At 43.8% G+C, this 144179-nt stretch overlaps 1 protein-coding gene and 1 long non-coding RNA gene across 2 annotated transcripts in view; both read right to left on the reverse strand.

The window, feature by feature from the left end:
- Positions 1-374: 374 nt before the first annotated feature.
- Positions 375-66451, reverse strand: LOC134355329 (transmembrane channel-like protein 3). Its single transcript, XM_063065092.1, has 22 exons — positions 66332-66451; positions 65663-65809; positions 56606-56681; positions 53480-53561; positions 52606-52712; positions 48157-48255; positions 47903-48045; positions 47098-47245; positions 46476-46519; positions 46233-46380; positions 46050-46159; positions 43959-44037; positions 41248-41466; positions 30681-30809; positions 30526-30593; positions 15775-15903; positions 13391-13501; positions 13164-13289; positions 11128-11206; positions 10989-11031; positions 7600-7861; positions 375-1205 (listed from the first exon to the last, which is right to left on the reverse strand). The coding sequence occupies exons 1-22, from the start codon at positions 66445-66447 to the stop codon at positions 386-388; spliced, it is 3285 nt and encodes a 1094-aa protein (XP_062921162.1). The 5' UTR covers positions 66448-66451; the 3' UTR covers positions 375-385.
- A 28430-nt stretch (positions 66452-94881) lies between these two features.
- Positions 94882-144179, reverse strand: part of LOC134355641 (uncharacterized) — a 55682-nt gene continuing 6384 nt past the window's right edge. The window contains exons 2-3 of the long non-coding RNA XR_010020139.1: positions 97652-97695; positions 94882-95538 (exon numbers count right to left, since the gene is read on the reverse strand). This is a non-coding gene — a long non-coding RNA (uncharacterized LOC134355641). The remainder of the gene's footprint in view (positions 95539-97651; positions 97696-144179) is intronic.

The following is a 144179-nucleotide window of genomic DNA, read 5'->3' on the forward strand; positions in this document are numbered from 1 at the left end:
TGATATGGCATTGATGGTGAATCCTGGGATAATGTTGGACAATCCTGGCAAGGTCGCTGCCAGGGAGTCCAGCGGCAGGTGAATAGACGTTTGAGAAGGTCGGTACTTAGGCGGTGAGCACTGAATAGCTTGCATTGATGCCATGGTTACTCCCATTGTTTTTCAGCATGGTAACTGCCTCTCTGGGCCCACAGGTCCAAGCATTGTTCCTGTTCCCTGTGAGCCTACTTCCATCATCAAACACTTCAATCAAAGCTGTCTGTTCCTTTCTCTTTTGAGTACTCATTCAACTTCCCCTTAACATCACTTGTATTAATCCTCTCAAATCCCCATGCAGTATCACGTTCTGTACATGTTGTCCTTGTGTACAAACTAAGACCTTGCTTTAGACATTCGAACACATCAGTTCATTAGCCTCTGAAGCAGTTAGTTCAACTTTTGCTCTTAACTTGGGCCTAGTTAGTTTGTCACTGGAAGATTTCAAGATCTTCTCCTTACTGTGAGTGACCTGAATGTACTGGTCGGTGCTACTATTTTGCTGATCGCTGCTCGATGCTACAGACACTGAGTCTGATTCAGTTAGGGACTGGTCTGCTTTCTGCCTCATTTTCAACTTGCTGGCAGGACCCTGCTCTTTGCTGCTCTGTTGGGGGTTCGATGTCCCAGGAGCAGCATGGTCCTGTGGTGACTCACACTCTTCATGGTACGATTCATACTGAATTTGGGCCAGGTCCTTCCCGATCAGCAAGCGACGGTCCTTGCTGTCACCGATGTAGAAGCGAGTTGGCTGGTGGAGATCAGACAGCGAGTGGGGGCGAGGTGACCTGCTAAAGGCCCTTTGTTCCATGTTCTCTTCGTCTTCCTCCTCGCTGAAGTGTATCTGTGAACCTGCCCTCTGTGCTCCATACACTGAATACCTTTTCCTGCTTCTTGGCAGCATTTCCATCACCTCCCTGGACTCATCCACCTTGTAATGCTTTGGCATCCGAGTGTTTGGACGCATTAGCCTCTTCCTCGATCCACGCTCGTTGACGAGTATATAATGGGCTGTGTGGACTCTACGGCCGAGAATTGTCTGTGGGGGACCTTCTGCTGGTGAGTAGCTCAGTGGCCTGGTGCACTTTCTGAATGGGACATCAGAACGGACGGAAGATGGCTTCGCTCTATAGACGCCACCTGTAGCTCCTGGCATGGGACCTAGATGCCTGACGAGACAGTAAAGACAAAATATAAACAATAAATTGAGAGCCATTGAAAGGTCAGGAGTAGAAAAATTCCTTCAAATGTGAGATTTTCTTTTTTCCTTAAATTCCCATTTTCTGGGGTCATTCTCACTAGCCTGTTTCCCAGTTTGAGTCTTGCCTCTATTGGAGTGAGTATTGATTCTACAGAGTCAATCAATGTCAGGAGAGGGTGAGAACTCCAAGGTATTTCACAAGGTATATTTTAACTTCTACTCTTTCACAGGATTGGCTCATTCCAGGTTACACTAAATCATAATAGCATGTTGGCCATTTCACTGGCCATTTAAGAATCATACTCCAAGAGGACCACAACCTTGTCATGGTTTGGAGGCTTGTGTGCCTCAATGACCCAGAGAGTTATGCTGGCTGGAGTCAGGGCTTTATGCTTTGGCTCTTGGTAGGGTCAACCATGCCAAACAGGTCAAAGGGTAGAGGCCAGACTAAGATTGGTCCACCGGTCCTCCAGGTTCGGCGGGGGGGGGGGGTTCAGCTCAGGGCTAACAACCCTGACTGGTAAAACAAATAAAATTGTTACGGAAACAGCAATGAAGAATCCTTCGACATCTGGGTGTGATGGTATTCCTGAGACTTCACACAGAACTTACATGACTGGCAGTAGTGAAGACTGAGAAGCTACTGACACGATGAAGGAAGTTCTGAACACCACTAGAGATGGTGCACTTTATACTTTATTGTCGCCAAACAATTGATACTAGAATGTACAATCATCACAGCGATATTTGATTCTGCGCTTCCCGCTCCGTGGAGTACAAATCGATAGTAAATATTAAAAATTTAAATTATAAATCATAAATAGAAAATAGAAAATGGAAAGTAAGGTAGTGTAAAAAAACCGAGAGGCAGGTCCGGATATGGCTGTCATGGCTGTCCTAAGCGCCATCAATGTAATGGGCAGTAAAAGGGTTACAATGTTAGTCTGGAGCTTTACGCCCACTATTATTTACAGCAATCTTTTCAAATAAATTCGATTAGATGGATTTATAATCTCAGCTACTGTGTTGAATTTCCAGTTCCCTGGAGACACAAGAGACAGTGAATGCTGGAACCTGGAGCAACAAACAAACTGTTGGAGGAACTCTGTGGGTTGAGCAGCATCTGCAGGAGGAGAGGAACTGTCAATGTTTCATGTTGAAACCCGGCATCAGAATCTGGGGCAAGCCAATTCCTTTCCTCCCACAAATAGCTCTTGTTTTGCTGAGTTCCTCTAGCAGACTGTTTGTTGCTCCAGAACCTTCCATAGGCGGCAGATCCTGTTGCATGTTCTGCTTGCAATGGTTCAGGAAGATGACGTGGTATCTGGATAGAGTGCCTGGAGGACATATGGCAGAATGCAAATTAAAATCAATGCCGGTCAATAATGAAGTGTAATATCCAGGAGATGCAGAGTCCCAGGTCAGGTGATGTCTTGCTAACCTATTGATAGGTTATGGAATGCCGGTAGATTGGTTAGACCAGTTAGATTTTGCCAGGGGTTGAAATGGAAAACCACATGCTTAAATCGTTGGGTTTCCCCAGGAGAAGGGATAGTTGGTGGGTGCTTTCTGGCTGTTTGCAACAATTGTAAGACACCAATGTAAAACAATAGCGAGCCTTAAGAATGAATTGGAAAATCGCTGTATTATTCAGAGAGACTCAGTATTGCTGGCTCAGGGTAGGGCTGCAGAGCTGGAGGATAAGAATACAGCGATAGCTTGTCAGCTGATGGAAGCTACAGCACTAAGATGCTGCTCACCCAGCTGATCGGCAGCCCAACCCTGTGAAGGTTTGAGCCATGATGAGGTGGGGTGATGATCCTACTGTGGGGCCGGGGGATGGAAATGTCTGGCTGGTTGAGGAAAGGGAGGGAGAGAGGGTGGCATGGACCTCCAAAACAGTACAGGCCGGGCGGGTAATCATGCGTCACCCACGCCTGCCGTGGGGGGCATCGGCCCGTGGCCTCTTCCTCTCAGGAGGGAGAGGAGGTTCAGGAATGTGTGAGGGATGGTACAATGGACACCTTTGAGACTAAAGAGCTCAGAGAATTTTCTGCTAAAGAATTAGCAAGTTTAGAGGATAAGCGCAGATAACTGGCTGGGGAGTCTTTGGCCATGTGGTTATTGAGGATATGGGATGAAGCGGGTACCGGAATGATCCTATCTAACAGAGAGAGGTGGGTGCTTTAAGGAGCCTATCACCCCAACACGCGATCAGTAACACCCTGAGAACACTGCTTGCTTCCCCTGAGCATAATGCATCACTCTAGCTTTGAGTAATGCTGCAGTTAAACATAGGTATCCCACTCTTACTTTAAAACCCCAACCAGAATGGGGCACCAAAGTTCAACGCCAATGGGCTCTTATCACAGAATTATACTGCGATAGAGGTAGCCCGCCAGAGAATATTGACTTGTGGTTTTTCTGATAAAAGGGGTGGTGCTGTCTTTATTAGCACCAGCTGTTGGTCTCAAGGGACTTGAGCCTTAATAGCCTTGGTGGAGTAAATGATTTAAGGGGTGGTATTTCCCTACGTACCATTTGTTTAATTGGAATGTCCTGACTCTTAAAGTGAATTCCCCCCCTGACAGAGTGTTGAGTGCAGGTACAATGTGCAAGGTGGATGGCAAGCATCAGCAAGAACAGTATCCTGGGACGGCTGTGTCCATGCTAAATGGTGTTGTGCATCGACTGTTTATTTATTTCCATGGCCTGCTGAGTTCCTCCAGCACTTCGTGTGCGTTGCTTAGATTTCCGGCATCTGCAGATTTTCCTCGTCCTTATGAAGCTGGACACTTGTTGGATGCTGAATGGCACTCACTGGATATGCAGTTCCCAAGCCTAGTCGTGGTTCCCACAGGGTGGTGCAGTTGATATATGGTGCCATACGTCTACCACCCCAGTGCCCTGGAGGAGCACCTTGCCCAAGCTGGTCAGTAAGAGGGATATTACAAAGGAAGGTTTTGAATGGTAGCCTTTCTCAGTATGGTATGGCCAGGCTGACCCGGGAACTGATGTCTATGACCTTAGATTACCTACTCGCAAAGGAAGGTGGTACTTGTGCTCTTACTGGTTAAGGCTGCTGCACCTACAATCCTGACAGGTTGGAGAACATCACTCATGTGGTTGACCATATCCTGGAGTCAGTGTATAAGATGAAGTGGGGGACCAGCCCATTAGCTATTACATTCCGGGGTGGGGCTGCTGGCCTTTTGGGGCACAGAGAAGCTGATGGAATACTGTAGTAAAATGGGAGGAGACTATTGGGTTTGCGGTACTGGGTGTTGTACTCTTGTGTTTTATATGTAACTTAGGGAGTTTGCAAGAGGCATACTAGTCTGAGGGTTGGATCATCATGTTCACAACTTTTGAGGGGTGGAGTGGCCCACAAGGGATTGCTTATTCTAATTGTCAAAAGTTGCTTCTGTCGTGGTTGGTTAGTTTGGAAACTGCAGCTGCTTTTCCCATTGGTTAGCTGCTTGGTGTCCAGTTTCAAATATCCTGGGTATATAGAGGGCACATCTGAGAGTTTTTTTCTCTCTTCCTTTGTTTAAGGCAGGCAGTGCACATAACCATTGGGAAGGAAGGCTCTGTGCACACTTCTAATTAGGTATGTTTGTTGAATACTATTCAGCTTTGTAGTTTCTGTAACTTGGGGAACATGAATATTTGGTCAAATTTTTACTGTTTGTAAATAAAGGATTACTATACCTATTCGCAGACAATGTTTTCTGTCTCACTTGTCAGATCCACAAACCTGATTCAACATTACAGTAACTGACTGGGAAGTTGTTCAATCTTCTAGGCATGGGAGTTCAACATTTGGCTTTGAGACGGGAGAGGTCATAACATGGACCTAGAATGTGACAGAAAGTGGACTGACATTTGGAAATTTGGGCAGGGGTTCAGGTGGACCAGCTAATGTGGTGTCGGGATGGGAAGGGGGCGGGGTGAAAGGAGGAGAGTCTGAGGTTGGTGGGATTTGGAGAGGAGAAATTAGCATTCAAAAAAGGATTGGATTTAGGAGCCATGTATCTATTTTCTATTCGTTGGAGCCACGTATCTATTTTCTGAATGTATTGTACTTTGTGGTGTGTTTATTATGGTAATCTGTCACGTGGGTTGGGGCTTGGTAGAAACAAGTGAGTATAGTTACGTATTCACATTTTGGGCTAGTTGTTTAGTCCAGTCTTGAGGAGAGTGAGGAATGATATTTTTTATTGACCGTTAATTGGATAAATTATTAGATCGCTTAAATACATATAGAACACTAATTCTGATATAGCTAATTAGAATGCTTAGTTACACAGATTTGAATGCTAAGATCATTACTTCGCTAATTTAGTTACATTAGTTTTTTATTGATACAAGATCTTTGCTGGTTTTGTAAGAAAGGATTGAACATACCTTTGATGATTTGGGAATTTGTTATTTGGAAGCGTGTCATACAGTGTCGATTACCCTGGCTTAGTGTTTCAGTGGCTCTGATTTGTTTTCAAGTAACCGCTACTTTGGGATCGGTAAATTTGGCATTTTTTGTTGTTGTAGGGGGAGGGGGAAATGAGGACCAACAGCAGAAGAGTAGGGGATTCGGGTTTTGTCGAGATGGGTCAGGAAAAAAGGGTTTCAGAGAAGCTGGGGATGCTGCAGACGCTATTAAATCAGTCTCTTTTTTCACACTATATTGATTAAAATGAAAACCGGGAAAATGTAAAATAAGCTGTCTGTTTTCCTGCCCAGTCTGAACTGCTCTCCATCATAACTCACAGTCACGATAGATCAGAACCATGTTGAAGCAATTACTGAAAACAGAAATGCTCCATCTAATATACTGCTCATTTTATATTTCCTTACAGCACAGGAGGAGGTCACTCAGCCTATGAAGTCTATGCTGGCTGTCAGAGAAATCCGAACAATCCCATTCCTTCACTTAATACCTTGCATGCCATCAATTTCCCCTTGCTCCTCAGTTCTCCAGCTAGCCACCTACACTAGCGGCAGCTTCTAGCATCATTAACCTTTCAACATTGAAACCCTGTCGCAGATTCCCAATAACTGGGCGAGTTCACAAATGCTCTTCAAACTACAATAATTTCCCTTGGTATATTGACACTAGGAAGCATGCTTTAAAAACTTTCTCAAAACCTGACTAATGCACATCAGTAAAACTATTCTGTGGCTTCATATTATTTTTCCTTAATCTCCAGTGATTTTAAAATTGGCAGAAGGCAATAGTTAAAATGTCTACCTTGGTGTGATATGCTCAGCTTCATCTGGATTATTATCAGCTGAATTAGTGACTGGTTACCCTTGTTTAAATATACCAAGGAATATTTTAAAGAATTACATGAAAATGATTGTACTTTTATTGATTCATGAAAAATAAATATTTATGATGATCAAATAAATTTGATGAAACATAATTACCTAACCAATGCACAATTTCCTGATAGTTCCCAGAGCAGAAATAGTTAACACCCTAAACACTGGAACTGCCTTGCTGAATGTTTTCAGCCTCTTTTGTACAATGCTTCTTATCGCATTAGGAACCATGTATCTGTTTTCAATCTGTAGTGTATTCTGTGTTGCGCGTTTATTATGGTAGTTAGTCACGAGGGTTGGGGTGTGCTAGAAGCGAAGAGTTTTAGTTACATGTTCATGCTTTGTCATTGAAGTTCAGCAGAGTGAGGGAGTGTGCCTGGGTGATATCACTTTTTGTCGACCACTTAACTTCGCTTAAGTTTGCTTACTTAGGTAGAAGGAAGTTTAAGTACATTTAATACACTAAGATTTCTTATTTTGTTATATCGCTTGTTTTAGTTTCATCAATTTTTACTGCTTCTAGATTGCTTGTTTTACTAGTTTCTTAATAAAAGGCCAAATGTACTCTTTGACTTTGAAACATTGTTTTTGGATTGGGTTGGAAAGTGTGTCATACAGGATTAACACTCCCTACCACCACTGTGCTTAGTGTCTAATTGGTATATTGATTCGTTTGGGTAGCTCCTCCACTAAGATTTGGGTTATAAGTTTGACATTTCCCTATGAAGGGTGGGCTCAAACTTGGTCTGCTGATTTTCCAGTCAAGTGCACTGGTGTCTAGTGGTAACCCCACCCTTCATGGATTAAAGTAAGAGACAACACTGTAAATGACCTGGTTTCCTGTTCTCCGGAACCACTGATGCTGCAAACTCAGACTTGTGGAGTTCATTCCTTCGAGAAAAGGGTAAAAAAAATATGAAGCAAAATTGAAAATTAAATTCGCACAAAATGTAACTACTTTGTAAAGAATCTTGGCAATGTTCTTCTTTGTAATATATATTTGCACATGATGAGGAGCAGCTTAGAAAGAGTGCTCTAACCTTTGAGGGAAGTGCTCACTCCGGTGTTTCTGGGCAACACTAGCAGCTGGGCTTTGTGCTAGATTAGCACCCCGAGGGGCACTGGCAGGATGATCCACCTGATGCGAAATGCTTTGAATGTGAGTTCCTGTGCTGATGGGGACGTCAAAGTTCATGACGCTCCCATTCCTCCGGGGGGACGACTGAATGGAGGACTTCTGGCTTGTGGCGTCACTTTCATGCTCAGATTTCTTGTGGCCTTCCTCCAGGTGCTGAAATCTTGCTGTAAAGGATGAAAGGCTTTTTAGAAATTAAGCCAACAAAACCTTGAAAAAGGATTGTCCTGTGCTCTCAGAAGCCCGAATCCCTAACTTAGGCTTGATCTGGACACTTTGTTGATTTACAGTTGACAGTGTGGAAGATCTGACAGTTCACATTGTCCATGTTCTCAGTGTTACCTGATCTTTTCCAGCTTTTGCACCAAATGTAATTCCTGGTAAAGATCCTTTCATATTGGACTTGTGAGAGGGTAAAAGGTCAGATTTCACCTGGTTCACCTCTACCATCCTGACAATGATAATGGTGTTATGATCAACTGTGGCAATTGATCTCCATTGACTGATTGACTACATTAGGGAAACAAGAAAGATTTAGGAACCATACATCCAAAATCACCTTATTTCCCTCCCAAACATGATATAGTGATAAAGCACCATCTGAAATCACATCTATATTTTATCCCAAAATGCAATCTTCTGAAATAAATGATTTAAATGTTTCAATAAATACTAACAGCTTTAACTAAGGAGGAGAAGATGGTGGCGCAACACAGCGCGTGGCCTCTCCGGTGAATGATATCTGTAATCTGTCAAGTAGGGGACTGTGCGCAATTCTGATTTGATGGAGACAGATGTGAGAGTACGGAGGAACATCTGGAAAACTTCTGAAATGCCCGCTTCGCTGCCGCTGCTACTGTGTGGTAACCGGAATCTCCAGAGCAGAAGGCCCTGTATCCTCGGCTTTGCTTGTTTCAGCGGCTGGGGTAAGGTCGAAGGTGCTCGGCAGAGGATGGCGCTCGGGAGGCTGTATCGGAGGGTCGGAGACTCGACGTTTTCGGATAGACGGACTCAGTGTTGGCTGTGGTCGGCTGCTTCCAAGGCATCGGCAAGTTGACGGTGCCTGGAGGTTTATGGCGGGGAGTTTCTCCCTTTTGCTGCCTGCTATCGGGGACCCGGGAATCGATCAACTCAGGGACTTTGAGACTTTTTTTTTTACTGTGCCCGTGGTTTGTTCTTCATCAAATTATGGTATTGCTTTGCACCGCTGTAACTATGTGTTATAATTATGTGATTCTGTCAGTGTTAGTCTTTGGTTTGTCCTGCTTTCTGTGATATCACTCCCGAGAAACATTGTATCATTTCTTAATGCATGTATGCATTTCTAAATGACAATGAGAGAGGACTGAGTGTCCTGATAATCTATAAAAAAAAACTAGCTCTCTAGTTACCGCATTCCCTAAGGAACCACATTCTCATTGTAATTGTGTTTCTCCTGATTGACGCTTGAATTATTCTGGACCATATGAAATTTCTGGTTGCTAGATGTTATCTAGTCCAGAAAAAAAAATCTAAAAGCATCAATTATATCAATTCTCAACACACTGTTACAGTGCTGTGCCCAATTCATATAATCAGACCATGTGAAACAGAGGTACGATTACATCACTGGGGCTATTCTACAGGTTGATATTTGAAGAAAAATGAGGAAGAGCAGATCTATAGGGAAATAAACCAGTTATATGTAGTAGACCCTTCTACATATAACTGGATTAGTAACAGACAGGGCAGGAGAGATTCTGAAGTGCCTTAGCTGGACTTGGTTCTGAGAGCTGGCCCAGGCTTAGCAGGCAAGTATCAATGAGAAACAACAATCAATACTGTATTGTAAAGTTTAGAATAGCTGTGGTAAATGAAAGAGACCATTTTAAAGTCGATACAGTCAATTGGAGGAAGTCAGGTTTCAATAGGGTGGGCACTATAAAGCCTCTAGTGAATTGAAATCAAAAGTGGCACACAATAATACAACTGAGCAATGGAAAACAAAGGCTTGATGGTAGAGATGTTTCAAGACACATTCCCATGGTGAAGAAGGGTGGCGATATTAAAGCCAGAGTACCCTGGTTGGTGAAAAAGAAAGAAATTAAAACAGCGGAGGGAAAAGAGAAGATAACAGGTGCAAAGATAATTTTAAAAAAGTGTAAACCAGATGGAGTATTGAAAATTTAGCTGGAAAATGATCAAAAAAAAAGCAGGAGAGTATGAGAAAAGACTAGTGTGAAGTATGTAAGGGAAAAGTAAGGCTGATTGAAAACCAAAAGAGAAATCTATTCATGGAGGCAATGCTACCAAATGAATATTTTACATCAGTCTTTACCACAAAAGATGCTGCAGCTAGGGATTTAATAAAGAATATTGCTGAGATTCTGGACAGATAAGGGTGGCAAATTTCCTTCCCTAAAATAGATCAGTGAGCAAGTTATTGCAGCAATCAAGTGGGTTCAGAATCAGAATCAGGTTTAATATCACCGGTATACGTTGTGAAATTTGTTGTCTTTGCAGCAGCAGGACAATGTGATACATAATAATAGAGAAAGACATGAATTACTGTAAGTATAGATATATTAAATAGTTAAAGTAGTGCAAAAATAGAAATAAAAAAGTAGTGAGGTCGTGTTCATGGGTTCAATGTCCATTTAGAAATTGTATAGCAGAGGGGAAGAAGATGTTCCTGAATTGTTGAGTGTGTGCCTTCAGGCTTCTGTACCTCCTTCCTGGTGGCAGCAATGAGAACAAGGCATGACCTGGATATTGGAGTACTTTCTGATGGATGCCACCTTTTTGAAGCTTCTCTCCGTCAGGATGTCCTGGATACTATGGAGGGTAGTGCTCGCGATGGAGCTGACTAAGTTTACTACTTTGTGTAGCTTATTTCGATCCTGTGCAGTTCCCCCCCGGCCATACCAGATGGTGACACAGCCAGTTAGAATGCTGTCCACAGAACATCTGTGGAAATTTGTGAGTGTTTTTGGTGACATACCAAATCTCTTCCAAATAGTTCATAGTTATCATTGCTAATAAGAACACTTATTTTTAAACTCCAATTTCATTTTGGTCAAAGTAATTTCAAGCACCAATTCTCCTAACAAGCAGGATACTTTAAGATGACCTCGTGTTGTCACTCTGCTCAAAAGTATTGAGATTCTAGTTAATACTGAGGAGATGAATGTTTTGGAAATAACTGGTAACATCTCCTCAATATAGAATTGAAACATTTTCAATGTAATTTCTCTCTGGTTTAACTTGTGTCACAGAATAATGTAACGATTTATTGGTTATGCGAGATTCTCCTACCTGCTACCATCTGGAATACTTTCTTCTTATCTTCAGTTCTTTCCTGTAGGTAGAAAAAACCTGAATATTCAGTTCTCCTCTGTTCCAATGAAACTTACTCATGTAAGATCATGCTAAGGATCTTATAAAATGTACATACAACTTGGAGCTGCATCCTCAGTTGATTATTGGTATACTTCAGTGAGCGGGCGATTGATTGGAGATAATAGATCAGCATACTGGAAGGAGAAAAAGAACTAATCAATGAACAAAAATGTATCAGAAGCAAAAGCGAAATGTATTTACACAGGTGTTATAAGTGCTAGCTCTGTGATAGACTGCAACATTGCTATATTGTATGTACTAAGTGTTTGTCATGAGGAGTCTGGGGCACGTCCTCATTATGGGATGAATTAGGCTAGTCCTGTTCATGTGGAAGGCTGAAAATGCTTTGATTATAGGGAGCACTGTTAGTGGCTAATGTTTTGGTCACTGGGATGCCAGACTTGCTTTTGTCATGTGGAATAGCATAAACACCTTGGTTAAGGGGAGCATTGTTTTGTTTTGGGTGAAAATGGTGGAAATATTGATCATAGGGAGGACTGTGTGTGCCTCAGCCGTGAGGAATATTAGATTTGCTTTGGTCACAAATCATATTGAACTTGCTTTAGGCATCTGGAACGTTAGAGTTGAACTGGACATAGAGTTAGGATAAGGGGCAAGAGATTTCAAAGGAATTTGAAGGGATCTTTTCACCCATAATGCCCTTCCAGAGAGAGTGGTGGAAGCAGGGGGCTGTCAGCATTGAAGAGATGTATAAATAAGCTTTTGAATTGCCTAGGTGTGGAAGGCTATTGGGCAAGTGCTGGAACACAAGGTTAAATCAGATAGGTGCCACTGGACAAGGTGAACCAAATGGTGTGTTCCACCTGTAATACTATGATCTTGTTTATGGAGACTAATAGGTGTGCTCATATTGTGCAGTGGCAGATAATCTAAAGTGGACGGCAACTGTATCTGTAAGTTGGTGATATATATGGACAGAAGCAAGACTGCCCACTGACACCATCCATAATGGCAGACGCTTGATCCCTATTCTTCCACGGCTGTACTTTGTATGAAGTACATACACAACACTTCCAACAATTGCATTTATACAACAGGAACTGCTTTGAGTAGCAATGTGGCAATAAATCTCAAGACTGTCCCAATGGAAAACTTATGAAGATGCCTGTTTACTTTTGTAATGCAGCCCTGTACAACCGATTCAGCATTCATCATTATGTTTGATGCTGCCGTCTTCACCAAGCTTCGCAATTAGCTTGCAGGCATTTCACCACCAGCCGTGGTGACATCCTCAGTGCGCAGTTGGTGGTGTTTCTCTCTGGGAGTACTTGTGTTTATATAGGCCTCTCCCCATTCGCTTGCCTCGGTCCTGGCCTGTATAAACGTGAGCACTCCCAGAGAGAAACATTAACACTGATGATGTCACCTCGACTGATGATGAAATGTCTGCAAGCTATTTGCCAAGCTCGGCATCAAACACCTCAACCCGAGCCTCCAATATTCATCACCATTCACCATTACACTATTCAGTAATACTCACTGTAATTGAAATTCAATTTTGCGCAAAATAATCATAGAAGAGCATCAGACTTGACATCTGAGAGCTAATCAGCAGCTGAACATTGACTATAGTACTGTAAGAGTGCTCTGCTGTTGGAGATGCCGTCTTTCAAATGAGAAATTAAGTAAAGCTCCATCTCTCCCTTTCATGTTATGGCCAGTAATTATTCTTCAGTGACGCTTTAACACTTTAACACCTAGGTAATCTGGTATTGGTTTCATTGTCATCTGCAGAACCCCACTGTGTACAGACTGCTCATTGCATTTCCTGTATTCAAAAGCCAGCTTCAAGAGTGATGCGTGATTGGAACATCTTTGAAACGTTCTGGGGTACTGAACATACGGTGGAAATGCGAGTCTCTGCTACTCCCTTCCTGCCTGTTACAGAATATAACTGAAGCCGCAAGTGTTACATTACAATAGATTGCTTCTAATAATCCCTCCTGTAGCTTTGGAGTTAAAATTTACTTCAGTTCTCCTCAGCCAGTAACAAGAAATCAGGGAAGTTTAAGTGTTCTGAAAGAAGCACGGCGGGGCAGAAGGAGGAATCACCCTCGGTGATGTACTTACAAAAGAAGGAGCAGAGCAGGTAGAACCACCACAGGACTAGTGACATAACCCATCACCGTGTTAAACCAGCCTGGGAAATCATTCACTATTGTCTCAGACACAATGTCATAAATTTTATCTTGGCCACTGTTAAAAAAAAATCCAAAATCTGAATTAATAATGCCTCAATGGTATTTCTTAAAACAGTCTTTTTTAAAAGAAAGACATGATTTTAGAAAGCATGTTACCTAAAAGGCCCACAGGTCGAGGATGGCCTGTACCTTGCGATGGCAAACACTGTTGGTAGCATACACAGAAAGAGCATGAACAAGGTCATGGCTAGGTAGAAGTTGTTAGACCTGGGGGAACGAACACAGAATAGTAAAACTTCCTCAGTTTGTATCACTGACTACATCCAGAGGTAATAATGACACCTAACACAGAGCGTAACTCAACAATCGTGTGTGTTGAAGGACAGGGACGAGAAGCTTAATGCTTTTACTTCACATCAATCTCAGTTTTCAGGTAACTCTGCAGCAGTTCTCCACTGTACAGTGCTGAGGCTGCAAAATGGGATGCTTGTGTCCAAGAAGTAATCTCCATGAGTCATATTTAATCATAAACCTTCAGTTTTTTTTCTGGTAAGAATTATGGTTAATTGATATCAATACCAACTGTAGAGCATAAATACTGATTTGTTTTGTATGAGAAGCACAAGGTTGAAGAACGGAATCAAGATCAATAAATTTCATGGTCAAAGAAATGTCATCCCCTTCTCTTGAGTACACGGTAGAATCCCAGAACACAATAAGTGTGGAATTATCATAAAGAAAAAAGAAACTGCAGATGCTGGAACTCTGAAAATGAAACAGAAAACGCTGGAGATACTCCACAGGTCAAGCAGTATCTGCAGAGAGAGGAGTTAACAGTTCAGGATCAGAACTGGGAGAAGTTAGAAACGAAACAAGCATGAAGTTGCAGAGAAGGAAAGAGGGCAGAGATGATAAAAGGGGTGAATGACTGGCTGGTGGTGGTGATGTTGTCTGAAAGGGGTGAATGAGAGTCAGGGGAATGGTGCAAAGAGAAGGAGAGGAAGTTATCAGAAGATAAAATAAAGAAATATAAATATTGGAATTATGTGATAAAATAATTCACTCTATTGCTCTTAAATTTGGAACACCAGTAGTTGTATTTTAAGTAAAAAAGCTGGATAATTCTAATTAATATATAACTTGGTTGCTTTTGACTGTTATATATATTACAGTTGTTAATAACACTAACTGGATGCTGACTTAGTGGCAGGTCTATTGCTAATAAATTATTCTCCCAGATACACAGTTGCTTGGAATTTTCCTGGTGTTACATAAGCCTATGCCAAAACAGAATTCCCATCCCAGTTCCAGAGCATCTTCCCATTCATTGTCCCACTTCCAAATTTCTCCAGTTAAGTCCTGCTGAAACACATGAGGAAATATCTGGGTAAGTACTTAGCACTGAACTCAACTCCAAGAGAAAACAGGGAATTGGGACTTCAGTACTGTCATCTTACTGTAAGCATGACATCTGTTGCTACTGGGGAAATTACCCATGGCAGATACACTAACAGAATTCAACTCTACATTTTCACCAGAAAATGTTCACGGAGGTGCAAGTGAAATGAAACACATGCATTGTCTCTGACTCTTGTGATCACAGGAGTAAGAAACACAACCGAAAAGCATAGAGGCAAAGGAATTAGAAGGAATAAACTCTTCTTGGACTTCCAGCCAGGACAGGCATCAATTAAAACTGATGCTTCGATGACAATCTCCACCATCGTCATCACAGATGAAGCCTGGGCATGTCTAGTCCGGCGGTATTTATACCCCAATGGTCCATTCCTCTTAATTGGTTAGTCCTCATCCAGTCTGCTCTCCCACCTTGTTTACAATCAAATTCCAGTACACAATAAGCATAGGATTGACTTCGACAGCACAAAACTACTGGGCTGCACCAATGGCTTTTGGGATCGCCTGGTGAAGGAAGCCATGGGAAAGAGCTAGAGGAAAAGAATTTTAACAAAGATGAAGGTCTCGCCCTAAGTACGAACATCATCCCTAATGAAGGTGGTGGAGTTGGTCATCGAAATGTCGGTTAAAATCAATACCTGTACCCACCTGGAAGCCTGAGAAGAGATTATTCGTCATATATGCTGGGAAAGCACTAGATCCTTTTTTCAAAGGAATTAGAAAGTAATTACAAAGAGGAGGATTTTTTTTAACACCTTGTCGTTCCTTTTTGTGCCTTGTGGCGCATCAGTTGGCATTTTTGCCATTTCCATAGCATTTGACTGGCTGAGTTGCTAGCTTGATGCTCAACCCAGCATGCATGGGAAGCAAGGAGCTGGCCGGATTCGAACTTGAGAGCACTCGCCTCAAAGTCTGGTACTGATGCTACAAAACCACTAGTGGGCCTAATTTTAACATATGGATCCATTACCGATTGATTGATCACAAGATGCCATAGGATTGTTGTGTTCCAACTAAGTGAATGGTTTAGCAGACCTAGAAGATAAGTAACTCCACATATTATGATTAATTTTATTTTTTCACTTAGAGAGTACTGAACGTAGAACTATGTGCGAAGAACTGACCTTGAAGCTCGGAAAACTTGTTGGTGTGGAACATTGCAGGTCAACACCGCCCAACTCCTTAAATACATCAGGCCTATCAGTTTGAGAACATTGAATGCTGGAAGGCACGGGGAGAAGAAAGCACCCATCCTAATGAATAAATATATAAATTTAAATCAAATACTGGAGGTCTATGTTAGAAATGAACAAAAGTTTAATCATTTTTTGCAAAGAAGAGTTGGGTCAGTATTTTAGATTTCATGACCACTATTCAAGGAAGGAAGGTGAGAAAACGCAGGGAACTAAAGGGCAGTCAGCCTAATATCTTTCATTGGGTAAATCCTTAAGAATGATTAGGCAGGCTCAGTGTGGTTCAAGGAAAGAGAAATACTATTTGACAAAATTCATACAGTTTTTAAACATGTAACCAGTATGGTGAGCAATGGAGATCCAAAGGATATAAGTTAGTGTGTTTGTTTTATAAGGAGTATTTGATCAGGTGCATCGTAGATGGTTACTGTACAAGGTCCATTGTAATATTTGCATGAATAGAAGATTGTTTCATTGAGGCAAAACAGCTCAATTCAGCTTGGCACATTTGTGAGGTGCTGTAGGGATGAGTGCTAACGGTTTAGCTATTTACAATTCATATTTATGATCTGGTTGAAAATACTGAATATATTCAAAGTATCCTAGAGGTACAAAGGCCAGGGGAGGGGTAATCAATTGGGAGGCAGGTGAAGTCCAGAAGAATTATAAATGTGTAGGCAAATGACATTTGCAGAAGAGCGAGGTTATCCACTTTGATAAAATGAATATGCAAATCGTATTATTTGAATGGCATGAGTCAAATGAATGCAGCTGCTCAGAGATTTGAACAGTCTTGTACAAGGAACACAGGACATTAGCATGCAGGTACAGCAAGTCATTAGAAAGACAAATAGAATGTTTGCTGTTACTACATTAGGAATGAATTATAATGGAAAGAAAGGTTTGTTTCAACAATATGGGACTCTGGTGAGACTACAATTGTCTAAGTTGTTTTGGTCTCCTCATTTCAGGAAAGATACATCTTCCATGGAGAAGGTAAAGAGATTCACCCACTGATTTCATTGATGAACGGGTTATTTTATGAGGAACACTTAGGTATATTGGACCTATACTCACTGGAGTCCCGAGGAGCGAGGGACAATCTTACTGATACAAGCTCCAAGGAAACCCGTCAGGGAATTTGATCAGAGGGGGAATTTAGAACTATAGCACTCAGCTTCAGGAGATGTTGTCACCCATTTTATGACAGAAATGAAGAGGGATTTCTTCTCTCTAAGGGTTGTGAATCTGGTAATTGTCTAACATAGAAAGTTGTGGATGCCGAGTCTATTCAAGGCTGACAGAAATTTTCCACCTCAGGGTTGTTATCCATGCCCTCTTTTATACAAAAAATATAAATGGCCTCTTACGGCTAAGTTACGAGTGCTGATGTAGGGTCCCAACCTAAATGATTGGCAGTTCTTTTTCTTCCATAAATGCTGCTTGACCTGATGATTCTCACAGCTACCTGGACTATACCTCTTCCCACCCTAGTACTTGTAAAAACGCCATCCCTTCTCTCATTTCCTCCGTCTCTGCCGCATCTGCACTCAGGATGAGGCTTTTCATTCCAGAACTAGGGAGATGTCCTCCTTCTTCAAAACAAAAAGGGGTTCCCTTCCTCCACCATCAACGCTGTCCTCAACCGCATCTCTTCCATTTCACACCCGTCTGCCCTCACCCATCCTCCTGCCATCCCACCAGAGACAGGGTTCCTCATGTCCTCACCTACCACCCCACCAGCCTCTGCGTACAGCACGTAATTCTCCATAACTTCTGCCAACACCAATGCGATCCCATCACCAAGCACATCTTTCGCTCTCACTCCCACCCCCCACAACTTTCTGCTTTCTGCGGGGATCACTCCCTATGAGGCTCCCTTGCTTATCCTTGCAAGCGGAACAGGTGCCACACCTGCCCCCTCACTACCATTCAGGGCCCCAAACAATCCTTCCAGCTGAGGCGACACTTCACCTGTGAGTCTATTGGGGTCATGTACTGTGTCTGGTACTCCTGGCTTGGCCTCCTGTATATCAATGAGACTTGACATAGATTGGGGGACTGATTCGCACCTATGCTCTGTCTGCCAGAAAAAGCGGGATCTCCCAGTGGCCATCCATTTTACTTCCACTTCCCATTCCCATTCTGAAATGTCAGTACATGGCCTCCTCTACTGTCGCTATGAGACGATGCTCAGGTTGAGGGAGCAACATCTTATATTCCATCTGGGTAGACTCCAGCCTGATGGCATGAACACTGATTTCTCAAACTTCAGGTAGTGGCCCATCCCCCACTCTCCTTCACCATTCCCAGTTCCCATTTCCCTCTCTCATCTTCTATCCTTACCTGTCTATCGCCTCTCTCTCTGGTGTTCCTCCCCTTTTCTTTCTTCCATGTCCTTCTGTCCTCTCCTGTCAGGTTCCCCCTTCTCCTGCCCTGTATCTCTTTCACCAATCAACTTCCCAGCTTTTTACTTCTCTCCTCCCCCTCCCAGGTTCACCTATCACCTTGTGTTTCTTCCCACCCCCCCACTTTTTACTCTGACTCCTTATCTTTTTTTCCTCCCGTCCTGATGAAGGGTCTCAGCCCGAAACGTCGACTGTATTCTTTTCCATAGACGCTCCTCCAGCATCTGTGTGTGTTGCTCAGATTTCCAGCATCTGCAGACTTTTTCTTGTTTGTGACCTGATGAATTACTCATTTTTCTCTTTTTCTTTGCACATCAGTGCTATGTAAACAATGATGAGGATGAGCAAGAACAAAATTGGATGGTTGCCTTTTTCGAGCTTTTTGCTTTCCTTCTCTGGAGTTGTGGAATAACATGGTTTAGCAAGATACTGCAAGTCTAATTGGTTTTGTCTTCTGTGTCTGCTAATGACAGATGACCACCAAATGGCCATGATTGGTGCTTTAGATTCTTTTCTAATAGTTCCATCAAATCATGGATTGAAAAGATAGAATGCTTTTTCAATGCAGTTTGAATTTTCAATCCAGAAGGAACGAGCCATTGGTTTTGTCAGCAGCTGTGGATACTAAATCATGCAAATTGGTAAAAACATACTTCCTGGCTCCAGCCAACCAGGAGATAAGGCAGTGCTGTAGATGGATGCTATAGACAACGTTGACCCTAAATCCTGCAGTAGGTAATGTAGCTGTCAGAAAGCTCCTGTGATCTGAGTTTACTGATGACATCTGGTGCTGTCTGTATGGAGGTTGCACATGCTCCCTTCGACTGTGATTTTCCCCCTACATCCCAAAGACGTGCTGGTTGACATTTTAACTACAGCAGTAGCCTGAAGGAGAACCAGGGGATGTTAATATAGATGTCTGGAAGGATAATTTATAGGGAAGTAATTTAGGGTTGGCAGAGATTTGATGGGCTGAATATTAAATTACTATATTGCAAGGAATTAATATGATGCTGAACCTATCCATACAGGTACATGAGGGTAGGGGTATGGAGGGTGATGGTCCTTGTGCAGGTCTATGGGAGGAGGCAGTTTAAATGGTTTGGCACACATTAGATGGGCTGAAAGGCCTGTTTCTGTCTGTACTTTTCTATGACTCTGTGACATCAGAATTCAACGAAGGATTAAGTGCCAATGGAAACTGAAACTAGTCATGCACTATTGGTGGCATGTGCAACATTGGGAAGATTTCCTTCATACTTACACCGAGGAAAAGATCAAGGTGATAGGGATGTGTGAATTTAAGAGAATGATGTTATAAAATTGATGGATTCTCCTATCAAAGATGAGGCTAATTTCAGGAGTAATGCAGAGACTGTCTTTTTCAGCTGTATTTGACAAATAGTAATATGTTCCACAACTAACTCGGAAGCACCTAAGGTAAGGAAACCAAAATTAAACATTGGGAAATTCTAGCCTTCAAAGCACAACCTTAAAGAAAAAGCTAGGACTCATTGAAGATACAGCACAAGGCAGTTCCTTTGATTGGGATACTTTTGCCAGTCTTTCCATGAGTGAAGATAGACATCATGAGGATTTCCTGCAATTTTAAGATAGCTATCAAGGGAGAAGCAAAGGTAGAATATAAACATTGCTTCTAATTCAGCTGCTCAGCTAAGCGAAGAAATATTCACAGTGCAAGAGAAGCCACAGAATTACAGAATGATTGATAGTAGTAGTGATTCTCACCTTGGGTTGTTCCAATGTGGCAGATTTCCATATGGGGCAGGAAAATCTCCAGATATTTTCCAGAGGACAATATAATTTAATCCAAAATCTGCCAGGTAACACAGGGTACCTGAATATCTCTGTGACTAGCTGGACAGAACAAGTATAAAAAGAGAATCTAAGAGTTGCAGTTTAGTTTTGAGAAGCTGAAGTACATTTGGGTGCGAGGCTGTTGCCTCAGACATATACGGAAGGACTTCACACACTTGAGGAAAAGGTCCAGGTGCATTTAATCCAACTAAGACCTGCATTCAATATCTCAACTCCCATGCGTGTTCCTGCTGTCATTAAACAAAGTGTTAAGGACTTTCAGCTATGTTCCTGAATCACAAGATAAAGTGGAAGTGGACAGGAAGTAAGAAGCTACATTCTGAGAGTTCCCTTGCTCATGATAATTAGGTGAAACCACTGTCCTGTGCTGTGTCCCCTTATGGCATTGGTCTAACCTTGTCTCAAAGCATGCAGAATGGAAATGTGCATTGGACTGATTTTGCATTAAGGACTCATTCCAATGCAGAACAGTAATAAAACTAAGCAAAGCTGGGAGAGCCACAGTCTATGGAGTATCAAAGTTACATAAATACTTTTACAGACATGATGTTTTTCATGCCTCTGTAGGATACTTTTGGGAAATCTGTGGAGATCTTGGCTGCAGTGCAGAGACTGACATTAATACTGATCACAAGCAACAGAGTTCTGCAGTACAAGAGTGGACAGTATACTGAGCTGATACTTTAGACTTTCTGTTGCTATACCTTCATGTAAGACACCAATAATAGATATATTATTGCCGGGATATGTGGACAGTTCATCAATCACAACCCAGCGATGCAGCCTTGTCTATGAACATATTCATCACAGGTAGGAAGGAGAATATGAAATTGTTGTCTATTACAGAAAAAGGTACTAGCTAAGTTGTAAGAAAAGTGTGATTATTTTGGAAATCGTTGTTGCTATTCAATCACAAGGAACAGCAATTATTTTGCAGGAACTACAAGAAAGATATTCATGCATCAAGAAAGTTCAAGAGGTCTTGTCTGGAGCCCAAAAATAGGCAAGTAGGTGGAGGCTGCATAGGAATGTAAGCAAATTCGAGAGCATACGAGATCCACTAGGTGCTGAAGATGCAAGGGGATTTTGGTCCACTTGTAGAAAAATGATCATGAATGTATCAGTTGCAAATCCAACATGGATAGAAATATTTCTAAGGATGATTCTTCATCTTGAGTAATAAGTTCAAAGTTAAGCAATATCTTTGCTACAAATGGTCCCTATACTACTTGTGATGACCAATTGAAGCAACTTAACTAGAGCTGACTCTGCCAATTCCTTAGCAAGTGCACAGAGTTCCATACCACCCAGATGTCAGAGCATATTTACAGCCCTATTTGGGTCTGAAGTTGTAATCCTGTTGCTATTCCACCCTTCAGTGGCTCGGTGGACAAAACATAAGTGACTTCTTCCTCCTTGGTCCAAACTACTGAATCATGACTACATTGAACCGTGCCGTTTGTATAAGCATTATGTAGAACAGAGAACAAGATCAGATCAACTATAACCTTATTGAACAGGCAGAGTAGGAGAATGGTCCCTTCTTCAGAACCTCAAGGAAGATTCTTTTCCCAAAACAGACCACTCATTTCAACTATCCTTTGGCAAATTCACTTATCCTGTCTCCTTCTCACTACCTTTTCCTTCTCCATCTTCTGACATCTTTTGTCTTGTCCAGTAAGCTTGTAAGTAAATCCTGGATGCTACTTTACTGAAGAAACTTCTGTCCTCTTTTGTAATTGTCCAACATTTGATCACAAGTCCATGATTACTGAAGGTGTGTTTCTGCTACCTAGGCCCTTCTTTTTAATAACCTTAAGCATAAGGGTCAAACAACAATTAAACAAAACAACGAGTCAAGAATCCCTGGTGTGGTCGTGTTTTACTTTGATCACGAGGATCGCAATATCTCTCTGAAAGCGAAGCAGCTTTAACTCCTGTGAGGGTAAAGTAGTGCAGGTGATCAATTTGTTGAAGAGTAGAGTTTGTTGAGCCTGGAAAAGAACCATCACCAGGTGAGCCCTGACCTCGGAGCTGTAGGGATGAGAGCCAGATGTTTTTGGCTTTTCACACACACTCTATTGAGCTGATTAAGGATTGATTGATTTATTGATTGATAAAGATACAGTGTGGAGTAGTCCCTTCTGGCCCTTTGAGCCACACTGCCCAGAAACCCACCGATTTAACTCTAACCTAATCACAGGATAATTTACAATGACCAATTAACCTACCAACCGATACGTCTTTGGACTGTGGGAGGAAACCGGAGCACCTGGACAAAACCTATGCGTTCACAAGGAAAATATGCAACATTGCTAATATCACTAAACTCACTCACGTTCACAGTACAACAGTTGAATTATTCCTTCAATTGCATCAGTGGAAACTGTCAATCTTCCTGGTGTTTTGATGTACGAGGGGTGATTGATAAGTTTGTGACCTAAGGTAGAAGGAGTCAATCTTAGAAAACCTAGCACATTTATTTTTCAACATAGTCCCCTCCTACGTGTATACACTTAGTCCAGTGGTCGTGGAGCATACGGATCCCTTCTTTGTAGAAGTGGTCCACAGCAGGGGTGATTGATAAGTTCGTGGCCCAAGGTAGAAGGAGATGAGTTACACACATCAAAGTTGCAGCAGGCCAGGCAGCATCTCTAGGAAGAGGTACAGTCGACATTTCAGGCTGAGACCCTTCATCAGGACTAACTGAAGGAAGAACTAGTAAGAGATTTGAAAGTGGGAGTGGGAGGGGGAGGGGGAGATCCAAAATGAAAGGAGAAGACAGGAAGGGGAGGGATGGGGCCAAGAGCTGGACAGTTGATTGGCAAAAGGGATATGCGAGGGTCATGGGACAGGAGGCCCAGGGAGAAGGAGAAGGAAAAGGGGGGAAGGGGGGGAAACCCAGAGGATGGGCAAGGGGTATAGTCAGAGGGACAGAGGGAGAAAAAGGAGAGCGAGAGAAAGAATGTGTGTATATAAATAAATAGTGGATGGGGTACGAGGGGGAGGTGGGGCCTTAGCAGAAGTTAGAGAAGTCGATGTTCATGCCATCAGGTTGGAGGCTACCCAGACGGAATACAAGGTGTTGTTCCTCCAACCTGAGTGTGGCTTCATCTTTACAGTACAGGAGGCCGTGGATAGACATGTCAGAATGGGAATGGGATGTGGAATTAAAATGTGTGGCCACTGGGAGATCCTGCTTTCTCTGGTGGGCAGAGTGTAGGTGTTCAGCGAAACGATCTCCCAGTCTGCATCGGGTCTCGCCAATATATAGAAGGCCACATCGGGAGCACCGGACGCAGTATATCACCCTCGCTGACTCACAGATGAAGTGTCGCCTTGAGTTATATAGCTCTCATTAAATGCACGTGCAGCTCAACTCTGAGTGAAAATGCAGAAAGTTTCAGGTTAATAACTCATCTCCTTCTACCTTAGGCCACAAACTTATCAATCACCCCTGCTGTGGGCCACTTTCTGGAGGTCCAAGAGGCCGACTTCTACAAAGAAGGGATCCATATGCTCCACGACAGCTGGACTAAGTGTGTAAATGTAGGAAAAATAAACGTGCTAGGTTTTCTAAAATTGACTCCTTCTACCTTAGGCCACAAACTTATCAATCACCCCTCGTAAATCAGCCATAAACACAGAGTAAGAGCAGCAATCACCTCCCTGAACCGACCCACACAGCCCTAATCCTACTTCAGCAGTAGAACACTACTGGCCGCCTATCTCTTGCACTGCCATGGATATGACTAACTGTGCCTTTCTTGCATTATGACTTGTTTTACACAGCTCTTTTTTCTCTTCACTGCCTGTATAATTTATATTCTGTGTATTGTCTGTATCTATTGTATACTGTGATGCTACTGCAAGTTTGGCATTGTACCTGATGAGCTCATGACAAAAACCTGCAAGTGACTTAACAGGACATCGATCTTCTTCAGCCTTCTCCAAACTACTACAAGATCATGGCTGCCCTGTCTTTGTCTCAACTACAGTTTCCTGCCCAGTCCCCATAGCCTTTAATTCACCTGTAGTTCAAAAGTCAATTAGTCTCAGTCTTGAATACATTTTAATGGCTCAGTACTCTAGGACAGACATTTCAAATGATTTGTTAGGTGTGTCCAAGGGGGATTCCTGGCACAATACGTACACAAGCCAATTAGAGGAAAGGCTGTACTGAATCTATTACTAGGCAATGAACCTGGTCATGTGACAGATCTTGCAGCGATTTGAGAGATAACGATCACGATTCTCTGACCCTTTGCGTAGCAGTGATCAAATGTAAGAGCAGACAACATAGGAAAGTAATTAATCATTATTTATAATGCTATTTGGCAGGAACTTGGGAGTATAAGTAGGAAGCAATGATCAAACAGTGCTCTTAAGAGTTAGAAGGTAGCCAGGAAGGAGACCAAGGGACTCAGGAGAAGGCTTTGTTGAGTAGGAATAGGAAAAACCTTAAAAAGTGAAGAACAGGAGGATGACTAGATTGAGGGTAAGACCAATCAGAGACCAAAGAAGAAACATGTGCCTGGAGTTGGAGGAGGTAGAGGAGGAGCTTAATGAATACTTTACTCAGTATTCACCAGCCTTGTGATAGACAAAGAGAAAGGTGTTAATGAAGGTGAGGTCAGTGTAGAACAGACCAATATTTCCTATGGTGGGAGTGGCTAAGACCAGAGGACACAGCCTCAAAATAGAGGGGAGTCCTTTTAGGGCTGAGATTAGAAGGAATTTCTTTATCCAGGGAGCAGTTAATCTGTGGAATTCATTGCCCCCAGCAGCTGTGGAGGCCAACTCTTTATGTATGTTTAAATCCATAAGACAAAGGAGCAAAAATCGGCCATTTGGCCCATTGAGTCTGCACCGCCATTTTATCATGAGCTGATCCATCCTCCCATTTAGTCCCACTCCCCCGCCAGGCAGCGATTGATAGATTTTTGATTGGTCAGGGCATGAAGGGATATGGGGAGAAGACAGGAGATTGGGGCTGAGAGGAAAAATGGATCAGCCATGATGAAATGGCAGAGCAGAATAGATAGGCCTAATTCTGCTCTATATCTTATGATTTTATACGCTGGAAAACATGAGCTTAAGAAAGAAGCAGTGTTGAAACTTTAAAAAAACACAATAAGATAGCTAGGTCACTGGGGCTGGAAAGGATACATCAGATACTTTGGGAAGCAAGGGAAAATGTTGCTGTGCAATTGATAATGATCTTTGTGTCCTCACTGGCCACACAAGTAGTACCAGGAGACTGGAGGATGTCAAATATTATTCCTTCGTTCATGAAAGGTTATAGGGATAATCCTGCTAATTATGCAACAGTAACTCTTCCATGTGTGGTGGCAAACTATTGCTGAGGATTCTTAGAGACAGGATTTATGAGTATTTGCAGAAGCATTGTCTGATTCAGGATAGTCAGCATGACTTTGTGAGGGGCAGGTTGTGCCTAGGAGCCTAATTGACTTTTTTTGAGGAAGTGACAAAGCAGATTGATGAAGACAGAGCAGAGGAAGTGGTGTTTATGGATTTTAGTAAGGCGTTCGATAACAATCTCCCCGGCAGGCTTGTTCAGAGAGTCAGGAGGTATGGGCTTACCCACAGAAGGCAGAAGGTGGCAGTAGGTGGAGTGTATTCTACTGTGACTAGTGGTGTACTGCAGGGATCTGTTCTGGGACATCTGCTCTTTGAGATTTTTATAAATAATTTAAATGAGGAAGTGGGGGGGGGTGTGTTAGTAAGTTTGCAGATGACTTGAAGGTTGGTGGTGTTGTAGATTGTGTAGAAGGCTGTTATAGGTTACAGCAGGACATTGATCAGATGCAGAAATAGCAGGTGATTTCGGTCCAGAAAAGGGTAAAATGGTGCACTTCAGAAGGTCAAACCTGATGGCAAAGTACAAAGTTAACAGCGGGATTCTTGGCAGTGTGGAGGAACAGAGAGATTTTGGGGTCAAAGTCCAAGATCCCTCAGAGTTGCTGTGCAAGTTGTTAGGATGGCTAAAGAGGTATATGGAATGTCGTCAGGGACTGAGTTCAGAAGTTACAAGGTAATGTTGCAGCTCTGTAAAACTGTGGTTAGACCACACTTGGAGTACTTTGTTCATTTCTGGTCACCTCATCATTGGAAGGATTTATAAGCTTTAGAGAAAGGTTGAGTGAACTAGGGCTTTTCTCTTTGGAGTGAATGTGTATGAATGTGCTGTTTAAGGATCTAAGGAAAGATAGGGAATGGGTGACCAACAGGAAGAGTAGTAGCATGAAGGTAGTACAGGAGTCTCCTGCAGTCATCTCCCTCCAAAACAGAGTCTGTTTGGGGGAGATGGCTCATCAGGTGAAGGCCAGGATCATGGCACCGTGCGCATGAGGGCAAGAAAAAGAGTGGCGGAGCTTTTGTGGTAGGGGATTCCATGGTAAGGGAAATAGAGAGGAGCTTCTGTGGCCACAAACAGGACTCCCTTATGGTGTGTTGCCTCCTGGGTGCAAGGGTCAGATGTCTCGGAGAGGCTGCAGGGCACTCTGAAAGGGGAGGGTGAGCTGCCAGCTGTCGTGGTGCATGTAGGTACTAACGATATAGGAAGAAAGCAAGATGAGGTCCTACAAGCTGAATTTAGGGAGCTAGGAGTTAAATTAAAGAGTAGGACCTGAGAAGTAATAATCTCAGGATTATTACCGGTGCCACGTGCTAGCCGGAGTTGGAATAGCAGGAGAGCTAGAATGAATATGTGGCTTGGGCGGTGGGGCAGGAGGGAGGGTTTCAGATTCTCAGGGCATTGGAACCGCTTCTGGGGAAGGTGGGACCAGTACCATCCGGACAGTCTACATCTGGGCAGGGCTGGGATCAATGTCCAAGGGAGATTGTTTGCTAGTGCTGTTGGGGAGGTTTTAAACTAATATGGCAGGGGGATGGGAACCCGCACAGAAAAGAGGGAAGTGGTGCAGAGACTAAAGCTAGAGTTAGTGAAGAAAAAAGTAGGAGTAGAGTGCATAAAAGTAAAAAGCAAACATCACATAGGTCACTAGATTCTAAAAGGACAGAGTATAAGGGCACTTTATCTAAATGCCCTTAGTATTAGAAACAAGGTTAGTGAACTTGTGGCACAGATCAGTACCAAGGCATATGATTTAGTGGCCATTACAGAAACCTGGTTGCAAGGTGGAGATGACTGGGAATTAAATATCCAAGGGTATCAGGTTATACGGAAAGGTAGGCAGGAAGGCAAAGGAGGTGGGGTGGTGCTCTTAATTAAGGATGAGATCAGGGCGATTGAGAGAGACGATATAAGATCTACAGAGCAGAATGTTGAGTCCATCTGGGTACAGATTAAGAATAGTAAAGGGAAAAAAAAAAATCACTGGTGGGAGTTGTCTATAGGCCACCTAATAAAAATATTGCATTGGCAGAGGCTATTAACCAAGAAATAACTGAGGCTTGTAAGAATGGAACAGCAGTTGTCATGGGGGATTTTAACTTCCACATAGATTGGGTGAATCAGGTTGGTTAAGGAAGTCTTGAGGAGGACTTCATAGAATGCATCCATGATGGCTTTCTTGAGCAGCATGTTAGTGAACCTACAAGGGAAGATGCTACCTTAGACCTAGTCCTGTGCAATGAGACAGTTAAGATTAACAATCTTGTAGTCAGGGATCCTCTTGGAAAGAGTGATCATAGTATGATTGAGTTTTGCATACAGATGGAGGATGAAATAGTTAGATCTAAAACTAGTGTACTATGCTTGAACAAGGGAGACTACAACGATGAGGGAGGAGTTGGCCAATGTGGATTGGGAGCACAGGCTATTTGGTAGGACAGTTGAAGAACAGTGGAATACTTTCAAAGATTTTTCAGTGCTCAACAAAAGTATATTCCAGTCAAAAGTAAGGACAGTAAGTGTGGGGAGAGCCAACCTTGGATAACTAAGGAAATAAAAGATAGTATCAAATTAAAAGCTCCTGTGTACAAAGTCACAAAGAGTAGTGGGAGACTGGAGGACTGGGAAAGCTTTAAAAGCAACAAAGAACAATTAAACAAGAAATAAGGAAAGGGAAGATAGAGTATGAAAGTAAATTAGCACAAAATATAAAAACATAGCAAAAGTTTTTATAAATATATAAAGCGGAAGAGAGTGCTAAAGTCAATGTAGGTCCCTTGGAAGACGAGAAGGGGAAGTTGATATTGGGTGATAAGGAAATGGCTGAGGCACTGAACAACTATTTTGTGTCGGTCTTCACAGCGCAGGACACGTCTAATATGCCAAAGAATGATGTTATGGACGAAATGGGAGGTGAGGACCTTGGTAAAATCACTGTCACTAAAGAGATAATGATGAGCAAACTAGAGGGCCTAAAGATAGATAAGTCCCCTAGTCCTGATGGGATGCATCCCAGGGTGTTGACAGAATTGGCGGAGGTTATAGATGTGTTCGTAATCATTTACCAAAATTCTCTAGACTCTGGGCAGGTCCCGGCAGATTGGAAGACAGCAAATGTCACGCTACTTTTTAAAAAAGGATGTAGGCAAAAGACAGGCAACTATAGGCCAGTTAGCTTAACATCTGTAGTTGGGAAAATGCTTGAAGCTGTCATTAAGGAAGAAATAGCAAAACATTTAGAAAGGAGTGGTTCGATTAGACAGACACAGCATGGATTCAAAAAGGGCAGGTCCTGTTTGACAAATGTACTGGAGTACTTTGAGGACATAATGAGTGCAGTGGATAGAGGGGAACAGGTGGATGTCGTATACTTGGATTTCCAGAAGGCGTTCGATAAGGTGCTGCGCAAGAGACTTATAAATAAGATACGGATGCATGGAGTCGGAGGAAGTGTATTGGCATGGATAGTGGATTGGTTAGCCAATAGAAGGCAGAGAGTTGGTATAAATGGGTTTTTCTCCCATTGGCAGTCAGTGGTGATTGGGGTGCCGCAGGGGTCGGTGCTGGGCCCGCAGCTGTTTACCATTTACGTTGATGATTTGGAAGAGGGGAATGAGTGTAACATAGCAAAATTTGCTGATGACACTAAACTGAGTGGAAAAGCAAATTGTACAGAAGATGTGGAGAGTCTGCAGAGGGATATAGATAGGGTAAGTGAGTGGGCCAAGGTCTGGCTGATGGAATACAACATTGGTAAATGGGATCATCCACTTTGGAAGGAATAGTAGAAGAGCAGATTATTTAAATGGTGAAAGATTGCAGCATGCTATTGTGCAGAGGGACTTGGGAGTGCTTGTGCATGAATCACAAATAGTTGGCTTGCAGGTGCAACAGGTTATTAAGAGGGCAAACAGAATGTTGGCCTTCATTGCTAGAGGGATTGAATTCAAGAGCAGGAAGGTCATGCTGCAACTATACAGGGTACTGGTGAGGCTGCACCTGGAGTACTGTGTGCAGATTTGGTCTCCATAATTGAGGAAGGATATACTGGCTTCGGAGGCAGTGCAGAGGAGGTTCACCAGGTTGATTCCAGAGATGAAGGGGTTAATTTATGAGGAGAGATTGAGTTGCCTGGGATTCTACTCTCTGGAATTCAGAAGAATGAGAGCGGATCATATAGAAACATATATTTTGAAAGGGATAGATAAGATAGAAGCAGGAAAGTTGTTTCCATTGGTAGGTGAGACTAGAACTAGGGGACATTGCCTCAAGATTCAGGGGAGAAGATTTAGGACGGAGATGAGGAGAAACTGTTTCTCCCCCCAGAGAGTGGTGAATCTGTTGAATTCTCTGCCCAAGGAAGCAGTTGAGGCTTCTTCACCAAGTATATTTAAGACACAGTTAGATAGATTTTTACATAGTAGGGGAATTAAGGGTTATGGGGAAAAGGCAGGTAGATGGAGCTGAGTTTATGGACAGATCACCCGTGATCTTATTGAATGGTGGGGCAGGCTTGATGGGCCACATGGCCAACTCCTGCTCCTGTTTCTTATGTTCTTAAGTTCTTATGAGATGAGAATTATAGGGGTGAATAATAGGAGGCAAAGTTAGAGAGGACAGCCAGCACCTTGTCCCAGGGTGGCAACAAATAATTTAGGAGGAGATAGCTCTAAGCTGATTGGAGTAAAGTATAGCAGGGGACATCAGAGGAAAGTTTTGTTTTTTAAAAAAATATAGATAGCATGGATCACACTGGCAGGGGTGGTGGTAGAGACAGATATACAAGGATTATTTAACAGACTATCAGATAGGCACATGCATGAAAGAAAAATGGAGGGTTATATGGGAGGGAAGGATTAGAGTGATCTTGGAATGGGTTAAAAACAGCATGACATCGTGGGCCAAAGGGCCTGTACTGTGCTGTACTGTTCTATGACTTATGTTCAAAAATTAGATTAAACAACAGAGCAGAGTGACTACTTTCCAAGATGTGAACATTTCTTTATTGGGTTTATTAAATCATATGCATAAACTATCCCAGGTGAGTTTGCAACATACCATATCATCCCCTGATTGTATATCAGGTGCAGAACGTTCTCAGCTATCTTGAACTCCCCATACTCAGGCTGCAACAGATTTTAAATAAAAGATGAGAGCATGATGCAAAAAAATTCATGAACATGGTGCAATGTTTAAATTGGTACGATACTCACAAATTTATTTTCCAGATCCCAGCACCAGCAATCACTTAAGTATCGAACAAAGAGCCCACGGATGAAGTCAATGAGCAGAATGCTGCCGGCAGTGAAAAGCATGTCAATAATAGACAGCTTCAGCATCTCCTAAAGATACAGAAAGTTCTTCTCTTTAGATTGTGTTGATACACTCATTTAAAGTGTTCATCATATAATTTTTAGTGCAGATTCTCTGTCTCTACCACCACCCTCACCAGCACCTTTACTTCCTGAGAAAACTAAAGAAATTTGGCCTGTCCCCTAAAACCATCACTATTTTTTTAATAGATGCGCCATAGAAAGCATTCTTCTAGGGTGCATCACAACCTAGTATGGAAGTTGTCCTGTCCAAGACCAAAAGACGCTGCAGAAGATCGTGAACACGGCAAAGCACATCACACAAACCAATCTTCTGTCCTTAGACTCACTTTACACCGCACGCTGCTGGAGCAGTGCTGCCAGGATAATCAAGGACACGACCCACCCAGCCAACACACTTTTCATCCCTCTTCCCTCTGGGAGAAGGCTCAGGAGTTTGAAGACCCGTACGGCCAGATGTGGGAACAGATTCTTTCCAACTGTGATAAGACTGCTGAACGGATCCTGACCCGGATCTGGGCTGTACCGTCCAAATATCCAGACCTGCATCTCAGTTTTATTGCACTACCTTACTTTCCATTTTTCTATTTTCTATTTATGATTTATAATTTAAATTTTTAATATTTACTATTGATTTGTAATCCAGGGAGTGGGAAGCACAGAATCAAATATTGCTATGATGATTGTATGTTCTAGTACCAATTGTTTGGTGACAATAAAGTATAAAGTATTAGCATGCAATGGAGAATTTTCACAGCCTTGACTCACATCAGCACTATTGATGACACGGATTCTATGGTTGCTATTTAACCTTCTGGTCCCATTACCAGCATCAACTGGATTCGTTTACTTCCATCATTTAGTTTGCTTTAATGCTCTAACTATCATTATTATTGTGGATAGGAGCCCCCCCACCCTCCCTGATTTCAGACAATGATACAAAGCCTTGTTGTTGACAAATCACAATAGTCCAAGGCACATCAGAGAAGCTTGTGTTGGGGTACGACTTTCATTTAGTGGTCGTAATGCCATTAGCATGGTAGTGTCGTGGTTAGCCCAGCGCTTTACAGTACAGGTGACAAGGGTTCAATTCCTGCTGTTGCCTGTAAGGAGTTTGTACCTTCTTCTGTGACTGTATGGGTTTCCTGAGTGCTCTGGTTTCCTCCCACAGTCCAAAGAGGTACCAGTTGGTAGGTTAATTTGTGTTTGGAAATTGTCCTGTGATTACGCTAGGATTAAATTGGGGAATTGCTGGGCAGCGCTACCCGTAGGGCCAATTCCACACTATCTCAATAAAATAAAATTTAAAAGTTATGGAGAAGGATGGGTCTGCCCCTTGGATTGAGATTGCAAACTGGAGAGAGGTCAACTTTGATGGTATCAGAAAGGATGTGGCAAGTGCCGGCTGTGGTAGGTTGTTTTCTGGCAAAGGTGTACTTGGTAAGTGGGAGGCTTTCAGAAGTGGAATTTTGAAAATACGGAGCCTGCACAATAAAAGACAAAGATAAAAGGTTTAGGGAACCTTGATTTTTGAGAGATATTGAGGCTCTGGTTATGAAAAGGAGATGTGTAGCAGGTACAGGCAGGAAGGAGCAAATGAGGTACTTGAGGAGTACAAGAGAAGTAAGGAGGAAATCAGCAGGACTAAAAGAAGGCATGACAAGGTGAAGGAGGCTCCTAAGGGCTTCGACAGATATATTAAGAGCAAATGGATAGCAAGGGACAAGACTGGTTTTCTGGAAGATCAGAGTGGTCATCCATACATGGAGCTGAAACACCTCTTGTTCAGGCCATTTCCTTCCCAGTTGACCAGGTAATGCACATCCCATCCACAATGACGTGAACCCATCAACTGGCAAACTGTGTACACTACTGGACCAGACTCAGGAGGGTTGAACAGTCCATGGGCAATGGACTTGAGGCAAGAAACAAGGAAGGTAGGTGTGATCGTGAGGGACAGTGGCAGCTGGAGATGGTAAGTGACTGGACGGATGTGATATGTAATCTCGAAGGGACCAATGAACTGGGGCAAGAGCATGCAGGAGTCGGTGTGCAGAGGCAGATCTCAGTTGGACAGCCAGACACAGTCTCCGTCCCCAGGCTGGAGTGTTCCGGCTAAGTGCTGCTGGAGGTTGGCCTGATGATAGTAGGTACGGTTGGCAGTTAGGATGGACTTCCATGCCCTGTTCTAAGCATTCCAGCAACAGTGAACCAGGGACCACGCTGGTAGAGGATGGCCTCAGTGCCCACATCAGATGTTTCTACCTCTACCACAGAAGTCCCAAAGGTGCTTGGATGGCAGAGAATGCTGAAGTGTCTCTTGAGCTCATTGAAAGCATGGCCCATGGCAGCAGCCCAGCCAGGGGATTAGGTGAGGAAGGTGAGAAGAGCAGCAATTTGGCTGTAGTTCCTGATGAAACGGCAGTAGAAGCTGGAAAAGCCCAAGAAGTGCTGTAGCTGTTTGAGGGAGTGTGGTCAGGGCCATTCAACAGTGCGGTGCACCTTCTCTGTATCCACGGTTATGCCTTGGGGTGAAAGGACGTAACACAGGAAGGAAACAACTGGGGCGGGGAACTGGCATTCCTTTAACTTGCGGTTCAGTTGGTTTTCGAAGAGATGCTGAAGGACTGAATGGACCTGACAGACATGTTCTTGGGTGTCCTTGGAGAAGACGAGGATGTCTTCAAGGTCAACATACCTATGTAGCATATCACAGAGGATCAGGTGAACACAGGCTTGGAAAACGGCTGGACTGTTGAAAAGTCAGAAAGGTCTCACCAGGTATCTGTAGTGGCCAGTGAACGTTACGAGCACGGTCTTTCACTCATTCCCTTAACAGATGCAGATCGGTTGTACGTGCTCCGTAGATCCAGTTTGGTGAAGATCTAGGCCCTGTGGAGTGGTCCGAATGTGCTGTTCATCAATGGTGATTTTGTTGAGTCCATGTTAGTCGCTGCAAGGACAAGTCATTTAGACAAAGAAGAATTCTGAAATGGCTGTGGACCAGGATGGTTAAATGAAGCCATGGTGTAGCACTTTGGTGATGTAGTCATTCATGGCTCCGGTCTCAGGAGGGGAGAGGGAGAACAGATGACCTCAGGGAGGGTGGTGCCCAGGAGGATATCAATCACACAGTCGTGTTCTGTGAGGCAGCAGGATGCGGCTTCCCTTTTACTGAAGGCAATGGCTACATCATGTCGTTCCTTTGAGAGCTCCCTCCGTCTCCACAGCTTTACAGGGTGAAGTCAACTGAGGTCCCAGGCAAGTGGCGTGGCATGTGGATCCCCGACTCAGCAGTGAATGTGGATAAACTGGTGGCGTGAGGATCCTGAGTGGAGAGCCAGGGGAACCCAAGATGAGAGGAGTGTTGGATGAGTCGATAAGGAGGAATTGGATGGAATCCTGGTGCTCTCTGACGCTCATGTGTCAGGTCCACAGGCTATGTGCATGCTTGGACCATCTCAGGCCCCGAGATACAAGCATCAATGGCTGTGATGCAGAAGGGCTGAATAACCAGAGCCTCGTGTGCACGTAGAGCTAACGAGGGGAGGAGGACAGAGTCAGTCGAGCTACGGTGCAGGAATGAGGGGCCAGGTAAGCTAATGAGATAGAAGGCCCCTCATCTCTACCTGGTTGTCCTGTTTCCCGGATGCAGTGGCCACTAGACGCATGGGTGATTGGCTGCTTTGCAGAAAGTACACAAGTTGATTCTCCAGCAATGTTCATGCTCTTGGCGGGGGTGGGGGTTGGTTCTGGTGATTAAGGGAGAACACTAACTGCATGGGTCCTGGGGGTTAAGGGAGCACTCTCTAACTGTCACAGTGGGGTGCTGAGAACGGACCTAAATGCGAGACACAGACTCTGAAGTACAAGGAACAGGACTTGACTAGAGTAGGGACGTGACAGGATACAGGCAAGGAGCCGGGACAAGAACACAGACCTGGGCTAGGGAAAGCAGGACCAGGACTAGAAACCATGGACTAGGAGACAAGGCTTCGACTCCGATCCCGCAACTGGGCAAGGCCCCAGTACTTGGGTCTTGCCTCAGGCTTGGACGCAAGAACCAGGCAAGGACATGACATGGCTTCAGTTCAGAACGTAGCTGGGGACTAGAGGCCTGAGCTTGGCTGAGGGATCTTCGAGGCTTGAAATGCAGAGGCTGATAACTCAGAGGCTAGAGCAGAGAGACTGACTGGGAACTGAACATCAACATAGAGCCAGGAATTGTCCTTCGAAAAGCCAGGACTCATCATTAACACAACACCAGCATGAGACAGGACAGTACATAGACATAGAGCTGGGACTTGGACAAGCCGGGACTCAACCTCTCCACACCAAGGTGGATCAGTTCCACCTGTTGGGTAATGGCAGAACAGCCAGACTCACCCAACAGAGGCAAAGACAAGACATGTCCCCCCTGCAGGGCAACAGCAAAATGGCCTGACTTACCCCACAGAGGCGAGGACAAGAGGCAAACACCAAAGAACAACAGACAGTTCCATCTCTGCTTTGGGGTTGCTTTGAGTCCCAGTTACAGCCAGCAACCTCCAGTGGCTACAGAAACAGCCAGATCCCTACCTAGCTCAGAGTGGCTGACGGCCACTCAGCTGGCCCGGGAAACAGCCAAATCCATACCGCAACGACTACTCCAACAAGTGGCAACAAGGCTCCATGAAGCTGTGGTCCTCCAACCAGGCCTAGAGATCACAAATGGTTTCACTAGACTTCCATCAGCAGGTTGCTCTAAGGGGGACTGACAAGACAAACCAGCAGCCCACACTCAACCCCAAGGCTACTTATATTCAAAGCCTCAAGATGGGAATCAGGTGCCTATGCTTAACTAAATCAAATGAGGGAGCTGGAAGACCCAGAGTCCTGAGTCTACGGACCGGACCATGAACTGGAATGCGGACTTCACGGACCGGACCATGATACTAACTGCATGGGTTCTAGAGGCGAGGGGTTAAGGGAGAACTCTCTAACTGCATGGGTTCTGGGGGGGGGGTGTTAGGGGAGAACTCTGACTGCATGGGTTCTGGGGGGGGTGTTAGGGGAGAACTCTGACTGCATGGGTTCTGGGGGGGGTGTTAGGGGAGAACTCTGACTGCATGGGTTCTGGGGGGGGTGTTAGGGGAGAACTCTGACTGCATGGGTTCTGGGGGGGGTGTTAGGGGAGAACTCTGACTGCATGGGTTCTGGGGCGGGTGTTAGGGGAGAACTCTGACTGCATGGGTTCTGGGGGGGTGTTAGGGGAGGACTCTGACTGCATGGGTTCTGGGGAGGTGTTAGGGGAGAACTCTGACTGCATGGGCTCTGGGGGGGTGTTAGGGGAGAACTCTGACTGCATGGGTTCTGGGGGGGTGTTAGGGGAGAACTCTGACTGCATGGGTTCTGGGGGGTGTTAGGGGAGAACTCTGACTGCATGGGTTCTGGGGGGGTGTTAGGGGAGAACTCTGACTGCATGGGTTCTGGGGGTTAAGGGAACACTCTCTGACTGCATGGGTTCTGGGGGGGTGTTAGGGGAGAACTCTGACTGCATGGGTTCTGGGGGGGTGTTAGGGGAGAACTCTGACTGCATGGGTTCTGGGGGGGTGTTAGGGGAGAACTCTGACTGCATGGGTTCTGGGGGGGTGTTAGGGGAGAACTCTGACTGCATGGGTTCTGGGGGGGTGTTAGGGGAGCACTCTCTGACTGCATGGGTTCTGGGGGTTAAGGGAGCACTCTCTGACTGCATGGGTTCTGGGGGTTAAGGGAGCACTCTGACTGCATGGGTTCTGGGGGTTAAGGGAGCACTCTCTGACTGCATGGGTTCTGGGGGGTTAAGGGAGCACTCTCTGACTGCATGGGCTCTGGGGGTTAAGGGAGCACTCTCTGACTGCATGGGTTCTGGGGGTTAAGGGAGCACTCTCTGACTGCATGGGTTCTGGGGGGTTAAGGAAGAACCCTAACTGTCACAATGGGGTGCTGGGAACAGACCCAAATGAGACATACAGACACTGAATACAAGGAACAGGACTTGACTAGAGTAGGGACATGACAGGATACAGGCAAGGAGCCAGGACAAGAATGCAGACTTGGGCAAGGGAAAGCAGGACCAGGACTAGAAACCATGGACTAGGAGACAAGGCTTCAACTCTGAGCCCGAGACTGGACAAGGGCCCAGAACCTGGGTCTTGCCTCAGGCTTGGACCCTAGAACCAGGCAAGATCATGACATGGCTTCAGGACAGGACATGGCTGGGGACTAGAGGCCTGAGCTTGGCTGCGGGATCTTCAAGGCTTGGGTTCTTGGAGCTCGGCTGCGGTATCTCCGAGGCTTGAAATGCAGAGGCTGGACCAAAGAGACCGACTGGGAACTGAACATAAACATAGAGCCAGGACTTGTACTTCAAAAAGCCAGGACTCAACTTCTCCACACCAAGGTGGGACAGATCCACCTATTAGGTAATGGCAGAACAGCCAGACTTACCCAACAGAGGCAAAGACAAAATATGACCCCTCCCCCCCACAGGCAACAGTAAAACAACCTGACTTACCCCACAGAGGTGAGGACAAGAAGAGACAAACACCAAAGAACAACAGACAGTTCCATCTCTGCTTCAGGGTTGCTCTGAGTCCCAGTTACAGCCAGCAACCTCCACTGGCTACAGAAACAGCCAGATCCCCACCTAGCTCAGAGTGGCTGACAGCCACTCAGCTGGCCCGGGAAACAGCCAAATCCATACCACAAAGACTACTCCAACAAGTGGCAACAAGGCTCCATGAATCTGTGGTCCTCCAACCAGGCCTAGTGATCACAAATGGTTTCACTAGACTTCCATCAGCAAGTTGCTCCAAGGGGGACAAACCAGCAGCCCACACTCAACCCCAAGGCTACTTATATTCAAAACCCCAAGATGGGAATCAGGTGCCTATGATTAACTCAACCAAATGAGGGACAGCTGGAAGACCCGGAGTCCTGAGTCTGCGACCGGACCGTGAACCGGAATGCGGACATCATGGACTGGACCATGACACTAACTGCATGGGTTCTGGGAGGTTAAGGGAGCACTCTCAGACTGCATGGGTTCTGGATGTTTTGCTGATGAGGGTTCTGCAGCCTGAAATGGTTTTGGGAACAGAACTGGGGTTCTGGTTGGTGATCTGGAGGTCATTCCATAAGACACGTCAATACGGTGGGGGGGGGGGTGGGCAGAATAATCAGACTTGTGAGGTCGGTGGGCATCTCCCAGGCAGATAGCTCACCTTTCAAGCACTCCGAAAGGCTGTGATGTTAATAGCCCATCAGTGCTTCTGCATTCCAAATGCATTTCGCCTCAAGGGTCCTGAATTCCGGTGTAATCCAGCACTGAGCTCAAGCCTTGATGCAGGCGAACGATCTGATCCATTGCCTCCCTTCCACTTCCCATATAGTCGAAAATCAGGTGCATCTCAGTGATGAATTCCTCATATTTATCACAAGCAGTGGTTTTATTGACCCAGCTAGCAGCAGCCCACGTTAGAGCTCACCCAGTCAAGGGAAAGATGACAAAGGCAATCTTGGCTTAGTCCATAGAATACAGAGATAGCTGATGCTTGAAGTGTTTGACACACTGGGACAGAAAGTTATGGTGTTGGGTTGGGGATCTGAAGTGTTTGGGCACCAGATCAGGGCTCCGAGGGAGGAGGTTGACTGGCATGGAGTTGCTGTAATGAGACGGAGAGTTGGTCGAGGGTGGACAGCAGATGGTCAATGGTTTCCTGATGCTTCTGGATTGTGTACTTGTGTAGACACACAACTTTGTTAAGGTAAGTGTACTCTGCTAGGCCAATCGTTGGTTCACCCACCCTGTTGGGGATTTGAGAGGAGGCTTAACCCAAAAGCAGAGCAACCAAGATGATTTAGTGGTGAATGGTAACTTTAATAATAAACTGCAAGTTAGCAAACCATGAGGGGCCACAGAACAAGAGAACGGATAATGAACACGACAACACGATACCCAAAGGCTAAGAGCAACTGTTATAGGCTGGCTGGCTTCATGGGTGAACGATGCGTGTGGAGAAGAGCTGGGTTTAAATAGGCTGCAGGTGATCAGACGGAACTGAGTGGCAGGTGACTCCTGTTAGCTGGGTGGAGACTGGGAGCTGCCTACCTGTATTGTGACATGCGGAACCTATAGAAGCATGACAAAGCAGCAGTGAGATCATGGAGCATATACAGATTAGAGGAAGCGTATTTGCTGTTTTGAGGGAAATTTGTGTGTCTAAATCCCCAGAGCCTGACAAGGTGTTCCATCAGATCCTGTAAGAGGTTAGTGCAGAAATTGCAGGGGCCCTAGCAGAGATATTTAATACATCTTTAGCCACAGGTGAGGTGCCAGAGGATTGGAGGACAGCTAATGTTTTTCTGTATTTAAGAAAGGCTCTAAGAATAATCTAGGAGATTATAGGCCAGTGAGCTTGACATCAAGAATGGATAAGTTATTGGAAGGCACTCTAAGGAACCAGATACGTGGTATTTGTGTAGACAGGGACTGATTAGGGATAGTCAACATGGTTTTGTGTGTGATAGGTCATGTCTAACTAATCATATAGAGCTTTTCAAGGAAGTTACCAGAAAAGTTGACGAAGGCGAGGCAGTGAATATTGTTTATATGGATTTAGCAAGGCCTTTGACAGGGTAACGCATAGGAAGTTTGTCAAAAAAAGGTTCAGTGTTTTAGATTGGACATAGGATTTGTGAGAGAGACCAGAGAGTGATAGTAGATAGTTGCCACTTTGACTGAAGGCCACAGTCATGGGCCGTAGAGATCCGTGCTGGGTCTGTTGTTGTTTTTCAATGATTTGGATGTTAATGTGGTAAACTGAATCAGAAAATTTGTGGGTGACACCAAGATTCAGCGTGTAGTGGACAGCAAGGAAGGCTATCAAAAGCTTGTGGTGGGATCTGGATCAATTGAAAAATGGGAGATGGAATTTAACACAGACAAATGTGAAGTGTTGCATTTTGGGAGGACAAACCATGGCAGGACTTGCATGGTGAGCTTGTAGGGCACTATGGAGTGTGGTAGAATAGAGGGTTCTGGGAATACAGACCCATCAATTCCTAAAAGTCACATCACAGCTAGACAGAGTTATAAAGAATCCTTTTGGCACATTGGCCTTCGTAGATCAAAGTACTGAGTACAAGAGTTGGGATGTTATGTTGAAGTTGTATATGACATTACTGAGGCCTCATTTGGAGTATTGTGTGCTGTTTTGGTCATCTACCTACAGGAAGGACGTCAATAAAATTGAAAGAGTACTGGGAAAATTACAGCGATGTTGTCGGGACTTAAGGACCTGAGTTATAGGGAAAGGTTGAATAGGTGAGGATTTTATTCCCTGGAGTGTAGAAGAATGAGAGGAGATTTGATAGTGGTGTACAAAATTATGAGAGGTATAATGCAAGCAGAGCTCCTACCAGATGTGGAGGATGTTAGCTTGATTTCAACATTTAAGAGAAATTTGGATATGTACCTGGATGGGAGGGGTATGGGGAGGCTATGATCCCAGGTGCAGGTCGATGGGATAAGGCAGATAAATAGATTGGCATGGACTTTATGTGCAAAAGGGCCTAACGTATCTCACTGTTAAGCTCAGAAATTCCAACTGCTGCGAAGAGTGATATTTTATCATCATATCACATCATCTACTCTGAGTGTCATTGCTGGAATTCCCAGAATTAATATGAATTGTAACCTGAAGCCTCCACATTTCTAAAACTTTATTTCAAGGTGCAGCATGGTGCTAAAGAATTAGAGTTCCCAATTCTCCAGTATTATCCTAGATTTTCTAGGAAATGAAAACTAATCTGGAGGAAACAGATTTACTCATTGTCTTTTCACATTTTCACTTCGAAGTTATGAATAGGTATTGGAGATGGGATGAAATACTGTTTTGCAATTATGATTAACACATACATATAAGGTAGAGTCAGGTTGTTCTCTGATTGAGCTGTGAAGGATACCCAGAGTATTCGCCAGTGGAGAGAGTTTGGGGAAAGTTGGTTTATAATGGGGCAGCACGGTAGCATAGTGGTTAGTATAACACTTTACAGCACCTGTGACCCGCTGCTGCCTGTAAGGAGTTTGTACGTTCTCTCCGTGACCATGTCGGTTTCCTTTGGGTGCTCCGGTTTCCTCCCATGGTCCAAAGACTGACTGGTTGGTAGGTTAATTGGTCATTGTAAATTGTCCCGTAATTAGGCTAGGATTAAATTGGGGGACTTTTGGGCAGCTTGGCTTAAAGAGCCGGAAAGGCCTTCTCCGCGCTGTATCTCAATCAATAAACCAATCAGTTAATCAATCCCAGGAACTCAGCTAGCTGCAGTTCGTCACCGAGGTTCTGGAGCTGCTCAATGTTCATTAAGTCACCTTTGTGTTCTAATACAACAAGGCACAGAGTAAGGCAAAGCATTATTGACAAACCTGTCCTACATAGGTTTCCCAGCATTGATCTTGTTGGGACAGAATGTTGTAGTCGTATATAGCAGTCTTATTAAACTTGATTATAGGCTTCGTTTTGTTGTCTTCTGAACTGAATGTGATATTCTGCTTCAACTCAACGTCGGGTACAATGGTCGAGAGATTCTCCTCTGGAAAAGCTCTGGTTGCTAAAAATGCTGTGCCCGTATCATTAACATTATCCTGTGGGAAGTGTTTAGATGCATGGAAATTCTAGGATTAGATTAAACATTACTGGTTCATCATTTTCAATTAACTTTTTAATTGTTCAAACTACATTTAAGGTTCAGAATATATAGATCGTTTTAGACTTATTCCATTTTAAATTACAAGTACTTCAAACAATTTAAAAGAATAAAGAGTCCACATTTATAACAATTTCCCAACATTAGATTGCACTAAAATACTCTACTACCAATGAATTACTTACTAAATATGGCCAATTTTTGCATAGCATCACAAACAGCAATGTGTTAATGATCAGTTCATTTCATTATATCCTCAGAAGGATATAATTGTAAAATATTTTGGAGTAGAATAATCTGTTTGAGGTGAATTTCGAAGCAACATTTTTTTTAATGATACGTATATATTAGTCAGGACTTCTGCCAACTTAGAACATGTCTGGTCACTTGACAGGGTAGACAGTGTCTCAGTTTAACTTCTCATCCTAAATCTAATGGTGGATTGTGCCGCTGCATACTTGGGCTTCTTGAACACTCAACTTTCTAATAGCTGCAAAACTACTGACATTGAACACGGCTGTCACCTTGAGATTAAATTCTCTGATCCCAGCAAGTCAACAGAAGCACCTTATAACGCTTGGTTCACAATTCTATCATGCTTATTGCTGCATTTGTAAAATACCCACTCCCCCTAACATTTTCAATTTTTAATCAATGCCACGCCTAGAGTGCAATATCTGGAATATGCATTGGGACAAATCACTGGGAAAGGGGGAGAAATGGCATAAAAGTGCAGAAAAAGGCGAAAACCCATCAAACTATAAAAAAATTAATGATTAAAGACATTCTGATCTGACGAAAATATTGCCTGCTGCTTCTATAAATGTCAAATTCTCAAGAGAAGTCTCAATAATTTAACACTAAATTTGGATTATCTGTGCATGTAGTCTCTTCTCAGACCACGTAAAATTGATTTCTAGTTAATTAAAAGTAGTAAAGATCCTGGGTGTCAACATCTCTGAGGATCTGTCCTGGGTCCTACATATTGGTATAACCATAAAGAAGACACATCAGTGGATCTACTTGTTTGAGATTGAGGAGATTTTGCAAGTCACCAAAGATACTTGCAAATTTCTATAGTTGTACAATTTTACAGGTGTGTAGAGGATTTCGCAGCCTAGTATCGAGGATCGTAACAGGTTGAGAGAGTAATAGACTCAGCTGCCCAGCCAGTGAAGGCATCTGAAAGAGGCGGTGCCTCCAGAAAGCGAAATCCAAGGACCCTCACTATCTGGAATGTGCCTTCGTCTCATTACGACCATCAGGAAGGGGATACAGGAGTCTGATGACTCACACTCAATTCAGGGTCAGCTTCTTCCCTTCTGGCATCAGATTTCTGAGTGGTCCATAAACCCCTGAACACTACCTCATTATCCCTTTTTTTGCACTATTTATTTATTCTGTAATGTATAGTAATGTTATGTCTTGGCACCACACTGCAAACAGCAAATTTCACATTGTTTAAGACAGTGATAATAAACCTGATTCTGATTCTATCCCTTCTACCTACGTCAATCAGAATTCCCTTGCCTATAGACCATACACCCGCAGATGCAGTGCTTTGAGATAGAAACTTCCCATAGGAACATATCTGCTCTAAAACATGGCATTCAATGAAAAATCATGGAAGTAATGATAGGGATGTAACCTTTCTATAATGCTGGTGAACAGCACTATGAAACTATGGCCCTTATAATAATACAGGGGATAGGTGGGGTGGAGAGGAGAAGAGAATTAAACAGTGGAAGGCAAAACAATTTAATGAAGTCTTGTTTTCAGAAGTCAGTGGATTACTAACTCTGGCACAGAGACTGAGGTTACTTCTGAGAAGAAGAAATGGGAGAATTGGGTCCTCCCTTAGGAAGTAGTTAGAACATCAAGACTTAGAACCTTTCTCTAAACATGTGCACTCATTCCGTCCCACTAATTTCTCAACTACATTTATTTTCTAACTCTTAGCCAAAGTCTTAAAACTCTTTGAGTATTTTCACTGATTTCCTTCCTCAACCTCTGCAATGAATTACTTCCATCTCCATCTGAACTCTTTGCCTTCTGGTTTCACAGCCTTCCCTCCTTCCTTAATCTCCCCACACATACTGATCCATGCTCCTGGCCATCCACTTCACCTGGCTGTTCCCATTGTCTTAATAACATTAGACCAGTTATCAGCTCCTCTTTTCTCAGCACACTTCATTTCTTGGGAAATTATAATGAATGGGGACAGGCTGTAGTTATTGAGAGAAGTATATAGATCTTGTTCCTTTGAGATTGTGTGTAAAGGAGGTGTTCTATGTGAATTTGCCTTCCTGAAGATGATCTTTCACTTTGGTGTTGCAAATGCCCTGTGATTCTCTGAGGGTTAGCTTACTGCTCTCCTGAATCAAATGCCCTGTTGGAACCACAAGTGTTGTTTGAAGTTTAAAAACTTACCGACATGCTCATACTGTTCACTTTGTCAAGCAGAGCAATGATTAAACTGTAGAGGTTGCCCAAGTACAACACCAGCACCCTGCAGTTAGAACAGACAGGAAATTAACAAGTCCAAAGTAAAAGTGACACCATGCTTCATAATCAAGCCATGGCAAACATCTTCTTCACATCATAACATCAGAAAAGATAAATTGCAATGGAGGTGAACCCTCCTTATGTTACAAGAAAATAAAAAGAACCTTAGACCAAAAGCATAGTACACGTGCTGGAAATCTGATGTATGAAACTTTCTGTGGCATCTGTGGAGACAGAAAAAGAACTAATGTTTATGGTCCATGATAATTTTATTTCAGATTTCCAGCATCTGCAATCTTTTTTTGGTTTTCAGTTAACCAGTCTCATATTTTTGTCAATCAACACTTTCCATTCTGGTGAATTTCAGATTTCATTCATCCCCCGTTAGTGCTTCATGTCAATGATCTTTGATCAGAATTGGGGAAGGGTATGAATGAGGTAGGTGTAAGTTACCAAGAAAAGAGGAGCATGAAGAAGGAAAAAAAAATGGAAGGTCTGTGGTGGAGTAGAGACCAGGGGAGACTGAATGATACAAGTGGTGGTGGTGGTAAAGGCTGGTGAATGAGAAGGATGTGAATGAATCTGAAATTCATCACAAAAGAGTAAAAATACTGAATACTAAAAATGTATGGCCGTGTTAAAATCAGAACAAATGCATCATTCATTCAGATGCCTTGCTGTTCGTCGTGGGTGATCATGTCTCTCCATCCATCACGGTCCCTGACCCTCCGAATTGTAGTTGTTGCCTCCCATGATGTTATTCCATCTGTCATTTTCATTCTCTGTCTGCCTCTGCTTCTTTTTCCTTCCAGCTTTCCAGTTGTAACTAAATGTTCCGATGTCTCTCTTCGTATGATGTGTCCAAAGAATTTTGATTGCTGTTTTCTGATTTTTTTAAGTAATGTACGTTTTGTTTTCGTTCTCTGTAGAACTTCTTCGTTGGTTATCCTGTTCATATATGATATGCATAGCATTCTTCTGAGGAACCACATCTCTGCTGCATTGATTCTTTTTTTCTATTGGATTTGTGATGGTCCATGACTCACAGCCATACATCAATATAGGAAGAATGTAGCAGCTGAGAGTTCTAAGGTGGATGTCAATTGCTGTTTTCTTGTTCGTTAGGATGTTTCTCATCTCTGTAAATGCTGTTCTTGCCATTGCTATTCTTGCTTTTATGTCTGTTTCACATTTGCCATCAGATGTTACCCGTGATCCAAGGTACTTGGAGTTGTGAACTTGTTTCAGGATTTCATTTCGCAATACGATCCTACAGTTTGGGATATCAGGTTTCTTTGATATTACCATTACTTCAGTTTTCTTTTTGTTTAAGGTTAGGCCAAGTCAAATGCACATGCTGAAAATATGAAATAAACTCAGAAGCTGGTCTCTGATCTGAAATATTAATTTACTTTCTCTGTCCACTGATGCTGCCTGAGCTGCTGAACATCTCAGTAGATTTTTAACATTTTAGCATGATTAACTACCTGATTTTACGATTAATCTTCTTCTCCATTTTGTTACTTTTACCAATTTTGATGAGATCAACATGAAATATTAACCCCAATTCTCTCTCCACAGATACAGCCTAACCTCCTGAGTCTTTTTCACAAGGTTCTATGTTATAAGAAGAACCTTTTATCTTTTTGAGAGGAATTAACAAAAAAAAATCAGATTACAGCCCAAGTTAATGAATAAAGAATCTAAAGTTCCTGTTTGATTATTTTAGGCAGTGCTCTCTTATGTTGAATGATACAGATGGTAATTGATACTGTTTCTGTGCTGCCCATCTCCTCCACTCTACTTGACGTGTTTCCCTCACCATATTTTAGTTGGTTTTAGTCGAGCACAGACTGCATCCAGGTACAATTAAACGTGTCCTAGCCTTAACTCACAGTGGCATAGGCAAATCAGAATTCACTGCTTGAACTGTATCATCACTAGTGACTAGGTCCACGCTAACAAGCAGCAGCAGAGAATGGGAACAGCAGGCAGGATTGGGAAGCGAGTGTGTACCTGGCAAGCTGGAAGCGCAGTGTAGTTCTGGGGTGCAACATCTCGAGCTGAGCCACCAGTTCGAATACGGAAGGGGCAATCATTGTAATCAGCGAAACGACGACACTCACCTAAACGCAAAGCAGACAGTGAGTGGGTGCATTCTGCAACAAGTGTTTCAACCCAAAATGGACGAGTGCGTACCTCATTCTTTTCCCAGAGTGTCAACTCGATCTTTGTGCGTTCTAGCTCCTGTGAGCGGTCAACAACAAAGTAGATGATGTAAATACTCCCGGCCAATGAGAGAAGTACCAGTATATTGGCAAGGATTCTTAAACTAATAATCACTGCCCTGTAAAAACATTAAGGTGAAATGTGTTATTTTTGACTGAATTATTACTGGGTGCACAAGTTTGGTTTCTATGTCACATTGCTACCAGTACTTACAGGCTTCTGTCCTTTTTCTTCACTTGCTCCTCCAGAATAGCTTCCTTAAAAAAGAAATATTACGTTCTGTGTTAACCCAGCTGCTGATCAATTGGGAGTTCTAACACACAGGGACACTTTCTTTTCTTTTTCCAATATTTTTATTAATTTCTTACATAAAAGAATACAGAGTACAGTAGAATATATAATATATATTGATTATAATATAATGAAATCACAGATAAGGTGTAATTACCCAATATCCACATAAAATTAAATTGAAGCATAATATTGAAAAGAGATAATTATATTATTACAAACAAAATCTAAACCCACTACCAGTCACATCAAGTAAATGGGGGAATTTTCACTTGAGTAAATTAGTGGGAACTGTTGCCAGGCGATCAGAGGAGATGGATATAAAGATTTATGGTTGCATCACAAAGAGGAATATTTAATTCAGCACGAGTTTGTGTCCCATGATGGTCCTGCTGAAAGGGTGTGGAATGCTGATCTCTGGGGAATGAGTGGGGGAGTGGGATTATTTAAAAGTGCAGGCAAGATGTTAAAACTGTAATGGTTGGTAAAATTTGAGAACTCCACAACTTGTCTCCGCAGGGTTAGGTTATTAGGAGGCACTCACTCGAATACTGTTGATGACTGCGGCTGTCTTGCTCTCGGCTGCCTCGGGGTTGCCGATGAGGTAATCCCAGGCACAGAAGACCTTCCAGCAGAAGGTGTAGTTTTCATCGGAGGCACTGGCCATGCTTAGCCTGGAGTTCTTTGCCATTCTGAGGAGCAGAGTCAAAGAACAACAGGATATCTTCATTCATTCACGTACCACCCTCCAACTTATGGACATGTAAACATACGTACACACACACAGATCTGGAAACTAAAACGTAACCCTCCCCCCTGAATATTAGTGTCCGAGAACACCTAAGCAGCGAGGCTTTTGCTTCACGTTATCAAGGAATGTGTAAATCAAGATGGATGTTGGGTGGGAGTCAGCAATGAGTTATGTAAATGAGGCACGGCCCACTTCCCTTGCCCTGCAGTTAAAGAAAGCATTGCAGTCATGCAGGACGTGAAGCTGCAGCTTCACAGGTCCAGTGACCCAGGTAGTATCCCGACCTCCGGTCTCGCCCGTTAGCACCTTGCACATTCTCCCCATTTCCTCCAGGTGCTACAGTTTCCCCCCACATTCCAAACATGTACAATCTGGAAGGGTTAACTGGCCACTGGAAATTGCTCTTAGTGTGTAGGTGAGGGACAGAGTCCAGTGGGAGTTAGTGTGTAAGTGTTGTCATGGACTCGGTGGCTGAAGGGCCCCATATCCACGCTGAATGATTCTAATAACATTGCAAAATAAGCAGGAAATACACTAAATAATTCAGAATTGTTTCTTGGCCACATAGATGATGGTGTGAATTTTTCAGAATGATTACTTTCGCAAAAGAATGATGAAGCTATAGGCAAACACCGCCATTCCAACCATAAAGTAGGCCAGAGGCAGATGGTAGCCTGCCCTTCCGATCTTCCTTTTGTTGCCATAGTAGCCGTAGAACATAACAGAGTACTGGAGGTAGCCCTGTGTGACAGACAGAGTTAAAGTCAGAAACAGACACTGGTATAATTAAATGTTTGAGCAATTTACTGAATGGTAATATTGGCTGTGTGGCAAAAGTGGTGATATGCTTGCCCCAAGTGACCAGATAGTGTCCAGATCTTGCGCAGATCCAACATGCCCCGCAGGGATAGTTTTGCTTGGAATACTTCCGAATGGAGCTCCTGCTAAAAGCTATGAAAACAAAAACAGATGTAATTTCATTACCCACATTACAGAACTGATGTCACCAGATACGAGATTAAATGGAAAAAGAATTGAATATGTTTATGCTTGCAAGCCAATAACACACAATGCAACATGGAGAAATATTACATTCAATGGCAGTCAGAATTGAAGGATCTGCATCTTTTTATAACATCTAACACCATCCTCCTCTTAATACCATTTCCTATGAACCTACTTCAGTTTACTGCAACATCTTGTCAAGAACTTCAAAGAAATGCTGATTATTTATTTACAGGAAGGGGATCTCCTTGGCCAGCCTGGCATTTATTATCCATCTCTGAAACACCTGCTAGGGCATTTTGGGAACGAGTCAAGTCCTGTGGATCTCTGGATTTCCTTTGCTGAGGATGTGGGTGAACCACATGAGATTTTACAGACACGAGGAGGAACTTCTTTAGCCGACTGTGGTGAATCTGAGGAATTCATTGACACAAAGGCAAGTGGAAGATGAGTCACTGGGTACACTTAAAGCGGATGCTGAGAGGTTCAGTTTAAGAGCCGAGAGATAATGTTGCAGCTACATAGGACCCTGCTCAGACCCCACTTGGAGTACTGTGCTCAGTTCTGGTCGCCTCACTACAGGAAGAACGCGGAAACCATAGAAAGGGTGCAGAGGAGATTTTACAAGGATGTTGCCTGGATTGGGGAGCATGCCTTATGAGAATAGGTTGAGTGAACTCGACCTTTTCTACTTGGAGTGATGGAGGATGAGAGGTAACCTGATAGAGGTGTATAAGATGATGAGAGGCATTGATCATGTGGATAGTCAGAGGCTTTTCCCCAGGGCTGGAATGGCTAGCATGAGAGGGCATAGTTTTAAGGTGCTTGGAAGTAGGTACAGAGGAGATGTCAGGGGTAGGTTTTTACGCAGAGAGTGGTGAGTATGTGGAATGGGCTGCCGGCGATGGTGGTGGAGGCGGAAACGATAGGGTCTTTTAAGAGACTCCTGGATAGGTACATGGAGCTTAGAAAAATAGAGGGCTATAGGTAAGCCTAGGTAGTTCTAAGGTAAGGACATGTTCGGCACAGCTTTGTGGGCTGAAGGGCCTGTACTGTGCTGTAGGTTTTCTATGTTTCTATGTTTCTTGATTAGTGAGGGTGTCAAAGGTTATGGGGAGGTGGCAGGAAATTCAGGATTGTTTAATTTAATTTCTTGTGCACAAGTGTAAAGGAGAATGAAATAATTGTTACTCCAGATCCGATGCAGCACAAAAAAATCACAAGATAAAGAACATAATAATAATAATAATAAAGCACACAATAAATATAAATACATAAGATAGCTTATACACCTAGGTTGATTGTATGTCCATAAAGTGACAGCAAGCTGTGCATAAAGTGACTGACAGGAAATGATAAAGAAATGATGGAATTAAAGGGTGGAGGTGTTGATCAGCCTTACTGCTTGAGGAAAGTAACTGTTTTCAGTCTGGTTGCCCTGGTGTGGATGCTATGTAGCCACCTATCTGATGGGAGTGGGACAAATGGCTTATGAGCTGCATGGGTGTTGTCCTTAATGGCCTTTTCTGGCACCTTTCTGTATGCTTGGCCTTGATGGCAGGTAAGCTGGTGCCAGCGATGTGTTGGGCAGCTTTGGCTACCCACCATAGAGCCTTCCTGTCTGCCACAGTGCAGTTTCCGTACCAAGCAGCGATGCAGTCTGCACATCTGTAGAATGGCAGGAGTATAGATGTGCAAAGTCCAGCTCTCTTCAGCCTTCTTAGAAAGTAGAGGTGTTGGAGAACTTTCTTGGCTGCGTAGGGTATGTTCAGGGCCCACAAGAGGTTGTGTATTTGCCTGACACCAAGCCTTGAGCTCTCTCACCTCCTCTCTGTAGGCCATCTCATCGTTGTTGGTGATGAGCCCCACCACTGTCGTGCCATCAGAGAACCTGATGATGTGATTGTTCCGGTGTTTGTCCGTGCAGCCATGCATCAGCAAAATGAACTACAGTGGGCTCAGGATGCAGCCCCGGGGGGTGGGTGGGAGCACCTGTGTTGAGAATGATGGGGAGGGAGGAACGGTTGTGCACCCTGACTATCTGAGGACTGTTCGTTAGGAAGCCCACGCCCAGTTATTTAGACCGAGGAACAGGAATTTGTTCACTGAGATCTGCTGGACAATAGTGTTGAATACCAAACCAAAATCCAGAAATAGCATTCTGACATAAGCATCCAAATGGAGCTGAGAGGGATAATAAATCAGCCATGATGGAATGGTGCAGCAGACTCAATGGGCTGGATGGCCTAAATCTGCTCCTATGGTATGTCTCATGGCCTTAACAACAATCTGATAATTTGCTTAATGTTATTGATAATAACTTTTTATTTCAGAACATTTAAATACTCAAACTTAAAATCCCCAGTTGCTGTGAAGGGCTTCAAACACACGTCTCCAGATGTATAATCCAACGCTTTGGACAGTAATGTAAGCATCCTCTTATCTCAAGGTGATTTGCAGGAGATTGGAGAAGCAGACACTGTCCCTTCACAGACAGCTTGGTGAGGTGGATACATTTAAAGTAGGACTAAGCAATTATGGGAGAGGGAGAAACTTTTGCTCCATGCAGCCACTCCCATAGACGTAGAATTGGCAAAAAGGAGGGACCAGCTGAGCAAGTTAAGGCAGAGAATTAGATGGTGTAGGACAGTACACAACACAGAGCCAGGAGGGTGAAGGTGAGAAGAATTGCATTTGTCCGGGCTTGTTCAGCAATTTGTATCGGGATTAGTACATGTTGGATGTCTGTGGTATCTGACGATGACAGTTAAATTTGTTCAGTTCTGTTGTGTGTTCGTAGGTGGCTGCTGAGTCCAAGTTGTGAACAAAACTTAAGACATCCACAATAGGGACATGAAAATTGTGCTGGATCTAGTAGTGGAGCTGCTGATATTGCTTTCCTTCTTTATTGGGCAGCGATTAGTACTGCTCACTGTCTCTCCTCCAGGTTGCTGTGAACGGTTCTAACCAAGGTTCGCCAGACACTCCGGTTTTGCATACTCTGTCCCAGCCATTTTGGTACAAGCTCAGCATGTGCAGGTTCAGCCTTCACACAGTCTTTGATCTGTTGTCAGCAAAACAATAATGGTAGCTAATAAACCAGAAGAAAGCTCACCATTAAGATCCAGTGATCTTTGTGGCACGTATACCCCCTTTCCCTTAACCTGCTGTACCCTGCCAGTTCAACAAATTCTGCTGCCTTTGTATCATTCAAACTGAGAAGCTATTTGCAACAAAGAATTGTTGCAATCAGAAAACAGTGGAGGGGAAAGCTAGTTTTGTCTGTTTTATTAACGGTGACGCAGGGTGCCACGACAGACAGGAACAGATTTAGCATTAAAGCAGACACCGAAAGAAATTATAAACTTCCTATCATGTTAATTTTACTATTCTTGTTCTTTTAAGTCACAGAAACAGAAAAAAAGTCTTTTGAGGCTAGTTTGCTATGCAATTGAAGACATTAAGAACTTTATAACTAAGTGTCACACTCAAAGTTTTTTTTTTGCATAATTCCGGACAAAGAAAAACCTGTTGCTGCATCCAAAAGCCAAAAACAGTGAATAAACCTCTGATATTTTTTTCTGAGCTGCGGTTTATTGTTACAGAGGCACTGTACATGGAAAGAAAGGCTGTTTGAGAAACAGACAAATATTATCCATTCAGCTCTCAGAACCTGTGGCTTTCTGTCGAACACTGTGAGGCTGATATTAGATAACCATCAGCAGCAGGGGTCGCGTAGTGGAATGTCCATGATATAATCGCTAGGAACTGAAACTGGCATCATCAGGCCACAGAGGAGAGTTTTGGATAAAGACCATGATTTTAATTTCAGTACAGCCAACATCTACTTCTGGCAGAGCAGAATCCAAGCTAAGCCAATTTGATAAGGCTGATGTTGCGGACAAGATTCGTGATTCCAGTTTATTTCTCAAGTGTACACTGAAACATGCACCCGAAGGTGCAAACATAGCGCACACAATGCTGAGCAGAACAACACGGAGCACAGCAAGCACCAACTCAGCAGCAAAACAAGTGCATTCCTCCTCCCTCCTACCCACCCACACCATCCTTTAAACCTAGAACAGGCTGCCTTCTTTGGCCTCCAGCCTCCAGCTTCCAACCAATATTAACACCATTTGCATATAGACACAACGGGACAGAAGGGATTTATGTAAATCAGTGTGGATTATAACTATTGAGGTGAGCAGAACTAGGTAGGAGGCAAAACATGCCTGCATAGTTTTGGAAAAATTACTAGCAAATTACATTTAGCTATTCCATGCAGTGGACACCTACCTCTGGTAAGATGACAAATGCTCCTGTCATTATTGTCAGCACTATGTTGATGCCAAACATCCATCTCAAAAAGATAAAGTAAGAAGCCACACCAGAGCCAAAATGACCTATCAAGGACAGAACAATACTGGTGACAATAGTTTACTTCCAGCACCGCAATGTCTTAATAGGAAACATAGATATTGAGATGTTCGATGAGTGTTTAAATAGATTCTATCCTTCTTCAGACAAAGGATGCGCGAGGAATGGAGCTGCCTTATTTCAGTATCAGACATTTCCAGTCCAGGCACACAGTCAGTTGCAGACACCTCTCTCCATTCTGTTTGAATAACATGCCTCATCTAAACCTCAGAACTGTCATGCCATCATAAATGCAGCTTCCCAACTTCCATTGCAGCCCACACCTGATCATCCAAGTGGGACATACCCGCTCAAGGTCAAGTTGTGTACACTCATTGTACTTCTGATATTATGAATGGAGAAGCCATTCTCTTCTCTAGCCTGGGATAAACATGACCCCCAAATTTCCAAGATGAAAGACCAAGCCCAGCTCTCCGTCCCACTCACATACAACTGCCTCCTCTCTGCTATTGTTCATTCTAATCAGTGTTAAGTGGACGGGGCACAGGACAACATGGAGTGAGAACTTACTAATTTATCTGATGGGGTCAAGTGCCACAAGAGTTACACATTTTCCCCCCAAAACACCTAAGAGTTTAAATGATACTTCTGAATGTTCCATTTCCTGTTGTGGCAGACGGATACACCTCTGCCTATTTTGGTCAGTGCCACATGGAGAGGTGGCAAGTGCAGCAGAAAGGAGGCAGGTTTCAAACAAAATACACCCCGTTAGACTCCCTCAGGACTTACTTACTTTCGATCTTCTTGATTCTCATTTCCCACGGGATGAAAAGTACCATGATATTGTACACCAGTCTCCCAAATTTCTTCCACATCTAGGTTTTAAAGCAAAGAATATAAGTGTACTATAGTGGCCAACGCCAAACTATTGCTTCTGCTAACTCCCTCACAGGTGAGGGAAGGATCAAAACCAATGGTACTGAAAAAGTACAGGGTATGCTGGAAAATTGAAATAAAAACAGGAAGTGTTATAAAACTCTGGTTAGGCCACATCTGAAGTATTGCATACAGTTCTGATTGCCCACTGTAGGAAGGATGTTGAGACTTGGGAGAGGGTGCAGAAGAGGTTTACACGGATGCTGCCTGGTTTAGAGGGCATGTGCTATCATGAGAAGCTGGATAAATGTGGGTTGTTTTCTCTGGAGTGCTGGAGGCTAAGGGGAGATCTGATAGATGTTTATAAGATTATGAGAGACACAGATAGAGCAGACAGGGAGTATCTGTCTCCTGGGGTTGGAATATCTAATACCAGAGGATGGCATTGAAGGTGAGAGGAGGTAGGTTCAAGGGGGCTGTGAGGGGTCAGTTTTTTCACTCAGTCATGGATGCCTGGAATGCACTGCCTGGTATGGTGGTAGAGGCAAATACATTAGAGGCTTTTAGGAGACATTTGGATAAGTACATGGATGTAAGGAAGATGGAGGGATATGGACACTGTGTAGGTAGAAGGGATTAGTGATTTGTTTCTTAGCTGGTTCGGCACAACATTGTGTGCTGAATGGCCTGTTCTGTGCTGTACTGTTCAATGTTCTGTTCTATCTGGCCCGACCACCACCCCTGGCTGGGCATTCCATGCACCCATCACTTTCTGTGTGGAAACATCTCTTACATCACCCCTATACTTTTCTCCAGTCACCTTAAAATTTATCCCCCCTAGTGTTAGCCATTTTTGCCCCGTGAATAAGTCTCTGGCTATATCATCTTGTCATCATCATCATCATCAGGTGCCATGCCCAGTTTGAGCTTTGACTGCCATGGCCCACACACTCCTGTTTCAGGTCAAGTGGATCAATTCATTGGTATTCATTTCCAGTTCTCTGGCTGCTGTCTCCATCATCATTTGTCTTTGCCTTCCTCTTGCTTTCTTCCCTTCAATCTTTCCCATAATTACCGTGCATTCTAACTCCTCTTTGCTAATCACATGTCCAATGAAGTTACGTTGCCTTTAATGTACATTTCTATACATGGTGTACATTTCTGATGTACACCTCCAGCACTCCAGAGAAAACAACCCTTGAAGTTATGTTATCATCTGGTACACCTCTATAAATGACCTCTCATCCCCCTTCCCTCCAGAGAGAAAAGCCTTAGCTCACTCAACCTATCCTGATAATACATGCTCTCCAATCCAGGCAGCACCCTGGTCCATCTCCTCTGCACCCTCTCTACGGCTTCCCCATCCTTCCTAAAATGAGATGACCGAGACTGAGCACTATACTCTAATTTATGGAGAGAGCAATAGAGTTAATGCTTCAGGCTGAATTCATTGTAAAGCATTGACTGGAAACAAACCCGCCCCCCCCCACCATGTACAATATACTGCTTGACAACAGAATACTTCCAGCTTGTGTTTATTTCTTTATTTCCAGGATGTGAATGGCTGCATCTATTGCCATCACTTACTTCCCTTGAGAATGCAGCTGCTTTGAATTGCCACAAGTGTTGTCAGTTTTATGATGAAGAATCAGTAACAATGGCGAACCAGACCAGTGAGATATTTCAGCTGGGGGTGATGTGGACTCAGAAGGGAACCAGCAGGTGATGCCCCCTAAAGTCTACCGTCCTTGTCATTGCTGGGTAGAGAGGCCGTCCAAGATGAGGCAGATTTTTGTAACTTTAATCTGGTTGGATGATTGTGGTATAACTTGTCTTTTACATGCTGATTTTGATGATTAACACACTGGGTGGTTGTGAGATCACTTAGTTCTACCTATTACACCCTGTTTTTAATGATTAACACACATAACCTTGTGGTGCAGTTTTACTAGTTAGCACCTCATCTCTGGAAATATTTGATATTGCTCCTGACATCTCTTATTGCACTTCCCATTGTTCCCCAGATTAATGGTAATGAGAGAGACTAGGTTACAGATTGTGGTGGTGTACATTTCTGCTGCTGCGGAATGGTTGCAGAACCTCATGGTTGTAGCAGTCAGTCTGTCTCTTTTAGCACAACTGCAGTGCTGTAGAACATGATGGGAGGTGTCTTTTCTGGAAAGGTGTGGCCTTACAGAACTATGTGGGACGCTTCTACAAAATGACATGAGGTCAATCAGCTCACCCCTCATGTTGTCTACCCTGTACCCACTGCAGACTCTGTCTGCCAGATGTGTCCTTCAGGGTTCAGCCAATCTGCTCGATGGTGATGTACCAAGTCACATTTGCTTTTGGATATTGAAGCCCCCGTACAACTGGGTGTTTTGCCTTGCTGCTGAGACAGGATATACCCAGTGGGTACAGTGGAGTAGCTCCTAATACGTAAGGTGTGACATCATGAAGAGGAAAACATCAGTCTATTCAGATGAAGGGTTAGAATAGCAATCCGAAATGACAACTGTCCATTTCTCCCCACAGTTGCAGCCTGATCTGCTGAGTTCCTCCAGCAATCTTACTTGATTAGTCAGTGGGATGGTTCTCCCAATTCTGACGAAGCATCTCTGACCTGAAATGTTGACCCTGTTTCTCTTCCCGCAGTTGCAGCCTGACCAGCATTTTCTGTTTTATTTTATATTTTGCATTTGCAGCTTTGAAAAAAGATCATCTGTGAGGAGAAAAACTTTATCATGTTATAACCAAACTTCAAGACATCAAAGTATTGTGTGGTGTGCGTGTGCTGTGTCATAAGGGTCTGTTACCATGCTGTATCGGTAAATAGGTATTTAAAAAATCCAATCTTTATCTTTAAAATAAATAATCCTTTAATGTATGTGTGTGCCATTCACTTCATTATTAGATTTTTTTATGAACTTAATTAAATCGATTGAATTCAATGACAGTATCTTGAACAAACACCAGAGAGCTTAGTTTAAATTCTTTTCATTTGCAAACTGTTCCTTAGAGCATTAGATTCTCGACTTACCTCTGCCCCAGCTGCCTGATAGCCTCTCGTCCTCGTCAACCTGCCTTCATACTTAAGCACAATTTCTTTGGCTTGTCTGTAACACAGAGATCAGCGTAATTTTACATTCTGGACCATTATGCTTTAATTTCTAATACACCGTCATTTACATAATTCCTAATCCATCATTGTCTCACACTACATGCAATAACTTAATTTCACCTTGTACCACATTATGGCCTCAATTCTAACACGTTTTTACATGATCTTTTACATGCTATTGACCGTCAGTTTGTCCCCAGTTTAAGGAGTTCGAACACTGTCACAGTTAGCATTATTATTGATCAAAACTATGTAATTGGGTAAGTGATCTAAATTGTGAGGAATGGTGTTGAAATGTGCAATTTTCATCTTGGAAAGATGCACCTGAGGATTCAGATTAAGGAGTGGGTCAAGATAACAATTAGTATTGGGAGCACACATCCAAAAAAATGAAGTTAAATTAGTTTGTGAGAGTCAAATAAATTACATCTGATTAAAAAGTCATCATTTTGGGAATTAAATTAGGAAGATTTATTTTCATATAAATGACTCACTCATGTAATGAACTTCCAAATGGGGTGGAACAAAAAAACTACAAGCTGCACAAAAACAGAATTGTAGAACATACTGCACGGGCCAAATGATCTTCAACATTCAAAATTATCTTTTGACTTGAATCTTGTCATTCCATAATGACTTCCTTTGCCCTGGATATGGAGACATCATGTGTTCTAGACAGATAAAAACATGATTGGCTAATCCCCCCCCCCATCAATTATATTAGAACCAAAGTTTTACATTATTGGGATTGACTTAACGCATAATTTGAAAATCTTTAGTTTTTCAAAAATTCAAGATATTCCAAAAACAGTTTACAGCCAATGAAGCTGAAATACATTAGACAATTTGTTCACAGCACTTTTTCCCCAAAAAGGAATGTGATAGTGATTAAAATATTTTTTCAGTGAATCTGGAGTGCTCAATGTATGAAAGAAAAACATACTCATCAAGTTCAAATTTAATTATTATTCAACCATGAATACAGCCAAATGAATCAGTGCTCCCCTGGGGCCAAGGTGCAAAACACATTACCAACAGCACACTGCACATTGGTTACAATTGCAGAGAAACATACAGTCACAAAGAAAAAAATTTACACAGCCAGAGTCCTTGAGTGGCATGACTATAGATTGTTGGTAAGGTCTCCTGGTCCAGTTTGTTCTTCCACTGAGTGAACACTGAAGGGCAGCACCCAGTGTTGGGTCCAGCCTGTCAATCCATTACGGATTCCAGCATGCCTGCATTGGCCTCTGCTCTCACTCTCGGTGTCTCCCCCCTTGGGCAACGGAAACAAGTGACCCCGTGGCAAGGGCCTAGTCCTCACCACAACCAAGGCAACGTTGTCGGTCGCACTAATGAACCAATGAGCTCTAATTGCAGTATTTCACAGTACCAATGTCCAACAGGGCCTTGCGATCACAACACAAATGTCCAAGACAACCATTCATAGTCTTCACTGTCCTGACACAATGGTACACAAGTCCAGGTGACAACACAATAATGGAAAGCAATATGTCCAGCTTCATCACTATCGAGTAACGCACTGATGGCATACTCCTGCCGTACATGATTTTCTTAGTATCCAGCAGTGATTTGCAATCATAAAAAAGACAAAGGGTGAACAAATATCTTTTATACATAAGCTCTTTTATGTTCAGTGGTGGGTAATTATCATGGCAGGAGAGAAGGCTGTGGACAGACATGTCGGAAAGGGAGTGTGGATGGGAATTAAAATGGTTGGCTACTGGGAAATCTTGCTTGTTGCAGATGGAGCAAAAAACTGCAACCTTTTCATCACTGTTTCTTCATTTGTTTCTTTTTGTCCTAATTCGAGGTTCTCAACCATTTATTTTTAATTTATTCAGCTATAAAAGCACTCAGGGTGCTCAACACTAAAACTACCACCTCGATTGTTTTTCACTTCATCACCATAAATATTCAGAAACACCAATGCACCGTGACTTCATGGGTATGTATAGAAAGCCCAGCATTTGTTGCCCAAACAACAGGAATTCTGCAGATGCTGGAAATTCAAGCAACACACATCAAAGTTGCTGGTGAACGCAGCAGGCCAGGCAGCATCTCTAGGAAGAGGTACAGTCGACGTTTCGGGCTGAGACCCTTCGTCAGGACTAACTGAAAGAAGAGATAGTAAGAGATTTGAAAGTGGGAGGGGGAGGGAGAGATGCGAAATGATAGGAGAAGACAGGAGGGGAGGGATGGAGCCAAGAGCTGGACAGATGATTGGCAAAAGGGATACGAGAGGATGATGGTACAGGAGGCCCAGGGAGAAAGAAAAGGGGGAGGAGGGAACCCAGAAGATGGGCAAGGGGTATAGCGAGAGGGACAGAGGGAGAAAAAGGAGAGAGAGAGAGAAAAAATTAATAATAATAATAAATAATAAATAAGGGGTGGGGTACGAAGGGAAGGTGGGGCATTAATGGAAGTTAGAGAAGTCAATGTTCATGCCATCATCATGTCACGAACATAGGTAGGAAGGAATTGAACAAGGGGGGATAAAACCGTGTCGAGGTATGCAGAAACGAGTTCGGTGGGGCAGGAGCAAGCTGAGACAATAAGGTCTGCCAGGACAGTCAGGTTTGTGGATCTTGGGTAGGAGGTAGAAACGGGAAGTGCGAGGTGTGGGAACTATAAGGTTGGTAGCAGTGGATGGGAGATCCCCTGAGTGGATAAAGTCGGTGATGGTGTGGGAGACAATGGCCTGGTGCTCCTTAGTGGGGTCACGATCGAGGGGTAAACAAGAGGAGGTATCCGTGAGTTGTCGCTGTGCCTCGGCAAGGTAGAGGTCAGTACGCCAGACTACAACAGCACCCCCCCTTATCGGCGGGTTTAATAATAAGGTTAGGATTAGTGCGGAGGGAGTGGAGAGCAGAGTGTTCAGAAGGAGTGAGGTTGGAATGGGAACAAGGTGCAGTGAAGTCGAGACAGTTGATGTCCCGTCGGCAGTTAGCAATAAAGAAATCCAGAGCAGGCAGAAGACCAGAGCGGGGTGTCCATGAAGAAGAGGAGGGATGAAGAAGGGAGAAGGGGTCATCGGTGGGGGTGGAAGCGTCCTTGCCGAAGAAGTAGGCTCGGAGACGGAGACGGCGGAAGAAGAGTTCTGCATCATGGCGAACACGGAACTCGCTGAGGTATGGGCGAAGGGGGACAAAGGTGAGGCCCTTACTGGGGACAGAGCGCTCTGCCTCCGACAGTTGAAGGTCGGAGGGGATGGTAAAGACCCTCCGGAGGGGATGTGTAGCACTTGTTCCGCTTATCCTTGTAAGCGGAACAAGTGCTACACATGCCCTTACACTTCCTCCCTTACCACCATTCAGGGCCCCAGACAGTCCTTCCAGGTGAGGCAACACTTCACCTGTGAGTTGGCTGGGGTGATATACTGCGTCCGCTGCTCCCGATGTGGCCTCCTATATATTGGCGAGACCTGATGCAGACTGGGAGACCGCTTTGCTGAACATCTACAACACCAGAGAAAGCAGGATCTCCCAGTGTCCACACATTTTAATTCCACATCCCATTCCCATTCTGACATGTCTATCCACGGCCTCCTCTACTGTAACGATGAAGCCACACTCAGGTTGGAGGAACAACATCTTATATTCCGTCTGGGCAGCCTCCAACCTGATGGCATGAACATTGACTTCTCTAACTTCTGCTAATGCCCCACCTCCCCCTCGTACCTCATCCGTTATTTATTTATATACACACATTCTTTCTCTCTCTCTCCTTTTTCTCCCTCTGTCCCTCTGACTATACCCCTTGCCCATCCTCTGGGTTCGCCCACCCCCCCCTTTTCTTTCTCCCCGGGCCTCCTGTCCCATGATCCTCTCATATCCCTTTTGCCAATCAACTGTCCAGCTCTTGGCTCCATCCCTCCCCCTCCTGTCTTCTCCTATCATTTTGGATCTCCCCCTCCCCCTCCCACTTTCAAATCTCTTACTATCTCTTCTTTCAGTTAGTCCTGACGAAGGGTCTCGGCCTGAAATGTCGACTATACCTCTCCCTAGAGATGCTGCCTGGCCTGCTGCGTTCACCAGCAACTTTGATTTGTTGCCCAACTCTCTCTGCCTTGATTATAATGTTGTTGAGTCTCTTTACTAAGCCACTACAGTCTCTGTGGTGATGGTATTCTGCGATTTTCTGACCTTTGATGATGGAGAAATACGTTCAAATCATGATACAGTGCAAGTTGGAGAGTAGCTCAAAGGTGAAGAGCTCCTATTCACATGCTGCTCCTGTTCAAGGTAGTAGGAATCACAGAATGAGGAAATATTGTTATGAAGCCTTGGGCGGTTCACACACAGTCACAGTGATGAATAGGACATACCCTCTCCTCATTGCCACCACCAGGAAGGAGGTACAGAAGCCAAAAGAGACACAGTCAATGATTCAGGAAGAGCTTCTTCCCTTCTGCCATCGGATTTATGAATGGGCATTGAACCCATGAACATTATCTCACTAGGATCTAGTGCTTTCCCAGCATACATGATGAATAAACTCTCCTTGGGCTCCCAGCCAGGTACAGGTATTGATTTGACTGACATAAGTTGCGATTAATACCACCCAAAATCCCATAAGGAAGCTTGAATTGCAACTTATGTCAATCAAAGATGACCTGACACTCAGGATGGCTAGCGTAAACATGATTCCCTGTGAATACAGGCCAGCTTATATCAGCCAGATGGGGCACCCTGTGGAAACCCACATCAGGAAGTGTACCCGTTTGGATTACCCAGAGAAATCGCCGGTGCAGAACATTACATTCGCAATGGCCATAGGATTAACTTCAACGGCATAAGACTACTGTGCCGTGCCAATGGGCTTTTGGACTACCTGGTGAAGGAAGCCATTGAAATTAAACTAGAGAAAAATAATTTTAATGAAGAGAAAGGTCTTGCTCTAGGTAAGAACTGGAATTTGATTGTAAATAAGGTGGGATAGTAGAAACCTGAGTGGATGAGGACTAACCAATCAGGAGGGACAGAAGAGAGGGGTATAAATACTACTTAACTAGATGTGCCCAGGCATCATCCCTGATGAAGATGGTTGAGTTTGTCATTGAAACACTGGTTAAAATTGATACCTGTCCTTGGCTGGAAGTCTGAGAAGAGTTTATTCGACTTCCTCACCACCTTATATATTTATCCAGTCAAAAAGAATTTACTCCAAGCCACGTACTGCCAAATATTATTTAAGTGGGATTTAATATGGGAAGATGGAGGATGGTTCGTTCATGCGGTATACCGAGTCTCTGACTTTGGTTCCTCAACATTCGGCTGATCCAGTTAAGTTTCCATTCACTGGTGACCCACTTGATTGTAAACAGCAGGTGACTCAATGCAGCTGGCACTAAGCACTAGACGGATGTGGAGATGCCCATGTCTGGCATTTGTGTGGTACCATGGCATATGCCCAAAGCCAAGTGCCAGTCTGATTTCACTCCTCAGATAGTGAAACAATTTGTGCCTGGTGTGGTAGTTCAACACTAAAGCTACCACATTATTTCATTACCTGAAGAGTTTTATTTTAACCAAGACTCTTTGACGCTACAGTGGGTCAGATGCAGCCTTGCTAATCCAAACCGTCGCTTGCATCTGCCACTTGAAAACAGAGCTAAATGTCAGGCATTGGCAGATTGCATATCTTTGGATTTATTGAATGCAAATAGATAGGATGAAAAATCTTTGTGTAATTCTTTTATTGGTTGTAGAGATCAGTATTTAAACCCTTCCCAATCTACCTATAAGCGATACCCATCACACAGAGACCAACTGGCCTACTGTGCCTGTGCTGACCCTGGGTAAAATGCCCAATAAACCTCGAATTCCAGCCTCTGTAAACTGGTCCCTCCAACTACATGTCCAATTCCTTTTTGAATATTTCAATGGAATCATCTTCCACCACCATATGGGGGCGAGATGCTTCAAATCTTAACAAACCTCTTCATGGGAAAATCTCTTTATTTCTGCTTTAATATTTTTAGAGTGGCTTTTTAAAATCCACCATTACTAGTTACTGACTCATTGTCTGCAGAAAAGGTTCCTTTTCTTCAAACTCTGTACAAACAGCAGCTCACTTTTCTAATGCCAAGACACAGATTATGACCTTACACAAATGGACTTTAAAGACCTCACGACAATGTCACACTTTACCATGGGTCCCCTTGTCCAGTTACATTCTGTTGCTTACTTTCCATAAACTTTAACAACCCATTTCCATGAAACAGAGTTTTCTTTTGAAAGGATTTTAAGGAAACATAATTGCTCATTACTTCTCACACAGACAGATGACAGTAAATTGCCAATCACGTTACTTGCATCATCCTATCCAATATTTTCCAGGGTCTTTATATACCATAACTTCATGAACCGGATGTAAAGAAACATTTACAATACAAGTCCAAGCAGTGAATATTAACAGCAAACTATTCATGACAGCAGCAAGTATGGTTTTTAAAGCCATTGTGTGCCCAAAGTATGGCAATCACATACAAATTCCTCATTTCAGATGACCTCAAATTCAGAACCAGATGGCTGCAAATTGGATTTTTAAATGTGACTCCTGTTAGTAATAAATACATCGAACCACAAATAGTTCTATTTATTATGCAAATTTTAATGAAGAACCATGCAGCCATTTAATATAATCCTTTTAAATTTCTAATATTGGCTTGAAAAACAGAAAAGTTTCAATGTAAAATTTATCTTGGTAAATAAAACAAAATCAAAGTGCTGTCAATTAAAGGTAATTTAATTACGCATGCTTTTTTATGCAGTCTTATATTTTGTGGAATGGTTTTAGCATCAGTTTACATAGCAAAGATGATAACACTGATGAAGGAAGCAGTGTTATGTGCTCACACACAAAATGCTGGAGGAACTCAGCAGGTCAGGCAGCATCTATGGGAAATTGACATTACAGGCCGAGATGCTTCATCGGGATTGTGTTTAGTGTCAGGTGTTTCAGCATAACTGCTTCCTGAAAGGATGGGACCTTAGTGAGCTGGCTAAATTTGGAGCAAGGATCAATCTGCCGGAGGAACTCAGTAGGTCAGGCAGCATCTGTGGAGGGAAATGGATAGTTGACATTTCGGGTTGAAACCCTTTATATGGACATCAGAGCAGAACTGTGTTAACATGAAGCAGTTCTCTTGAAGCAGTATTACCAATTAAAGGTATAGCCAGCTCTTTGAGCATTTTAAAAGACATATAAGACATATGCACATTCATTCCTTTGAATAATACATTCTGCTCTACACTTGAACATCTACACAGATTAGATGACTGTGCTTTCCTGTACCGATCCAATCTTCATCCAGTTTTGACCATGAGCAACAGCTTTTTTATCTTTCACATTCGGCAAAGATCTAGTGAAGCCCCAGATCAATCTTGAGGAATAACATCTTCTCTTCCTCATGGGTACTCTCCAATCTCTGGTCTGAACGATAACTTCAGAAAACATGCCATATACAAGACTCAGGAGATAGCAAATAGGTTTCTGCATGACTTTTGACAAGATACGTTGGTCAAGAAAATAAAACAGGCACATGGTATAAGAATGGGAATGTTATTCTATAACTATATACAATGTCAGTTAAACACAGCTTGAGCTCTACTAAAGCTTTCAGAAGATCTGAGGAAGAATTTCATAACTGGTTCTGAAGCAAAGGGTACTGATTGCTGTTTTCATTGCTCTGTGAATCTGAGTCAGTGATAGAAAGGCTGTTCCAGAGGGCATCATATTCCATCCCTTGCTTTTTATAATACATGCCATTGGGAATTTTCAGGCTATGCAACACGAGCACATAGAGCTTCCCAAGTAAGCAGAGGCAGGAGGGTAACCACCTCACAATCTACCTGCAACCACCTGGCCTGTCCATGGCAGAGCCCAAATTCCCACATCAAACATTAGCCCAACTCATCCATGCCAAGCAAGATACCCACTTAAGCTAATCCCAATTGCATATATTTGGCCCAAGTCCTTCTAAATCTTTCCAATCCACATACTTGCCCAAGTGCCCTCTAAATATTATTGTACCCACCTCAACCACTTCCTCTGGCAGCTCCTTCACGTTTTGGCTACTCTCTGCCTGACCAACAGGTTCATTTCAAAATCTCTCCCCTTCTCACCTTAAACCTGTGCCCTCTTATTTTTTGATTCCCTTTCCTTGGGGTGGGGGACTGCGTACAGTCACCCCATCTATACCCCTCATGATCTAATATATGAAGGCACAATTCAGCCTGCACGACTGAGGCCCTCGGACCCGTGACACCTCACCTGCCAGCCCACATCCATCGCCAGGCAGAACGTCTCCCGTGAGACACCGGCCTGTTACTGGGTTTATCAGGCGTTGGACACACGGATAAGAGTGGCACACAAAACCGGCTGGTACCCGGGGCGGTCACGCAGCTCTTTCCAACCGCAATAAAAATAGAGTGAATCGAATGAAACTAGAGACCCCTCAAATGTTCCAGGATGTTGGTCCTGGTGTGTAGTTCCGCATGAAACGACAATTCCTTCCCCGCCCCACAGATGCTGCTCGACCCGCTGAGTTCCTCCCGCAGATTAATTGTTGCTCCGGATTCCAGCATCTGAACTATCTCGTGTCTGCAGGTGAAGATTAACGAGGAGTTGTGATCCGAACAGGGAGATGGCATTTTCATTCTCGAGATTGTGTATGAGTATTTAAAGTTGGAATGAATAAGGAAACTCGAGTGCCCGGCTGCCCTCCCTGGGATGGGCTGCCCCAAGGTCTCGGTCAACTACAGAACACCAGCTCGCACACAGACCAGTCCACACCAGAATCCCACACACTCACCCGGCTCTTCCGAAACGCCCTTGAGATCTTTGAAACACCACCATCAGATTTAAGGCACCTGCCGCCGGGATTCTCTGCGTTCACGTTACTCTTCCTAGAAGCTGGGACCACAAGTTTGCACCTGTGGGCGGACTTACCTCAGCACCTTCAACTTTTTGTCCATGGGCCACGGTCGGACTCGGATGTTGGCGATAATTTCCTTCTGCATCTGTATGTTCTGTAAAATTTCTTTCGGATCCTTGCAATCAGCCTTTTCGTCCTCCGGCGCATCCTCCTCGGAATTACTGTTAGGCAAACGCATCAACACCCACTACAGCAATTACACAGACCCCAACAAAACCCGCACTTACTGACCGCGCTCGGAGAGAATGAAGCAGATTTCGTTTTAACTTTCATTCCAACCCCTCCAAGCTACTGTAAATTTCAAATTTATGCGTAGCATTTTTCCCGCCTGGAAAATTACATGTGTGCATTTAAATAGTTATATGAAAGTAAATGATGCAAGCTAATTATTCACACGGATTCTCTCAGTATGCTTACATACTTAATTATTTGTAAATAAATAATGTATTTTCACACACATACACACAAACACAAAAATGTATACATATTTGTAAGATAGCACATATTTTATATTAAAATGTATATTAATGTAAGGCACCCATATGTTTAGATGTTTAGATTGAAGCCGGCTCCCCAATATATAAAATAAAGCTCCCCCAATAATTGAAATTAAAAGTAGTGATTTAACCTAAATACTTATGTTTTTTTTGTCAAGCATTCCCCACTCGTTTGCTAATCTTCACCTGTTCTCATACTCTTGGTAAGCCGCCGAGTAGATCTTGCGATTGATGGAGTTTCTGCGAATACTCTGCAGCCGCCGCGATGTTTTTGAGGGCTTGTTGCCTGTAGTCTGGCTCATTGAGGTCGCGCTCTGCTCCACAAATCCACTTCGTTCCTGGAGGCGTCGGTCACCTCCTGTGCACTAGCCGGTCCAGAGACCTTTTCCTGTAGAATGGACGAGCCGCACTCTCACTAACCGCCTCTTAAAGGGGAGGTTTTCACCACGGCAGTCTCTCCACTGCACCTTCCACCGAAGGAAAACGCGCACGGCAGCCCGATACAAGTAATAAGCAAAAATTAGGGCTGCGACATTTCTCTAATAGACTACAAACGCGCTCTGTAAGTAGAAACTGCGGAGCCTAGGTTGATGTTAGTTTGTCTTGATACACAAGTACTAAGCGAGATCAGAAGTAATTCAAAACAGTGAAATGTTAACAGTTTAAATTAGAGTGCGCCTGCAGCGGCACGAGGAGGAGGGTTTAATGGAAAATTAATACGAGAATAAAATTCAAAGCTAATTCAAACAATTTGATAATTCAGATTTTTCAGCGACACATTTTCCCTTTGAGTGATTTGAATATTATTTGACATGTTTTGGAAAGCAAACAGAAATTGCATTCAATCCCCCTGCCCCAATATTCTAGATCAGGGGTTCCCAATCTGGGATTCACCGACCCCTCGGTTAATGGTAGGCATAAAAAAAGGCTGGGAACCCTTTTCTAGAACTAAGGGATGCTCCGTTGTGAGTTTTATTTAAAAAAGGATCAACCATTCTGTGGTATTGAGAAAACAAGGGGCATATTTGGAAACTGCGTTGAATGATATAGGATGACCCTGGTCATTATTTATAAATTGGTCCGCATGCATTCGGACAAAATATAATGAGGCAGATAAACTTGTAACCTTCAAGAACAGCAAAGGCGGGAACTGCACAAATGTACTTCCCTTTGACTGTCTGGGTGTCAGAAAGTTCAACGTGTTCCGGTGCAATTAACCTTAGACTTTATTTTGTACAATCACACACCGAATGTATTCTAAAGGAACTCACAGTGACCATATTGTGAAAGAACATACAGGCTGCCTTTTCATGAAACACGCACCAGTCAGGGGTTCCCAACCTTTTCTGTGCCATGGGCCCCTACCATTAACTGAGGAATCCATTTACCACGGGTTGGGAGTTCATACAAGTGTATTCTGATGAAACGCACATTGAATGTATCCTGAAGAAACACACACTTATCCTCTGAGTGACATAATTTACAGGATGAGAGTTTGATAGAACACACATTAACTGCCTTCTTCTTTGCTTTGAGACTGAACATCATTTGCTCTCACTCCATTTCTCCAGGTTGTAATGCAGCCAGTGTGATTAATTAGGGAGCACTGCACTCCATCGCAGTGGAGTAGGAAATGTTTATTGCAGTGGGTGGGCAGGCTAATCGGGAAATAGCCCCTTCAGTCTGCTGTGTATCCTGGCCTTTGTGTGACCTGGAAACACAAAGTCTTCAGTCCAGTCTTCATGCGAATACTAATATTCCTTCTCCACTTTGAGTTGCCATGAGCCAGGAATGGTCAGGAGTTTGTGGGACTAGGGATATTCCATGGTGAATACTCGACCACATCCACAGACAGCAGTAACTTTCTGGCTGTCTGTCCAATGACTGAAGTCAGCCGGGATTGTGCCAAACTGAAAGTGTAATGACATTGAGACACAGTGAAAAGTGATCTGGAGTTCACAGTGCTAACACAACTGAAGTCAGTAGAAAGTAAGGGGTCAGGTCAACATTTTGATATTGATGAATGCTACTGATAAGTAGGTGACATAAACCACACGTCACAACCAGGGTCAGTTTTCACACCAGGGTGTCTTTCAGGGAGGCATCCAACCCCTCTCCACCACTTTGTTGGGTCGTTGTGGTTCCTTGTCGGGTGAAACTCAGTCCGAGTTCTTCTGTGTATCATGAGTTATTTCAGTTCATCAAGATTTTGTATTCTTTGCCTGAGTTCTTGTTAGATGTTCTAATTAATTTTTGTAATAAATCTTTAGTTTTGTTTGAGTCACTGAAGTCTCTGTGATTCCTCGCTGGTGGCCTCACACCACACCTCTTTGTTTCATTCCATGATTACTAGCCTGCTTAACTCACTAGATTCTCATTTTTATTTAAGGCTGTCGCCGAACAGCGCGGTCAATTTCCTTAGAGGTTTGATTCAACAAGAGAGATATTTCAAGAAAATCAATTCATTGACATGTGAAAACAAAGGAAACAAAAGCATTCTTCCAACAGACTGCTGTTGCTGCATTTATCTACACTGCCTCTTGACCAAAATTATTCATATCTGTCGCATAGCATTCTCTCCACAGAATGACATAATTGTTTGAAGTTCAAATGAAAGATCATAATATTTCCTAGAATCCAATGAAATCTTCATCAGTGATGACAAGTTGGCTTTTCATTAAATTCACATTTCAATAATAAAGGTAATACAAAATAAGCTTTGAAAAAATCCTTTGCAGAGACTGCACTTATATTTTAGCTGGGGTATAACACTACTGGCATTTAGAATTGATCAGGTGACATACTTTATTAATATTTCCAACAGCTTAGAAGCATGGGAGATGATTTCATTAAAAATAATCTGGGGGCAAACCTGAGCGGGTGGTTGTTGGGAGGCTTTGTCCCTTGACTTGAGAACTAGACATCATTGTCACAGGACAGGGGTTGTCTATTTAGGAGAACTTTCTTCACAGTTCTTTAGGATTTTATACTACAAAGTGCACTGTACGCTCAGTCAGTGGTTATATTCAGACTAACAGATTTTCAGGGTCCAGGGATACGGATATAAGGTTGGAAGAGGAGATGAACTAGAAGATTGGTCATAATATTATGACTATTAATACTAACTCAAAGGGCTGAGTGTTCTTCTCTTGAGATTATTTCTTATTTTCTTTTGTTTTATGGATGACTGATAAAAGAAATGATACACACCAATATAATGGTCATTTGACTACTTCATTATAGGTAAATTTGATCTCGAATCTCAAAGTTCAAAGTAAATACGTTGTCATCATATGCTACTCTGAGATTCAGGTCCTCTGATGAGTACTTGAACATGTCCCAGATACTGTAATTGTTTTTGTAAGAAAGGATTCTGATGGAATCCTCTCCTGCAATGACAGATTTGTTTTGATAGTTGTCTTTAATTGTGGCTTGTTCCAGTCTTAGCATTGCTTATCAGAAGCTCTAACTGCCACGTCATGAGAACAGGTGACTTACAGCATGCACAATAAAATTATGAGTTTATGTAGCACCTTTAATGCAATGTCTTTCAGAGGACTTAATACAGAAGTCTCTACTATTCTACTCAAATACTCTTGTGATAAAGGCTAACATGCAATTTGCTTTCTTAAGTGATATCTATAGCCACATGCTAACTTAAAGTGACTTGTGTACAAGGACATTCAGGTCTCTCTGAGCATTAACTTCTTCTAGTCTCTCACCATTATAAAAGTAATCTGCTTCTCTACTTTTCTGCCAAAGTGATGCTCTCCCATTCCTACACATTATATTCCATCTGCCATGTCCTCATCCATTCACCTCCCTTCTTACTATTTTATATTTTCAGCATCTGCAATATTTGACTTTTGTGCTAAGGTGATTTCCAGAAGGACATTATTGTGCCAGCAGCTGAATATCACAAAGACATGAGATAAAAGCATTTGAGGGTTATGCAGAGAGAGAGAGCGAGAGAGAGAGAGAGAGAGAGAGAGAGAGACAGACAGACAGACAGACAGACAGACAGACAGACAGAGAAAGAGAGAAAGAGGTGTTGCATGGACTGGGAAATGCACTGGTACAGGTACAATAGATTGGCAGGGCCTCTTTTTGTGCTCTGTTATCTCCATGAAACCATCATGGGCTGATGGGCATGTACTCAGCTGTACTGTTCTATGTTTTATTTATGGTTAAGATTAGTTTTGTTAACTAGTTAACCAGAGGGACATAACATATGGCTGAAAAAAAAGGGATATTTGTTAATCTTTACCGCATTTATTTTTTTACATATTTGTTTATTTATTCAGAGATACAGCACAGTAACAGGATTTTCTGGCCCCATGAGCCCGCAGTTCCCAATTACATCCACGTGACAAATTAACCTACATGTTTGGAATGTGAGAAGAAATCCAGAGAAAACTCAAGGAGTCATAGGGAAATGTACAAACTCCTTACAAAAATAGGGAATTGAACCTGTATCGCTGGTGCTGTAATACTGTTGCATCAGCACTAACCTACTCTACAGATAAATTCTGCAATCTGCATTCGTTCCCAGTCTCAGCAATATGCATCCATGAGCCATTACATCTCATTGCATGAACCATTGCGTCTCATTGCATAAACCATTACATCTTATTGCATGAGCCATTGCATCTCATTGCATGAGCCATTACAACTCAATGCATGAGCCATTACAACTCATTGCATGAGCCATTACAACTCATTGCATGAACCATTACATCTCATTGCATGAACCATTGCGTCTCATTGCATAAACCATTACAACTCATTGCATAAACCATTACAACTCATTGCATAAACCTTTAGAACTCGTTGCACTGTAAATTCAAGACCTTTCCTCTCATTCTTTCAAGGAGGACAAAATTGTATTCTCTATTTGAAGTTGATATCATCCAGGTTATTTAATTTGTCATGGATCATTAAAAGAAAAATGACTTTGCATCACGCTTGGCTGAGTTCTTCAGTAGTGACTTCATACTCTACATACTGTACCATAAGTGTTGGTGAGAAGTTTGATCTCTAGCCCTGTGAATCAAAAGTATGGATTGGTAAGGATAATTTATTCACACAGAGTAGCTGTTAGTTCATAGAGGAAGGTTTAATTGCATTTTACAGAACTCTGAGATGAAATGGAGTGCAATTAATCATTCCAAAAGCAATATAAATCTCAGCTTTGCAAGTGCTTTCTGTTAAGAACTACAAGGGCGACAAGGTAAATCATTGCTTCGTGAAATTTGGATTGTTTTTCCTATCCTGATGCATTCGGTAAACATTTGCTGGAAGAAGTAAGAGGAAACAGATCATGGCATCAACTGGCTTGATATTCTGATTCAATTCATTTCTGTCATTCTGGAACTCAACAACCAAACCAAATTAACCTTGCATGCCCAGTTAAATAGTTTGGTAGTAGGAAGGACTTCCTTTTTAAAGAAATCAGCCATTACATACAGGTTTTGTGATTGTTTTTGCCAAACCACAAATGTTTGGTATTTTCTATCGATATTTTTCATTCTAGTTGCTGTTGGGGGTACTTTATTCTGACTTTAGTCTTCTATACAACCGGTTACTTCTCAAACTGTGTCACTAGTAGGCATTCCTCTTGGGACCCAGTACAACTGTGAGAGAACAGACAGAACAGAGTAGGCTGTTAAAATATAGAATCTCAGCAGGGGCCACATTATCCAGATAGTCAGGAGGCGATTCCCTTTTCTGAAAGTGAACATCACATTCTCCCCTGGTGTGTGGTTTTCCTTTGGGTGCTTCGGTTTCACCCCAGCAGTCCAAAGATGTATAGGTTGGTAGGTTAATTGGTCATTGCAAATTGCCTTGTGATTAGGCTAGGGTTAAATTGGGGGATTGCTGGGAGGTGTGGCTCGAAGGGCTGGAAGGGCCTGTTACATGCTGTATCTCAATCAATCAATCAATCAATCAATAAATGAACAAACAATCACCAATAGCCTGTCTTGGTCCAACCACGTAGATACCACAGCCAGGAAAACTCACCAGCAGCTCTACTTCCTCAAGAAGCTTGAGAGATTTGGCATGTTCCCTTTGACCCTCATCAATATTTATGAATGATCCAATCCGGATGTATCATGGTTTGGTACGGCAACAGCTCACTGCGGTGAGCTGTGGACACTTCCACACTTCTTGCCGCCTCAGTAAAATGAAGTCAAAGATCCAACCACCCTGGACATTTTCTCTTCTCCGCACTCTTATCGGATAGAAGATGCAAAAGCTTGAAAGCATGTACCACCCGGCTCGAGGACAGCTTCTATCCCACTGTTATAAGACTATTGAATGATCCCCTAGTATGATAAGTAGATATTTGATCTCACGATGTACTGCATCATGGTCTTATACCTTACTATCTACCCACACTGCACTTTCTCTGTGACTGTAACACTTTATTCTGCATTCAGATATCGTTTTCTCTTGAACTACCTCAATGCACTTTGTAGTATAATAATCTGTATGGATGGTGTGCATATCTCAGTATGTATGACAGGAGTAAACCAATTTACCAAGATAATTTACCATCTGGAATAAAATCTACCTCCTGCTCTAATTGCAACTGCTACCTTAGGGCAGGGTGAGAGTAGCATTTTCAGTGGTACCAAAGTAATCGTGTCAGTATATTAGGAAATACCTGGCTTTTTTAATGCTCAGCCTGGAGATAATAAAGAACATTGCACAATTAAGTTGCCCAGCATTGTGTATAGAAGATCACTATGTTGTTCTGTTCAAACAGTATTAATAACATTTTATGTTTCACCTCCACTGACCATTGCACAGAAAAACTATGATGCTTTGCAGGGATTGTCAGCTTTTCTGGGGCAGGGCATCTATGTGCACAGCAACACAGATGAAATGCTGAAGGAACACAGAAAGTCAGGAAGCATCCCTGGAGGGGAATAAACAGTTGATGTTTCGGGCCAAGACCCCTTAAAGAAAGCAAAACGTTGTTTTACTGGTTTAAAATACCAATATCTTTAAAACTTGTCTGTTGTACTGTTTACTTCCCCTCTGTGGAGGGGAATAAGCTGTTGATGTTGCAGGCCGAGACCCTTCATCAGGACTGGAAAGGAAGGAGACAGAAGCCAGATTTGCCAGTGGTACATTGCCAGAACTAACTATATATGAGGGGTTTCCATCTTCAATGTAAAGATGGTTCATGGCTGTGTATGTTCAGTGAGCTGAAAGCTTGCTGTACTCATTCTGTGACAATCCAACATGCGATTCTTATTTGAGCTACTGTGTCAGTCCAAAGGGCGGCAGCTGAGCAACAAGAGTCATCCACTGGCAGTATGGTTGCTGACTGATGCGTGATCCATGCATACACTCACAGAATGGAAACGATCAAAATCTTGCTGCAAGAAAGGTTTTAAGGCTGAGCTGGGAAATTATAGGCTGGTGAGACTGAGGTCAGTTTTGGATAACTTATTCAAAGGTATCACAAGAGACAAAATACACAAATATTTGGATAGACAGAGCCTGATTAAAGATAATAATGTTTTCTGCATGGCTGGTCATGTCTACCCAATCACATAGAATTTTTCAAGGAGGTTACTAAGAACATTGATGAAGGAATGGTGGTGAACATTGTCTACATGGATTTTAGCAAGGCCTTTGACGAAGTTGGGAGGCTGGTCCAGAAGGTTAGGTCACTTGGCAGTCATTGGATTCAATTAATACTTTAATGGGAGAAGCTAAAGAGTGGTAGTAGATGGTGGTCTCACTGACTGGGAGCCTGTGACTAGAGCCAGTGCAGACTAGATGGGCTGAAGGGCCTATTTCTGTGCTGTAGCGCTGTATGACTCTACGTCACTACGTCATTTTCATTTATATTTCTCCCTACAATATTCCCAGTCCCCAGCTCATCCAGCTAGGCTGATGTCAGCAAAGGCCCTTCAGTGATGTCAGACACACCCCTCGGGCTTGTTCGAAGCTGGTGCCCATTGTCCAGCTGTAGACTGGGGTCCTGCTACCTTTAATACTCAGGCCATTTCGCCCTCCATCAGAATCTAGAACCATAAACTGTTTTGTAGTAGTCTTGTTGCAATCTGCTGTTTGTCACATGTGTTAGTGATCTGGAGGAGAATATAGGCGGCATAATTAGTGAATTTGTGTATGACACCAAAATTGGTGCTTGGTGAAACTGAGAGTTGTCTAAGGCTACAATGAGATGGAGACCAGCTGGGAATGTCAGCCAAGGAATGACAGGTGGCAGTCAACGGAGACAAGTGCAATGTGATGCCTTTTAGGAAGTCAAACCAGACCAGAACGTTCAGAGTGAATGAAAGGGCCTGGAATGAATCGTAGAAAAGAGGGACTCGGGTAGAAGTACAGACTTCCCCGTAAATGGTGAGACATGTAGACAGGGTGGGGAAGAAGACATGTCTGTGTTCAGGTGAATGCTGGGAAATGGAGGCTTTCACCACATGAACCAGTGACTGAGGCCCTGAGTAACCAGTCCACAATACAAGGTCAAGACAGCAGATCCTGACCGACTGCAATCGAGCCGATGCTCCTCAGCTGTGTCCATCTGTGTGCTATCCACCTCTCAATGTCACCTTGGCAGGCGCTAACATTTTCCTGCACAGGTCAATTTGGTCGTGGAGATGGAATGCATCCACCTCTCTCCTCAGGACTGTTCTCATCCCTTCCAATCTGGGTTTGGAGGGTTTCCCCTTCTAGCTCTAAATTGGCATTGAGGTTGATATATTTCTAATTTTAAAATTTGCCATTTCGGAGTGTCGATGGGTGTTTGTCATCCTGACTAGTTTAGGTGTGTTTCTCTGCGGAGCTGGACAGCTGTTTCTTCTCCAGGTTGGACCTTCACATCTGGTCTCTATGTCCCTGCATCAGCATCAGGAACTGAGCCTGCTCTTCCGACTCCAGGCTCACCTCAGCAATGTTCACAATTACTGCACTGGCATCGGAGAGAACCCGGTGTTCCAGTCTTCTCAAAGTGAATGCTAACATTACATTTGTCTTTTCTTTTTACGAGCATCTCCACCTGCAAGTTAACCGTTTGGCATCCTGCATAAGGACCCCCAAGACTCTGCACCTCTGATTTATGAACTAGCTCCCCATTTAGAAAGTAGTCAATACCTTTATTCCTTTGACCAAAGTGCATGACAATCAGTTCCCTACATTATATTTCACCTGCCATTTCTCTGTCCATCGTCCTAATCTGTCCAAGTCCTTTTGCAGATTCTCTGCTTCATCAGCACCACCTGCCCCTTCACCTATATTTTTCTCATCCGCAAACTCGTGTGCAAAGCCAGTCAGATCAATAACGTATAACACTGTAAGCAGTAGACCCAACAGCGAACTCTGCGGCACGTGGAGAGAGGTTAAACTGGTTAGTTGGGAGATTATTCCTTGGAGCACAGGAGAATGAAAAGTGATCTTATATGGGGTGATTATGTACAGACCCTGGCTAGTGGATTAACAGTTAGATGACATGGGTTTAAGGTGAGAGGAGAGAGATTTAATGGGAATCACGAGGAGCAGCTTTTCACCTAGAGGGTTGTCAGTATATGGAACGATCTGCCAGAGGGAGTAGCTGAAGCAGGTAAATTTAAAAAGAACTTTGGCAGGTACATGGATAGGAGAAGTTGAGAGGGATGCGGGCAAGTGGGCTAGCTTAGATGGGAATCTTTTTACTGTGCCATGGTTTGTTCTTATCAAATTACTGTATTGCTTTGCACTGTTCTAACTATATGTTATACTTATGTGGTTTTTGTTAGTTTTTAAGTCAGTTTGTCATGTGTTTACGTGATATCATTCTGGAAAAAACACTTATCATTTATTGATGCATGCATTACTAAATGACAATAAAAGGGGACTGTGTGTCCTCATAATCGTAATCACAATAATCATAGACCAGTTCAGCCAGAGAGTCTGTTTCTGTGCTGTATGGGTCAGGGTTTGGCCAGGGCACATGCTCGTATAATACTCATTCTTTGCTTCTGCACGTGTTTCAAGATGTGAATGTGGATATCACTACCAGTATTGGCATGTATTGACTATCCCTAAATGGGATTGTAGTTAGGAGCCAACCATGCTGGTGGGTTTGAAGTCACATATAGGCCAGATGGAGCAAGAGTGGCAGATTTTCTTCCCTAAAGGATTCCTTAGTCTAATTCTACAGCACGGGTCTGGCAATGAAGGATGGACATAAAGACTGGAAACATCGACTAGCGTTGAAGTATTCCAAGGAAGGAACAAACTCAGTAACATTACTTGCCTCTCTGACCTCCAAATGAGCCTCCACTTTTTCCCGGCTCTCATTTACTGTAGAAGTTCACACTTGTTCCATCCCCTTCTACATTATGTTTCCATAGACAACGGAGTGCTTTCCCCAACATCTTCAAGTATCCTTGCTTAGTTTCTGTTGTAATAGTTATGTCACTTTGATCAAATAGGAAGCTTAGGACACTTTTTTGAAGTAATTTTACTATCATTGACTTGGTGCTTGGTGAAGGCAAATACCACACTGCGCCCCTACCCTGTTTATTAATGATTAGGTGCCTCTGATTCCCCAGGCTCATGTTCAGTTGCAGGCAAGCATGAACTGGTTCTGCCACGTCCATGAGTTTTCCTTGTGAGGTTGGCAGTAGATACTGTTCACTGTCAAGGGCTCCTTCCAGGTGACTCCATGGTTCCCAGTAATGGTGCAGTTTTATCTGCCTCAAAGACAAGAACTGATGGGGTTGCCCGCCCACTGTGTGGGACCTTCACCAACAACCCACTCTGTTTGGAACTGTGCAGCCACTTCTTCACCTGCAGCTCGAAGCCTTATAGGGTATGGGCTGTCAATCAATGGGCAGGCCTCATACCGAGGGGAATGCGGTCCTTGCACACTGTTGGCACGGAGGGAGTGGGTGGAGGGATGTTTGGACTGCAACATAAGCATCCTCAGGTTCTGAGCTGCTATGGCAGAGTGTCATTCCCGAACGTGACCGGTAGGCAGGTAAAAGAGAACAAGGTAAAAGAGTTCTTATTCCTCAGCTGCAAATTTAGGTTGCCAAAAGCATCTTCAGCAGGAAATTATCCAGTAATAAGGAGCCAACAGCCCTAAAAGTGGGGCCTAAAAATGAAATGGAGAAACCATGGATGTGGTCCAGTTGAAGTTACTGACTGTCCTTACTGGAGAAATTGCAAGAGTTTGAAGATTACACCTACAGCAAGTTGCTGCAGCTTGCCAATGGGATGATACTGCTCAGAAGTACATTAAGCCATTAATGAATAACGTGCACCCACGTCAATTCTCATCAATACCATGACTTGGGCAGCAGTCCTGTTCATGGCTACAAACACATTGTCAACTCTGGCTGAGGTACTGTCAACAGCCAATCGGTGGAGTACACACCACAGCTGCTTTCCTCCATGACATTCCAGCTGTAGTGGCTTTCTGTAAATACAGGGCATCACCAGGACCAGAGACCATTCTATTTTGCTTGCAATGCTCATAGTCTGGAGTCACCAACAGACAAAGCTATCCTACATTTGAATTGGCAATTCCAGCCCAATGGTCATTCTAATGCTCGCTTGAGTATCAGATTGATTGTATTAGGCAGTAATCTCAAATCAACCTGAGTGATCTTGCATTGCCTGAACCATGAAGATTTTGAAATTGCACCCTCTTCCGCTGTGGGCCAGATACTTGTCAACATTCTCTCTGAACCCTGGTTGTACATGGCAAGCACACATCTCTTAAAAACCTCTGTCAGCTTCGGAACAGAATATTCCTACAAGGCTTCTACATTGTCCTTGGTGTGAGATGTCGTTATTGTCAATAGTTGGCTAAAAAATATTACACCACCAGAGACAAGTCACTGCCCTCTTCTCACATTTCACCATATTGCTGCATTCTGCTCCTCCCCTGGGACTGTGGCACTAATGAGATACATTCTGCATACACAGAGAATACTGAATCTGCTTGTATCATTTGGGTTTTATACAATACCTGCAATTGGCAGTGCTCTAGCCAGAATAGGCTGATTCCCTTCCCCCAGATCTTGCTATACTTCAAGCCACAGTATCCAATCAACAGCAGTGCACTGACTGTGGCTTCCTTTATGTCGCATCTTAAATAAACAAGTAAACACAGGTAGAGCTATAAATATGTCATACTTTCTTGAACGCAGTAACCCTCAATGAACCATTGTGTTTGGTATGATATATCAAAAGCCATATTGCATGGTAGACTTAGTGATAAAGTTATGATTAAACTGAAATGCGGAATAGTTATAAAATCTGGAAATGTAACCACAGTCCTGGATTAAAAAGCTGATGGTCTGCAGATGCACTCAGTGGCCACTTTATTAGGTACACCTGTACACTGGCACGTTGATACAAATATCTAACCAGCCAATCATGTGGCAGCAACTCGATGCATAAAAGCATGCAGACATGGTCAAGAGCAGGGGTAGGCAACCTATGGCCCATGAGCGAATATTGGGATACTATGCTTATCTGGTCCATGAGCGATTTTTCCTTATTCTGAGTGTTTCACATGACCACACTGATGGACATGCATGGCATCTTGTTACACTGGCCCCAGGTTCCGTTTTGCTCCAAACCAAACACTGATATATACGAATGATGGGAAGGCAGACTACCTTATTAATATGTATTAAATACTCTCCGTGCATGCACAGGTTTTCAGATGGGATCGTTCAGATTTGTGAACAGAAACAGCGTCACTGTGTTTTAACAAGAAAATAATAAATAATAAAGGCATCTGTTAGCAAGACCATGGATCTGCACCTGGAAATCCTTCACTCTCCAGGGCGCAGGCCTGGGCAAGGTTGTGTGGAAGACCGGCAGTTGCCCATGCTGCAAGTCTCCCCTCTCCACGACACCGATGTTGTCCAAAGGAAGGGCAAGGGCCGATACAGTTTGGCACCAGTGTCGTCGCAGAGCAATGTCTGGTTAAGCGCCTTGATCAAGGACACAACACGTTGCCTCGGCTGGGGATCGAACTCACGACCTTCAGATCGCTAGTCCAATGCCTTAACCATTTGGCCACGTGCTAAATATCCAGATATTTACATGTGCTACGATACTTGTTGAATAACTTGCTTTCAAAATAAAATCAAAGAAGAAAATTCCAATGGCAATGAATGAAAAATGCAGGCAGGTAGACACTGCGTGCCGAAATTTCCCAGTCACTTTGACACTAGATTACTTCTTCATCGAGCAAGCTGGGAAACCAGTTTGTCTCATTTGCCTAGAAGATGTTGCTGTGAAGAAGGTGGCAAATATCAGACAACATTACGAGACCAGCCATAGTGGAAATTTTAACAAGTTTACTGGGCAAGCAAGGAAAGATGAAGTTGAGCAAATGAAGGCTAGTTTCGGAAAACAAACGTCATTTTTTGCCAAGAAAAGCAGTGAAAATGAAGGAAATACCTGTGCCAGCTATGAAGTCTCAAAACGTATTGCAGAAAAGATTTTACAGATGGAGAGTTTGTGAAAGTATGTGTACTGACAGTGGTGGATATTGTTTGTCCTGAAAAGAAATTCTTACTTGCATCTATCAGCCTGTCAGCAAGAACGATCACACGGTGAGTTGAAGAAATGTCAGCAGGTGTTAAAAGTTGTTTAAGGGATGCCTGCAACAAATTGCAATTTTTTTCAATTGCGCTTGATGAGAGCACAGATTTGAGAGACACTGCTCGACTTGAAGAGTTTGTGTGAGGAGTGACCTCAACTTTTCAAATTTTTGAAGAGTTTATTCAATTAATTCCTGTGAAGGACACGGTTACTGGAGCAGACATTTTTGAAGCTTTGTTGAAAATTATGACAGAAATGAAACTTAATGTGTCGAAGCTAATTGGCATCACAACTGATGGGGCACCAGCAATGGTGGGACAGAAAAAAGGCATCATTGCATTGCTGCAAGGACAAATGGAAAACCTTAGAATCACACGGAAACTGGTTAAAATTCATTGCATTATCCATCAAGAGGCATTATGTGCCAAGACTTTGAAATTAAAGGATGTTATGGACATTGTTGTGAAGGCAGTGAATCTGATCCTTTCTCGTGGATTGAGTCATCGCTAGCTTCAGCAGTTTTTGTTGGATATAGAAGCAGAATATAGGGACCTGGCTTATTTCTGCAATGTACGCTGGCTTAGCTGAGGGTCAATGCTGGAAAGAATATTTGCATTGCATGAAGAGGTGGCAATATTCCTTGAAAGCAAAAATCAGGATGCTTCACATTTTCGTATCCTGATTGGCTTGCAACCTTGGCATTTCTTGTGGACATTACATCTCATTTAAATAACTTGAATTTACAACTTCAAGGAAAAAGTCAGCTGATACATGAGATGTGTGGTCATATTGTGGCCTTTGAAAGAAAGCTGCAATTGTGGGAGTACCAGCTTCAAAAAGGAAATTGTGCACATTTTCCCATTTTTCAAAAACGTAAAGCACAAAATCTAGGCATTTTTGTGAATATGGTCCAAGAATTGAGAAAAGAGTTTTCATCTCATTTTGCTGATTTTCACTTGCATGCAAATCAGTTCAAGCTACTCCATTTGATGTGGAAGTAGACACTGCGTCAGAAATCCTTCAAATGGAATTGACTGAGATGCAGTGTGACGACATATTGAGATTGAAATTTCATTGTGAAGATGTGTCAGTGCTTGACTTCTATAGAAAATATATTCATCCAAGTGGGAAGTATCCTAACTTAGTGGACCATGCAAAAAAGATGGCATCATTGTTTGGCAGTACTTATCTGTGTGAGTAATTATTTTCAAAAATGAAGCACACCAAGAACCATTTGAGAACAAGATGGCCATCTGGATAATGTCTTGCTCTTGGCATCAACAAGTGTGACACCCAATATTGAGAAGCTTTCAAGCAACGATCAGCATCAAGTTTCACACTGATTTATCGACTGTTTGCATTAAAATTTTCTTTCTTATTATACTTAATTTACTACCATTTAATGCATCATGTTCATACGCTTTATGTTTAAAGGTTTGTGTCTTTTTAATAGATTCAAAAGATGCCTTGATTGAAATAAATTGCAACTAAACTGAGTTCTTTGATTACTAATTGGCGTCCTTGGTTAAGCACAAATGATTTTCTAGCATGCGTTATTCATTAATTTGAGGCAAAACTTAACTAGGTGTATTTAAATGGATAATTCCCATTTTCCATGTTTTTTATGGCATTTATCTGGCCCACAATCCACTCATTAATACACGATCCGGTCCACAGAGGCAAAAAGGTTGCCGACTCCTGGTCAAGAGGATCAGTTATTGTTCAGAATAAACTTCAGCATGGAGAAGATCTGTTATCTAGGTGATTTTGACCCTGGAATAATTGCTGGTGCCAGATGGGGTGGTTTGAGTGTCTCAGAAACTGCTGATCTCCTGGGATTTTCATACAAAACAGTCTCTAGTTTACAGAGTGTGGTGCAAAAAAACCAAATAAAAACATCCGCTGAGTGGTAGTTCTGTGGGCAAAATAATCTTGTTAAGGAGAGAAGTCAGAGGGTCATGGCCAGTCTGGTTCAAGCTAATGGGAAGGCGACGGTAACTCAACAACGGTGTGCAGAAGAGCATCTCTGAACTCACAACATGTCGAAGCATGAAGGGGATGGGCTTCAGTAGCAGACGACAAACGTATACTCAGTGACAACTTTATTAGGTACAGAAGGTCCTAATAAAGTGGACACCGAGTATATATCTGGGTTTCCCAGGCATTGCTGGAATCTAAGAAGTCTGAGCGTCAGAAAAATCCAGCACTGAATCTCTTGGAAATTTGTTTTCAACTCTCTTGCTGCTTACAGTGTTCACTGAAACTTCGGATTGTAAAGTCCTGATTAATAGCCAGAAGCACTCCACCAAATTAACATCTGCTGTTCTTCAATATAACAGATCATTGACAGCATTAAAGCCTGCTGTAGCCAAGTTAGATAGGGGGTGTACCATCTGGAATGTGGAATCGTTATCCTGGAACAGTTCACCATTCTTTGCATCTACTTGTAGCAGGAAGAAATGTTACAGTGCAGGCTGGGGATATCTGCAATGTCTGCATTGAATGATGCGTACAAAGGTTGTGGCAACCATCAAGCAGAACTCAACAATGTAATGGGATAATATTCAGATTGATGAGTTGTCTTGAAGAAGGGTCTCAGCCAAAAGTGTCAACTGTTTACTCTTTTCCATGGATACTGCTGGTCTGGTTTCCTGCAGCGTTTTGTGTAGATGTTACAGTGAAATAATATTACGGAATCTGTTTTATATTGGAGATTAAATGTAGCAAGGGGCAATTTTGTGGAAGATTAGATACCACTGAAGTCCTCCTAATGTAACAATGATATTTTTTGTTTCTGTTTTGACTCACAGCCCTCTCTTTGAGAGAAAGGTAGAGTGTAACCATGCTCTGAGGAGAGAAGATCATTGCCTAATGGGGGATCAGAGATAAAAGATCATAAAAAACATGCAGACATGGTTGAGAGGATCAGTTAGTGTTCAGACCAAACTTCAGAATGGGGAAGAAATGTGATCTAACTGACGTTGACCTTGGAATGGTCGTTGATGTCAAACGGGGTGGTTTGAATATCTCAGAAACTGCTGATTTTACGCACAACAATCTCTAAAGTTTACAGAGAGCAGTGGAAAAAACAACAAAAAAAATCCAGCGAGTGTTAGTTCTGTGGGCTAATGAGAGAGGTCAGAGGAGAATGACCAGCCTGATTCAGAGCCTGGGACTGGGGTTGCAGAAGAAGGTCTGGGGCAGGGAAAGATCGAGGGCTGGGGCAAGGTTTGGAACTAGATTGGGATCTGGAGTACAAGTAAAGGGTGAGTGAGACATTGGAAATCTGAGCGGGTTAATCACAAGGATCATGAAGAGGGTAGGTAATTATAGAGGAAACAATCACTCCTTTCAGGAGATATAACCTTCTTTCAGCTATCAGGTTAAATTTAAGACAGTGGTTAAATTTGAGACAAACAGGCTCTTCATCATGAACACAAATGAAAAAAAGTGAAAATTCTGGAATTCTGAAATTCCAGGAACACTGGAAACACTCAGCAGCCTGGGCAGTGTCCTAGGAGACAGAAATAAAATGTGTATTAACTGCTTCAGGTCAAGGTTGTTTCATTTCTAACTTGGCTCCATTATTCGTAATTCTAATGTAGGAGCTACTCCATTGCTGCTGCTGAGAAAGGAGTTGCAGGCATTCATACTGCAACTGAATTCGTATTGCGGCTGCAGAAGAGGGCGGGTGAGCAGCCAGAGGTCATGGTGCACGTTGACACCAAAGACATAGGTAGAAAGGGGGTAGAGGTCCTTCTCAGAGGGAGTTAGGGAAAATGCTGAAGAAGAGGACCCCCAAGGTAGAAATATTTGGATTGCTCACTGTGACGCGTGCTAGTCACGGCAGGAACAGAATGATGGTAGAGATGAGTGAGTGGCTGAGGAATTGGTGCAGGGGATGGGGTTTCAGATTTCTGGATCATTAGGCTCTTTTCTGGGGAAGGTATGACCTGTACAAAAAGGATGGGTTACATTTGAACGCAAGGGGGACCAATATCCTTGCAGGCAGGTTTGCTAGAGCTGTTGGGGAGGGTTTAAACTAAGCTGGAGGGGGATGGGAACTAGAGTGATAGGACTGAGGATGAGGCAGTTGGTATACAAGTTGACGCAGTGTGTAGTGGGACTGTGAGGATGGACAGGTAGATGATAGAGCTAAATTTAGTCAGTGAGAGAGGTGGTTTATCATGGGGGCAAAATTGAAAAGGGTGATGAATACAGGACTGAGGGTTTTATATCTGAATGCATACAGTAGATGGAATAAGATAGATGATCTTGTAGCATAGATAGAGATTGGCAGGCATGATGTTTTGGGCATCACTGAATCGTGACTGAAAGAAGATCATGGTTAGGAGCTTAAAATGCAAAGATACTCTTTTATCAAAAGGACAGGTAGGTAGGCAGAGGATTAGGGTGGTTCTGTTGGTAAAAATTGAAATCAAATCCTTAGAAAGAGTTGACATAGGATCAAGAGATTTAGAATCCTTGTAAGCAGAGTTAAGAAACTACAAGATCCTGATGGGAGTTAAATAGGGCCTGTAAACAGTATCCAGGATGTGGGATATGAATTTCAATGGAAACTAGAAAAGTCATGTAATAAGGACAATGTTACAGTAGTAATAGGGGATTTCAATATGCAGGTAGATTGGAAAAAATCAGGTTGGTGCTGGATCTCAAGAGAGGGAATTTGTAGAATGCATATGAAATGGCTTTTTAGAGCAGCTTGTGGTTGAGCCCACAATTGCAAAGGCAAAAGTGGATTTGACATTGTGTAATAAACCAGATTTGATTAGGGAGCTTAAGGTAAAGGAACACTTGGGAGGCATTGATCATAATATGAAAAAATTCATTCTGCATGTTGGGCACGTGTCCAAGTGGTTAAGGCGTTTGTCTAGTGATCTGAAGGTCGCTAGTTCGAGCCTCAGCTGTGGTATCATGTTTGTGTCCTTGAGGAAGGCACTTAATCACACATTGCTCTAGTGTCTGTGCGAGGAGTGGTGCCCCACACAGACTTCCAATCTGCACCTTGTAAGGCATGAAAATGCCTGACGCAGGTCTCTCATGGTCTGAGTTGACATTCCCTCCTCCCACCCTGCATGTTGAGATGAAAAAGATAAAGTCAGGTCTATCAGTCTTACAATGGAGAAAAGGGAATTACATGAGAGCTGAGCTGGCCAAAGTTGATTGGAAGGAAACACCAGCAGGGATAACAGCAGAACAGCAATGGCTGGAGTGTCTGGGGCAATTTGGAAGCTGCAAGAGAGATACATGCTACAGATAAAAATATATTCTAAAATGAGGATGAGGAAACTGTGGGTGACAAGGGAAGTCAAAGACAGCATAAAAACAAAAGAGAGGGCATGTAATATAACAAATATTTTTGGGAAGTTAGAGGGTTGAGAAGTTTTTAACAACCAACAGAAGGCAACTAAAAAAAAACATTTTTTCAGACTTCTCAAGAGTAAAAGAGAGGCGAGAATGGATATTGGAATGCTGGAAAATGACACTGGAGAGGTGTAGCAATGGGGGACGAAGGGATGAGGGTACAAACTTAATAAGTAATCTGTGCCAGTCTTCACTGTGGAAGACACTAGCAGTATGTCAGAAATTTGAGTATCAGGGGCCAGAAGTGAGTATAGTTGTTAGTACTAAGGAGTAGGTGTTTGGGATGCTGAAAGGTCTGAAGATAGATAAGTCACATGGACCAGATGGACTGAAAGAGGCATTAGTAATGATCTTTCAAAAATCACTACAATCTGGAATGGGTCTGGAAGACTGGAAAACTGCAAAATTGTCACTCCACTCTTTAAGAAGGGACGGAGGCAGAAGAAAGGAAATTATAGGCCATTTAGCCTGACTTCAGTGGTCAGACGATGTTGGAGCCCATTACTAAGGATGAGATTTTGGAGTTCTTGAATTTGCATGATAAAGTAGGTCAAAGTCAGCATGGTTTTCTGAAGGGGATGTCTTGCCTGATAAATCTGTTGGAATCTCTGTTGCATTGATGAATGTCACCATTACTGCCTAAATTGCATACTTGCCCCCAGGCTCCTGTGAGCCATTCGGACTTTTAGGGCTGGAAATTTGCCCTTGATGCCCTGAGCTTTTTATACATAGGAACAGTTGCACATCACGCTCCATTTCAGAAATGTTGTTTCTTTGTTAAAACTCAACAAAATACTAATCACAGCATTTTAGTGATCCCACATAATTTTTGCCAACATCATCAGTAGGGTGAGAAAGAACTGATTGTTGGTCTTACTATGAGGCACTGATTATAACTGCCCTGTAACAATGGGATTAATGTAGGGTTATTATAAATGGGTGCTTGATAGCTAGCATGGACTTACTGAGCCAAAGGGCCTATTTCCATTCTGCATCGCCCCATGATTCTATGATTAATAATTTAATGAAAACATAAGTTAATTCTGGCAAGAAAAGCATTCTGCAATTGTGGTCATTGACTGTTTGGTCCTGATGTTTAATTGTGTCAGTTGGTAGCTGTGGGATTCCCATTTCCTCAGCTTCAAAGATACTGAAATCCCACATATTGACTGCTCTGCGTCTTCTGCATTACGTTTCCTCTGCATTGACTCGATAGGTGGGTGAGTATCCGCTGCGAAGAGAGGCATTGCACAGGAATGTGAGTGGGGAAGTTGAGAAGATAAATAGGAGGGGAGGGTTGGATTGGTTTTAGAGTAGGTTAAAAAACTACCACAACATCCACACCACTCCTCAATCTATCGTGTCTGAAGCCCACGCCATTGCATCACTCTCCTGGACTGAAGGGCCTGTGCTGTGGTGTGACGTATTTTTATGCAGACAGGAATAAGCATGGACCTGTTCCCAGGAGACAGGGTGCGAAGAGTGAAGCAATGGCATGGGCTTTGGACAAGATAGATTAAGGAGTGGTGTGGATTAGAGTAGCATGTCCCCTATTGTCAGTTAATGATAGGATGGATTCCAATTCCCGGAACTGGTGAGATTATTAAAATGCTCTCAAGTGTGTTCAATACTTGTGCCTCATATTTTCTGGAACACACACACACACACACATATATATATATATATAGAGAGAGAGCCATATAGCCATAGCCATGGTTGCTTGGGCACTTTGTGACAACCAAGTTCCTTTCCCTGTTTTCAGCAGATCCTCAATGCTACCAGCTACAATTAATGAGGAATGCTACCCATGAGCCCATATTCTGAAGCTGTTGCCTTTAGGTCAGACCTTCCAACCCTCGTATGATCCACCTTTGATTGTTACTTTGAAGGCTGGAAGTGCATCGTCATAATGGTCACTCACACACAAATGATGATAAGGCACCATTTTGAAATGGCACTGATAGGCATGATTCCAGTCCTCCCTTGGAATATCGAAATACCCATCAGAATGCCTACCCCTCAGCCCTTTTGTGCCCCCATTTAATGTTGCTGGAAGCACGGTGGCCATCAGCCACTTTGAGGACAATGGGTAGCCAATCAGCTTAACCAGGCAGGTGGAAAGGAAATCTCCTGTCGGCTGCTGAAGTTCAGAATAACAAATGGTCCAGGTCCAGGTGTTGTCACTGGAACTCAGCAGGCAGTTGTGGGTAGGGCAGCGGCACCTTGTAGGGCTGCTGCCTTCAAGGCTCCGGTGAGCTGAGTTCAGTCCTAATGTTGGGAGCTGTCAGTGTGGAGTTTGCAAGTTCTCACTGTGGCTTAGTGGGGTCTCCTCTGGATGCCTTGGTTTCCTTCCATATTACAAAGTTTTACAGTGTGGTAGGTTCATTAGTGGCTGTAACTCACCCCTGGGGTGTTGGTGAGTGGTGGAAATAGCAGAAAATGTGGGCAGAATAAATGGGATTTGTGCAAATGAGTACTTTATGGTAAGTATGGACTTGGTAGACTGAACAGCTTGCTTCCATGCTGTTTAAATAAAACATCCTGACAATAACCCTTCCAGAAGTCCTGCCGCAGGAGTACATGGGAGCCAGAGGAAATCCAGAGAGTCAAAGATCTACCTGGTAAATCAGGACTGCTATTCTGGTCTCCTGCCATTGTCGTGTGGATTGGGAAAACCCCATGGGATGGACATGGTTATCTTCTGGCATGTTCACTGGTCTCTGCAAGTGACCCTTGTGCTGTGTGAGTTTCCACCCTTTGCTCATTGCTGAGGTATTGTCTGTAGAGGCGAAGACAGACTGTGCAACCTCAAGTTAGACCATAAGATTTAGGAGCAGAATTAGACCATTCGGCCCATTGAGTCTGCTCCGCCATTCAGTCATGGGCTGATCCACTCCATCCAGTCATCCCCACTCTCCTGCTTTCACCCCATCCCTATTGATGCCCTGGCTAATCAAAACCTATCTATCTCTGTCTTAAATGCACCCAATGACTTGGCTTCCACAGCCGCTCACGGCAACAAACCCCACAGGTTTATCACCCTCTGACGAAAGTAATTTCTCTGTAGCTCAGTTCCAAATGGATATCCTTCAATCCTGAAGTTGTGCCCTCTTGTCCTAGAATCCCCTACTATGGGAAATAACTTTGCCATCTCTAATCTGTTCAGGCCTTTTAATATTTGGAATGTTTCTATGAGATCTTTGCCTCCTAGGCCTGAGTCGACGTAGCAGTAGTAGTAGTAGTATGAGATCCCCCCTCATTCTCCTGAATCCAGGGAATACAGCCCAAGAGATGCCAGACGTTCCTCATATGATGACCCTCTCATTCCCGGAATCATTCTCATGAATCTTTTCTGAACCCTCTCCAATGTCAGTATATCCTTTCTAAAATAAAAAAAAGATTCAAAAAACTTTATTGTCATTCTAACCGTACATCTGCTCTGCAGGGCAGAATGAGACAGCGTTTCCCAGGAGCAGTGCAATCATAACATAACAAACGCTACACTAAATAATAAACATAACAATAAATAGTAAAACTCAACAGCCACATGTCAGTTAAAATCAAGTTATAAGTGTCCAGTGCAAGTTAACAGTGTCCAAAGCAGAGTCAGGTGGAGCAGCTATTTAGCAGTCTGATTGCCTGTGGGAGGAAGCTGATTAGTAGCCTTGTGGTTTTAGTTTTGATGCTCCTGTAACGTTTGCCTGATGGCAGAAGAAGAAACAGTTCATGGAGAGGGTGTGAGGGGTCTTTAATGATGTACCGTGTCTTCTGGAGGCATCGACTCTGAAAGAGGTCTTGGACAGAAGGTAGGGAGACCCCAATAACCTTCTCTGCTCCCCTAACCACCCTCTGCAAGGCTTTTTTGTCGACAGCACTGCAGCTGGAGTACCAGGTTGTGATGCAAAAGGTCAGTACACTCTCAACCACGCCTCTGTAGAATGTAGTTAAGATGTTAGTGGGGTGTGATGCTTGTTTAAGCTTCCTCAGAAAGTGCAATCTTTGCTGGGCTCGTTTCACAATCCCAGTGGTGTTCCTGGACCAGGTGAGATTGTCCGAGATCTGCACCCCAAGGAACTTGATGTTTTCCACTCCCTCCACTGTGGAGCCGCTGATGCAGAGGGGTGTGTGTTCAGGCTGAGACCGTCTGAAATCAACGATCATCTCCCTGGTTTTGGTGACATTAAGAATCAAGTTGTTATCACTGCACCAGCTCTCTAGGTGTTTGACCTCCTCCCTGTACATTGTTTCATCATTTTTGCTGATGAGCCCCACCACTGTGGTATCATCTGCAAATTTAATGATCAGGTTCTCCTTGAATCTGGCTGCACAGTCATGTGTTAGCAGTGTAAACAGCAATGGGCTAAGCACACAGCCTTGTGGGGATCCAGTGCTCAGTGTGATGGAGTCAGAGATGTTCCTGCCAACACAGACTGACTGTGGTCTCTCTGTCAAGAAATCCAGAATCCAGTGACACATGGCAGTGTTAAGGCCAAGCAGCGACAGTTTCTCCACTAGTCTGTGCGGGATGATGGTATTGAATACTGAACTGAAATCAATGTACAGGGTTCTGACATAAGTGTCTTTGTTGTCCAAGTGAGAGAGAACTGTGTGCAGTGTGGTGGATATTGCGTCCTCCTTTGAGCGATTTGGATGATAAGCAAACTGCAGAAGATCCAGCGATGAGGGGAGGCTGGCTGTGGTATGAGGCTTGACAAGCCGTTCAAAACATTTCATCGCTATGGGGGTCAGGGCAACGTGACGGTAATCATTCAGACAGGCTACAACTGATTTCTTTGCTACAGGAATGATTGTGGAGGTTTTGAAGCATCTGAGGACAATAGCTTGACTAAGGGAGAAGTTGAAAATGTCTGTCAGGACATCGGCTAATACATCAGCACATTCCTTGAGCACACGGCCAGGGATGTAGTCGGGACCTCCCGCTTTTCGTGGGTTGACCCTGGCAAGGGTCCTCCGTGTTTGTTCTGGATCAATGATTGGAGCCAGCTGGTCGGATGCTAAAAGGGGACTGGCTCTCCCCCTTGCTGTAGTGTTTGATACTTCAAAGCATGCAAAGAAATTGTTAAGCCTGTCTGGAAGAGAGGTGTCGCTGTCATCAGTTTTCTGCCTAATCTTGTAGTCTGTCAGAGCTTTAATTCCCTGCCACATCCGGCTGGTGTCACCTGTGTCACAGAAGTGTCCATGTATAAGGAGCCCAAAACCGCACACAATACTCCAAGTGTGGTCTCACGAGTGCCTTATAGAGCCTCAACATCACATCCTGGCTCTTATATTCTATACCTCCAGAAATGAATGCCAACATTGCATTCGCCTTCTTCACCATTGACTCAAGCTGGAGGTTAAACTTTAGGGTATCTTGCACAAGGACTCCCAAATCTCTTTGCATCTCTGCATTTTGAATTCTCTCCCCATCTAAATAATAGTCTGCCCGTTTATTTCTTCCACTAAAGTGCATGACCAGACACTTTTCAACATTGTATTTCATTTGCCACTTCTTTGCCCATTCCCCTAAACTATCTAAGTCTCTCTGCAGGCTCTTTGTTTCCTCAACACTACCCGCTCCTCCACCTATCTTTGTATCAGTGGCAAATTTAGCCACAAATCCCTTAATACCGCAGTCCAAATCATTGATGTACCTCGTAAAAAGTAACGGTCCCAACACCGACCCCTGTGGAACTCCACTGGTAACCGGCAGCCAGCCAGAATAGGATCCCTTTATTCCCATGTTTTGTTTCCTGCCCATCAGCTAATGCTCCACCCATGCTAGTAACTTCCCTGTAACTTCATGGGCTCATGTGCGGCACCTTGTCAAAGGCCTTCTGAAAATGCAAGTACTCCACGTTTACTGCATCTCCTTTGTCTACCCTGCTTGTAATTTCCTCAAAGAATTGCAGTAGGTTTGTCAGGCAGGATCTTCCTTTCAGGAAATCATGCTGGCTTTGGCCTATCTTGTCATGTGCTCCCAGGTATGCCGTAGTTGTGGTGCAGACAAACAAAGGGTGGCTAATCAATCAATCTGTCCAGAAGAAAATGGAAGATAAATGAAAAAAAATTTGAAAAGACAAATCAGCGAGATACAAATCATCTCTGAGGCAAACACTGCAGATGCTGAAAATCTAAAATAAAAATAGAGAATGGTAGAACATGTTTCAGAACATGCATTAGAGTGCTATCAATAATAGCAAAACATTTTAAACAGAGCAAGCGAGGTTTTAGAAAATGGATTTTTAATTTCACATTGTTTATTTCTGTTTAGTGCATTACATTTTTCTTATTAATAGCAATTACTCTTCTTCCTGTGGATATAAGGAGTGAGAGCATTCAGCTATTGAAAGTGTTGTAATGACGCATGATTGAATCAAAGAAGATGTTTTCAGGAATTTGATATGAGCCATTAGCGCCAGAGTGAGTTTCACTGTTGGGTTTATGATGTTTTCTCATTAACTCTCTACAGGTAAAAACATCTCACATCAGGTCAACTGAAAATCAGAAACAACCTCAAGCAGCAGCAATAATGTACAGCACATTTTACAGGTCGCCAGTTTTATGCATCTCTACTCATCTCTGCGTGTAGACCATATGTTCCGAACACATAAACTCTTCTCGGGCTTCCAGCCGAGTCCAGCTGTCAATTTTTTGATGTCAATCTCTGCCATCTTTATCCCAGATGAAGCCTGGGCATGTCTGGTCCGGTGGTATATACACTCAACTCCCGTTGTCCCTCCCCGTTGATTGGTTAGTTTTCAACCAATCAGGTTTCCGCTGTCCCACCTTGTTTAAAATCATATTCCAGTTCTTACTTAGAGCGAGACCTTCATCTTTGTTGAAATTCTTATTCTCTAGTCTGAGTTCAATGGTTTCCTTCACCAGGCGGTCACAAAAACCATTGACACAGCACAGTAGTTGTTGCTGTCAAAGTCAATCCTGTGGTCACTATGTATGCAATGTTCTGCTACTGCCGATTTCTCCGGGTGACCCAAACGGATGCAAACGGACATTCAAACGACATTTTGACCTAATAACTAAGCAGCTGACCCAATTAGCTGACATATAAAAAAGACAAACTACTGTTTAACTGAGTAACAGATGTGTTAAAATGAAATAAAGAACAAAATAAGGACACTACTACAGTAATATAAAACTGTATTAGTTCATAACAATTATCATTAGAGGAATTCATCCAGTGTATGTTGCTGTGTTCTTTAGACTGGCTGTAAATGAACAAAATCAGCACAGATACCCAGTGCAGAAAATGGATTGCCTTCGTGTTCTGATCCTAAGGGGGATCTAAATAAGTGGGGCAGTGAAAATGCTCTGCCCTTCAGATCCCCTCCCCAGTTACTAACCTATCATGTCGCTATATGGACCAACATCTACCCTACCCAATAATCCTAATTGGCTCTCTACAAGATGGTGCAGAGATGGCAATAAAACATTCCAGAAATTTGATCACTTCCTCTTCATCCCTTCAATTACTGACAGCTAAAACTATCAGTAGTTCCCCTGTGGGCAGGGTCACAGCAAATTAACCTGGTTTCAGGTTCACATTCCATGCCATGACAAAAGATGATAAGAATGAACTTGACAACCAGTCGCTTTGATTGATTTTGAGGAGGGTTTGGGGGTGGCTCTACTCGAATAGCTGCAAGGACCTCACTCCATTGGCACCCCCTTCCTGGACTGTCCTTTTGATTGCTGGCCCAACCACTGGAAGGACCCAGCTTATTTGTGTTCACTCCCCATTCAGCTAGTGTGGCTATTTTCCAACACTATGTGCAATTTCTTCTCTCTTTCTCAGTCTGTCTTGCCATCGAGGCTGTGGAACTTGATGTCTCGGCCTTAACTCTGATCCCTTCCCATCTAATTTCTCCCAACATCTTTCTATTCTGATCTATACAACAAATCATCTACCTCCAAGAACCAGCCTTCATTACAAAGTATAGCTTCTGTTATACCTTAAACTTCCATTCTCTTTCATCTGTGGGTCTACTTTAATCAGATGCGGTCAAATGTGACTGGTGTTCATCACTCAGATTCTCTGTAATGACACTATTAATGGGTGGACTTGATTCCTTGTTCTGTCTGTGAGGGCGATAAGAAGGTGAGTCATAGGGTTTAATCTGAGTCCAGTGTTTCCACTGGCTGCCTCGCTGGGACGGTACACAAACAGAAGTGTTTCCACAAATTCCAATTTCTTTCTGAAATGTTGGTGTCTGATATCCAGAATAGAGACAATCACATTTCCATTACCTCAACCTGGAGTCCACATGGCCAGACTGGGACATTTGGGATGGCAGATGGTGCGTGTATGCTCATGTATTGCGTAAAGCATTTAGCTTTAACCAATACGTGTGTGACTTCAGGATGCAAGTGGGGGACTTTGATCACTTCTTCTAACTTACACCAAAATTCTGCATTTCCCCTGAGGTGAAGGGCTTTTAATGATGGTGATGAATGTGAGTGGTTGGCTGGCATCATCAGGATTCTGAGCCTGTCTAGTCTTTACAGGTGCCATTCCAACAGGCAGTGCTGGGTATAACCTCTCCTGTTTGTGGGTACTTTTCCACTTGTCAACTCCTTGGTCCAGCCTTTCCCAATGTACCTCATCACCTTCCTCACTGATTATTTCCATGGCTGTTGCCCAGTGAGCACCCATCTATTGGGCCTTATCGAATTTACCTCTCAGTCTGCCCAGATCCCTGACTAATTCATTCTTGTATCGTTCTAATTGTTCTGCCTGGTTCTCGCCCACGTCTCTCTCTTTCTGTAATTGTTCCAACTGTTCTTTCAATCAGTCCAGCTCGACCTGTACACTGTCTCACTGTTCTCTGTATTCATCCATCTCCTTCTGTAACTCTACTATTTGTACATAATGTGATTCCTGACACTTGGTTCTTTCTCACAAATATACATGACATAAAGTGATTTCTGCTTGATCTCCCTTCCTCTTTGATTAGCTCTTCCACCACGGCCAATGTTCCTCTGGGCTCCAGGTCTTAACCCACCAAGCTTAGCCCATTCTCTGTTCAACATTCTCAAGTTTATGGAGTACATACTCTGTGAGTTCTCCCCTCTTCATAATTGAGCCCATGATGTTGCTGTATCCCTTTCATGTAGAAAGTTAAACACCTCTGCATTATCACCTGTCTTGGGCTTTCATTCTCAGGTTTTCCCACACACAAACAATTCCCCGAGTGAGCATATACACAGCCTCTGGCATCCCAAATGGTATCTCCCACACTACTCAAGTGTTCTTAGTAACCATTAACCATTAAACTTAGTAAACTTAATCCGTTGCCCACCAATGAGTGCACACACACTCTCTGGCATCCCAAATGGGTCAGTAACCACCTTTCGCAACCGGTGGTCTTGTCTCAACAAAGACCCAGTACTGTCTGGTAGCTGGTCCCTTATACAAAACACAGAAACACACATATTTCACTTTTATATCTACCAGTTCAGCTCTCTGCCATGTCATTTGATACTCTGTGCTGCTGTGGTTGTTGACCTAAACAGATTTAATTTTGGTGCTATACTTTAAAAAATACTTCCTTCCTTAGATTGCTGAAGTCACTGGCCACAAAGTGGGCCACAAATGTATCCAATATGAGCCCCAAATTTTGTGACTGTAATTAAAGTCATTGGAGAGAACCTGAAGCTGGTGATATAGACGTCTTTAATCATCACAACAAGCAGGCACCATTCTGGAAACACTCTCCGTAGAGGCTCATAATCTCAAAGCACATCACATTTTATACCCTTAAGATCAATGGTAACCGCGGGTGATTCATATAGCTTCAATAGTTACAATGACATCATTAAGCTCAATATTTCTGGTTGACAATGCTTCCTTCAAGTTGCGAACCTACAATTTCCAGACACCTCTGAATGTTCATATACCTTGTCTGGGACATTTCTCTGACCTTATTTACATTTGCAATGGTGCAAATTCCTTAAACCCATAGTTGATGCAGGGCAAGTAACACAACCCCATTGTCCTAATGTTTGATTTATACAAATGCAAATGTATCATTGTCACCATTTTGCACACCGTATCTCTTACTCTGTGCGCTTTTAACTGCATTTTACTGCTTGCAATTTACAATAAAAATTCAAGACTAATTGTAAGATTCCTGAACCTACTTATACTTACAATCAGAAATGAAGACTGGCTCTTGTTTGAATTAAAATCTGTTATAGTCACATAACTTCAGAATACTCCCTAAAAGTTCATACAATGCTTTCAATGAATGCATTGTTCAAATCTTCATTTTCATTGTAGCATTCAAGATGATTGTCGATACCTTAAAATTCTTTGTAGGTCCTAACTTGTGGTAAGTAGTGAAATTGTTACATTTTTACTTCTGGCCGTTTCTGGCATCTTCAAACCTGAATCCTTGAAACTGCAGTGAGCAAAACAGTTTTGAATGATCTTATTGCTTATTTCTCACAAATTATCAGTGACAAAAATCATTGCTTTTTGAACAGAAACACATGCAACAGACACTATTTAAAAACTAATTGCTCAGGGATGGTGTAATGTCTAATAGCTACACAAGTGCTTGCAACTGTGGCTAGTTAGAAACTATTCAGCAACATTCTCCTATCCCAATTAAGCAGCATGGTGTCCCAAATAAGTGAAGAGAATCCCAGCTATTTTCTTGATTAGTTTTTGTTCCTTAAGAGTTGTCCCGAATAAGCGTCTGCCCTGATTAACCAATGGACTAAGAGTCTTTGAAAATGAGTTCATAGGTTATGGAATCAGTACAGTATTGTGATGAGTGAAGTTAACCACTGAATTTGTCTCCACTACCACCCCACCCTCTGTTCAAAAATGCTTTTCCTCTTGAGAAGTGTTCTGACTGGAGTAAATCACTGGGGAAACCAGAGATTTGGTGAATATGAAGGTCTTTATTCCCTTGGTCCTGAGGTGTTCCAATTAACAAATCCTCTGAATTACTGACTTACTATTTATTATTATTATTATTATTGTTATTTTTATTATTATTATTTGTTTTTTTGTGTTTGCATAGTTTGCCTTTTGCACATTGGTTGTTTGTAAATCTTTGTGTGTAGTTTTTCATTGATCCTGTTGAGAATTAATCTGTTCTACTGTGAACACCTGCAAGAAAATGAATCTTAGAGTTGTTGATGACGTCTACGTAATTTGATAATCAATTTGCTCTGAGCCTTGCGAAAGGAGCTGATTCAGTGTCTGAAAGGGGCTGTGGTAGGAAAGTGGAGAGTGCAGCTAACCAAATTGCTCTAATATACACCTTATACTCAAAGCTTATGGAGCAGTTCTGGTCTCGGTCAAGAAAGAGCACAGTTCTTCCACTGCTTGAGAGGGTGTGGCTGGGTTGGATGAGGAGGCCCTTAATTATTAGTATATCACCCTGGTGGGGGATGGGGGTGGGGAGGGCACATCGGTGGCAACAGTGCTATTGATGAGTGGGGAGGTAATAGAACAGTACTGAAAGCATTGACTATGAATGGAAGAATGTAAAGGCATTCTTCTATTATGAATAAAATTTGTCTTGACATATAAAAAAAATCCTCCTGACTACCCGACATGATTTTTCGAAGCACTATAGTGACAGTGTCTGTCCTATGCCCTTCTGCAAAGTGGAAACATTCTGTCACTATCCACTCTTTCAAGGCGTTTCTTAATTTAAAGACCTGCACTATCATCTGTCAGCCTTCCTTTGTCAAGAGGGAAATGTTCATTCTCTCCTGATGTGTAGACTCTAACATTTCTGCACCTTCACTAGTTTGTCTTGTCTGTTTGCTCTATAATGTGGTGACCAGAACTGAATCCTATTGTGCTCTCAGCAAGGTTAAGTAAACTTTTACAATGATTTTCATGCCTCTTCATTCTATCCCCTTGGTCTGGGTACAAGGGAGAATAATACATCATTGATTATCTTTGAAACAGTACCACGACTTGAGAGAGTGGACAAAGCCTTTTGATAATATGTCATCTGAAAGACAGGACACTGCTATACATTGTTAGGACTCTACTGAAGTGACAATCTGCAATGAGTGTTCATGTCTGGAGAGTTATATCTGAACTCAAAACCTTCTGGAAGGTTAAGCTGGTGACTGTCCATTACCAGAGTTCAGATAACAATCTCTAGGATTTGCAAATAGTTGGAAAATTTGGGAATGCTGAGCTATTGGAATAGCTGCCACCCGGCTGGAAAGGTAGATATTTTTTGATGTATGGTTACTGTTCTTCAATGCATGTTAAGCATCGTTGAAGGAAACAAAACTAATTAAGGTTGGGTGACAGTATATTCAGAAAGTGACACAAAAGGATATCATCTACATCATTACTGTGTAAAGCAATACAATAATGTAAAGTACATTCAGCAAAGGGGAGCCCGACTTCTTTTAAAGTTGTTTACAAAAGGGATTATATTACAGCACAGCAATTATATTATATCACAGCAATAATTTACTTTAAAATGGAAATGGATGGAAAAGATAATTCAATGAAATGAAAATTGTTATTACCTTGGCTCTTCCAGCTGTGCAATAGATCCTAGGCTCATTCCCTTCTGAAGACAAAAAAAACAAATCTCACATCCTTTCCACATTTCATTTAAATGGCATCGTCTCAAAAGTCATATTTAACGAGCAGAACAACATGAAAATGTTCCAGTCTGTCAATATCCAGAAGAACAGGGCGATTTTCACTTTTCAATAGAACATTGAAATAAAGCGAGAGTCAATAATTTTGCTGGGTGTTCAGCATTCAGTTCTTGGTGTTCAACACTGGAGGAAGTCAAAGTTTACAAGCTGCTGAGTAAGTCAAATGGAAAAGTCTATCTAATGGCAACAGCGGGTGGTCTTTAAGGATCAGTAATCACCAAGGACATCTTCTAAGCACTCCAAATTGAGAGTACTGTGAGAAATAACACTGAGGGCCTGCTACTATCTACGATGGTGCTGTTGGCATTGCAACTTGGAACATGGGAAAAGACTGGAAAAGATCAATTGGAAGGCTGAATGGTATCAATGTATATAAGACAAAAGGGGGAAAGCAGAAAGGGGATATACCGGGGAAGTTTTTCCATGGAAAATGGTGGCCTGGAATACTCTACTAGGTGTGGTGGTATAGGAAGATAGAACAGGGATGTTTAAGAGACTGTCTTATACAGGAGCATGAATATGCAAAGCAGGGAGGGATGTAGTCAGTGTGTGCGGAAGAGGGACAGGATTAATTAGAATTTAGGAATAATTAGAATATTTTAAATTTAAATTTGGATTTAGGAATAATTAGCTTTATTCGGTTTGGTGTTACAATGTTCTATGTCACACATGACTGAATATGGGAGGCTGACTTTCAATAGCTTGAAACATATGGGATTTGGCAATGTAGTTTCTTTCCTTGATCTGTTTACAGTGGATTAACAAAATGTTTATGTATTTTGCAGCAATCAATCAAAGGTAGTAACTTCATTGCATTTATCTACATCTTTGTCAACTTCCTTCTAAATCACTTGGAGAGACTTGCACCAGGCTTGTATGTTCACTCCCACACACTGATATCGTGGATGCTTCCTGGCATGAGGTAACAAAAGACAAATCAAAATACTGTGGCCTGTCCTATCAGAAGAATGGAGCATGATGATGGATGCGTTTAAAATCATGGAAAGGTGGGACAGGATATCTGCAGACATAACTTTAAGGTGTTTGAGGAAAAGTATGGGAAGGATGTCAGATATAGTTTTTTCACATCTCACAGGACAGTGGTAGCTGCATACTGCCAGGGTGGTGGTAGAGGTAGATATATAAGAGATATTTAAGGTACTTTTAGATAGATATATTGATGAAAGAAAATTGTAGTGCAATGTGGGAGAGACGGGTTAGATTGATCTTAGCGTAGGTTAAAGGGTTGGCACAACCAACTCTAAGATCAATCTAACCCCTCCCTCCCACATGGTTGAAGAGGCTGTACTATGTTGTTGACCATTTGTCAATGGAACTGGGTCAGGAAACTCACTACACAACTCATAATTAATCAAAGCTCATTTAATTATCTTAAATGTCACTTATGATTGACCTTTGACACCTTTTTATTGGCTCTACTCCAGGCCAGCATCCATTTATTGCCCTCTTCCCAGTAACTGAGAGTGGGGAATTTATGGCTCTATGTTCTCTTCAGTAACCAGCTCAAATCATTCCAGGCAGGCACCAACACTGACTTTCACAAACCTGCTTGTTATATTATATCAAAGAATACCTCACAAACAACTTCTTTGGAAAGAGCTCTAGTTCAGCAAATTACCTCAAGCGTCGTTGTGTCAACTTTAAAACACAGAAAGCAAAACAACTTCATCTCACAAAATGGAGGACATAAAACAGTTCCACAAAATGGCAGCCTCCATCTCCAAGCATTGTTTCCAAAGACAATTGATCTGCCTGCTTCCACTGTCCTTAACCCTCTCGACTTCGACATTTTCTTTCATATTTTAAATCCACCATGGCTAAGAATGCTGTAACGTTCTAAGATAGACAGAAGGAGAATTTCATGTTTGGGGGATGAAGATGAGAAACCACCGATGATGCACCATCAATAACTCCAAAAGACTGGAAGTAGAGTAAATACTGAAAGGCTTTTATTCGCAGTAAAATGTGACCTCCAGCATGCTGAGTGTCTGCCCCTGGACTGAGGGGGAGGGGCAAGGCGAAATCACCTTTATTCAGTAATCTGTGGGAGGAGCCACAGGGGCAGTCAGCAGAGGGGCGTGTCCAGACAGGTAACCCAGTTACAACATATATATGGTTTGCCACATTCACCCCTCCTTTTTTTTAAAAGAGTCCCACGGGATGAAGTGACTGACGATATTTAAAACAAGTATATTTACAGGTTAAGTCTATCAGGCAGTTGAGTCCGTCGCTGTGACCTACGTAGCACCGGCGATGGTGGTTGTGCTGGCTCCGGCCTGACTTCAGGTGCCAGCACGTTAGGCGTCGGTAATCCCTCGTGCGTGTGCGTCGCGCCCGGTATGGGAGTGTCGTGTGGTGTCTGTATAGGGTTTGGGGTGCACGGTGTCTCGTAGGTACATACATCGGTGGGTACGGGGTCAATAGTCACCACGGAGTGTTCAGGGTAGGGGCCCGGTGCTCCTGCGGGCGCCAGGTCGCGGATGGAGACCGTGTCCTCCCGCCCATCAGGTAAAACCACATAGGCATACTGGGGGTTCGCATGAAGTAAGTGAACCCTCTCGACCATCGGGGAGTATTTATTGCTCCTCGCATGTTTCCAGAGCAGCATTGGCCCCGGGGACATCAGCCAAGTTGGTAGGGTGGTCCCAGTGGTCGACTTTCTGGGAAAAGAAAAGAGTCGCTCATGAGGGGTGGCATTGGTGGACGTACATAACAGGGAGCGGATGGAGTGGAGTGCCTCGGGAAGGACCTCCTGCCCGCAGGAGACCGGCAGTCCCTTTGACCTGAGGGCTAAGAGTGTGTCTTTCCACACTGTGGCATTCTCCTTCTCTACCTGTCCATTCCCCCGGGGATTATAGCTCGTGCTCCTACTAGTTGCAATTCCCCAAGCCAGCACGTATTGGCGCAGCTCGTCACTCATAAACGAGGACCCTCTGTCACTGTGGATATAGCATGGGTATCCGAACAGAGTGAAGAGCTTGCGCAGGGCTTTTATAACTGACGTGGTAGTGGTATCGGGGCAGGGGATGGCAAAGGGGAACCGCGAGTACTCGTCGATAACATTAAGAAAGTACACATTGCGGTCGGTGGAGGGAAGGGGGCCCTTAAAGTCAACACTCAGTCGCTCAAAGGGGTGGGTGGCCTTGATGAGTGGTGTCTTTTCGGGTCGGTAGAAGTGCAGTTTGCACTCTGCGCAGACTTGGCAGTCCCTGGTCATCATCCTGATCTCCTCAAGGGAGTAAAGCAGGTTCCAGGCTTTCACGAAGTGGAAAAGCCGGGTGACCACTGGGTGGCAAAAATCTACACGTAGGGCGTATAGCTGGTCGATCTGCGCGCTGGCGCATGTTCCCAGGGATAAGGCATCAGACGGCTCATCGAGCTTCCCAGGCCTGTACGTGATGTCATAGTTTAAAGTGGAGAGTTCGATTCTCCACCTCAGAATTTTATCATTTTTGATTTTGCCCCGCTGTTGGTTACTAAACATGAATGCAACTGAGTGCTGGTCAGTCAGCAGGGTGAACTTTTTGCCGAGGAGACAGTGCCTCCAGTGCCTAATAGCTTCCACTATGGCCTGGGCCTCTTTCTCCACTGGAGAGTGCTGAATTTCAGGGCCTTGAAGAGTATGGGAAAAGAACACCACTGGTCTTCCCGCCTGGTTGAGGGTAGCAGCCAGTGCAAAGTCAGAGGCGTCACTCTCCACTTGGAAGGGAATGGACTCATCCACCGCATGCATTGCTGCTTTGGCAATGTCCCCTTTTATGCGGCTGAAGGCCGCGCGGGCCTCGGCTGAGAGGGGGAATGTGGTGGACTTGACTAGGGGCCGGGCCTTGTCTGCGTAGTTAAGGACCCATTGGATGTAATATGAAAAGAAGCCCAGGCACCTTCTGAGGGCTCTGAGGGTGTTGGGAAGAGCGAGTTCCAACAGAGGGCGCATACAGTTGGGGTCAGGGCCAATGACTCCATTCTCCATGACACACCCAAGGTTAGCAAGTCGGGTGGTCCCGAAGACACATTTGTCCTTGTTATAGGTGAGATTGAAAGCTTTGGCCGCTTGGAGAAATTTTTGGAGGTTGTTGTCGTGATCTTGCTGGTCGTGACCACAGATCGTGATGTTATCCAGATATGAGAACGTGGCCTTCAGTTGGCACTGGTCCATCATCCGGTCCGTTGCCCTCTGGAAGACAGATACACCATTCGTGACACCAAAGGGGACGCGCAGGAAGTGATAAAGCCTGCCGTCTGCCTCGAAGGCGATGTAAGGGCGGTCCTCCTGGCAGATAGGGAGCTGATGGTAAGTGGATTTTAGGTCTATGGTCGAGTACACCCTGTACTGTGCTATTTGATTGACCATATCCGCGATGCGGGGTAGAGAGTATGCGTCGAGCTGTGTGAACCTATTGATGGTCTGGCTATAGTCCACGACCATCCTATTCTTCTCCCCGTTCCGAACAACGACCACCTGCGCCCTCCAAGGACTTGTGCTTGCCTCAATGACCCCCTCCCTGAGCAGCCGCTGCACCTCCGACTTAATGAAGGCTTTATGCTCCGTGCTGTACCTCCTGCTTTTAGTTGCCACAGGTTTACAGTCGGGGGTCAGGTTGGTGAACAGCGGTGGGGGAGGGATCTTGAGGGTGGAGAGGCCGCAAGTGGTGTCGGTAGTGCAGCTGTTGGCATGATGTTGGGTGGGATGTGCGGGTCGGTGTGTGTGGGTGGTCAGTAGCGGGCTATGTGACGTATTCCTACAAAACTGAAGATTTATGACAGTGATTGGTGTGAGGGGCCCATCATACTCCATTGTCACGCTTTTCAGGTGGCTCTGGAAGTCGAGCCCCAATAGCACAGGGGCACACAGTTGAGGCATGACCAGTAACATAAAGTCTCGATATTCTGTGCCCTGCACCACTAGCGTTGCTACATAACCCCCCTGGATGTCTGTTGTATGCGACCCGGAAGCCATGGCGACCCTCTGACTTACCGGCCGTATCGCGAGTCCGCAATGCTACACCGTGTCTGGGTGGATAAAACTCTCCTTGCTGCCCGTGTCAAACAGGCAGCTTGTCCTGCGCCCCTTCACCAGGATGTCCATCATTGACCTTGCGAGCTGGTGGGGAGCGCTTTGGTCGAGGGTCACAGAGGCCAGGGTTGAGTTACTGTCTTGGTCCAGCGCGGTTGGGTGCCCCGTGAGTGCCTGTTGGTCGTAGGCGGTGGAAGGTGGTGCAGACCAAGATGGCCGCCCCCATGCCTCGCACGTGGTGGCAGCGTGCAGGAAAGGTGGCGACGTCCATGTCTCGCACGTGGTGGTGGCGTGCAGGTAAGATGGCGGCAGGCAAGATGGTGATCCCCATGTCTCGCATGCAGCGCTGCTCGATCTGGCTTGCAGTTTGGACTTACAGACCTTGGCGAAGTGGCCCTTCTTTCCGCAGCTGGAGCAGGTAGCTTCTCCAGCCGGGCAGCGTTTCCAGGGGTGCTTCTCGAGTCTGCAGAAGTAGCACTTCACGGACTTGCGACTGGCAGCAGCCGAGGTCGATTCGCTGGCGGGTTGCGGGGTCTGCGGCGCCCACGAGGCCATCGGGGGATCGCGTGCCTGGAGAGCCTCAGAGTTGTGCAGAGCGGCCTCCAGTGTGTCGGCCAACTCGATCGCCGAACATAAGGTAAGATCAGCTTTTTCCAGCAGCCGCTGGTGCACATACACTGACCTGGTCCCCGTGAAGAAGGCGTCTCTCACTAGGAGCTCCGCATGCTGTTCTGCTGTCAGCCCCTGGCAGCCGCAGGTCCGTACGAGCGTCCGTAGTGCCCGGACAAACTCAGCACTCCATTCCCCGGGCTGCTGCTGCTGCATCGCTAAGCGATGGCACGCATAGACGGTGTTTACCGGCCTCAGGTATTGTCCTTTGAGTGCGCTCATCGTGCCGTCGTAGCTCGGCTGGTCTCTGATCATTGAGTAGACCCGTGGACTGACCCTGGAGAGGAGAACTCTGCGCTTTGCTGTGGAGTCGGTCGCTTTAATCGCCTCTAGGTATGATTCGAAGCAAGCCAGCCAGAGCTCGAAAGTGTTTCCAGCTTCAGGTGTTTGTGGGTCGAGGTCTAACTTGTCGGGTCTCAGAGTTCGTTCCATGCATTAAAATTACTGCAAATAAAATTGATGCACCATCAATAACTCCAAAAGACTGGAAGTAGAGTAAATACTGAAAGACTTCTATTCGCAGTAAAATGTGACCTCCAGCATGCTGAGAGTCTGCCCCTAGACTGAGAGGAGGAGCCATGGCCCAATAGCCTTTATACAGGACTCTGTGGGAGGAGCCGCAGGGGCAGTCAGCAGAGGGGCGTGCCCAGACAGGTAACCCAGTTACAACATATATATATGGTTTACCACAACTGATAAAAGATGAACGGTAATATTATCAAGAAAATAGGAGAGATGTTGAAACAGGCTTGTGAGGTTGTGGGATTCATTCCAAGGATTGATAGCAAAGGCAGAAACTATGTCAACATTAAAGAATTGATTGGAAAGGCAGATGAATAGAAAGGGATCAGAAGGAATATGAGACCACTGTAGGTAAGTGCGATAGGACTTCTGTTCTCTTCATGGAGCAGCTGTGTGACTGGTGTGCAGATATCTAACCTCAAAGGCATAGCCTGTAATTCCACTGCCTCATTGGTTCAGTCACCCAGGTTCCACCCTAACCTCTGTCTGCATGGAGTTTGCATGTTCTCCCTGTGAGCATGTGGATTTTCCTCGGGTGCTTCACTTTCCTTCCACTTCCCCAGACTGACTGGTCAGTGGATTATTGGCCACTGTGAGTTGTAGTATGGAGTTAGGATATAGAATCTGGGGGTCGTTCATGTGGAGGTGGGGATAATAAAAAGGGATCAGCAGAAGGTTAGTGCTTATGGTGCATGACAGATGCGTGGAATCAACTGGCTGATTGGCTGAGTAAATCAGTCAGTCTGGATTTAGTGAACTCATTCCCTGAGAGTGAACAGGGTAGAACAGAAGAGGCCTGCCGTGGGAGGGATCCAGGGAGGCTCAGAATGATTGTTAAAACTATCGGCCACTGTGTGATCGCAGTTAAGAAAATAATTAAGATTCAAGCAGTAGCCTGCTCTGGTTTGAACACAACAGTTAACTAAATGCATCATGAAGGATAAGTAAGCTTAATGGATTGGTGTCATAACCTGCAAACAAAGTAAAATCCCAAGCTTTAGAATTTATAACTGTCCAATGAGAGTAAATGAGCCACTTCCTCTATTGTGGCAGTGTTTTCAGAACTGCCAGCACTAACAATGCAAAGTGATTTTAATGCTCATTGATTACTCATGGCCAAGAAGGGGTGATCTTTACCAGTAACTGGGCAGCCCAAGTTTAATACCTGTGCTGAGGCAGTGTGGTGTTTTAATAAATCCAGTTAATATGCAGTCTGCTTTGCTGACAAGATAAGAACAGCCTTGTAAACAATAATACAATAAAATCACTCATAATCTTAATTAAGTCTGGGGAGGAGGTCAAACTGTGCAAAGGAAGAAGTGAGCATAGAAGCATTACAACAACACCTCCTATTTATACAGCACCTTTAATACAGTCTTCTTCCAGTCTTGGATCTTGGTTAGGTATCAAACTCCGAAAGTCACCATTATGCAGGAATTTCAACCCAACTTAAGGCTTTGAAATGGATGCTGAACAGATGGATTTCTGAGTTTAGAGGCAAAGGTGCTCTCACTGAGCAAAGTTGATTACAATAGCAGTGCTCACCTCCTGAATCCTACACTCTCTCTTAGAAAAGCATTCTTCTCATTGCTGTTGGCGTGGTGGCATAGTGGTTATCACTATGGTTTACAGTACCAGAGAACTGGGTTCAATTCCCACCACTGCCCGTAAGGAGTTTATGCGTTCTTCCCGTGATCACGTGGGTTTCCTCCGAGCTCTCTGGTTTCCTCCTAAAGTCTAAAGATGTACCAGTTGACAGGTTAATTGATCATTGTAAATTGTCTCTTGATTCGGCTCAGATTAAATTGGGGGATTGCTGGGTGGTACAGTTCAAAGGGCTGGAAGGGCTTATTCTGCACAGTATCTATCTACCTATCTATATAAATAAACAAACAAACAAACAAACAAACACATAAATAAATAAATAGGCTGTCCTGATGTGTGAGGGCAGAAACGTAGCTTGCTCTTTCTGAAATGTTAATACCGTAATTGAGACTTCAAAACTGAGCTTAGTTTAATTCAATAACAACAGGCAGGTGGATTAACACCATAATTCACCGGGCCATAATGATTTGGTCATGATTGGATTTCGGTTTTAGATCATTGCTATTGCAAGATTCAACTTTTTGGTAAAGGTTCAATGTCCCTGCAATAATTAAAGTGGGCGAAAATACTACAATAATGAATTGGTGGTGAGATTCCTCATTCATTGCACGTCAATGAAAAGCTACTTCCCTTCAGCCATTCATTTCTTGAACCAGCCATCACAACCCTAATCACCAGAGTTTAGCAATACTTTGATCCCTTTGCACCAAAATGGACATCTGCTTTGTTCTAATTGTGTTCTTTCTTGTAAAAATTGACCCAAACAGACTCACAGGTGAAGTGTTGTCTCACCTGGAAGGACTGTTTGGGGCCCTGAATGGTAGTGAAGGAAGAAGTGTGGCATTTGTTCTGCTTGCAAGGATAAGTACCAGGAGGGAGATCAGTGGGGAGGGAAGAATGGACAAGGGAGTCGCGTAGGGAGTGATCACTGCGGAAAGCAGAAAGTGGGGTGGAGGGAAAGATGTGCTTGGTGGTGGGATCCCGTTGGAGATTGCTGAAGTTATGGAGAATTATGTGCTGAATGGAGTGGTAGCTGAGGACAAAAGGAACCCTATCCCTGGTGCGGTGGTGGGTGGATGGGGTGAGAGCAGATGTGTGCGAAATGGAAGAGATGTGGGTGAGGGCAGTGTTGATGTGGAAGGGAAGCTCCTTTCTTTGAAGAAGGAGGATGTCTCCTTAGTTCTGAACAAGTGCCACACCGGACCCTACACCTCTATTCTCACTACGATTCAGGACCCCAAACAGTCCATCCAGGTGAGGTGACACTTTATCTGTGGTCTTTTGGGGTAATCTACTGTATTCACTGCTCCTGGTGTGGCCTCCTATATATCGGTGATACCCGATGTAGATTGGGAGACCACTTTACTGAGCACCAACATTCCATCTGCCAAAAAAATTGGGATTTCCCGGCGGTCACCCTTTTTAATTCTACTTCCCATTCCCATTCCGACATGTCAGTCCATGGCCCTCTCTATTGCCACAATAAGGCCACACTCAGGTTGGAGGAACAATACATTATATTCCATCCTGGTCCATGTCACCAACCTGGTGATATGAACATTGATTTTTTGAACATCCAGTAATTGTCCGACCCTCCCCTTCACCATTCCCCATTTCCATTTCCCTGTCTCACCTTATCTCCCTACCTGCCCATCATTTCCTTCTGGTGCTCCTCTCCCGTCCCTTTCTTCCATGGCCTTCTGGCTCTCCTTTCAGATTACTCTTCTCCAGATCTTCATCTCTTTCCCTAATTGACTTCCCAACTCTTTACTTCACCCTCTCCCTCTCTCAGTTTCACCTGTCACCTACCTTATACTTCTTCCTTCCCTAATCCCACCTTCTTACTCTGACTTCTCATCTTTTTTCTCCAGACCTCCTGTGTATTGCTTGGATTTCCAGTCTGCAGATGCTGGAAATCCAAGCAACACACACAAAATGCTGGAGGAACTCAGCAGGCCGGGCAACGTCTATGGAAAAGAGTAAACAGTCAATGTTTCTGTTTCATCTTTTCCATAGATGCTGCCCGGCCTGCTGAGTTCCTCCAGCATTTTGTGTGTGTTGCTTTGGATTTCCAGCATCTGCAGATTTTCTTTTGGTTGAAAATCTTCCATAAGGTTCTTTGGTGGCATTGTTGCAGGGTTTTCAGGTGTCTATATAGTAGCAGACATCCCACCTCTCCTGGAAGTTCCGGGAGTCTCCCGCATATTGATAGCGGCTCCCTGACACCTGGAAATTATATACAAAATCCCGGAAATAGATTTTTTTGAGAGCGAGAGCGAGCGCAAGCATCCTGATTGGTCTCTCTTCGTGCTAAGTAGACCTATCAGTTTTCTCTGTGGGCAGGCTTTACAGTCGACCTCAAAAATAATGACAGCGTTGTTCGCTGCACTGTTTGCAACAGTGACTTTTCTATTGCCCATGATGGGTTAAAATGTAAAAGACATGTTGAGGTGAGTTTAACAGGTGTCATTCATTCACTAGCGTAGCTAACGTTATTTAAACTAGCTGGCTAGCTGCTAAGGAGCTACTCTATTGATGTCCTACGTGATGAGGCCAAACTCCTTGTAGACTTGCTTAAAGTTGTAATAGAATAAACATGATAATATAATATAAGTACATATTTTAATGTCACATTTTCTGTATATACCCAACTTGGTTTACAGATTAGACAAAATCACTAAACAAAGTATTACATACACCCTTGGAGGTCGACGGGGAGGTGTGGGATATGGGGTTGCGGGGGGCGGGGGTGCTACCTCCCTGAAATGAGTTTTTGCGGGGTGGGATGTCTGAGATGGTTTGTGATTCAGCTCCATGCAGTAGGGTAGGAAGGATGACTGCTCTATAGATCAGAAGTTTTGTTTCTTTCCTGTAGGCGGTGGTCTTCAAAGACTCTATTCCTGAAGCTTACTTTGGCTCCTTTAGCACTACTCAGGCAATGGCTAATCTCTGAGTCCTGACGAAGGGTCTCGGCCTGAAACGTCAACTGTACCTCTTCCTAGAGATGCTGCCTGGCCTGCTGTGTTCACCAGCAACTTTGATGTGTGTTGCTTGAATTTCCAGCATCTGCAGAATTCCTGTTGTTCTCTGAGTCAATGTCTGTTTTGAGCAGAGAATGTTGCCAAGGTAGGGAAAGTGGTCTACACATTCAAGGGCAATATCGTCAGATTTTACAGAGGGCTGGATAAATGGCTGGCCGGGTGGTGGCTGATGTGGGCCCTGTGTCTTTATTAAATTCAAAACAAGACCCAGGAGTCCATATGTCTTGGCATTGGAGGCCTTCTTCAGAGAGTGCTGCAATGGCGTAGTCATCTGTATACTGAGCTCCAAGATAGTCATGGTGCTGACCTTGCTCTTGGGCTTGAACCAGCTGAGGATGAAAAGCCTGTTGTCCATTCGGTACATGATTGGGATTCCCTGTGGCAGGTTTTGGCCAACAAGGTAAAGGATGACAAATAGCATGGGTGCAATGATGAGGCTCTGTCTAACTCCTATCTTAACAGTGATGGATTCTGATTCAATGCCATGTTTGCTGAGTACTGTGGGTGACATGCCATCAAGAAGTATCCTCAGTATTCATAAGTATTTGTCAGGGCAGCCGTGACTTTGTCGCATACACCAGAGAGCTGGGTGGTCTACTGTATCAAATGCCTTTGTCAAATCTATGAACGTTAAGTACAAGGATTTTCTTTGTTCATGGCATTTTTCTTGTAATTGGTGTGCTGTGAAGATCATGTCTATGGTACCTCTAGATGGGCAGAAACCACACTGTGATTCAGGGGGTACTTCTTCAGAGAGCGGAAGGAGTTGGTTGACAAGGATATGTGCAAGTACTTTGTCTGTTGCTGACAGGATGGAGATGGCTCTGTAATTGCCACAATCTGCTTTGTCCCTCTTCTTGAATATGGTCACTTCAGGAGCAGGGCATGTACGTGGTGCAGGGGTGCTGATCATTCCTTGAGGATCTCTGCTGGGATCCAATCAGGACCAGAGGTTCTTTCATACCGGAAGGTTCCCCCATGTCATCTTTCACAGGTCTCTGAAGTATTTGGTTAGTAAACACTGATTCAGCAGTGCAGATACAGTTAAGATGTTCTTGAAAAAGCTGTTTCATTGATCACTGATATCCTTTCAACCCTTTGGCAAGTTCTTCATACTCTCTGAGTGCAGTGGGTTTAATCCACAGCAACTTGGACCATAGACTGCTTTGGCGCTAAAGAATCCCCTTGTGTGACTAGAGTCTGTCAGTCTCTGGATTTCCAGGGCTTTCTCAATCCACCAAGAATTATTTACCTCCCTCACCCTCTGTGGTACATTTGCCTTGGCTCTGGAGTAAGGTTCTAGTTTGACCTTGCTGCCAAGCACAAAAGACTTTCTTTTCCTTGGAGATAAGTTGTTATATGTTCATGCCGTTATCATCAAATGTATCCTGATGTACCTAAGGATGTTTTTGCAGGTATCGACGATGGTGGATTTAAGCAGACCCCAGTGTTCTTTGATATCCTCCAGATAGTCCTGTTGGAGGTTTTTCTCCAAATAAGCCCTGAAGGTGCTGTTGGGTAGCAGTGTCAAGCAGGGTCTTGTTTTAGTCTTGTCCTATTCCGCTATTCGTGGACCCTTCTCTTTTTCATGAGTCTGATGGACATGGTGGAGTGGATCAGGTGATGATCTGTCCAACAGTCATCTGTTCCAATTGTGGCCTTTGTGGTATTCACATCATGCTAGTTCCTATCTTGGACAATGACATAGTCAATGAGATGCCACTGTGTAGATTGGGGGTGCTGCCAAGATGTTTTGAATTTGCTTTTCTGGTGGAAGAGAGTGTTTGTGATGATAAGATTGTGCTCAGCATATATGGTGCGAAGTAGTACTCATTTGAGTTCCTTCCTTTCCTTTGGTACCCTTCCAGATGTTGAAGTCCTGACTGACCCTAGCATTGAAGTCCACTACAACATTACCTTATCCTCCTTGGGGATGCTCATTGGTGTTCCATCTAGACAAGCACAGAAGGCCTCCTTTTCATACCCATGTGAGTCAGAGTTGGCACATAAGAACTCACAATAGTTGCTATCTGGTTGTTGGCAAGCACCTGTTACGTACCCCGTAACTGGGTTGCCAAACCAGCAGAAATGGATCACTCAGTTGGAGTCTGGATTCTAGAACTAAGAAAGTTTTATTAAAGAAACAAGCAACACAGTACTCTAATCAAAAGGATAATACATGCAACAGTTCAGCAATGATAAACACACATGTACACAGAATTAAGATAACAGGATCAATCAAGCTCTATCGTTGTCTAGGGGTAAGTGACCAGTTTCAAAGTGACGCAAAGTTCAGTTCAATTTAGTTCAGTTCAGTTCGCAGTAATCGCTGCCGTGGGAGATGGACAGTGGGGGGAAGGAGAGAGAGAGCAAAACGAATGAATATTCAAAACGGCTTCCACACAGACCTTCGATATTCTTCGCAGTCAGCTTTCGTGCGCACCCTTTGTGATGTCATCTGAGGTCACCGACCGTGACCCCTTCGTTTCCAGATACGATCGTTTCTCTGCGGTGAATCTGGCACCCAGGCAAGGGCGGACACACACCAGGTTCCCGCTGATTGTGCCTTTCCACCCTGTGCGTCTATGGCCTGGTCCCGCAACCGGCCTTCCAAAACTTCCCACCGACTTGTGAGAGACGCACCGCTTCCAGGGTCTCGTTACCTCGGGTGTCGTGTGTGTCTTGCCTTAGTGAACCTGTCCCTTTTTATCCCCCTGCTGGGGTATCGCCTGTCCATCACTTCAAACAGTTCGGGGTTCAAAGGGGGAACCGATCTTGACAGCTCTCCTTCCCCTTCATTAACATCTCCAAACACTGCTCCATTGTTTTCCTTATCTCTCTCTCTCCTGAAGACAGGCGGCAGACCAACTACTGATCCTACTGGTGCCAGCACAGGCCAGCTAACATCTTAATCTATGTGTATTCTTGTCACACTTCCCCCCTTTAAGGATTTTTACTGGGGGTAAAAATTACAAACATGAATACATTATTTGATACACACAAATATACATCTTTATCAGCTATTTGGCTAATACAGTGAGTTTGAACTTGTCAACACCGGACAGACAGTCAGCCATCACATTTTCTGTTCCTTTTATATGTGTTATTAATAATCCCTTAGACCAGGCTCCAACTTAGCAAACTTCACAGTGGCCAAAAACACTGATGAATTGCGATCAATGTAGCCTCTCATTGGGTTTCGTCCCGGACCACAATAACAAGGGTCGTCTCATTCCGACTTAGTTTTCTCTCGCAAGGGCTTAGTAGGAGGGAGAGGGGTAGTAACCGCAGAGTTATTGCAAAACTTCCTACAGTACCCCACCATCTCCAAGAGCCTTCTGGGGGCCCTCTTGTCTGTCGGGGTTGGGATGTCAGAGATAGCCTGCACTTTAGCTTGCATCACTGCCAGCTGCCCCTGTGTCACCACAATTCCCAGGTAAGTGACCTTCGTGTGGCCGAACTCATTTTTTTCAAGGTTCACTATCAAGCTGGCTTCAGACAGCCGTATTACATCGCCAATACACACCTCTGTGTTCGTCAGCCCTTAGTCACTGAATTACTCATTCTATAGGGTTGTTGCTCGCTAGGCTGCCCTAGTGTAACAAGCACCACCCAACGTCCCAGTTCTTTGCATCGCCTCGGGACAATCAAACACACGTGTGCGAGTCGTTTAATTACTTCTCCTAAAGAGTCGCTTTGTTCGGGGATTAAGGGAGAGACCTTATCAGCAGAGCTGGCCAAAACAATAGCCTTCTCCTCCCATCTGGTTGATACCATACTCATCTTTTCAAAATGTTTTTTTTCTCTTATCAGGGGGACCCTAGCTTCATTGATTTCTGCGCTAACACTGACTAGGTTTGTTAGCATATCAAAAGCCTGTGACCGTCTCAGTTCGCGTCGGTCATAATCAATAACATCCTTTCTCCTGGGCAGCCGGTAAACCTCTTTCATGATTCCACCAACTGTTTCCTCCAGCACCGCAAAATGTCCACCGGGGGGGTACCTTGTGGGCCAGGTTAAAAATCTCATCCCCATAACTCTTTTGCACCACCCCCCATTCCTCATCTGCGGGTACGGTACTTGGTTTCCCTTTCTTCCTTAGCACTTCCTCCTCCACACAATAGCCTACTAGTTCCCTTGTTAATTCTGTGTTAGAGAGAGCTGTCTCAGCCAAAACCATCAGCCCCTCGTCCCGCTCCTGCGCCTGCACAAATTCTTTCCTGGCTAATGCTAAGTCTGTCTCAGCTCCCTCACTACCTCTTGTCTCACTACACTCCTTTTCACTTTCTACCCCCTTCTCGTACAAGGCTGGCAGAAACGTCTCAGCTAAATTTACTACCGCAGTCCCGTGATGAACCTGTGAGTCCATGGGCGGGGCCTCAATGCTGGCAGGCTGACCTGTCAGTCTCGCTGCTTGGAACACGATTCCCCCGGCAAGGTCATTACCGAGCAAGACTTCCACACCTTTCATTGGTAATTCGGGCCTCACCCCGATCGTGACTAGTCCAGAGTCCAGGTTGCTTTGTAAGTGTATCTGGTGCAAAGGGACGACCTCTGTCCCTTCCCCAATACCTTTGACCTTGACCTCCCCAGTCTGGGTCTCTGAGCTAAACTCTAATACACTCTTCAGTATTAGTGACTGACACGCTCCCGTGTCTCTCCAGATCCGCACTGGAACTGGTTTTAACCCCTCCTTCACCGACACCAATCCGGCCAAGATAAACCTCTCGCGCTCTTCCTGAACTTTGGCAGACCTGTCCTGTCCTAGTGGTTCATTTACCAGCTCGATACATCCAGTCAAAATCGCCGTTTTTCCTTTTCCCGTCTCCTTCTTTGGGGCAAAGCACCTGGACTCAAAGTGTCCGACTTTCCCGCAATTATAACAGATGACCCCAGGTGACTTCCTACCAGACTGCTCCCGGTCTACCTTATCCTTCTCACTAGTCCCCGGCTTACTTTCTGACTTTTCTGGCGGACTCTCCCTGCCGTCCTGACATCCCTTCTGGTAGCCTTTACTTGGGGAAAACTTCATTTTATGCGTCAACGCATACTCATCTGCTAACTTAGCAGTTGCGGCTAACGTGGCTGCCTCTTTCTCATCTAGGTAGGGTCTCATACCCTCAGGGACACAACCTTTAAACTGCTCAATCAGGATCAGCTGTAGCAGTCTGTCATAATCCCCCTCTACCCCCTTCGAGGTGCACCAACGCTCACAATATGTCTGCATCTCACGGGCAAACTCTAAATACGTGCGGTCCCACTGCTTCCTTGCATTCCGGAACCTCTGCCGGTATGCCTCCGGGACCAACTCATAAATCCTGAGGATAGCCTCTTTCACCACCTCATACCTCTGGGCATCTTCCACGGACAAAGCTGAGTAAGCTTGTTGGGCTTTCCCTTTCAGTACACTCTGAAGCAAAACAGCCCACTTATCCCTCAGCCAGTCTTGACTTGTAGCAACTTTTTCGAAATGGGTAAAGTACCAATCCACGTCGGTATCGTCAAATGGGAGAACCAGCCTAACCTCCTGGGTCGCCCGGAACCCTCCACCTTGGTTCGGCACAGGCCCCTGCTCTGCCCTTATCCTTAACTTCTCCAGCTCAAATTCCCTTTCCCTCTGTTTCTCCTCTCGCTCCAACTGTCTCTCTCTCTCTCTCCTGCCTTTCTAACTCTTTCTCTTTCTCTTGCCTTTCTAACTCTCTCTCCTTCTCTTCTTGCTCCAACTGCCGTACCGGGAACTCGTGCTCGAGTCTCAGTTTTTCAAACTGCACCTGTACCACGTCTCCAGCAGGTTTTTCAATAGACACCACCTCCAGCTCGCCTTGGGGAAACACACCTTTAGATACATAGTGCTCTACGATAGCTCTGTGTATCTCCTCTCTCCTCATTGTCGACTTCCCCTTAGCAAGATTCAACCGTTTGGCTACAGCTACCAATTCCGATTTCCTGGCATCCTCTAATGCCTCCAAGGTTGGCGCCTTTATAATTTCCTCAGCCTCCATTTCTGCTGTTTGTCTTTTCTTTCTTTTGGGAATTTTGACCCAATCAATTTACTCCGTCCCAAATTTAGCGTTCAGAATTGCTGACGAGAACCCCACTTATGTTACGTACCCCGTAACTGGGTTGCCAAACCAGCAGAAATGGATCACTCAGTTGGAGTCTGGATTGCTAGAACTAAGAAAGTTTTATTAAAGAAGCAAGCAACACAGTACTCTAATCAAAAGGATAATGAATGCAACAGTTCAGCAACGATAAACACACATGTACACAGAATTAAGATAACAGGATCAATCAAGCTCTATCGTTGTCTAGGGGTAAATGACCAGTTTCAAAGTGACGCAAAGTTCAGTTCAGTTTAGTTCAGTTCAGTTCGCAGTAATCGCTGCCGTGGCGATGGACAGTGGGGGGGAAGGAGAGAAAAGAGCAAAACGAATGAATATTCAAAACAGCTTCCACACAGACCTTCGCAGTCAGCTTTCGGGCGAGTCCTTTGTGATGTCATCTGAGGTCACCGACCGTGACCCCTCCGTTTCCAGATACGATCGTTTCTCTGCGGTGAACCTGGCACCCAGGCAAGGGTGGACACACACCAGGTTCCCGCCGATCGTGCCTTTCCACCCTGTGTGTCTGTGGCCTGGTCCCGCAACCGGCCTTCCAAAACTTCCCACCGACTTGTGAGAGACGCACCGCTTCCAGGGTCTTGTTACCTCGGGTGTCGTGTGTCTCCTGCCTTAGCGAACCTGTCCCTTTTTATCCCTCTGCTGGGGTATCGCCTGTCCATCACTTCAAACAGTTCGGGGTTCAAAGGGGGAGCCGATCTTGACAGCTCTCCTTCCCCTTCATTAACATCTCCAAACACTGCTCCATTGTTTTCCTTATCTCTCTCTCTCCTGAAGACAGGCGGCAGACCAACTACTGATCCCACTGGTGCCAGCACAGGCCAGCTAACATCTTAATCTATGTGTATTCTTGTCACACACCAAACAGATAGTCATGAGACATTAATTGACCTCCACAAAAGTTGAGAGAGTTGGCTGTCAAACTGATTCTTTATTGCAAACCCAACACCATGGATCCTGATCTCAGCAGCTGCTTTCTCTTTCCAGAAGAAGGTGTTACCAACCTTCCCCTCCATCTGCTTGCCAAGTTTCAGAAGGAATGACTAGGCTACTCTGGCATCTCCTCAATCCTCTGGCGACGATAGCAGTTTTCCTTTCTGGTCGATCACTGGTTGCCCTATCTATCAGGGAACACACATTCCAAAGATCATGCTTCTTTGTTTCTGGCTGCATTTGGCAATCCCTCAAGCCAAGGTAATCCTCTCAAATAGCCTGTTGAGAGATGCTATTTCACCTTTTCCAGCCTCTTCCCCGAGTGGGGTGAGTGGAGTGAATCCTCAATAGAACTACTCAGTAAAGGGTATAGCTGCCCAGGGGCATTTTCTACCTCAGTCCAAGAGCCCAGCAACTGAAGCAAACATCCACCGCCCAATGTGTCAGCTTGTGAGGGGGGCTTCCAGACCTCACAGTCCTCCCCCCTTCACCACCTGCTGATCGCCACGGTTCTCACTCTGGGGTGTTAGGGTGGACTCCCTTAATGGAGAGTGTCTGTGCATGACTTTGTTTAACGTGGGGAGGCTGATGCATGGGCAGCCACCACACAGTCCTTGGCAGATTGGGGGTTAGGATCTGGTAGCGTGGGAATGCAAGATGGCAGGGGACCCTTCATAGATGCTGCCTTCCTCCACCATCACTGACATTGTGATGTGTCATCATCTTCCGCCATCTCTGGTTCCGCCTGCTGCTTAACGGAGTGACACACAATTTCTGTGGCTGCCTTTTCCCCTGTTTAAACTCTGAATTTTTAATTTTCATTTGTCGGATCTTAGAGAGGAATAGCTGTCATTATATCACAATCTTTAAGAAGTGTAAAGCAGCTTTCTGAATCCAGCAATTGAAAGGGAAAAACTTTGAAAGAAAAATCAGAAGATATGTCTGTCTGGGCTGAGTGTTTAGAACCATGTGTTGATGGCTCTCGACAAGAAAATAAGTAGAGAAAAAAAAAACTAATGAGATGAAATTGGTATGTCCAACAAAAACTACAACAGCTCTGGTAGATGCTCTAGTGTGGGACAGTTAATGTCAGCTCATTGACCAAGAAATTTGTGATAGGGCGAGATCCAGCTCAGTGCTTCACAACTATCTCAACATAGAACAGATAATCAGTGGTTGATGACCACTGACAATGTTGCTGTTTGGATGGTTCTCCTCTACAGAGTCAACCATAGAGGTCCTTGGGCCATTCTCTGGTTCTTGACAATGGTCTACGTTCCAGGCGGCACAATATGTTGCACTTTTCCATCTGACTTGGACCCAGTGTAGTTTAATGTTTCCATACCATTCAGTATTTAAATATGAGGCTCAACAATCTGTCCACATGCTAGAGGAAACTGAGAAAATCCAGTTACTTACAAGGGGTGCACGTGATCAGTGTATCATTTTGCCAATTGAAGCAAAATGGGTCACTGTCTGTAACAGAACTTTAGTGTTATATTTGACTCAACATGAACTTCAAAAAGCTGAGCTGGACACTTTCACCAATGACTTCCATCTCTGGTTGAGCGTCAGACCTACCAGGGAGGAGGTTGGAGCCGGAGGGAATGGAGTTTACAGCTAGAACCAAAGTGAATGATCCAGACTTTGTTTATTTGCTATTGAAACTCAAATACACACTCTTGTTACACTTGGTATATTTTGATTCACTGCTGGCTAACATCCTTCATTTTATATCTGTAAACCTGAGGCTATTTAAAACTCTACTGACTGTGTCCTGATCTGCATCAAGTCCTTTTCATCACCATTTCCTACATCTGGTTAAAAGATGCTGTGATTTCCACATTTCATCCTGGTTGTGTAAGTCTTCCATGGCCTTGTTTTTCTTTCACTGTCTCAGTGATCTTTCCCAGCCCTGACCCTTGTTGTATTTTTTTGTGCTCTACTATGCCAGGCTTCTTGATAAATGTAATTGCTCTACTACTAATGCTCTATGAGAGCTCTAACTCTGAAATTTCCTCTGCCTCTCCACCTCATATTCCTTATTTGAAAGACCTCGAGCCTTAGTTCATTTGCTTTCTGTAGGACTGAGTTTTTTCCTGATAGTAGCCTAAGGAAGCATTATGGATGTTTTGATATTCCACATGGGGCCATAGAAATGCAAGTTATACCTTTTGTTGTTCTGAGATCTGAACAGATTCTGTATAGAAAACAACCTACATGTCTTCAGCCATTAAGTGCCACAATAGTGCCCTAAATTGCCTATTTTACTTTTTCTGTGAAGCAAATCAATTCTCCTCCTCAGGTTTCAAAATTTCTTCTGAAAATGAAAACATTATTGATTTTTCATTTTCAGCAGCAATAAGTACATCTGTTGGAGAAGCTGAGCTGGAGGAAGATTGAGGAATGGAAAAGGGCGATGCAGACTGATGGTCTCCATCACTGTTAATATCTGGGCTGGAGATGCTGTCTGTGCGACAGCCCTACCATCTAACCCGTCATTCCACCATTTTAGTTGACGTGGCTGTGATGTGATGTGATGGATATGGCTGAAGAAAACCATCAGCTTCAGACCTATGCAAAGATCCCAGATTTTTGACCTCCACTCCGTTACTCAGATATTCATTGCAGACCAGATCTTAGATACAAAATTGCCCTTCCCCCTGTTAAATCTGAAGATGATGATGTCCAGAAGGTGCTCCGGAAGTAAAGAATGAGGTGCGAATCTTACGTTTACAGCCGTTTTATTAGACAGTCATCAAGCTACATGTCAAACAGAATCAGCTTGAAATGGCAAACAGCAGCAAAAGAATAACAAGCATGTAAAACATAAAGGCAAGGAACAGGGAAAAAAACAAGAACAAAAGAGGCAAGTAAAGCGAAAAACAAGAACAAAGAACTAGAGATCACATATTCGCTTTTTATACTGCAAACTAGAACAAACTGGATAGATAAGGGAGTTTTCCCTGATGACAACAATTGTGAAACACAAGGACAGTCTTGATACAGCCTGTGTTACAGTACGCACCCGAACGCTCCAGCCCCCGGGGTTTAGACTCTCCGGATTTTGGATAGCTGGTGATGTCCCTTTAAAGATCTGTCATGCTCCGCTAATTGGCGGCCATGTGTTTGCACTAAGGTTTGGATAGTTAAAGAGCACCTGAACTCAGGTTCAGGGCTCAATCAAAAGCTCAACTTTAGTTCAGTCTGCGATTACGTCTAGGATTTCTGTCTTGTTTGGATTCTCGTCCAGCATCTAGTCAAGAACTCTGTTCTCGTTTCAGTCCGGAAATCCTGTCTCAAATCTAGTCTCAGATACTCCAACAGTTAGGTCCTTACCATCCTCACCTGCACCTCTTGTCATACCCTGCTTTGACATCTCAGGGTTACAGAAAGAAATCATGGAAGTACAGAATTAACTATACCATAGACTGCTCCAAATCTACTGAAGATAGTCAGATAAACAGGTGATTGTACAAACATAATCAAACATAAAGAAAGGCAAACTACAAGAAAAATAGCAATTTAAATGACAATTTAGACCCACATCCAACACCAATCTGCCTGATTCACCTGGTCCTAAAGATTTTGTTTTTACTGTTACGTACCCCGTAACTGGGTTGTCAAACCAGCAGAAATGGAACACTCGCTGGAGTCTGTGCTTACTGGAAACTAATAAAATTTTTTTTATTAAGTAAGTAAGTAATACAGTACACTAACCGCAAGGATATAAATGTAACAGGTTAGCAATGATAGTATACACATATACACAGAAATAGGGGAATAGGAATCAACCAAGCTCTATTGCAGTCTAGGGGTAAAATGATCAGTCTTAAGGTGAAGCAGAGTTCAATTCAGTCTAGTGTAGTTCGAAGTAATCGCTGTTGTTGTACCGTTGGAGAGAGAGAGAGAGTGAGAGATACAGTTGAGGTTTCAGGCAAACCTTTCGATGCCTTCTGATCCCGTTGTGGTCACCGACTGTGACCCCTCTGTTTCGGATGTGATCGTTCTTCCGTGGTGAACCCAGCACCCAGACAAGGGCGGACACACAACAGGTTCCCACCAGTCGTACCTTTATATCCTGTGAGCCTCTGACTGATTTCCGTGAATCAGTCCTCCAAACTCCCACCAACTTGTGGGGCACAATGCTCTTTCCAGGGTCTCATGGCGTGTGTGTCTGTGCCTTAGCAAACCCGTTATTTTTTCCTCCCCCAATGGGGTATCACCTGTCATCAAACTTCACACTTCCTATTGTCTCAGCAGGATTGTTAATGAATAATTCAGGTTCAGAGCGAACTGTCTGTGGCAGACGCCAACATACTGAATTATGTCTCTCTCTCTCTCTCTCTCTCTCTCTCTCTCTCACACACACACATTATCTCTCTCTTCTCTCTTATTAGTATTTTGAATGGCTGTCCCTTGTCTCTCATTATCGCTCTCTCATTAACAGCATCCGTTCAGCAGCTCTGCTTGGTTTCACACATGACATTACTATTTGTATTTGTGGATAATTTCTAACTGTCCTTGTAAAGTGGTGCATGACCTTAAATCACTGTCATCACATGAAGGTTTCACAGCAGGTGGGTAAGGGTTTTCAGCAGTGATATGTTAATGTAAGCATTGTTTAGCATGAATTTTATTCATTACCCTTGAGATTCCCTTTCAGCTTGTTCTCACTTTTGAACAAATCTAACCTTTCCTGCTTAGAGTCACATTTGCTCACTGTGACCATGCTGGCCTTTTAAGCCGCCTGCAACAACCCCATTTGTTTGTTTTTGATCTATTTCCTTCTTTGCTTTGCTTACTTAAGTACCTGTTTGCAAGCCTCTGAGATGTAACAATTGTACTTGTTTCCAGCATCTCCTCTGGATGTAGGTTCTAGATATCAGCCACCCCCTCTGTGCAAAAATCTTAACCCTAAGATGGTTTTCAGATCTTTTGCCTCTTACTTTAAAATAGGGATTCCCAACGTGGAGTCCGCAGACCCTCTTGCTTAATGATAAAGCTCCACGGCATAAAAAAGTTTGGGAACCCCTGCTTTAACACTATGTGCTCTCATTTATGATATCTCTAAATAAGAGAAAATATTGTTTTTGCTCCAGCTCGGTTTGCACTGCCATACATTGCAGTATCCCATTATTTTTGTGCTCATTGCTGTATTTTTTGTTGTATTTATTACAACCATGTACATTATTTGTGCTTCACATAAGTTAGGAATTTCATTGCCTCCTGGTGTATACGATAATGAAACAACCAGCCCTAAAGTCTGCTTCGCACAAGTGGCATGGTAGTGTAGTGGTGAGCACAAGGCTTTACAGTATCAGTGACATGGGTTTATCTCTCCCTCACCTAGGGTTGCCAACTTTCTCACTCCCAAATAAGGGACAAAAGGTGGCGTGCCGCGGTGGTGTGGGTATGGTGCCAGCCCGGGATGAAGTGACTGAGGGGGCTGGCAGCCAGCAGATGGTAACAGGGACCTTTTTCAAAAGAGAGAGAGAGAAAAAAAACAACAACCCTGAACAGATAAACAAATCCAATATATGAACCATGTATATATAGTGTTATATATGAAATGTAACACCAAATTATAACAGAGCATAATCTGACTACCAGCCAGACATGAAATAACACCAAATAACCCTATCTGTATGTGCCTATAGAGCAGACATATAATCACTGCAAAAGAGAAAGGAGGGGGGGCTCACCAAGTCTACTTTTTCCATGGATGTTTCTTGCTGCTCTTGACTGATTCAAGCAGTCCTTTGTCCTTTTGCACAGCCAGAGAGAAGTCCTTACGTGACAAGTCACAGTTCACAGATATTTGAAGTTCATTTTTGATCAGCTCTGTGCAGGTTCTATTTCTTGAGTCTGACCATTTAGTGGTCATCAGAGAGAAGATCCACTCTACCAAGGTATTTGAGCCTGGCACACTGAGGACAAATGAGACAATCCTGAACATGTTGATCAAGTTGGCTTTCCCTAAGTTTTGGAAAACTGCCACCCACTTCTCACTGGTGGATTTTGTGGTATCCTGTCTGGCTTTCTGTATTTCCTCCTGGCTAGCACAAAACTCTTCAAAGAGTTGGTCCATATTGACTGTCTCTGTCATTTTGAGGGCAGCAACTACCTGCTCCAGGTCAGTGAAGGAGAGCTCCTCATAGAGGCTGATCGGTTTCAGTTTCATCATGACGTTTTCTGGAGAGAAATCAAAACACTTGTCAATGTATATAATGACAGAGTCATAGAACTTCACAAAGTCCTGCTGCTGCCTGGACCTTTGTGCTGGCACTTGTTTGTCCGTCAGCCGCTTGGTCTGGTATCCAGAAAAGCTGTCCTGTTTCCACCGAAGCATCTTCATTTTGAACTTTCGGACTTCCTCGTAAACATCTGTGATGCAGAGTTTTGTTTTCTCCAGCTTTTTTACGAGTTGGTAAAAAACACACCCGACATTGTGGAAAAAGCGCAGATAAATTTCAGGAGCTCCAGTTTTTACTTTATCCTCAAAAATCCTCTTCAGTGCCACAGGACAGGTCTCAAGGGACCTGAAGTATGACGTAAGAGCTGGCCAACTTTGCAGGAGACGTTCGACAGCTGGATGAAGAGAGAGCCATCGTGTGCAAACATGACGCAGAATTTCACGCCACTCAGTGTCAACAAAGGTAAAAAATGAACGCAGTTCTTCTCTTCGGGAAGCAGATATTGAGAAGTAGCTGTAGACCTTTAGAACAATTGTCTCAATATCCACTGACAGCTGATCACAGGCGTGCTTGCAGGCGTTATGAGCTATGTGAGCTGGGCAATTAGCTTTCAGAATGCCATTGTTGGCACTGCTCAATAACTGGTAAACTGAGTGGGGTTTTCCAAAGTTTACATTGGCATTATCTGCTGCATAGGCTGTGACGTGTCTAATATCCCATTCATACTTTTCCAGACAGCTCATCAGAGCTTGATGTATGCCATTTGCAGTTTCATCACTGTCTCCATAAAAGTCAAGTAGCTTGCACTGCACTCCATCAGACACAAAGAAATATCTCACGCACACTGGAAACATTTTTCTACCTCCCTTGTTTGAGGCATTGGTGGCAACTGAGAAATACGCGGGCTCCACGTGCTCACCTTCTTCGGTCGGGGACAGATAATCCACAATATCCCGCACAGTCTTTGGTCCTAATCATCTCAGCTTTCGTTCTTCCCAAGTGCATCTTCTTCACAACATTTGAGTCATTAAGTAAAGCACCGTTGAGCTTAGCAAGACAGCCGGTGCTGTTGTAGCTGAGTCCGTGTTTAACCGTATGGTACACATATGAGGCTTCACTTGCCGCGATTTTGTCATTTTCCGCAGTAGATTTCACAGAGAATGCATCAATATTGGATGTGATTACAGAGTAGTAGCAGTCAAATATGGGACAAGGGTGGTCCCGTATGGGACAAACCAATTTAGCCCAATGTACGGGATGTCCCGGCTAATACGGGACAGTTGGCAACCCTACCCTCACCGTCTGAAAGGAGTTTGTATGTTGTCCCTGTGACCATATGGGTTTCCTCCAGTGCTCCAGAGTCCCCCCACTGTCTAAAGACATATTGTTTAGTAGGTTAGTTGGCCATTGTAAATTGTCCTGTGATTAGACTAGGATTAAATTGAGGGATTACTGGGCAGTGTGGTTTGAATAGTCCTAAAGACCTATACTGCATTTTATCTCAATAAATAAAATAGACATGTATACTTCTATCAGGTCACACTTCAGCCTCCTCTGCGTGAAAGAAAACAAGCCCAGCTTATCCATTCTCTCCCATAACTAAAGGCTTCCAGTTCAGTTCAGGCTTTTACACTTGATTTTGGTCTGTTAATAGTGAGAATCACATTAGTTGCAACACTCTCTGAAGAGAGCAATTGGAGAACAGTCAACACATTTACATACCTGGCACACTTTACTGCGAGTGGGGATATTAACGGGAATGTGACAGAAATGTTTAAATGTGAATTTCTTGCTTTTTGACCTTACATTATTAGAGTGCTTCTAATCATAACGCTTTTAACTAGGCCTTCAGCCTACTGTATCCCCTTTGACAATCAAACACCCACTGACGTTAGTCCCAATGTATTCTCCCCAGCTTCCCAACAACTCTCTCCCAGTTTCGCTCATTCACCTACATATTACAATGGCCAATTAATCTACCAGCCTGTGTATCTTCGAGTGAGAGAGGAAAACAAAGCATTGGGAGGAAAAGTACCCAATCAAGGGGAGGATATGCAAATCCACACAGACAGCCCTGAAGGTCAGAACTGAATGTAGGCAGTTGGAGATGAGAAATACTAGTTGTTTGCTGCACCACTGTATCTCCTTGCTAAAATTAGCTATGATCAGTTAAAAGTCTATTGGTTAATCACCATGCAATAGTTAAAAGCTAATCAGGGAACAAGTTAACCAGAGTTATATCAAAGGGGTAGTTACTTGAATGGTTAGGGTCGAGACAAGGATAAATGGGAGGGGTTGGATAGCTTACCTCTGATGTCCTTTTAATTGGAGCTGGTGAGGGAGTGATCTGGGGCAGTGGAGGTTGGGGTGAAGAACATTTAACAATGGGATCTAGTAAGTGCATTAGGGCCATTGGAAAGCTACTCAGAGGTTTTAGGGACATGATGATTGAGGTCAAGTTGAGGGATAGAGGGGTGATCAGTGTGGTACTGGAGATGAACAAGGGGTGAAGGTAACTGGGGGGGGGTGCTTGTGGACATTGGCAGGGAGGCGATCTGAAGAATATTCACTAGAAGTGAAAAGGAGGACTCTGGTAGAGGCCAGCTTTTGCCTATGAAGACTTTGCTGTTTGTGTAAATATTCATAGCTCTAGGACAGAAGACCCATATTGATTTGCTACCTGTATCCATAGACTCCCAATTAATTTATTGTTCGTGCCAATAAAATCCTATCATGTGGCGTGATTGCATTTCTGAGGCCAAGATGTCTTAACTTGCCAGCTGGACACAGATGTGTTAAACTCTGTCGCTTCCAGTAATAGAACATCAATCATCCTCTGAAAACAGAAAATATGGTTAGATCTTAAGGTCAAAAGGTTTGTAAAAGCAATCAGTGCAGCGTGCAATCAAACACAGCAGGAATGAAGGAGTAAATTGCAGCCGAATCTCTGCCAGGGCCTGTCAGTGTGGTGACTGATAGTCAGTCATCTGTGTAAAGTCAATACAAGGTGTTCTTCGCTGTACCATTAATTGGTGAGGAGAAGATGTGAAGTTCCAGCATTTAAATGATAAGTTTTGCAGCCAATCACGGCATAAAAATATGAATATGCTTGAATTCTAAATTAGAAACAAAACACTTAGAAAAGCATTGAGTCTTTACAATCCTGATGGCAAACTGGGAAAGTAGCTTCACCACTGCCATCTGAACAATGTGCTCAGCTGTGGAAGGCCAAAAGCCCATAAATGCTGGCTATCTAAAATAAAAAATATATAAAAAACTAAACTTTGGTGGATGTAATTGAAAACCTTGAAAATGAAGAACACTGTACATGCCAGAAATATAAATCATCAATAGAAAATTCTGCAAATTCTCAGCAGGCCAAGCAGTACCTGTGGGAAGAGAAGAATCACTCATGTTTCAGTTAGAAAACTTTTCATCAGAACTATGGAAGAGACCAAAGGAGCCTATTAGGCTGCAGGAAGAATGGGGGAGGGGAATGTCTGCGATGGGCTAAAACCAGATTGACTATGGGGATAAACTCTCACAAGGATATGTGGTCACTGAGTGAATGGGAGCAGTCAGAGTGATAAAACAACGGCAGAGTTGCAAAAGGTAGAACAGGAAAATGAAGAGAATGGAGTAACGAACAAACTGAGTCATTATCACAGATGCACCCAGCTTATCAACTGGCCTGATGAGTTCTGATGAAGGGTCTCAGCCTGAAACGTCGACTGTTTACTCTTTTCCATAGATGCTGCCTGACCTGCTGAGATCCTCCAGGATTTTTTGTGTGCTGCTTGGATTTCCAGCATCTGCAGATTTTTTCTTGTTTGTCAACTGGTCTGTAAGCTGGTAGAAGTTGGAGATGGATTTCTTCCTTCATTTTCTGTAATAACATGTGGCTGTTGGAGTAGATATTGGAGTGGATTTCAAACTACAAACTGTTTGATATGGGCCCATACTTTGTTCTATAACTTACAATAAAAATAGAAAATAAATGAATAGTGCAAAGAGAAAGCAAGATAATGAAGTGGTGTTCATGGTTCATGGACTGATCAGAGATCTGACAGCAGGGGGGAAGAAACTGTTACGTAAGTCTAGAGTTTGCATCCTGAGGTTCCTGTATCTCCTCACTGTCGGTAGAAGTGAGAACAGGACATGGTCCTGGAAGGGGATTGTCATTAATGATGGAGGCCCCCTTCTTGTGGCACCTGATGTTGAAGATTTTCTTGTTGATGGGGAGGCTAGTACCCGTAATGAAGCTGGCTAAGTCGACAGCATTTTTCAATCCCGTGCATTGGAGCTTCCGTTCCAAGCGGAGATGTAATCAGCCTGAGTGCTCTCTGTGGTACATCTGTAGAAGTTTTGGTAACATACCAAATCTCCCCAAACTCCTAATGCTGTACAGCTGCTGGCACGCGTTCATCGTGATCGCATCACTATATTGGACCCAAATAGATCCTCTGAGATATTGACTATGAGGAGCATGAAACTGCTCGTCTTTTCTACTGCTGATGCCTCGACACATAAATATTAGAGACATACATCATGGAAACAGGTCCTTTGGCCCACTCAGTCCGCTACTTTACTCTTTCCACATGCTCATCAACTTTCCACAGATTATACTCAGTTTACAGTGGTTGAGTCACCTACCAAACTGCATGTCTTTGGAGGAAACTGTAGCACACAGAGGACACCTGTATGGCCACAATGAAAATGTGCCGACTGCACGTGGACAGAAGCTGAGGTCGGGATTGAACCCAGTTTTCTGACACTGAGGAAGCAGCTCTGTTTCGTATTCCACAGTGCATTAACGGCAGCAGGAGCAACAAATGACAGAAAGCTGATTGCATTCACTGTAAAGTGTTTCAGATCAATACTGAATCAAGAAAAGCACTTTCAAAGTGCAAATCTCATGGGGAAGAATTCAGATTACTGCAGGAAGATGCAGTGACTGATGAGGGTTTGGACTATAGATGTGTACATTAGTGTAGAAAATGGTGGGATTCATTGCTGATCAAACTGCAGAGTGATGTATAAGGTAATGAAGTTTGGTAGGGAAAATGGGAGACAGTACAAAATTAGATGCATAAACCTTAAAATGAAATACAGTATGATATGTAAATGAAGCAGCAGTATCTTGTCATCAGATGACTTCATTAAAGACTCATTAAACAATAACTCAGCCTTTGTGTACGCATCAAGGATATCAGATAAGACTGGGAATGAAATATGGTCTGGGCTGTCTTGTGCAAGGGAGGTCCCCAGGATGGGGAGGAGGGGTCAGAGCTAACAATTAGGAAGAAGAATGAGAGTGCGATCTGATAGGGCTGTTGGTATGAGCTGCAGCTGCTAGAGATCAGTGAGAAAGGTTTGATCAGTCGTTGGGTGCCCCATTGCTTGCTGTGGGATGGGATTGGTATTGGTGTGCTATGAGGCTCCGTGGGTGGGAGGTTGAAAGACAGTACATGGGGGAGGTTCAGTAGATCAGTATTTGAGGATGAGGATAGGGTAGTAATGGCAGGGTTGTTGGGCAAGGACTGTGAGTGTGGTGGTTTTGGGGTGATTGCAACTACTGGAGCAGGATTCAGAGTGCCCAAGATAAGCAAATTAGGCACACTCCTTAAAGAGACATAGAGTCATACAGTGTGGACTCCAAGGGCTGGGTCGTGCTCAGTTGGGCTCCTTTAACTAGCTCTGAGGAAAGCTGCACAAACATTTGGAAGATTTCCTTCAGCAAGAGTGGCTTATGGATGGACAACTGCTGGAGTATAGAAATGATGCCCTAATGTGTATTTACTCACCTACACATCCTCTTGTCCAAACCCTGCTATGTATTAAGACATCAGAAACAAGAGGAGTTTATAGAGTCATATGTCATGGAAGCAGGCCCTTCTGCCCATTGAGTTTGTGCTAACTATTAAGCATCCATGTGTGCTAACTCTACACCAACCCCATTTTCTTTTACCCACATTCCGAAGAATCCCCCTCAGATTCTACCCTTCCCCTACACAGTAGCCGCATGTTACAGTGACCTACCGATCTGCATAAATTTGGAATGTGGGAAGAAACCAGAGCATCTGGAGGAAATCCACATTGTGATGAGAAGAATGTGGAAACTCCACATAAATTGCACTGGAGGTTGGGAATGAAGTCAAGTTGCTGGAGCTATGAGTGGCAGTTCTTTTCACTGTGTGACCCTTCAAAACTTAGACAAAACATTGCAGACTTCGTGTAGTTTGCAACAAGTTTCCAATTTTCTGTTACATTTCATTTTTCTTTGAAATTGAACTGCAATTTTTAGTGATTGGGATCCTGAGAATTTAAAAGTTGGCACATAATGTAAAAAGCAAGAAACTATTCGGGATCGATATTGACCACAGCTATCGTATGGTGCCAGGTTATGGACACGATGTTCTGTGTGAGGAGATTTACTAGAATGCGTGCAGGCATGAGAGTTTCTACATCTTGTGATTATTATCTTTTGATCAGAGGGGTAAGAAGGGGAGTTTGTACCCAAACAAACAAAGGGGAAATTACTTTCACTCATTTCCAAGTGGCAGGGAAATAAGGTGACTAGCGAAAAGTAAACAGAGGTGGCACGACAGAAGATAGGATTGTACCACTGGAGGGTTAAGGATATACATCCTACAGCAGCCTTCAAAAAGGAACAGGTTAAACACCTGAGGGGCAGAATAATTGCAGAAATGCCGGGAAAGTGTATAGTGTGTGATCGGCTGGGGAATTCTTCACAGATGCTGCTGAAGCTTTGGGATCAGATGGGCTGTTTTTAAGCCTATTATCTATTGAAATTAATGAAGGATTTTTAAAAGAAAATGTTTGTGACATGAACCTGAATCATCAATGTGAGCTCCATATAACTGGCAAATTACACAGGGATTATGCATTTGTATCGTCAGTGATGGGGATTGCTTTGTACTAATAAATCTGATTTAATCTAAAAAAGTAAAAAAAACTCTCACACTGAACCCACTGTAGCAGTACAGCAGCCTTAAATCTTGCTCTGTCTCATCTTATCATAGAATGAGCTTTGCACCTCTTGTCAAGAGAATGAACTGGACATAAATAACAGCTGGACTGAAGCAAAATGTAATTACAATTTCCACTTGTGCCTCAGCAGGGAGACAGCAAATGCAGCAGGCAGTCAATTTTCAATAAATGTCAATGCAGGAAAGTAATAAATGGGACATTTATCACCTCAGTGCCAAATCAACACCGAATCATCCTGAATCACATGCCTGAGGTCATGAAGTCAAGGACAGTTATGGCACCATATAGCAGGATGCAGAACTACTTATCTGCCTTGAATGATGAGTAGCAATGTTTTACAGCCACTTGATTCATCTGATCCTCAACTTTTGACATCTGAAACAAACCCTTTAAAAGCATCATTCAGAAATTTTGGTTGGAAAGCCAATAGTGAGTTCATGAATCAGAGAATCACACAAAGGTTACAGCATGAAAGGAGGCCATTTCTGCCAGGTCCATGTTGGTTCTGTGCAAGAGCAATCCAGCTAGTCTGACTCTTCTCTGCTATTCTTGGAGCCTTGCTACGCTTTTCCCTTCGACCGCTGCCATTTATTCTGCTTGCACTACTCTCCAGGCAAAGGTCATCCTTATCACCAGTTGCATATAACTATTTCTTCATGGGTCACTTTTCAAATGCCTTCTTTATAAATTCTCTGGTTCTTCAGTCAGAGACAATATAAAGAGTGGAGACACAAAAGATGCTGGTGCTGGTGGAACTCAGTGTCAGGAGGTATTTGTGGGGAGAGGGGGGTATGAGCAGTTGGTGTTTCAGGCCAGAAGCTTTCATCTCGACTGAAAGGGAAGATAACCAGTATAAGCACAAGATCTGGCATGTGGTAGCCGGATCCGAGTGAAGAAAAGTGAATTGTCAGAAGGGGTTCCATGAGGACGGAAGGGTGGAAGTAGCAACGGAAGTTGAAAGTTCAGGATCAGAACTGACATGTCGTAAAATTTGTTGTTCTGTAGCAAGAGTACCATGTAGGCATAATTAATTATTCTTAGTTACAATAAAAAATAAATAAAATGTGTAAAAGAGGAGTACTGAAATAGATTTCATGGATTCATGGACCATTCAAAAGGTGGAGTGGAAGTAGTTGCCCTCAAAATGATGAATGTGGTTGTTTAGACTCCTGTACCTTCTCCCCGATGGTAGTAATGAGAAGAGGGCATTTCCTGGATGATGAGGATCCTTAATGATAGATGCCACCTTCTTGAAGCACCACCTTTTGAAGACGTCCTTAATGGTGGGAAGACTTGTGTCCACGATGGAGTTACAAACCTCTGAAGTCCCTTATAATCCTGTGCTTTGGCTCCTCCATACCAGATTGTGATGCAATCGGTCAGAACACTTTCCATAATACATTGTAGAAACTTGCTAGAGTCTTTAGTGACGTGCAGTACTAAATCTGCTCAAACTCCTAATGAAGTATATCTGCATGTCATGATAGCATCAATATGGTGGGCTCAGGAGAGATCCTTTGAGATGTTGACGGCCAGGAGCTTGAAATTGATCACCCTTGCCACCACTGATCCCACAATGAGAACCGGTGTGTGTTTACCAGCTTCCCTTCCTGAAGTCTACAACCAGTTCTTTGGTCTTGCTGAAGTTGAGTTCAAGGTTGCTGTGGCGACACCATTTGACTAGCCGATCTATTTCACTCTTGTACAGCTCCTCGTTGCTATTTGAGATCCTGCCACCATCAGTGATGGAATCGGTAAATGTATAGATGCCATTTGAACTGTACCTAGCCCCACAGTCATGAGTGTCAAGTCAGTAGAGAAGTAGGATAATCGTGCATCCTTGAGATGCACCAGTGTTGATTGTCAGTGAAAAGGAGATATTATCACCAATCCATACTGACCGTAATCTCCCAATGAGCAAGTCGAGAATCCAGTTGCAGAGAAAGCACGGAGTCACAGGTTTTGAAGCTTGCTGATTAGAACTGAGAGGATGATGGTGTTGAACGCTGAGCTGTAATTGATAAACAGCAGCCCTACATGGTATTACTGCTGTCTAGGTGGCCCAAAGCCCAGTGAAAACCCAATGAGGCTATATCTGCTGTAGGCCTATTGTGGTGGCAGGCAAATTGCAGTGTGTCCAGGTCCTTGTTCAGGCAGAAGTTCATTATGGCCATGACCAACCTCTCAAAGGATGAGCACAGTTGATGTGGGTAATTTTCATTGAGGCAGCTCACCTGCTCTTCTTTGGCACCAGTAGGACTGATGCTCTTTTGAAGCAGCTGGAAACCTCCAGCTGCAGCAGTAAGAGTTTGAAGATGTCCTTGGACATTCCAGCCAGTTGGTACCCGGCCAAGTTTTCCATTGAGGGGTGACACCATCTTAAAGGATGTTCTGACATCAATCTATGACACTGAGATCACAGGGTCGTAAAATGCTGAGGGGGATTCACGCAGGTGTAGTTTCATCCTCCCTTTCAAAGAGTGCATGGAAGATTATAATCTCATTCGGGAGTGAAGTGTCACTGCTTTTAAGTGGAGACAAAGAACTGCAAATAATGGAATCTGACGGGAAAGGAAGATAAATGTAAACAGGAAAAAAAACCCAATAAGAACTGAATTTCTCTGTCCGCACTGTCTAAATCTTTCATGATTTTAATAATCCTATGAGGTTTTCATTCAAACTCCATTGTTCCAAACAAAACAACCCCACTCGCCCATGTACGTAAGTGAAGTCCCTCATCCCTGGAACTGATATGGTATGTCTCTTCATAACCATCTCTAATGCATTCAGTTTGTTCTAACTATGGACACAGCAACTCTTTATAATGATTGATGACATTCTTGTTCTTGTCCCTTTATAATGCCCAGTTTTCCATGTTGTTTTTAAATACCAATCTCAATCTATCCTGCCACTTCCACTGATTTAAATATATATACCAATGGGCACACTTTGTATTAACCCCATCAACCAGAACTTGGTCCATAGCCTATGCTAAATGATTCATATTCATCATAACACTTCTAACATGCCATCACTGACCCAGCTTCAACCATTCTCCCAGGCAGTACTTTCCAAGTACTTACCATTTAGATTGCCTCTGAATCTCTCCTCTCTTTATATGACCTCAAGTTTTATGTACCTCAATCACGTCTCCTTCTAACTTCCTGTACTTCAGAGAAAAAAAGACCTACTCTCTCCTCATAACAGAAACTGCTCCATCCCGGTGCCCCTTCTCCAGTTCTAAAACATCCTTCCTATCCCTTGGTGACCAGACTGTAGACAATACTCCAGCTGAGGTAGAGTCATAAAGTCACTGAACAATACAGAATGCATACAGGCCCTTTGGCCCAACAAATCCTTGCTTATCATGGTGCCCACCCACTCCCAATTTCCTGTGTTTGGTCCATATTCCTCTAAACCCCTTCCCTCCATGTACCAATCTAAGATCCTCTTAAATGATACTATTGTCTCTATCTTAATCACTTTCCCTGGCAATGAGATCCATACACTTCCCAGAAAATTCCCAGGCTCTGGGCCTGTACTCATTGGAGTTTAGAATAATGACGGGCAATTTCATTGAAACCTCCATCTGTACACATTACTCCAGCTGAGGTAGTGTCATAGATTCACTAAACAACACGGCATCGATACAGGTCCTTCAGCTCAATAAGGCATGCTATGCCTTCTTCTTCTTCTTCGGCTGTCCATCGATTTTGATGTTGACTGTTACACGCCTTGCACAGTAATAAGACAGACGGTGTCGTGCCCCCACCATACAGTCTCTCTGGGCTTCCAAGTCTGATGCTAAGTGGTGCACAGGAGTGTAACAGATTTAGCAGATAGGGAAGCTGCCCCACAGTGACAACTAACTAGTCTAGTGATACCGTCCGTTGACCAACACTCTGGTTCCTCCGCATGTCACCAAAGTGGATGTACCATCGACCCTTTTGGATTCATCTGCCACAGACACCATCGGACGCCCTGCTGCTGGTGTCCTCGTTGGGTGCAGCCTTTGCCTGAGGAGGCATAACCTACAAAGTAGCAAAGGCATGCTTACCTCCGTGACTTAGCTAGCCACGATCCTACTACTAGATCTAGTCTAGTAGTATACCGATGGAACGTCACCTTCATGGCTAGGTTAGACCTGCCAGAGAACGAATCTCTGCTGTACTTCGCTGATGTTCAGCCAGTGTCACTCCTACGCCACGGTGAGGCGCCAAGGTAGAATTTTGTAGAAGTATGCCTTATGGTCTTATTTGAGAGGTACAATAAATAATTTGGCTGGGGGGGCAGAATGGAGATACGTCTCTAACAAAGGAGGTGTAAGGCACTCCTCCCTAGCCTACGGGTCACGCCTGGACAAAGTGTAACACATGCATAGCCCCTGATAAGGGTCATGTGAAGCCGTGCAAGCAGGTGGTGGATGGTCTTATGTGTAGCTAGTGCATATCACAAGTCCTGGTTATGCTACCACTGATGCAAGGGAGGCAACCCGTGAAGAGTTTTGATAATGGCTGGAGTCATCTGTCTCATAAGGATATTGCCCAGAAGGCAATGGCATACCACATCTGTAGAAAGATTTGCCAAGAACAATCATAGTCAAAGACCATGATCACCCACATCAAACAACATGGCACATAATGATTAGATTAGATTAGATTATGAGGACACTCAGTCCTCGGTTATTGTCATTTAGAAATGCATGCATTAAAAAATGATACAATGTTCCTCCAGAACGATATCACAAGAAAACACAGGACAAACCAAGACTAAAACTGACCAAACCACATAATTATAAAATATAGTTACAACAGTGCAAAGCAATACCGTAATTTGATAAAGAGCAGACCATGGGCATGGTAAAAAAAAAGTCTCAAAGTCCCGATAACCTCATCATCTCACGTAGTCGGCAGACGGGAGGAGCTCTCCCTGCCATGAACCTACAAGCGCCGCAAATTTGCTGATGCAGCACCATTGGAAGCACCCGACCACAGCGGACTCTGAGTCCGTCCGAAAACTTCGAGACTCTGACCAGACCTCCGGCACAGCCTCTCCGAGTACTAACCTCTGCTGAGTGCTTCAACCCCAACCTGGCTGCTGAGCAACAAGCAAAGCCGAGGACTTGGGACCTTCCCCTCCAGAGAGTCTGGATCACAGTAGCAGCAGTAAGAAGCAGGCATTTCAGAGGCTTCACCAGATGTTCCTCCGTGTTCTCACGTCCATCTCCATCAAATCAGGATTGTGCACGGCACCTTCTTGACAAATAACAGACATCAACACCGGAGTGGCCGCTGCGAGCTGCGTCGCGCCATCATCTTCTCCTCCATGATTGACTGATGATGAAGTATTAGCCTTGATGGAATGGCAGGGCCGACTTGATGGGCCAAATGGCCTAATTCTGCTTCTATGTCTAATGGTCTTATGGTCTACAAAATATTGAAAGGCCTAGACAGAATGTTTGTGGAGAGGATGTTTTCAATTGTTGGAGAGTCCAGGACCAGAGCGTACAGCCTCAGAATAGATGGACATCTCTTTAGAACAGAGATGAGGGGGTATTTTTTTAGCCAGAGGGTGGTGAATATGTGGAATTCCTTGCCACAGATGGCTGTGGCGGCCAAGTGATTGGGTGTATTTAAGGTGGAGGTTGATAGGTTCTTGATTAGTAAGGATGTCAAAGGTTAAGGAGAAGACAGGAGAATGGGGCTGAGAGAGAAAATAAAGCAGCCAAGGTTGAATAGTGGAGCAGGCTCAATGGGCCGAGGGGCCTCATTCTCTTCCTTTGTCCTATGGTCTTAAGGTCTGTGTGGCATTAGCAATATCAAGTCTTTGAGTGATTATGCAGAAAGTTTGAAGTTAATAACTCATCAGGGGTGATTGATAAGTTCATGGCCTAAGGTAGAAAGAGATGAGTTATTAACTTCAAACTTTCTGCATAATCACTCAAAGAGTTGACCTGCATGTGCATGTAATGAGAGCTGTATAACTCATCTCCTTCTACCTTAGGCCATGAACTTATCAATCACCCCTGCTGTGGACACTTTCTGGAGGTCCAAGATCCGTACGCTCTATGACTGCTGGATTAAAGTGTGTAAATGTAAGAGGGGACTATGTTGAAAAATAGATGTGCTAGGTTTTCTAAGATTGACTCCTTCTACCTTAGGCCACAATATTATCAATCACCCCTCGTATAATGCAGTGAAACAGACTTCATGGATTAGTTCTGTTGGTCAAAATCACAACACCCAGAAGGCATAGCAATGAACAATCTTGCTCCAGGGACCTAGCAAGTTGAGCTGCTTCCATGGGGGAAAGGAACTCTTGGCACCCCAGGTCAAGACCTGCACCAGGATGTGTCAACACAGAAAATCATTTTCAGACTTGCAATTTGTAACCAGTATGTTACAACTGGAATCAGTGCTGTTTCTTCATCTGTACACAATCAATGTTAACTGCTTGAATGAACTGACTATGGCTTACAAACAGATGTATGTTATCAAGTTATGTCGAGGACATGAACACACTAGAAAGGGATATAGGTAGGCTAAGTTAGGGTGCAAGAACACGACAGAATATAATTTAGGAAAATGCAAGGATGTCCAACCTGGAATGGAAAATGAAAAATTATTGAAATGGAATGGAAATACAAAATTTTGCAGAACAAAGGTATCAGAGGGTTTGATATGTAACACACAAAATGAGAGCCTGAAGGTATGACACAGAACTGGAAAGGTTAATGGAATATTGACTTTCATTATAGGTGGCTTGTTGTATAAAAGCAGAAACATGTTGATGTAGCTTCACAGGATGCTGGTGAGACTACAGATGAAACTGCATACAGTTTTGACCTCCATGTTTAAGGGGACCATATGCTTATACTGAAGACGGTGCAGAGAACATTCACTGGGTTGATTCCTGGATGAAGGGATTGATGAAGAGAAGCTGAGCAGGTGAGACCTATACTCATCAGAGCTTAGAAGAATAAGAGATGATCTGATTGAATCTAAATACTGAGGAGGACTGACAGGGTGGATACTAAGAAACATACATCAAAGTTGCTGGTGAACGCAGCAGGCCAGGCAGCATCTATAGGAAGAAGCGCAGTCGACGTTTCAGGCCGAGACCCTTCGTCAGGACTAACTGAAGGAAGAGTGAGTAAGGGATTTGAAAGCTGGAGGGGGAGGGGGAGATGCAAAATGATAGGAGAAGACCGGAGGGGGAGGGATGGAGCCGAGAGCTGGACAGGTGATAGGCAGAAGGGGATACGAGAGGATCATGGGACAGGAGGTCCGGGAAGAAAGACGGGGGGGGGGGTGACCCAGAGGATGGGCAAGAGGTATATTCAGAGGGACAGAGGGAGAAAAAGGAGAGTGAGAGAAAGAATGTGTGCATTAAAAAGAGTAACAGATGGGGTACGAGGGGGAGGTGGGGCCTAGCGGAAGTTAGAGAAGTCAATGTTCATGCCATCAGGTTGGAGGCTACCCATACGGAATATAAGGTGTTGTTCCTCCAACCTGAGTGTGGCTTCATCTTTACAGTAGAGGAGGCCGTGGATAGACATGTCAGAATGGGAATGGGATGTGGAATTAAAATGTGTGGCCACTGGGAGATCCTGCTTTCTCTGGCGGACAGAGCGTAGATGTTCAGCAAAGCGGTCTCCCAGTCTGCGTCGGGTCTCACCAATATATAAAAGGCCACATCGGGAGCACCGGACGCAGTATATCACCCCAGTCGACTCACAGGTGAAGTGATGCCTCACCTGGAAGGACTGTTTGGGGCCCTGAATGGTGGTAAGGGAGGAAGTGTAAGGGCATGTGTAGCACTTGTTCCGCTTACACGGATAAGTGCCAGGAGGGAGATCAGTGGGGAGGGATGGGGGGGACGAATGGACAAGGGAGTTGTGTAGGGGGCGATCCCTGCGGAATGCAGGGGGGGGGGAGGGAAAGATATGCTTAGTGGTGGGATCCCGTTGGAGGTGGCGGAAGTTACGGAGAATAATATGTTGGACCCGGAGGCTGGTGGGGTGGTAGGTGAGGACCAGGGGAACCCTATTCCTAGTGGGGTGGTGGGAGGATGGAGTGAGAGCAGATGTACGTGAAATGGGGGAGATGCGTTTAAGAGCAGAGTTGATAGTGGAGGAAGGGAAGCCCCTTTCTTTAAAAAATGAAGACATCTCCCTCGTCCTAGAATGAAAAGCCTCATCCTGAGAGCAGATGCGGCGGAGACGGAGGAATTGCGAGAAGGGGATGGCGTTTTTGCAAGAGACAGGGTGAGAAGAGGAATAGTCCAGATAGTTGTGAGAGTCAGTAGGCTTATAGTAGACATCAGTGGATAAGCTGTCTCCAGAAACAGAGACAGAAAGATCTAGAAAGGGGCGGGAGGTGTCAGAAATGGACCAGGTAAACTTGAGGGCAGGGTGAAAGTTGGAGGCAAAGTTAATAAAGTCAACGAGTTCTGCATGCGTGCAGGAAGCAGCGCCAATGCAGTCGTCGATGTAGCGAAGGAAAAGTGGGGGACAGATACCAGAATAGGCACGGAACATAGATTGTTCCACAAACCCAACAAAAAGGCAGGCATAGCTAGGACCGATACGGGTTCCCATAGCTACACCTTTAGTTTGGAGGAAATGGGAGGAGCAAAAGGAGAAATTATTAAGAGTAAGGACTAATTCTGCTAGACGGAGCAGAGTGGTGGTAGAGGGGAACTGATTAGGTCTGGAATCCAAAAAGAAGCGTAGAGCTTTGAGACCTTCCTGATGGGGGATGGAAGTATATAGGGACTGGACATCCAAGGTGAAAATAAAGCGGTGGGGGCCAGGGAACTTAAAATCATCGAAAAGTTTAAGAGCGTGAGAAGTGTCACGAACATAGGTCGGAAGGGATTGAACAAGGGGTGATAAAACAGTGTCGAGGTATGCAGAAACGAGTTCGGTGGGGCAGGAGCAAGCTGAGACAATAGGTCGGCCCGTATGGGTCCTAGCTATGCCTGCCTTTTTGTTGGGTTTGTGGAACAATCTATGTTCCGTGCCTATTCTGGTATCTGTCCCCCACTTTTCCTTCGCTACATCGACGACTGCATTGGCGCTGCTTCCTGCACGCATGCAGAATTCGTTGACTTTATTAACTTTGCCTCCAACTTTCACCCTGCCCTCAAGTTTACCTGGTCCATTTCTGACACCTCCCTCCCCTTTCTAGATCTTTCTGTCTCTGTCTCTGGAGACAGCTTATCCGCTGATGTCTACTATAAGCCTACTGACTCTCACAACTATCTGGACTATTCCTCTTCTCACCCTGTCTCTTGCAAAAACGCCATCCCCTTCTCGCAATTCCTCCGTCTCCGCCGCATCTGCTCTCAGGATGAGGCTTTTCATTCTAGGACGAGGGAGATGTCTTCATTTTTTAAAGAAAGGGGCTTCCCTTCCTCCACTATCAACTCTGCTCTTAAACGCATCTCCCCCATTTCACGTACATCTGCTCTCACTCCATCCTCCCACCACCCCACTAGGAATAGGGTTCCCCTGGTCCTCACCTACCACCCCACCAGCCTCCGGGTCCAACATATTATTCTCCGTAACTTCCGCCACCTCCAACGGGATCCCACCACTAAGCATATCTTTCCCTCCCCCCCTCTCTCTGCATTCCGCAGGGATCGCTCCCTACACAACTCCCTTGTCCATTCGTCCCCCCCATCCCTCCCCACTGATCTCCCTCCTGGCACTTATCCGTGTAAGCGGAACAAGTGCTACACATGCCCTTACACTTCCTCCCTTACCACCATTCAGGGCCCCAAACAGTCCTTCCAGGTGAGGCATCACTTCACCTGTGAGTCGACTGGGGTGATATACTGCGTCCGGTGCTCCCGATGTGGCCTTTTATATATTGGTGAGACCCGACGCAGACTGGGAGACCGCTTTGCTGAACATCTACGCTCTGTCCGCCAGAGAAAGCAGGATCTCCCAGTGGCCACACATTTTAATTCCACATCCCATTCCCATTCTGACATGTCTATCCACGGCCTCCTCTACTGTAAAGATGAAGCCACACTCAGGTTGGAGGAACAACACCTTATATTCCGTATGGGTAGCCTCCAACCTGATGGCATGAACATTGACTTCTCTAACTTCCGCTAGGCCCCACCTCCCCCTCGTACCCCATCTGTTACTCTTTTTAATGCACACATTCTTTCTCTCACTCTCCTTTTTCTCCCTCTGTCCCTCTGAATATACCTCTTGCCCATCCTCTGGGTCACCCCCCCCCCGTCTTTCTTCCCAGACCTCCTGTCCCATGATCCTCTCATATCCCCTTCTGCCTATCACCTGTCCAGCTCTCGGCTCTATCCCTCCCCCTCCTGTCTTCTCCTATCATTTTGCATCTCCCCCTCCCCCTCCAGCTTTCAAATCCCTTACTCACTCTTCCTTCAGTTAGTCCTGACGAAGGGTCTCGGCCTGAAACGTCGACTGCGCTTCTTCCTATAGATGCTGCCTGGCCTGCTGCGTTCACCAGCAACTTTGATGTGTGTTGCTTGAATTTCCAGCATTGCAGAATTCCTGTTGTTTGGAGACTGAGAAGATGTTTTCCTGTTGGGTCTACCTACAACTTAGGGGAGATAAGGAGGAAGTTATTCTCTTTGTGGCAAGGATCCTTGACGAGGATAGCTTGGACCCAAACGCTGGGGTATCCAAGGCAAGGTTTGAGACATGGTATCAACTGGATCGGAGTACAAAACAAATGCTAGAGGATATCACTAGCAGGCTTACGACTGAGCACTGAACCACAGTTCAGGTGTTCCTTAAATACTCGTTTCTTGGCGCCCAAAACATGATTACCAATTAGCTAGATTGTCCTGAACTCTTAAAGGGTCTGCGCCAGCTATCTGCACTCTGGGGAGTTAGAGCGTCTAAATCCCAGAAGTTGGCACAGTTGGGAGTGTCTCGTAATACTCTTAGAGGATTGTGAGTTTTAAGATTTTTTATTTCAGAGGACAGTGGAGATAGAATCATTTCATAATTTAATGTATTTAAGGTGGGGGGCTGAAATGCATTGAAGTTTGGGCTTTGAGGAAAGAGGTGTAAAATTTGGTTGAGGGAAAGATTGGATCAGCCATGATCTTATTGAATGGTGGAGGAGGCTTGACTGACTGATTAATCCACACCTGCTCCTGTTTCTGACGTCCTATTATTTATACTTGTTCAAGTAGGCACTAATACTGTTCTAACTATCAGTTTCAAGTTCTCTCTCTCTGAGGTTGAAGCAGCTAGTTTCTGCAGGTCATTCTCTCCCCCAAACTGGCCCCATTTCTAAACAATGTGAAGCACTTCTCTCCAGCTACACACTCAGCTATACACTGCTCCTGTTTATTGCCCGTACTGAGAGAGAAGCAACACATCATTCTGCAATACTTTCCATACATGCATCAACTATTGGCCACTCCTCCACGTATAAAATCCACAACATCTATACTTCTCTTGACTTTTCCTCTCTACCGCAGTATAGCTGAGATACTTGTGGTGTTTAGGTCTAGACACTGGTTATCTCCCCAAGAGAACCCTCTAAACCAATGGCTGGTTGTTGAGTGAGATATTCTCAGAAGTCTACTGAACTACCTGTCTCTCTGCTAGTTACTCAGACCTTCCCTGCCTACACTCAGACGACCATACCTGAGACATGCAATGCAGAAAACCATTACTTAATCAAAGTAAACAAAATAATTAAAAATATATACTCTCACCAGAATAAAGTGGGAAATTATAGGGTGGTGAATATAATTATAGGCAGTATTTGGAAAGTTATTGTAAGGTATTCTAAGAGGCTGGATATATATTTGGATAGAAAGGGACTGAATAGGGATAGTCAGCAGGTCTTTGTGTGTGGTAGGTCATATCTAACCAATCTTATGGAGTTTTTCCAAGAAGTTAGCACGAAATTTGATGAAAGCAAGACAGTGGATGTTGCCTACATGGACTTCAGCAAGACATTTGATAAGATTCTGCATGTTAGGTTGGTCAAGAAGGGTCAGTCGCTTGGCATTCAAAATTAGGTAGTAAATTGGATTAGAAGTTGGTTTATCGGGAGAAGCCAGAGAGTGGTAGTAGATGGTTGCCTGTGACTAGTGGTGTGCTGCAGTGAACAGTGCTGGGTCTATTGTTGTTTATCATCAATATCGATGGCCTGGATGATAATGTGATAAACTGGATCAGCAAGTTTGTGGATGACACCAAGATTGGGGTTGTATTAGACAGTGAAGAAGACTATCAGAGCTTGCAGCTGGATCTGGACCATCTGGAAAAATGAGCTGAAAAATGGCAGATAGAAATTAATGCAGGTAAGTGTGAGGTGTTGCACTTTGGAAGGACCAACCAGGGTAGTTCTGACAGACTGATTGGTAGGGTACTGAGGAGTGTGGTAGAACAAAGGGATCTGGGAATATAGGTCCACAATTCATTGAAGGAGGCATCACTGTAGATGGAGTCATAAAGGAAGCTTATGGCACGTTGGCCTTCATAGATCAAAGTATTGAGTACAAGAGTTGAGATGTTATGTTGAAGTTGTATAAGATGTAGGTGAGGCCTAATTTGGAGTATTGTGTGCGGTTTTGGTCATTTACCTACAGGAAAGATGTAAATAAAATTGAAAGGGTACGGAGAAAATTGACAAGGATTTTTCCAGGACTGGAATGTAAAAGATTGAAGGGAGATTTGATAGAGGAATACAAAATTATGAGGGGTACATATAGGGTAAGTGCATGCAAACTTTTCCCACTGACCTTAGATGAGACCACCACTAGCGGTCATGCGTTAAGGGTGAAAGGTGAAATGTTTAAGAAGATCATGAGGGAGAATTTCTTCTCTCTAGAGAGTGGAGAGTGTGGAATGAGCTACATGTGCAAGTGGTGGATGCAATTTTGATTTCATGTCCAAGAGAAGTTTGGATAGGTACATTTTTGGGACGGGTATGGAGAGCTGTGATCTGGGTCCAGATCGATGTGACTAGGCAGTCTAAAAGGTTTGGCAAGGACTAGATGGGCAGAAGGGCCTGTTTCTGTGCTGCATTTCTATATGACTCACAATTGACCTGCCTTTTAAATAATTTGACCTTGGGTCTGAAAATCTACTTTAAAGCAAACAAAAGCTGGAACAGTGCAAACAGGCAATGATTTACTTTAAATTTAATTCTTAATATTTATGTCCCTATCCTAGTTAGGAAAGTCAAAAACTAGTGGATACACCCCAGCCATGAGCAGCCCATTATCTGACACAGCAATGCTGCTTCTGCAGCCGACTGTAACGCTGACTGGAGTCCACTTTATTGCTTTTGACAGTTATAATTGAAACCAGTCCGACTACTCATCCATGGATACAGCCCTGAAGCTCTAAGGGTTACCTTGACTTTCATCCCCTCTCACTGTCTAATTGCTTCCAGCTATTTTGAGCCCCAGGTTTCATTTCAATCTGATCGGTGAGTTGAGGGGCGCTAACCAAAGATTTACATTCCATGTTGTCAGGTCACTGGAAAGCTTTTGAACTACTTTAGTATGGTTTCTGACATAACATAGGAGATGCAGCAGCCAAGTAGGATGCAGCTAGCTCCCACTAACTAAGTGTAAAAATTACCAGTTTGGCAATGCTGAGCGACAGGAAGATAGGAAATGAGAGAACAACAGGAACAGAAGCATGAGGGAGCCCCTTGAGCTGTTCTGCCATCAAAAAGGTCTTGGCTGATCTGGTATTTCATCATGACCTCGGTTAGGTTTTTACTTGCCTTACACTCCTACAATGAGATTTCCAACAATCAGAAACCCAAAGGCAGCCATTTGTTTTTTGCCAGCCAATGCACACTTTACATCCTCTTCATACGCCTTCTGAAATGGCATTGGAATGAGACCTTGTAGTTAAAATTACTCTGAGGACTAAAGTTTAGGCTGGTGAGTGCATTTTACACTTGCACAACCCACCCTATCTCACCAAACTCTAAGGCTTTGACTCTTTGTGTGCACGCCAAGTGAGTTTGAATAGAGTATTTACGATGATTACATTATTCCATGTCTGAATCTAATGTCTGGAAACAGGCTAAAAACTTGATTAATGACTCCTCTATGTTTGGCTCCTTTTGTGGTGTACTGAAAACGGCAGTTAATGGAACTTTAAAGTTTATAATCTCAAATTACTCTGTAGAAACACTGTTGGTGCTAGTGTTGTTCTTGCAGCAAAAAAAGTGTTCAAGACCTCGAATGGTTTGAATAAAGTAAACAGTGAGAGCTGGACTGGAAATTTATTGTTGAAACTCTGGAAAGGAAATGCACTGTGCACCTGTAAACAGGCTTAACCCATTGCAGAGCAAAATTGAGTCCATCTTCAGCAATCCTAGTGGCACGCTAGAAGTTTGAATCCAATCTTCCGTAGAGGTTTCATTCGCACTAGGAAAATGGCTCTTGCATTAATTTCATTGCAATTTTGCCAGTGGTAGTGCAACACCCACTTTTCTCTTTTTATTTGATCTGTAGGAACAGAATGCATGACAAGCTGTTCACTGTATGTGTGGAAATTATAAACTGATTCCAGTTCCAATTTGAATTGCAATTTCAATTGTCTACAGAACAATAGCTCATGTTTTGTAGACAATTGAAATTACAATTGGAACAGTATTACTAAAATGATACTTGCACAAGTCACTGAGATGGCCTTAATAATACTGTTTTGCCCTAAAACTTGTTATTTGATGGGCAAATCACACCTAGCCTACAGATTTTGCCAAGCAGTTCCGCAACGCTCTCAGCCACACCACGTTCCCTACAGACGCTTACTCCTCGTGCTGTGTTCTTTTCACACCATTAATCAGCTTGCTGTCAGTGGTAGTTTGTCCACACTTAACCTGGCCAAGAGTGGGACAGAGGTGCCCGAGGCACCACAGTCCATCAGATCAGAGGTAGAGAAGAGATCATCACCCAAACGCAGGAGATCATTGCTCATAGTGACTTCATTCAGACAGTCCTCTCTTAGATCTGTGAGGTCAGCAAAGTCAAACACAGGTGCGATGTCATGCCTGGACTCTCTCACGGTCAAGGTGAAGGTCACAGCTCCTTAGACTCAGGATCATTCCCGGACGCTGCTGCTGATCCATGCTGTAGCTGCCTGCTGTGATTGGAAAGTCTCCTCACTCCTATACTGAAAGACTGAAGACTTTGGTGAATTTTTGGACTCTATATTTCTTGCTGCCTGAGTAAAGCAGCCAGTGTTATCAAAGACCCTTCAATCCCGGACAGAGG

The sequence above is a fragment of the Mobula hypostoma genome, chromosome 13 (genome assembly GCF_963921235.1).
Source record: "Mobula hypostoma chromosome 13, sMobHyp1.1, whole genome shotgun sequence".
In the NCBI taxonomy this organism is placed as follows: Eukaryota; Metazoa; Chordata; class Chondrichthyes; order Myliobatiformes; family Myliobatidae; genus Mobula; species Mobula hypostoma.

What these genes read in the sequence shown, in the direction of transcription:
- LOC134355329 (XM_063065092.1), bottom strand. Translation starts at nt 66,447, where the DNA reads ATGAGCCAGACTACAGGCAACAAGCCCTCAAAAACATCGCGGCGGCTG. An exon ending in GAGAATCAAGAAGATCGAAA is followed by an intron (nt 52,713 to 53,479) that starts GTAAGTAAGTCC and finishes TGTCCTTGATAG; the next exon opens with GTCATTTTGGCTCTGGTGTG. An exon ending in CACTCTGGGAAAAGAATGAG is followed by an intron (nt 46,160 to 46,232) that starts GTACGCACTCGT and finishes CTTTGCGTTTAG; the next exon opens with GTGAGTGTCGTCGTTTCGCT.